Raw genomic sequence first — 144,179 nt, forward strand, 5'->3', positions numbered from 1 at the left:
GAAATTGGTTTATTATTAGATTCTTATTAGACTTTATTTATATCTTTAATCTTTATTCTCAACTTTGACCTGAACCTTAAAGGAACAGTCTAGTTAAAATGAAACTTGAATGATTCAGATAGGGCATTCAATTGTAACAACTTTACAATTTATTTTTAGCATCAAATTTGCTTTGTTCTCTTGGTATTCTCTGTGGAAAGCTAAACTTAGGTAGGCTCATATGCTAATTTCTAAGCCCTTGAAGGCCACCTCTTATCTCAGTGCATTTTGACGGGTTTTCCACAGCTAGACAGTGGCATCTAGATATCTTTGTGCTCACTTCCATGGAGTTATTTATGAGTCAGCACTAAAATGCAAGTCTGTCAAATGAACTGAAATAAGGGGGCAGTCTGCAGAGGCTTAGATACAAGGTAATCACAGAGGTATAAAGTTTATTAATATTACAGTGTTGGGTATGCAAAACTACGGAAGGGGTAATAAAGGGATTATCTATCTTTTTAAGCAATACAAAAAATAACATTAGAATCTTAAAAATGTTGCAAATACTTTTTCCTGAAATAAAGTTTTTTTCTTCTGTTATGTGTGATCAGTCCACGGGTCATCATTACTTCTGGGATATAACTCCTCCCCAACAGGAAATGCAAGAGGATTCACCCAGCAGAGCTGCATATAGCTCCTCCCCTCTACGTCAGTCCCAGTCATTCTCTTGCACCCAACGACTAGATAGGATGTGTGAGAGGACTATGGTGATTATACTTAGTTTTTATGACTTCAATCAAAAGTTTGTTATTTTACAATAGCACCGGAGCGTGTTATTACTTCTCTGGCAGAGTTTGAGGAAGAATCTGCCAGAGTTTTTTACTATGATTTTAACCGGAGTAGTTAAGATCATATTGCTGTTCTCGGCCATCTGAGGGAGGTAAAAGCTTCAGATCAGGGGACAGCGGGCAGATGAATCTGCATTGAGGTATGTAGCAGTTTTTATTTTCTGAATGGAATTGATGAGAAAATCCTGCCATACCGTTATAATGACATGTATGTATACACTTCAGTATTCTGGGGATGGTATTTCACCGGAACTACTCTGTTAAAAGTCACTAATCCTTTTAATAAGTATTTATCATGTTAAACGTTTTTGCTGGAATGTAGAATCGTTTACATTGCTGAGGTACTGAGTGAATAAATATTTGGGCATTATTTTCCACTTGGCAGTTGTTTGCTTTTAATTGTGACAGTTTCGTTTCTCTTCACTGCTGTGTGTGAGGGGGAGGGGCCGTTTTTGGCGCTCTTTGCTACGCATCAAAAAATTCCAGTCAGTTACTCTTATATTTCCTGCATGATCCGGTTCATCTCTGACAGATCTCAGGGGTCTTCAAACTTCTTTGGAGGGAGGTAGATTCTCTCAGCAGAGCTGTGAGAATTTTATATTGACTGTGAATAGAAACGTTGCTCTGTAATTTTTATGTCAAATTTAATTATTGTTATTTTACTAATGGGAACAAACCTTTGCTAAAAGTTGTGTTGTTTTAAAGTTTGATGCTATAACTGTTTTTCAGTTCATTATTTCAACTGTCATTTAATCATTTAATCGTTTAGTACCTCTTTGAGGCACAGTACGTTTTTACTAAAAAAGGTTATAACCAAGTTGCAAGTTTATTGCTAGTGTGTTAAACATGTCTGACTCAGAGGAAGATATCTGTGTCATTTGTTCCAATGCCAAGGTGGAGCCCAATAGAAATTTATGTACTTACTGTATTGATGCTACTTTAAATAAAAGTCAATCTGTACAATGTGAACAAATTTCACCAAACAGCGAGGGGAGAGTTATGCCGGCTAACTCGCCTCACGCGGCAGTACCTGCATCTCCCGCCCGGGAGGTGCGTGATATTATGGCGCCTAGTACATCTGGGCGGCCATTACAGATAACATTACAAGATATGGCTACTGTTATGACTGAAGTTTTGTCTAAATTACCAGAACTAAGAGGCAAGCGTGATCACTCTGGGGTGAGAACAGAGTGTGCTGACAATACTAGGGCCATGTCTGATACTGCGTCACAGCTTGCAGAGCATGAGTACGGAGAGCTTCATTCTGTGGGTGACGGTTCTGATCCAAACAGATTGGATTCAGATATTTCAAATTTTAAATTTAAATTGGAGAACCTCCGTGTATTACTAGGGGAGGTCTTAGCAGCTCTCAATGATTGTAACACCGTTGCAATACCAGAGAAACTGTGTAGGTTGGATAAATACTTTGCGGTACCGGCGAGTACTGACGTTTTTCCTATACCTAAGAGACTAACTGAAATTGTTACTAAGGAGTGGGATAGACCCGGTGTGCCGTTCTCACCCCCTCCAATATTTAGAAAGATGTTTCCAATAGACGCCACCACTCGGGACTTATGGCAAACGGTCCCTAAGGTGGAGGGAGCAGTTTCTACTTTAGCTAAGCGTACCACTATCCCGGTGGAGGATAGCTGTGCTTTTTCAGATCCAATGGATAAAAAATTAGAGGGTTTCCTTAAGAAAATGTTTGTTCAACAAGGTTTTATATTGCAACCTCTTGCATGTATCGCGCCGATTACGGCTGCGGCAGCATTTTGGATTGAGTCTCTGGAAGAGAACCTTAGTTCATCTACGCTAGACGACATTACGGACAGGCTTAGAGTCCTTAAACTAGCTAATTCATTCATTTCGGAGGCCGTAGTACATTTAACTAAGCTTACGGCTAAGAACTCAGGATTCGCCATACAGGCACGTAGGGCGCTGTGGCTAAAATCCTGGTCAGCTGATGTTACTTCTAAGTCCAAATTACTTAATATACCTTTCAAGGGGCAGTCTTTATTTGGGCCCGGTTTGAAAGAAATTATCGCTGACATTACAGGAGGTAAGGGCCACGCCCTACCTCAAGACAAAGCCAAAGCTAAGGCTAGACAGTCTAATTTTCGTCCCTTTCGGAATTTCAAAACAGGAGCAGCATCAACCTCCACTGCACCAAAACAGGAAGGAGCTGTTGCTCGTTACAGGCAAGGCTGGAAGCCTAACCAGTCCTGGAACAAGAGCAAGCAGACCAGGAAACCTGCTGCTGCCCCAAAGACAGCATGAACCGAAAGCCCCCGATCCGGGACCGGATCTAGTGGGGGGCAGACTTTCTCTCTTCGCCCAGGCCTGGGCAAGAGATGTTCAGGATCCCTGGGCACTAGAGATCATATCTCAGGGATACCTTCTAGACTTCAAATTATCTCCCCCAAGAGGGAGATTTCATCTGTCAAGGTTGTCAACAAACCAGATAAAGAAAGAAGCGTTTCTACGCTGTGTACAAGATCTGTTATTAATGGGTGTGATCCATCCGGTTCCGCGGTCGGAACAAGGACAAGGGTTCTACTCAAACCTGTTTGTGGTTCCCAAAAAAGAGGGAACTTTCAGGCCAATCTTAGATTTAAAGATTCTAAACAAATTCCTAAGAGTTCCATCGTTCAAAATGGAAACTATTCGGACAATCTTACCCATGATCCAAAAGGGTCAGTACATGACCACAGTGGATTTAAAAGATGCTTACCTTCACATACCGATCCACAAAGATCATCACCGGTATCTAAGGTTTGCCTTCTTAGACAGGCACTACCAGTTTGTAGCTCTTCCATTCGGATTGGCTACGGCTCCAAGAATTTTCACAAAGGTTCTGGGTGCCCTTCTGGCGGTACTAAGACCGCGAGGGATTTCGGTAGCTCCGTACCTAGACGACATTCTAATACAAGCTTCAAGCTTTCAAACTGCCAAGTCTCATACAGAGCTAGTTCTGGCATTTCTAAGGTCGCATGGATGGAAAGTGAACGAAAAGAAGAGTTCTCTTTTTCCTCTCACAAGAGTTCCATTCTTGGGGACTCTTATAGATTCTGTAGAAATGAAGATTTACCTGACAGAAGACAGGTTAACAAAGCTTCAAAATGCATGCCGTGTCCTTCATTCCATTCAACACCCGTCAGTAGCTCAATGCATGGAGGTGATCGGCTTAATGGTAGCGGCAATGGACATAGTACCTTTTGCACGCCTACACCTCAGACCGCTGCAATTGTGCATGCTAAGTCAGTGGAATGGGGATTACTCAGATTTGTCCCCTACTCTGAATCTGAATCAAGAGACCAGAAATTCTCTTCTATGGTGGCTTTATCGGCCACACCTGTCCAGGGGGATGCCATTCAGCAGGCCAGACTGGACAATTGTAACAACAGACGCCAGCCTACTAGGTTGGGGCGCTGTCTGGAATTCTCTGAAGGTTCAGGGACTATGGAATCAGGAGGAGAGTCTCCTTCCAATAAACATTCTGGAATTGAGAGCAGTTCTCAATGCCCTTCTGGCTTGGCCCCAATTAACAACTCGGGGGTTCATCAGGTTTCAGTCGGACAACATCACGACTGTAGCTTACATCAACCATCAGGGAGGGACAAGAAGCTCCCTAGCAATGATGGAAGTATCAAGGATAATTCGCTGGGCAGAGTCTCACTCTTGCCACCTGTCAGCAATCCACATCCCGGGAGTGGAGAACTGGGAGGCGGATTTCTTGAGTCGCCAGACTTTTCATCCGGGGGAGTGGGAACTTCATCCGGAGGTCTTTGCCCAAATACTTCGACGTTGGGGCAAACCAGAGATAGATCTCATGGCGTCTCGCCAGAACGCCAAACTTCCTCGCTACGGGTCCAGATCCAGGGATCCGGGAGCGGTTCTGATAGATGCTTTGACAGCACCTTGGAACTTCGGGATGGCTTATGTGTTTCCACCCTTCCCGCTGCTTCCTCGATTGATTGCCAAAATCAAACAGGAGAGAGCATCAGTGATTCTAATAGCGCCTGCATGGCCACGCAGGACTTGGTATGCAGATCTAGTGGACATGTCATCCTGTCCGCCTTGGTCTCTACCTCTAAGACAGGACCTGCTGATACAGGGTCCATTCAAACATCAAAATCTAACTTCTCTGAAGCTGACTGCTTGGAAATTGAACGCTTGATTTTATCAAAACGTGGTTTTTCTGAGTCGGTTATTGATACCCTGATACAGGCTAGGAAGCCTGTTACCAGAAGGATTTACCATAAAATATGGCGTAAATACCTATACTGGTGCGAATCCAAAGGTTACTCCTGGAGTAAGGTTAGGATCGCTAGGATATTGTCTTTTCTACAAGAAGGTTTAGAAAAGGGTTTATCAGCTAGTTCATTAAAGGGACAGATTTCAGCTCTGTCCATCTTGTTACACAGGCGTCTGTCAGAAAATCCAGACGTCCAGGCCTTTTGTCAGGCTTTAGCTAGGATCAAGCCTGTGTTTAAAGCTGTTGCTCCGCCATGGAGTTTAAACTTAGTTCTTAACGTTTTACAGGGTGTTCCGTTTGAACCCCTTCATTCCATTGATATAAAATTGTTATCCTGGAAAGTTCTGTTTTTAATGGCTATTTCCTCGGCTCGAAGAGTCTCTGAGTTATCAGCCTTACATTGTGATTCTCCTTATCTGATTTTTCACTCAGACAAGGTAGTTCTGCGTACTAAACCTGGGTTCTTACCTAAGGTAGTCACTAACAGGAACATCAATCAAGAGATTGTTGTTCCATCCTTGTGCCCAAATCCTTCTTCAAAGAAGGAACGTCTTCTACACAATCTGGATGTAGTTCGTGCCCTCAAGTTCTACTTGCAGGCAACTAAAGTTTTTCGCCAAACTTCTTCCCTGTTTGTCGTTTATTCTGGACAGAGGAGAGGTCAAAAAGCTTCTGCTACCTCTCTCTCTTTTTGGCTTCGTAGCATAATACGTTTAGCCTATGAGACTGCTGGACAGCAGCCTCCTGAAAGAATTACAGCTCACTCCACTAGAGCTGTGGCTTCCACTTGGGCCTTTAAGAATGAGGCCTCTGTTGAACAGATTTGCAAGGCTGCAACTTGGTCTTCGCTTCATACTTTTTCCAAATTTTACAAATTTGACACTTTTGCTTCTTCGGAGGCTATTTTTGGGAGAAAGGTTCTTCAGGCAGTGGTTCCTTCTGTATAATGAGCCTGCCTATCCCTCCCGTCATCCGTGTACTTTTGCTTTGGTATTGGTATCCCAGAAGTAATGATGACCCGTGGACTGATCACACATAACAGAAGAAAACATAATTTATGCTTACCTGATAAATTCCTTTCTTCTGTTGTGTGATCAGTCCACGGCCCGCCCTGTTTTTAAGGCAGGTAAATATCTTTTAAAATGATACTCCAGTCACCACTTCACCCTTGGTTACTCCTTTCTCGTTGATTCTTGGTCGAATGACTGGGACTGACGTAGAGGGGAGGAGCTATATGCAGCTCTGCTGGGTGAATCCTCTTGCATTTCCTGTTGGGGAGGAGTTATATCCCAGAAGTAATGATGACCCGTGGACTGATCACACAACAGAAGAAAGGAATTTATCAGGTAAGCATAAATTATGTTTTTTTAAGTTTTCATTATAAAACCAACAAAACATACAATATTTGGTATTTAGGATAGAAGCTCCCAGGGTGATAAATAAAAGCCTGCAGTGCTATTGGTGTATGGCAATGGATATATTTTTAGATAATATCATAAATAAAATTACTTAAAGGACTATTAAAAGGACAGTAAAGTCATAATTAGACATTCATGATTTAGACAAACCATACAATTTTAAACAACTTTCCAATTTACGTCTATTATTTAATTTTCTTCCTTCTTTTGTTATCTTTTGCTTAAAGGGTTACCTAGGTAAGCTCAAGAGCAGCAAATAACCTAGGTTTGAGCTGCTGATTGGTGGCTGCATATATATACCGATTGTCATTGGCTCGCCCATGTGTTCAGTTAGAAACCAGTAATGCATTACTGCTCCTTCAACAAATGATACAAAGAGAATGATGCACATTTTATAATAGAGGTAAATTGGATAGTTGTTTAAAGTTGTATGTTCTACCTAAATAATAAAACAAAAATATCTGGGTTTCATGTCCCTTTAAATGTCCCCTTAAACTCAGCCTTCCTTCCTTACATAATACACTATAGCATAATTTGCAGTGAAGGATATGGTGCTTTGGGGTTAATAGCAGTTAAGGTCGTATAAAGTACATCTATGACTTTATAGTTTCAATAAAGTCATAGGCCCCAATTTATCAAGGTCTGTCGGACCTGATCCGACAGTGCGGATCAGGTCCGACAGACCTCGCTGAATATGGCGAGCAATACGCTCGCCGTATTCAGAATTGCACCAGCAGCTCACAAGAGCTGCTGGTGCAACGCCGCCCCCTGCAGACTCACGGCCAATAGGCCGCCAGCAGGGTGGTGTCAATCAACCCGATCGTACTCGATCGGGTTGATTTCCGGCGATGTCTGCCTGCCTGCTCAGAGCAGGTGGACAGGTTATGGAGCAGCGGTCTTTGTGACCGCTGCTTCATAACTGCTGTTTCTGGCGAGTCTGAAGACTCGCCAGAAACACGAGCCGTCAAGCTCCATACGGAGCTTGTGAAATAGAGCCCATAGGATCTACCATTTTAAAACGAGTTTTCTATTTAATTATCTCTGCATGTGCAAAAACGTCTGTATGGAAACCCTTTTAGATAATCCTATGTTCCACATAGACTTTTTTGGATAGTCATTTCTATGAACTGTTTTATATATGTGTCTAATTATTCTCAAATGGAAAGAAAGATAAACTGAAACTTAAGTTAGAACATGACAACTCCCATTAGTTTATAGAAACTCAGTGTAATTAAGAAAATTAACTAGTTAAAGGGACATGAAACCCAATTTTTTTCTTTCATGATTCAGATAGATAATACAATTTTAAACAAATTTCCAATTTACTTCTATTATTTAATTTGCTTCCTTCTCTTGTTATCCTTTGTAAAAGTTGTATCTAGGAAAGCTCAGTAGCAGTAAAAAACCTAGGTTCTAGCATGCTGATTGGTGGCTGCATATATACTGATTGCCATTGGCTCACCCATGTGTTCAGTCAGCAACCAGTAGTGCATTGCTGTTCATTCAACAAATAATACTAGAATCTCCTTGGCAAAGGGCGGAGTCCCGAAACACGCGTCAGAGTGTTTGTGACGCCTTCACCTGCCATACTCTGTGTCTGAAGTGCTGCACATTAACAAGAAGAAATTCGGACTTCGTGACATTGAGGTAGGAGACCGGAGAAACCGGTTACAGACAGAATCACTGATATATTGTTTGTATACTGTTGGATGTATACTCACAGACACCACACGCCACGGACCTCTCTGTGTGACGTAGACTCACGTATCAGGTTTACGCAAACACTGTGGTTGCATAAGAGTGTACCAAGTGGGTTGATCAAGTGGTTGGGGAAGATTGAAACAGAAACAATTTGGGATTATGAATGTCTGTACCTCTGTCACATCCTTAGATGAACTGTGATGTTAATATGTGCTAGTGTATTTCAGACACAGGTGCTACAGATTTCAGCCATACATGTATCCCTATGGAGTGAGACTGCAATTTAAAAATGTATGCAGTTTATAAGATTACACAGTGATTTCCCTTAAATATACTGGGACAGTTTATCATTATAAAACCAGTAATCAAGTGGAGGATTGGACAAGTGAAAGAGATATCTGACTTTAAAGTCCATTGGATTTACACTCCTTCTTACACACTGGGACTGTGTTATTTAAGAGAATTTTTAAGAAGGGTTCTATTTCTCTGTTATAGAATCGTCTGGATATAACAAAGGCTGTGAATCATTCTTGAGTATTTTTTGTGCAGGTGTTGCTGGTTATTCCCCCTTGGGACGCCTTGGGGGTTATACAATTATGACATTTTTTTTCTCTTTATTTTTTTTTCTTGGTTTATTTCAAAAAAATATTTTTGGTGTTGAGCTCTTGGCAATTTTCTGAGCAGTGTAATGTTTGGTGGATGGGGTTTGTGTGAAGAGGAGTGTGTGAATGAGTTTAGCCCACCAAATGAGGTTAAAGGGACATAATACTCACTTGAAACTGATGCAGTATAACTGTAAAAAGCTGACAGGAAAATATCACCTGAGCATCTCTATGCAAAAAAGGAAGATATTTTACCTCACAATTTCCTCAGCTCACCAGAGTAAGTTCTCTGTAAAAAGTTATATTCAGCTGCTCCCAGCTGCAGGTAAAAAAATTAAAAAATGAAGAAATGAACAGCAGCCAATCAGCATCAGCAGTGCTGAGGTCATGAACTCTTACTGTGATCTCATGAGATTTGACTTAACTCTCATGAGATTTCATAGTAAGCTTCCTTTACCTGATTGGTGAAATAATATGAGAGTGCACGATGCTAGTCCCTTCAGATGTCCCAGGACAAACACACTAAAATGCTGCTTAGAAATCCTTTACAATGGGAGGTGGCTACTGAGGAACTTTTGAGGTAAAATATCTTTCTTTTTTACATAGAGATGTTCAAGTGATATTTTCTAATCAGCTTTTTACAGCTATGCTGCATCACTTTCAAGTGTTTAAACATTTGGGTATTATGGCCCTTTAATGCTGTTTAAAGTTGCTCTTTGAATAAAATTATTCTAAGACTCAAGTGCTGGGATTTTTTGCACTATATTTATTTATATATTTACATGTGTATGTCTGTAAATACATATATACACACATATAAATACATATGTAAATATATATATATACACACACATACATATACATCTTTAGACACATATATATATATATATATATATATATATATATATATATATATATATATATATATATATATATATATATATATATATATGTGTGTGTGTGTGTGTATCTTAATGTTAAGCCCTTTGCAGCCTTTTGATGCCACCTGAGATCTCATATCTTTGAGCCCTTATAAGTTTTTTGTGGAATATTTTTTTGAATATTTTTTATTAGATAATGTTATAATGAGTGTAACTGTACTTTGTAATGCATTTTTTTTCGTTTTGTGCTACTTTCATGTTTCATGAAACAGCTAACCAGTTGTTGTAGTAATTATTATAGCATAAATCACGATTAAATTACATTAAATAAATTATGAAAGTATGCTGCAAAACTGTGTTGCTATGTATAATTAATCATTTGTATTACATTCTCAAATCAAGAGATTTATAGCATGTTTAACAGATTGCTTGCATACAAAAATACGCTTTAGTTAACTACGGAACATTTAAAAATTTTTAACAGCTTTTGTGCTCTATAAAACAATTTTTTTTTTATCTTCAAAAAATGCTTTATTGACAATTGTATAAACAATACAAACAATAAATGAAAATTTACAAATAGTATAGAGTCTCAGTTGTTTGTGAGTCACAAAATTGTATAGGTGTGAGTTGGTATTTGCATTTTATTTGAGAAAATTTGTTGAAGAGAAAGAGCCGAATATCTAATTCAAGAGATATGGGTCGTGCCTTTTCAATTTCATTTTTAATGGATTGCCAGAAGTTTTGTGCAATGGGGCAGGTCCACCATATATGTGTGGGGTTACCTTCTGATCTGCAGCCTCTCCAGCACTCTGAAGGAAACACTGGAAGGATGGCATGTAAACGGGCCAGTGTGTAATACCACCTATATAGGAATTATACGTTCATCTCCAAGATATATATAGAGGAGGAGGATTTGGTCATGGATGAGAAAAATTTGAGCCATTCTTTATAAAAGTGGTGTTTATTGATTTCTGTCTCCCATTTGTATACATATGGGGGAAGTGAAGTGGTATATGTTTGCATGAGTAGTTGGTATGTGAATGAGAGAAGGCCTTTATTTAAAATGTCTTGAGAACATATATTTTTGAAGCTGGTTAGAGAGCGTGAAATCTGAGATCTGTTGGGGTGTCTCGTGAGGAAGTCAATGAGTTGGTCATATCTGAACCAGTTTTCGTATCTGCTGCCTAAGAGGGCGGTGATTTCCCGTTAGGGTTTGGGTTTCCCATTTAGCATGAGTGTGTGAAAAGGGATGGATTTAGTTATGTGGGGGGTTAGGGTCGAGTGTGTGGACTGTTGAAGGGGGAAGTCTGGATTTTCTATGAGAGGGGTCAGTGGAGAGGGAATTGTTGAAATATGTTGATATTTGTTGACGTACGTATCCCATTGTTTGAAAGTTTCACTAATGATGATTGGGAGATGTTTAAGTAGGTTCCATTTTGTGTTGAGGTAACCAACATTTACTTCCTAGATGGTAAGTGTTGATTAATTGATGCTCTAATAGAACCCACTCCTGGTGTATTGAATGTTTACACCAATTAGCTATCCTAGTAAGAAAAGTAGCTAGTCTATAGTATATTTGATTTGGGATACCCAGTCTGCCAAGCTCTTTCGGATATTAGAGCATAGCCGTGGCGATGCGGGGTCGTTTGTGTTGCTGGATGTACAAGACAATAGATTTTTGGAGATTGTGGAGGAGAATCATTTTGACAGCGTTGATTCTGCCTAACCACGAAAGCGGTTTGTTGCTCCAGGAATGCAGAAGGGAGTGTGTTGTGGTGGAAATGACTTTAAAGTTTGAGTGTATTAATGTGTTCATATGTGGGTATATGTAGATTCCTAAATATTTGATGGAGTGTAGCTGGGTGCAGAAGTGCACAAGGTTTTGAATTGTTTTGAGATCTTTATAATTTAGTCTAATGGGCAACAGTTCTGATTTGGTAATGAATGAATCTAGTGTGTATGTTCCTTTTGGTTCTCCCTATGTAAATCATCTTACAGCTGCAGCTCAAAAGATACACTGCAAATGCAGTGCTGCAGTTGCATTTATATTTTTGTTTAAAAGTTTTTGTACCGCCTGAACTAGTAAAATTTATGTTCTTGTCTACATATTTACACATCCCACATCTTGCTACCCCACATTTGTATGTACCAGGTTTTTGTTGTAACCATTGTAGGGTATTTTTCCTAAACGTGACTAATGGTTTGTCTGATAAAATCCTTCCTAAAATGGGATCTGCTTTTAATACCCCCCAGTGTTTGCTTAATATGTTCTGGATCTCTTTGGAACCCTGATTGTAAGTTGTTACAAATCTAACATTATCTTTGTTACCATGTTGTTTTTCTATTTTGCGTGGTTGTAGTAATGTTTTCCTGTCCATTAGTTGTACCCTTTCTTTAGCCTGTTGGATTGTGGCTACTTCATAGCCTTTTTCCAAGAATCTGGCATCTAAAATATTTGCTTCATAATTAAAATCACTATCCCTGGTACAATTCCTTTTGATTCTCTGGTATTGACCCAGGGGTATGTTGGTTTTCCACCTGGGTAAATGACCACTTTTGGCATTAAGAAAGCCATTCTTATCTGTAGGTTTGCGAAAATTCTTAACTGCCACCTTGTTATTTTCATCTACTAATAATACTAAGTCTAGGAACTCAATCTGTTTTTTATCGATCTTAGATACAAATTTGAGATTAAAAGTATTGGAATTCATATGGATTATGAATTCTTTGCTCTTAACTTCACTGCCTTTCCATATTATAATTACATTGTCTATGTATCTGTAATAACAAATGAGATTATTATCTGTTTGAAAAATTGCTCGTTAAAAACAAAATAATTACGCGAAAGTATGAAGCTAATGCTTTCTAGAATGAATTCTAAGTGTATCGTGGACTTAATATCTCTATTTAGGGTCTCATTTATTGCTTTTATGCCAAGATCATGTGGGATGCATGTATATAGTGAAGATACATCACATGCAATCCATAAATAGTCACTTTCCCAATTCATTCCTTCAAAAATATTTATGGTGTGTATGGTATCTCTGAGATATGTCCTAGTTTTTTGTACCACTGGTTGTAAATAGTGGTCTATGTAAATTGAAAGATTATTGGTTATAGAGCCAATTCCGGAGATGATCGGCCTGCCTGGCGGTGAAACTAAGGTTTTGTGAACCTTTGGCAGGTGGTAAAATGTGGGTATAGATGGGAAATTTTCAGATAAAAAGTTGAATTCGTCATTATTCAAGATATTGTTTTTTGCTTCTTTCAGGATGCTGTTCAACTCTTTTTTATACTTTAGAGTGGGATCAAAATTTAATTTTTTATATGTCATTGGGTCATTGAGGATCCTATGAGCCTCTGTTAAATAGTCCCCTCTAGATAGAGAGGGGACTATTTAACAGAGGCTATTTAACAGAGGCTCATAGGATCCTCAATGACCCAATGACATATAAAAAATTAAATTTTGATCCCACTCTAAAGTATAAAAAAGAGTTGAACAGCATCCTGAAAGAAGCAAAAAACAATAATATCTTGAATAATGACGAATTCAAATCTAATGAGCCTTTTAGTGAAGTATTACCATTTTAAATCATAATGTTATTCAATTCAGAAACATTATTATATTATGTTCATTTTTTAGGCTTCTATCTACATAAGATTGTACATTTTTAAACTGTTTTAATGGTTGTTTTTATTAATGTATTTCTATTATTAATGTTTTTTTTTATGAATGTATTTACTCATTTGCAACACATCTGATCTTAGCATTCAACTTTGTTATCCTGTCAGGGATTGGAATACAGGTTGTAACACAGGTGGCATTCTATAGGCTGACCTATGAACGTTACCTGTATCAGCTCCTTTATAAGCCGGTTGGAGCACAGAACAGAATCACTCTTGACAAAGCCTGGGCGAACCCAGACGAAACGCGTAGAGATATTGTTATCATATTCTATGACTATCTGCATTAACACTGCATCCACTGACACCATTTGGAAGGTGTTTTCAACAAGTACAGTGTGAATTTTTGCGTCAGTCTTCACCTTGGAAATTACTTTAATACATGCTTTGAATGTTTTTATTTTTCTAAGTAGCCACTTGGGTTGTGCACTTACTGTTCAAATAAATTGTATTTCACTTGAGTCAGGCTGCGCCTGTCCCATTCTTTCTACTTTCAGTTCTTTTTTGATGCGATCCACGGACATCCATTACCTGTCACAGGCAGCAACTGATCACCCTTGAACCCGGAAGGAGAAAACTCGCAACGCTGAGCTAAACAGCTTGAACCATCTCCCCTCCAGCTCAAGGGAGAAACACCGGCTCTTTCACCCCTATAGAAGTTCCAGGACCGTAAGCGCCAAATTTTTGGCTCTCTTTGCCTAACTGTATTCTGATTTGGTAATGTTGATTTTAAAATTATAAAAGGTGCCGTAGGTTTCAAGCATTTGGAGGAGAGGGGGAATTGATAAAACTGGTTGTGTGAGTGTGAGGAAGAGATCATCTGCGTATAGAGTAGCTTTATATTCGTGTTGGGCAAATTTGAAGCCGTGGATGTTAGTATTGCTTCTGATATAGGATGCCAGAACTTTCATGGCCAGGATGAAAAGTATGGGGGAGAGGGGGCAACCCTGTCTGGTGCAGTTGGAGATATCAAAGGGTTGGGATAGGGTGTTGTTATTTTTAATTTTTGCTTGTGGAGTGTTATACAAGGAGAAGATTTTGCCTATGAAGGTTTGATCAAAGCTGAACTTTTGGAGGGTAGTTTGCAGAAACACCAGTCTTGTCTATCAAAGGCCTTCTCTGCATCCATAGATATGAACACAGAGGGTGTAAAGTCTATTTCAACTATGTAAGTGGAACGCAACTGCAGATCAATTATTGTTTTGTATCACCAGGGTTTTTGGGCTATTTAGGTGAGCATAGACCAGTAAACCTGTGGTGAATTATTATTAAGTTAGAGGTTCAATGCTGTTAGTACTATCACAACATGAATCCTTCTAAGCACAATATTTCCAATACTGTTAGACTGGCACAGTATGGAAAAAATAATGAAAAAATTATAGAAGAAAAATATGCTTCTAATTTAAAGAACTTGAGAGAACAAAAATTCTTTTTAAAGCTTACATTAAATAAACATGTAATGCAGGAGAGAATTGGTTAATCCTTGTAAGAAGTAAGCTTGGTTTGCAAGAGATATACTTTTAACAAGTCACAGAGAATGCTTCAGTTGTCTTGTAGCTGCTACTTTGTAACTGTGTTTATTGAGTGCAGCTGCTGCAGAGTAAGAGAGGAATTTGGCAAGATGCCCAGACTTGCAGTTGCAAAACCAAGTAACAGTTTTTATTTTGAAATAGTTAAATCCTCTTCAGTTCAAGCTTGTAAACTTAGAGCTCAAGGTCTTGTTCTTAAAGCAGCATATATATTATGAAGTGAGAAAGGAGACAGTGATTCCCCAGTATGAAATAGTGTGCAGAGTAATTTAGAAAACTGCAGTGCCTGTCAGCTCCAGTTAAATTAAGAGTGATGCTGTAAGTGTACAATAACAATTCAGCAGTTAAGTTCTCAAATAGTATGCATGGAATAAAATTAAGAGGTAACTTAGCTGTAAGTCCAAGGATGAAACAGGATATTTCAGGGGATGTAATCCTTGTAGAAAATAGTCCAGAGTAATCCAAGCAAACAGTCCTTTGTGAAAGCAGTTGGTTTGAGAAAAACAATGCAGCTCAGAGACTGTGTGTAAGCTGTTACTCCTGCTAATGAAAATAACTAAGCACCTGTTTGCTGACAGGTAGAGCCTTAAGTAACATGAAAGTGAGAGAACCATGTGATGAGAAGTGAGAGAAGTAAAACATGAAATGGAATCCTGACAGAGGGGTTTTTGCGAGTATTGGCATATTCCCTAAGGTGAAGAATTTTGAGGGTGTTGACTTTAGTTTCTCTATGTGGGGTGAAACCTGCTTGATTGAGATGAACTATTATCGTCAAGATATTGTTGATATCGGAAGCTAATATTTTGGCATATAATTTGATGTCTATGTTGAGAAGAGATATTGAGTGGAAATTTGCAGGTGTATTTGGTGGTTTTCCCGGCTTAGGGATTACGATTACTTGAGCTTCTAGCATAGATGGCGGGAAGGGATTGTTATTGGCCACTTCATTGAAAAGTTGGGTTAGGTATGGTATAAGGAGCTGGGAATATACCTGATAGTATTTTCCTGAAAGCCCATCAGGACCTGAGCTTTTCCCGTTATTGAGTGATTTAATGGCTATAAGTAGTTCCTGTTGGGAAATAGGTCTGTTAAGGTGTTGGGTCTGGTCAGATGTTAAGGTGGGTAGTTGGGTTTGGGTGATATAGGTTATCATATTTAATAGGGGGTTTTGTATTGATACGATTTAGGAATATTGTAAACAGAGGAATAGTAGTCATGAAAGGATTGCAGTATATCTTTCATTGTTTTGAGAGTATTTGGGGAGGTGGGATGTTGAATTTCGTAAATGTGTGATCTTAATCTTTTTTTTTCCGAGCTCTGGCTAAGAGTTTGCCTGATCTATTACTTTCAGAAAAGAACATGCTGTTTGTTTTGGAGCATAGAGCTTTATATTCAATCTGTAAATAACTGTCTAATGCATGTCTAGCTATTTGTAGTTCTTTGGATATTAGAAGATCTGTTGGAGAAAATTTATGAGCTAGGTCTAAGCAATTAAATGTGACTGATAGTTCAATGTATGTTTGTCGGCGTTGTTTTTGGTATTGGGCTTTCATTTTTAACAATTCACCTCTGAGTACACACTTATGTGTTTCCCAAAGGGTAAAATTGTTGTCTACTGAGTGCACATTAAATCTGAAATATTCATCAATAATAGTATTCTGTTTAGTTATTGTTTCTGGATTATGTAGTAGGTTGTCATCTAATTTCCATTGGTATGGCATTGAGGGTATATTTTGCCATGCTATTTTCAGTTTCAAAGCAGAATGATCTGACCAAGAAGTTGGCTAAATGTTGCATCTTTTGACTAAGGCTAAAACTGATTGATTAGAGAAAATATAGTCAAGGTGGCTGTATGATTTGTTGGGATGAGAAAAAGAAGTGTAGTCTTTGGTATATTGATGTATAAATAGCCAGGTGTCATATAGTTTATTGTTCCTTAGTCCTGTCCAAATTGTGTTTAAGTCTTTTTTGGAGATTTTGATGTTTGGCTTAGTGCTATCTTTGGATGGTTGTAGGGGGATATTAAAGCTATGTCTATTATTTTATTGAGAATGTTTTTGAAAAAAGGGGATTGTTTGGTATTCGGGCGTACATGTTTACTAGTGTGATGGATCTGCTGTAGAGTAGACCTGTTTAAACTACCGCCCATCTGAGTCTTTTGTGGATTGGATGAGCGTGAAGGGAAGGTATTTATTGATAAGGATGCTTACACCATTTATTTTTGAAGTGCCTGAGCTATGGTAGTGGGTAGTGAATATTTTGCCAAAGTATTTTGGTTCTTTGTTGCATCTGAAGTGGGTTTCCTGCAGACATAGAATGTTGATTTGTCTCTTTGTTAAGTCAAGAAGGGCTTTCGATAATTTGTGGGGTGAATTTAGCCCTTTTGCATTCTGCGTTAATAGCGTTAGTGTTTGCACCTGTCTGTCATTTGGTTTATGCAATTATGTGTGTAGGTGATTGTCGGTATATCATGTTAGTATAATAAGCAAGGGAGATGTGTGCTGTAGTTTTGCTTTATTTGGGTGGATGTGCACCCTCCTGCAAGAAAAAGTTGGGTGTAGAACAAATAACAAACCAGATAATAAACAGTTTTAAATAAAATAGTATAAATAACAATAATAAACTCAGTAACAAAAGTAGAAAGAAAAAGTCTCTCTTCCTATTGTAGGACATAAGTGAGAGTGGTTAGGGGGTATTACGACTACTAGCCCTATTATTCATGGGTCTACAGAGACCTGTTGTATAAGTAGAGCAAAATATCCTGGTCGGGAGGGTAAAGGGGAGAGGAAGGGGAAGGGGGTGAAGAGGGAAGGAGAGACAAGGGAAAGGGGGTGGGATAGGTGGCAAGCTAATGAAATTTAAGGATCATCTAACTTCTGAGCAAGGTATAGGAAGCAAACATAGGTAACTGAGGTGTATGAAGTCTGATGGTGGAGTAATTGTTACATTTACTTGCCCATCCTTGGAAGGGATAACATCTGGTGGTAAGTTTGTTTTTCATAGTCTCTATGATGGGTCTTTAAGATGAGTGAGCTGAAGGTGTGGGACTGGAGACGGTTTGACCCCTGGGTGAGGTAGCAGGTGGGGTGTTCTTCTTCAGTTGTACAGTGTGCCAAGAGTCAGCTGGGTTTTCTGATCTTTTAGGTGTAGGTATTGAAGAGGGGGGTTCTGGGGGAGGAGCTGAGGGGGGATCAAGTCCAAGTGTGGAGCAGAAGTTGTGGATGTCATCTGGGGACTTGCAGATGAGGCAGGTGTTGTTTCTAATAGTCCAGATGTGTGTTGGAAAGCCCCATCTATAGGGTATACTTTTATTGCGCAGTAAGGTGGTGAGTGGCGAGAATTCCATTCTGCGTTGGAGGGTTCTGGTTGAGAGGTTTTAGAAGAACTGAAGGACATTGCCTCTGAGCAGGTTGAGCCTTCCTTGATTGATTTAAGAGCATTTCCTTCTCCTGGAAATTTTTAAATCGAATCACAATGTCCCGTGGTGAAGCCAAGTCTGGAGGTTTGGGTCTCAGGGTTCTGTGTGCTCTGCCCCACTTTATCTCTTCCAGGAAAGTAGGATCTTTCAGATGTTGAAACAGGCTTTGGAGGCAGACTGGGAAGTCTCTCGGTAACACTGATTCAGGCACTCTTATTCGTAGGTTTTTGTGCCTACTGTGATTCTCAAGATCTTCTAACTTTTCTTGGAGTGATAGACATATTGATCTGTAAGTTGTTAGATGTCTTCTTTCATGGTATATTGGTTACTTTCTAGGGTCTTGAACTGAAAGCCAAGTGTGTGTATATCCTGTTTCATCTCTGCCTCTCTTATGCAAGAGCGTACTATATCTGCAATGTATTGTTTTGAGGGTAAACTTTGCAATAGAGAGGCTGAGATTTGGGAGCTGCAGGATTGTGAGTCCGTAGAGGAGGTTGCTGGAAGTTTATCTCTTTGTTTTCGGTTAGTAGGAGAAATTTCTGCTGGGTCAGAGCATTGTAGGAATGAGGACATAGTGAGTGTTTTACCAGACGTAGGTTTCACTAATTTGTCTTACTTAAGAGTCCATCTTAAGTAAGACCAATTTTTATTATTTTTCACCAACTCACTTATTCCACTTTCACCTGCCTGGAAGCTGTTCCAATACCAACACCCGTTATCCTATATCTTGGCTCGGGTCCTACCCTTATGGCGCAGCCTAATAGAAGAAAGCCTAAATCGAATATGGACCCTAAAAGAACAGTGGCAGACCATTTTCAATCCCATACCATCTCCCACATTAGATGACTCTCAAGACAGCTTGGCTGTGTCCCAGACCATGCCAGATACTATTGCCACAACCTTCCAAGCATTACAGTATGCTGCTCCACCAACTGTGTCACCTGCCTTTATACTTGACTCTCTAAAACCTTTACTAGAGGCCCACCATTCCTCCTTTCAAACTCAAATGACTGCTTCATTAGCTGATCTGTGATGAGATCTTACATCTACTACAGAGCAGCTAGACACAGTAGAGAGAAAACAAGAGAACATGGCAGTAGACCAGGTCAATGTCCTGTCTTTTGCCCAAAACTTAGAAGATCAAATAACTATGCTAGAAGACATGGAAGACTGCTCCCACTGCAACAATTTATGGCTGTGAGGAGTCCTGGAAAGTGTAGCCCCAAATGACCTACTACCATTCCTGTCTGAGTATTTTGGATGTTTAGCACCTCCTACCAACTCAAATGAAGGACTCATTGATAGAGCACATAGGGCCTTGCGCCCCAGAAGTCTGTTCTCAGATAAACCAAGGGACATTATAGTGAGACTGCATTTCCACACCTACAAAGAAAGATTGGTAAGAGCATCTCTCTCTAAGCTTACCCTCCCTGATCAGTTCAAAAACATCATCATAGCGGCAGATCTATCCTATTGAACACTCCAACAGCAAAAATCATTTGGAGAATTCACAAGATTTCTTAGGGCTCACAAAATAAAATATCGATGGGGACACCCGACCAGGCTTATAGTCCTTAAAGATAACCAACAACACTCTATCACTACACTGGAACAAAGTCAACATCTCATGAAACTATGAGATCCTCAGCTGCCATCAAATAGTTCCTCACAAATCCCATTAGATCCGTCTGCCCAGCAATGGGAACCACTTCCACAAAGGCATTCTGGTACCTCTGCTGTCCTGAGCCAAGCACAGGAAGAAGATGGCTAAACAGAGACGGTATAAAGGTTAAAATGTCTGTCTAAATATCTCCCCACTCCAGTTTCATGTGGGGACTATGAGTTAACCTGAACTGTTTGGTTGTCATATTCCATGTCATTGATTGAGTGTGTTTTTTTTCTCTCCCTTTTCTTTTATGTTACGTGGCAATGTCTGACATTGCATACCGTAGTAAGGACTTTTTAAACATTGACATCATATGATCTTTCTTACCTTTGTTTTCCATAAATTCGGTTGCTGCCCTAGTAAACGGTTGAAAAATATCACTGTTACTATCGTTCTAGTTTTAAGATCTTCACATGTGGTTTTTCATTTGTTAAAGAGATCGAACATAGGTTATTTGTTATCTAGTTTAATTTACATGCCTTTATTACTTATCTGTTTTTTCTACTCGTCCACCAAAATAATAAATGTACTAGGTTGTTGCAGATCAGATGTAGCTTGACACTATTTATGGTATTACATCCAATTATTTAACTAAATGTTTGCATAGTAAGCTCACACTTATTACTTTGTTGTATAGATTATGACCACTTACCTGTGACTCCTATCTGACTACCTCCACTACCTAAACATCAGACCAATGCTGCCTATATTATTTGTATTTCCTTGGGGGTACCATCTGATACTGTATTTAATGTATCTATGTATGTTTATTACGATTCACCATCACCTAGGTATTTACAGTGGTCCCAGGACCTTACCTATCTACTTTACCCACAGGTAAGACCAGATACGTACGCCAAAATAGAAATTATCCTTTGGCCTTCCAATGGACTATATACATTAAATATGCTTACTAACACCCTTACACGTGTTAAGGTCCACGTTCCTCAGAGGGTTTCTCCATTAATTATTCAGTTATTTTATTGTGCCCTCCCCTCTATGCTAATCCAAGAGCAGTTTCACCTTATTCTAGGTACAATGCTTTATTGTTTTATTTTAGTACTGTTATAAGTTAAATATTGTTTATATTTTCTTGTGCTCTTTGTCTAAGGAGAGAGGGAGAAAGAGCAGGAAAGGGAGAAAACAAAGTACGGTTTACTTACCGAACATAGTATACTGGCTTAGCATGCTCATTTTAGTAATCCCACTTACTTGTACAAACTGCTAAGCCCCTGCTGCCCCCTGCATGCACCTCTGACTTTTCTGTCCTCTTACCTCCTCCACTTTATTGCCCCTCCTTTTTTTCTTTTTTTTTGTGTGACTCGATGACTCCCCACCCTCCCAAGCTATTAATGGTTCTCTGCTGCCATCATTCGCTTTTCCTATAAAGTACCAACGCGGTTTACCTTTTACAAATACCGCATAACTTTACTGGCTCTATTGTTGATGCCACTGCCTATGTGCTCTCGCTGAGTGAACCTAAACTCCTATCACTCAATTTGTTTTTCTCTCCTTCCCTTCCCTCTGTTCCATACCTTATCTTCTTATAATGCCGTACACCTGTATTACCCAAAATGTAAGGGGGCTTAACCCCCCAACTAAGCGAAGTATATTCCTGAGGTCTCTTTATAAAAATAAAGCCCAACTTGTCTTTTTACAAGAAACCCATTGGCTAAAAGATACAAAAATCCCCCTTCAATACAAATTGTTCCCAGTTGTTGAAGCTGCATGCTTCTCTCAGAAGTTGAGAGGAGCTGCTATTCTTATCCATAGGAACATATCTTATGAAAACATTCATGATGAAGCTGACCCACAAGGTAGATATATTATCCTCATCTGTAGACTTGGTGGTAATATCTATACCTTAGCTTCGTATTACGGCCCTAACAAACAGCACATCCGAGCACTGTGTAAAATTCTTCAAAGGCTAGAGTGTATACGGCAAGGTCTTCTTCTCATTACTGGATACTTTAATATCGTCTGGGACCCTTACTTGGACAAGAAATCCACTACGACCCGTAAATTAGACAAACCCACAAGTGAAGTTACACACAAATTTAGAAACTTGACGTCCCAGTTAATTTGATATTTGGCGTGATCTTAACTCTTCCTCCCGCAACTACACTTATTTCTCATCAGTTCATCACTCCTACTTGCCAATAGATTTTTTTTTTTTTGTGAGCCAAGACTTTTAGACAGCATATCCAGGTCATGGATTCCTCAATGTCCTTGGTTGGACCACGATCCAGTTCATATCATCCTAAAATCCCCAGTAGAGATACAGCATTCTCCGTCTTGGCATCTTTTGTCTCATTTGTTTTCTTCTCTGGAGACTGCAGTTGCCATTATCAAAGATCTTATAGAATTCCTTGAGATTAATGATAAAGGCAAAGTAGACGACTTTACACAATGGGCTTCACTAAAAGCTTACATACAAGGCTCATTCATAAAAATAGCTGCAGCAATAAAAAAGCGCAAAGGGAAAACTTTAGCACAACTTCTAGGGAAACTTTGTAAAACATCTGCAGATCATAAACATAATCAACTCAAATGTTTGCTATGCTCAGGTCTTATTATGTAATAGGACAAAAGATATAAAATAATATTGGTGCTGAGGTATATAATAAACTAAGAATAAAGCAACAGAGAAAAAAAAAGATACCTCACAACAGCACTCTTAGTCCAATATACAATTTACTTAATTGAAATAGTTTACAATATATATAAACTACCTACTGTGCACAGTGGTTACAAAACTTAACGTGTAATAGCAGGTGAGTCAAATCAAATTCCTGTCTATTGCACACTTCAACAGAAGAAAAAGGGAAAAACACTGCACGTAATAATATACGGTATTATAACAGCAGGTGCAATACTTATCGTCAGCTGTAGGCTAGTGTCTGTTAGACTGCTGTCCATAAATGCCTGGTAACTGCTGATCAAGTGTTCCAGATAGGTCTGCTTATTTGTAATCTTTGGGTAATGGTGTTCCCCAAAACAAAGCAAAGGTGATCCTGGAAGGAGCTGGCAAACACGCGCCCACAGACGAAGACCGGGTAATCCCTGTGCACGCAAGCCGTGGCGCAGACAAGTGTGACTGTCCTGGCAGCGTCTCCCTCTACAACTTCGATACTTCCTGCTGGACCGGAAACTGTGAAGTAGATGGTTCCTGCTTTTACCGCACAAAGCGTCTTCCCTTAGAATGCTCAGAATCAAGACTGAGCGGATGACGACGTACGTTTCAGCAAATGTTAGGCTTCATCCGGGCTGGTGTATACTGAATTTTAGTATCCGCTTCTTTTTAAAGCTATACTGTGTGTAACCGCCCCCGGAAACTGGGCCGGTGAATATAGGTTCCTATGTTAACAATGTGAGATACACATAAATAAACAATAAAAGAAAATCTTCTGTTACTATGGCTACTAGTTTCTAAGTTGATTTAAACATAGCATGTGAGCATAATTCAATACTTAATAACGTGATGACAACAATATGTTGACCTTCTTAGTTTATTTGACGAGCATGGTTCTCTTAAAGTGACAGTTGATATATTTTTAAGAAAATTCATTGTAGTGATTTGTATATCACAAACTAAATTACATATTTGATTTGGGGACTTAATTGAAACATATTTCTATAAAAAAATGACCCAAGTTATTTTCCTCATTAAGGCCATTAGGGGTGAGAGTTCCAAGGTTAAAGATCCACCTGCTTTCACGTTGAAGTAGGATTTTATCTATATCACCCCCTCGCGTTCCCAGACTGACTTTGTCAATTCCAATAAGTCTGAAGCAACTGGGTGAGGAGTTATGCAACTCAGTGAAATGTCTGGCAACACTTGAGGTAGTGACATCATGTTCAATGTCTCTTAGATGTTCCAAGGTTCGATCACGGAGGGCCCTAGTGGTTTTACCCACATAGTATAGGGGAAAATTGCATTTGGCTAGGTATACCAATCCTTCTGTCCTACATGTAATCTTAGAACGTATTCTGTAAACCATGCCTTTCCTTTCTGAGAAAAATTGTACCCTCTCAATTTGGTTGCAGGCTTTGCATTGTCTTTATTCTTAGATCATAAACATAACCCTACTCCTAACCTCTCTAAATAATTAGCAGACCTCAAACAATGAATAGTCCAACTAGAAACTGACAGAACACCTGATAGACTCCTCCAACTAAAATAAATGTATTATTATAAAGGCAACAAAGCCGATAGGCTTTTGTCCAATAAATTAAGACAGAGGACAGCTGCATCACGCGTACAATCGCTAAAAGTCAAGGGACAAAATATCACCAAACCAAAAGATATAGGTACGGCTTTCACAGATTATTATTCCTCTCTCTACAATTTAGCACAAGATAGCACTTACCCCCCGACCCCCGATACCATCAATGCTTTTCTCACCACATTAAATTGTCCCTCTGTCTTACAAGACCAGGTAGATCTACTGCAAGACCCAATCTCTACTTTGGAGATCAAAACAGCTATTAAGTCTCTTAAAGTTTTTAAATCCCGGGGCGGATGGCTTTTCAGACATATTCTATAAAAAATTCTAAAAACAACTAATACCTCTTCTACTACGTTTTTTTTACAAAAGCGAGCTTTCATGGAACTTTTCCTGCTGAATTTCTGCAAGCAATAATTATTACAATCCCCAAACAAGGAAAAGACCCCACCGAGTGCACAAGCTATAGACCAATATCATTGCTAAATCTAGACATTAAACTACATACAAAAATAATAGCTTCTCGCCTTAACTTTATCTTGCCATCATTAATTGACAGTGGCCAAGTAGGTTTTACTATGGGATGTCAGGGACCTGATAATACAAGGAGACTCTTAAATATCTATTTTAAAACCCATAGACTACATCTACCTTGTGTTACCCTGTCGTTGGACGCTCAAAATGCCTGTGACAGGGTAAATTGGAAATATATGTTTGCAGTTCTTCAAAAATGTGGCTTTCAACCTCATTTATCACATCTGTAGCAGCTTTATAATCTAACCCCTCTGCAATAGTTAAAGGTCTGTGATTCTGCTCTGAGTCTATTCTAATAACTAATGGAACCAGGCAGGGGTGCCCCCTGTCACTCCTTATATTTACGCTTATAATGGAACTGCAAGCCTCAGCCATACACTCTTGTCCGCAGATAATAGGTGTGGACATACAGCACACATCCCAGAAAACTGCTTTATTTGGAGACTATTTAACGGTACATATCTCCGACCCTATCACCTCTCTACCATATCTTTTCTCTTTGCTCAAGAGATTCATGCTAGTTATCTATTATGAACTCAATATAACAAAAATGGAAGCTTATGCCATAAATATACCAGAAGACACTCTCTCCACACTTAAGAATACATATAAATTCCACTGGTCTACGTCACACATTAAAAATGTAGTTGTTTACCTATCCCATAATATCTCAACCGTGATTACTATGAATTTCCCCCCCTACTATCCGCCTTCACAACATCTACAGAGACATGGAATATCCCTTCGCTGTTGTGGATGGGGCGAAAAAATATTAACATACCTCTTTAGATCTCTCCCCATTCCAATCCCGAGATCCCTAATTAACAAATTCTAACAACAATGTAATAGATTTATATGGCATAATAAAGAATTGCTACTAGCACTCTACAGCAACCAATACTGTCAGGAGGGGCAGCAGCTCCTAATATACTTCACTATCACAAAGCTGCAAGACTATCCAAAGTAACACAATGGGGTCAAGCCACACAGAGTAGATGGTCAGAAATAGAACAGCCATCCCTTCCGCCTGGATACTCCTGAAGAGATTTGATTTGGCTCCCTAAACATTCTAGGCTGCAATCCCTATTTTCCAATCCCATTATAGCTTTTAATCTAAAATTCTGGGATACAATTCATAATCTGCCCGTCATAGCTCCTCACCCATCCCCTTCTCACACAATAAAGGGGCTACTACTGACATTGCCTGATACGCACCCAACACTTTGGTCTGACATAGGAATAATTTAAATTACAGATCTTTATGAAGGAAGTCACTTGAATACATACCAAGACTTTCGCCCCAAATTTAATCCACCAACACCTTTACATTTTGAGTTTTGGAGACTACACAGCTTCCTCAGGTCTTGGGTATTTGATAAGGGTCCCTTGAGGGTTAAAACTAAGTGGGAAACAAGATGGGACTCAAAAGTTTCTCTAAAAAACCCCCACCTTTTCTCTCTTATCAAGATATCTTGAATTCCCCACTCTCCTATAAATCTGCCCCAATAAAACACTGGGAATACTCTCTTGAAACAACACACAATCTGCCCTCATGGAATACCGCAATCCAAATAACTAAAAAAGCTATTCATTGCACCACCTTATACGAGCTATTCATCAAAATCCTACTACAATGGCACCTGACACCAATCCGGCTGTTCAAAATTTCACATACTAATTCGCCTAAGTGCTGGAGAGGTTGCGACGCATTGGGAACCCACTACATATATGGTGGACCTGCCTGAAAAATGATTCCAATTTGGCAACAAGCATTCCAGCACTGCACCGCAAATGACATACATGTATCACTCTCCCCAAGTATAGGTCTGCTCCACATAATGCCTAAAAATGTGACACTACCACAAAAGCTGTTTTGCATTGACCTATTCTTGGCAATAAAACTAGCTATAGCCCATTGTGGCTAAAACAAGCTTCACCATCCTGGGAACAAGTTGTAGATGTTCTAAGATATATCAAGTTTATGGAATCATATATTTCCCATATACATGGCTCTGAAGACCTTCAAAACTTGATTTGGGAACACGGCTTCATCTAAAACCTATCTGTACCCCCTTAATAATAAAAAATACGTAAAACACATCTCCACATCTGGTCCCTTCTCCCACGTCCCTTTCTCCCTTTTTTTTTGTTCTCTGTTTCCCCCCTTCTTTCTTTTCACTCAGCGCTGATCCGGCCATAATATAGATCGCTGACTACCCTTCCCTAACTAGGTAAACAATGGCTAACTGTCGGTGCTGGTGAGATCAGCTTATGTATTATTCCATGTGATATGTTCGTGACCCATATGTTTATTTGGTGTTTTCAGCTACTTATCCACTGTATTAAAATGATAGTATTATATTTGCATATATGTACTGTTTAATAATTAAAGAAGGCTTTTTTTTTGGGGGGGGGGTTAACCATTAATGTTAAACCTGGTCAACTTGAAGGGTCCCAAATCAATATGGACAATGGACTATAATCATTAAAACACCCTTCACCAGAAGTATCTACTCTTGTCAAAATTGGGCCCTAGTGGTTTTACCCACATAGTATAGGGGACAATTGCATTTGGCTAGGTATACCAATCCTTCTGTCCTACATTTAATCTTAGAACATATTCTGTAAACTATGCCTTTCCTATCTGAGAAAAATCGTACCCTCTCAATGTGGTTGCAGGCTTTGCATTGTCTTTATTCTTAGATCATAAACATAACCCTACTCCTAACCTCTCAAAATAATTAGCAGACCTCAAACAACGAATAGTCCAACTAGAAACTGACACCTGATAGACTCCTCCAACTAAAATAAATGTATTATTATAAAGGCAACAAAGCAGATAGGCTTTTGTCCAATAAATTAAGACAGAGGACAGTTGCAGCACGCGTACAATTGCTAAAAGTCAAGGGACAAAATATCACCAAACCAAAAGATATAGGTACGGCTTTCACAGATTATTATTCCTCTCTCTACAATTTAGCACAAGATAGCACTTACCCCCCGACCCCCGATACCATCAATGCTTTTCTCGCCACATTAAATCTTCCCTCTGTCTTACAAGACCAGGTAGATCTACTGCAAGGCCCAATCTCTACTTTGGAGATCAAAACAGCTATTAAGTCTCAAAGTTTTTAAATCCCGGGGCGGATGGCTTTTCAGACATAGTCTATAAAAAATTCTAAAAACAACTAATACCTCTTCTACTACGTTTTTTTTACAAAAGCGAGCTTTCATGGAACTTTTCCTGCTGAATTTCTGCAAGCAATAATTATTTCAATCCCCAAACAAGGAAAAGACCCCACCGAGTGCACAAGCTATAGACCAATATCATTGCTAAATCTAGACATTAAACTATATACCAAAATAATAGCTTCTCGCCTTAACTTTATCTTGCCATCATTAATTGACAGTGGCCAAGTAGGTTTTACTATGGGATGTCAGGGACCCGATAATACTAGGAGACTCTTAAATATCTATTTTGAAACCCATAGACTACATCTACCTTGTGTTACCCTGTCGTTGGACGCTCAAAATGCCTGTGACAGGGTAAATTGGAAATATATGTTTGCAGTTCTTCAAAAATGTGGCTTTCAACCTCATTTATCACATCTGTAGCAGCTTTATAATCTAACCCCTCTGCAAAAGTTAAAGGTCTGTGATTCTGCTCTGAGTCTATTCTAATAACTAATGGAACCAGGCAGGGGTGCCCCCTTTCACTCCTTATATTTACGCTTATAATGGAACCGCAAGCCACAGCCATACACTCTTGTCCGCAGATAATAGGTGTGGACATACAGCACACATCCCAGAAAACTGCTTTATTTGGAGACTATTTAACGGTACATATCTCCGACCCTATCACCTCTCTACCTTATCTTTTCTCTTTGCTCAAGAGATTCATGCTAGTTATCTATTATGAACTCAATATAACAAAAATGGAAGCTTATGCCATAAATATACCAGAAGACACTCTCTCCACACTTAAGAATACGTATAAATTCCACTGGTCTACGTCACACATTAAAAATTTAGTTGTTTACCTATCCCATAATATCTCAACCGTGATTACTATGAATTTTCCCCCCCTACTATCCGCCTTCACAACATCTACAGAGACATGGAATATCCCTTCGCTGTCGTGGATGGGGCGAAAAAATATTAACATACCTCTTTAGATCTCTCCCCATTCCAATCCCGAGATCCCTAATTAACAAATTCTAACAACAATGTAATAGATTTATATGGCATAATAAAGTCCCAAGAATTGCTACTAGCACTCTACAGCAACCAATACTGTCAGGAGGGGCAGCAGCTCCTAATATACTTCACTATCACAAAGCTGCAAGACTATCCAAAGTAACACAATGGGGTCAAGCCACACAGAGTAGATGGTCAGAAATAGAACAGCCATCCCTTCTGCCTGGATACTCCTGAAGAGATTTGATTTGGCTCCCTAAACATTCTAGGCTGCAATCCCTATTTTCCAATCCCATTATAACTTTTAATCTAAAATTCTGGGATACAATTCATAATCTGCCCGTCATAGCTCCTCACCCATCCCCTTCTCACACAATAAAGGGGCTACTACTGACATTGCCTGATACGCACCCAACACTTTGGTCTGACATAGGAATAATTTAAATTACAGATCTTTATGAAGGAAGTCACTTGATTACATACCAAGACTTTCGCCCCAAATTTAATCCACCAACACCTTTACATTTCGAGTTTTGGAGACTACACAGCTTCCTCGGGTCTTGGGTATTTGATAAGGGTCCCTTGAGGGTTAAAACTAAGTGGGAAACAAGATGGGACTCAAAAATTTCTCTAAAAAAAACCCCACCTTTTCTCTCTTATCAAGACATCTTGAATCCCCCACTCTCCTATAAATCTGCCCCAATAAAACACTGGGAATCCTCTCTTGAAGCAACACACAATCTGCCCTCATGGAATACCGCAATCCAAATAACTAAAAAAGCTATTCATTGCACCACCTTATATGAGCTATTCATCAAAATCCTACTACAATGGCACCTGACACCAATCCGGCTGTTCAAAATTTCACATACTAATTTGCCTAAGTGCTGGAGAGGTTGCGACGCATTGGGAACCCACTACATATATGGTCGACCTGCCTGAAAAATTATTCCTATTTGGCAACAAGCATTCCAGCACTGCACCGCAAATGACATACATGTATCACTCTCCCCAAGTATAGGTCTGCTCCACATAATGCCTAAAAATGTGACACTACCACAAAAGCTGTTTTGCATTGACCTATTCTTGGCAATAAAACTAGCTATAGCCCGATTGTGGCTAAAACAAGCTTCACCATCCTGGGAACAAGTTGTAGATGTTCTAAGATATATCAAGTTTATGGAATCATATATTTCCCATATACATGGCTCTGAAGACCTTCAAAACTTGATTTGGGAACACGGCTTCATCTAAAACCTATCTGTACCCCCTTAATAATAAAAAATACGTAAAACACATCCCCACACCTGGTCCCTTCTCCCACGTCCCTTTCTCCCTTTTTTTTTGTTCTCTGTTTCCCCCCTTCTTTCTTTTCACTCAGCGCTGATCCGGCCATAATATAGATCGCTGACTACCCTTCCCTAACTAGGTAAACAATGGCTAACTGTCGGTGCTGGTGAGATCAGCTTATGTATTATTCCATGTGATATGTTCGTGACCCATATGTTTATTTGGTGTTTTCAGCTACTTATCCACTGTATTAAATTGATAGTATTATATTTGCATATATGTACTGTTTAATAATTAAAGAAGGCTTTTTTTGGGGGGGTTTAACCATTAATGTTAAACCTGGTCAACTTGAAGGGTCCCAAATCAATATGGACAATGGACTATAATCATTAAAACACCCTTCACCAGAAGTATCTACTCTTTGTCAAAATTGGTTAACTGACTATACTTTGTTATATGTGTATGCTATTCTTTTCAATTGCCTTAATAAAAACTTAATTTAAAAAAAAAAACCTCCACTCCAGCATTAAGTTACAAATATAATAATATTTAAACACTACACAGCCACAGCCAGTCTCTATAATAAAAATGGATATATAGGAGCACCAATGGCTAAGGTATATCACAGGATTAAATGGGTGTAATGTGAAAATTAAGTCCTGGTTATTAACAGGATGACCAACCTAGGTTATAATGTACGTTTCATCAAAAACCTTAATACTGGTAAAAATGAAATTTAATTTATTAAAATCCAAATCCAAACAGAGAAACCAAGTTTAAGTAGTCAACATAAAAATGAAAATAGGAATAGATAAATGATTAAATTCACACAAGTAGATGATTAAGAGTAAATGCACAAATCTATAAAAATGAGTCTAACCTATTCTATAATTTGAGGTGGATAAATTTCTTATGACAATATAGACATCTAATCTTCGAAATGGTAACGTACTTAAGCTGAGAAGGAGATAATAGTTTGTTCCAATACTTTAAGAAAGGAATAAACCAATAAGTTAGGGTAAGAGCAAGTGCTAACAAATTCCTGAGAGTTGGTAATATGGAAATGGTGTTTTCCAATATACCGATTTTAGAATGGGGTTATTTGGAAGGGTGAAGCAAAACAAGTGTGTGTGTATATAAGAAAAATCAATGTCTTGAAAAAGGCCCTCTATATAGGGCCGAAACACGTAGACAATTCAATACAGGATTTGTGAGGCTCGTTATACTGCAGGATACGGCTTATTTGGGGTGAGTTTGTTTACCAATATTCCACACCCCGTAGCCTATTGGTTTAGTGCACTTCTTTCTTTTTTCATGTCTCTGTCTTTACTCGGACTAGGACATTGGATCGTTACCACACCACTCAGGATTTCTGTTCCCATTTGGATCTATTCAAGATCATTCTTTTGGAAACATTGACTTTATTAGACTTTCTCACTGACAAATTGGATGACTGTGATTTATTGTTTAGTTTGCCTATTGTTTAGTTTGCTTATTGTGATTCAAACCAATTACTATTAAGTCAACGTCTGGCTAAAGCATTTAACCCGCTTATAATGTCTTCGGCTAAACAATAGCCGGATGGTCCATGGTCACAATAAAATTTATTAAGATTGTGGAGTTATATACATTAGTTTTGGGTTAATATTCATCCCCACGGTTACTATATAACCTACCAAGTTCGTGGGGTATTTATACGAGTTTTGGTTAACATATATTTTCACCGCAATTTGATTCTCACACACTACAGTTTGTTTGGTTAGTATTTTTCACAAGCCTAATTTTTGGAGCACAATTGTGATTTCAATTTCATTTTTATTTGTATATTTGGACAGCACGTGTTATATTAGATTGTTTGTGTAGAGGGACATACCGGTATCATCCTAATTAGATTATTATAAGTCACTGGCTTAGTTTATCACTTGTTAACAATCAGTTTGATTTTTCTTCTATAAACACACACACTTGTTTTGCTTCACCCTTCCAAATAACCCCATTCTAAAATCGGTATATTGGAAAACACCATTTCCATATTACCAACTCTCAGGAATTTGTTAGCACTTGCTCTTACCCTAACTTATTGGTTTATTCCTTTCTTAAAGTATTGGAACAAACTATTATCTCCTTCACAGCTTAAGTACATTACCATTTCGAAGATTAGATGTCTATATTGTCATAAGAAATTTATCCACCTCAAATTATAGAATAGGTTAGACTCATTTTTATAGATTTGTGCATTTACTCTTAATCATCTACTTGTGTGATTTTAATAATTTATCTATTCCTATTTTCATTTTTATGTTGACTAATTAAACTTGGTTTCTCTGTTTGGATTTGGATTTTAATAAATTAAATTTCATTTTTACCAGTATTGAGGTTTTTGAGGAAACATACATTATAACCTAGGTTGGTCATCCTGTTAATAACCAGGACTTAATTTTTACATTACACCCATTTAATCCTGTGATATACCTTAGCCATTGGTGCTCCTATTTATCCATTTTTGTATCTTTCAATTAAGACCTATTAGGGGGTCATCCTTATAGTGTAGCAGGTATATTTTCCTCTAAGCGCTGGAAACTTTCCTTCTCTTTTGTCAGTCTCTATAATAAGCACAACAAAGGGTTAGTTAAACGGATTGTCAGAAGTCACTGCTGACAGTTCCACTCTAAAGGGGAAGATCGTTATCTTTATTTGTGCACTCTTCAGTCTCCCTCTGGTTTCCCTGCATACCACATGCAGGCACATTTTAACCTTTAACCCTCCCCCCCACTTCCCATACGGAGTAGCAGAGAAGCTAAACTGTTTTACTGCTGCCCTGGAATAAATCAAACTTCTGCTACAGTTATAAAAGCACCCTCTTCTCTGTGTCTGTACCAGCCCTTACTCACTGTGTAGCAGACATGGAAGCATGACTGCAATTAACACTGTGAAGTAGCACCTTTGAAGTGTGTCATCATGCCATCCCCAGCTGATGTGGCTCACCGGGAATAATCCCGGATTCCTGGCAAGCCAATCTGGCACTGGGTCCTGCTCTAAAGTTGCACACACACACACCCTGCTGAGGCGACCTAAGGCGGCTGCTTTGTTTGCCTTATGCAAACACCAGCCCTGGTGGCATAGAAATAATGAATTAAGAAATGTATCTTCTTCATTAAGGTAGAATTTTTTTTCTTCTAATTAATAGACAGATGCACAGACAAAAATAAATGTGTTTTGAACACATTGTATGTTTTTTTAAAAAAATATTTAGTTTCTTCTAAATTTTGCTTATGGGGTTATTCAGTTCAGCTGAATTTTTACAACATTGTTCATACATTTGTTAAAGAAATATAAAACCTAAAAAAAAATTCTGATTCAGGCAGAGAATACATATTAAATAATATATATTTCTATTTCAATTGTGCTTTGTTCCCATGTTATTTTTTTTGTTTAAGAGATACCTAGGTAGGTGTCTGGAGCAATACATGGCAGGAAATAGTCCTTTTGCAAATGGACAACATTCTTGCAAAACTGCTGCCATGTGCATGCTCCTGAGCTTACTTCCGTGGTTTTCAACAAAACTTTACAAGAAAACAAAAACAAATTTGATAATATAAGTAAATTAGAAATTCATTAAAAATCACATTTGCTATTGAAATAACTAAAGACAAATTTTGGGTTTTGTGTCCCTTTGAGCCCTTATTTCCTATGGGAGACATCTTCAGAGCAGCAGACGAACAATTGGACACCAGCTTAATGTTAATATAATAGGCCCCAAGTGCTAAGGCCTCGTGGCATACAGGCCTGTAGATCCATAACTGTATGTATCATTATGTAATTCCTGTCAATTACCCCAAATTAACATATTTGGGCTGATCTTTATCCGACAAACCAGAGGTGATGGAAAAAGTAATAATAGTGTCTGGCGAATGCCTCTTCTTATATTGCAGGAAGTGAGTCTGACCCCCCCAAGTCTCAAAAGCAGCATATGCTGCTTTGAACATTGAGCCCAATGTATATATAGAAGGCATGCGTAGCTGTGAAAAGATTGGTTTGGCCAAATATTTTGGAACAAATATTTTGGGATATTAGTTCCCCCCAATATTCGCTGGCTCTACTATTCAGTATTCATTTTATTTTAAACTAAACAAATGCTGAATATTCTTAGAACATTTAATAGTAAGCTTAGCATGGCGGCTCCTGGGGCCTGAGTTAAAGAACCTTCTCCTTTAGTGAAAGCCCTGGGACCCGCCATGCAAATCTTCCTAATAGTGCAGCCGGGGCTCTGTGAAAAAGATGACTGGATTAGTGCGGCTCTCAAGTAGGGATAGGCGAATGTTTCTAAAAATTCTAATTTTAAATGGATTTTGATATATTTGAATTTCAAATGTGTATATAACATTCTAACATTCTATTTTCTAATTTTCGTTTTCTAATTTTTCGATAACATTAAAAAATATTTGTTTGAATAATAGAATGTTTAGCTATGTATTTTATATCACATTCAATTTTGAAATATAATATTCAAATTCGAATGTAACATTCGAATTCAAAATAGTATTTCTCGTCTACAACTGTGTTCTATAAATGTAATATTAGAATTTGAAATAGTATTTCTATTCTACAAGTGTGTTTTATAAATGTAATGTTCAAATTTGAATGTCACATTCAAATTCCAAACAGTATTTCTAGTCTACAACTGTGTTTTATAAATCTAATATTCGAATGTCACATTTAAATTTGAAATGGTATTTCTAGTCTACAACTGTGTTGTATAAATGTAATATTCGAATGTCCCATTCAAATTCGAATGTAGCATTCAAATTCGAAATAATATTTCTAGTCTATAACTGTGTTTTATAAATGTGACATTCGGATTAGAAAGTGACATTCGAAAACTGTAAATAACATTTGATAATATAATTTGTAAGAATATTTGTTCATATAAACATTCGATTATATAAATCGAATTTCTACAATAACATCCGTTCTAACATTCAAATTAAAATATACACCCATTAGACTCTCCAGTGCTCTAAAGGTATTTTAACCATTTAATGGAAAAAATGAATGTTGATGAACTGTCAGTACTTGTTCATTTTCTTTAAATTTCGGGGTGCATTAATTCGGATGAAACTAAATGCACATGTCTATTATATCACAGTGCTCATAAAAAGTTAATGCAGAACCTAAGTCCTTTATTGTGACAGTCTTAACAGACTACCAGCTACCTAGAAATGACCCATACTCTAGGAACACATGGATTAGGTAATTCTTTTGACAAACCCTTCAGGCAGCTGAACATTTCCAGAAGCTAGAATCTGTATGCAGACCAGCATCCCTGTAAACCTTGGTACAGAACTGTTACTCAGATATATTGACTCCAAGTCATCCTAAAGCAAGTCATGAACAACAAGGAGACTTGTATTGGTTGACTGGTCTATTTCCATTATTCTCACATCCCTCCTGTAGAAAAAGCCCTGTGATGCAGTATTCAAGGTGCCATGAGTCCTATGGGCCTACCATCTTACTGAACTGCCCCAGAATGGATCTTTCTTTATTTACCTTTATTTTTTTTATCCCCACTACCATGCACTGGCTTATCCATTATCAAAACCCATGCCTCTCTTATCACTCTCTCTCTCTTTCAATCTCTTTGACAGTTTGTCCCTCACACACTTTCCTTCTCACTGGCTAAGCCAATAATCAATAAATATGGGCCTCATTCTCAACCACTCTAAATCATCTGATATTTCATATATATATATAACTAAGTATGGCATATTCTACAAGATGTATATATGTATATGAAATTTGGAATGGAGGCATCAACTTCCTGTATTTTTGTTAACTATGCAGCACTTGGTAGTATTTAGCTGGCTTTGACAGTTTTGCTTTTCTCTCTTTTTGTTTACTGGTTGCTATGGCAACACATCGTTGCATGTTTGTTGGCAGCAATTGATAGGGCTAAGTTGGTAATATAGCCCTGTGTGGATACACATATTGTGTAAGCGGCAGTGATGTCATCACCGGAAGTAGATGCCTGCTGTTCCAGTTTGGGGTGCTGCACACTGTGTGGCGATATTAATTTAGGGATTTTATTTAAGGTGAGTGTGATTGTACTGTATCCTTGACAAAGGTCTCAGGTGGTGGACTGAAACATTGGAATGTAAACCGCAATGTGTTAAATAAAGTGTTGATATATGCATTGGAAAACCAGATGCAAGGTATTTTTTCAGGAGATATATATATATATATATATATATATATATATATATATATATATATATATATATATATATTTACCTAAAATAGCTCTCAATTTCTTCTTTGTTACAGGGGGAGGCCAGTGAAAAATAGCCTCTACTTTGCCTTGTTGTGGCTTAAGTAGTCCCCTTCAATAGTGTAACCAAAATATTCAGCCTCTTACAAATCAAAAAACACTTAGCAGGGTTGGCAGTTAGGTTGACAGCCCTGATAGATTCTACTACTGCCTAAACTTGAGGTAGTTTGCACTGTGAATCACTACATCATCAAGGTAGGCTGCTGCATTTTCTCTATGTGGCCTAAGTATTCTATCCATCATATGCTGAAAAGTAGGTGGGGCACCATGCAACCCAAATTGTAAAATTGTATACTAGAATAAACCTTCCAGTGTAGAAAAAGCCATTTTTCTTTTGCAATTTCTGTGAGAGGAAAATGCCAGTATCCATTTGTTAAGACTTAATTATTAAATATCTGGCTCCCCCTAATCTCTCTATTAATTCATTAACCCGAGGCAACTTAGAAATTTCATTGAATTTACGAAAATCATTATATAATCTTATTTCTCCATTTGGCTTGGGCACTAGAACAATTAGACTGTTCCATTCATTCTGTGATACTTCAATTACCCCTACGTCTAGCATCTTCCTTACTTCCGCATTATCCACCTCTTTTCTAGCCTCTAGTATTCTGTAAGGCTTAAAGTTAATCTTTTCCCCTGGCTTTGAAATGATTTCATGTGTAATAATATGCGTTTTTCCTGGAACTGGGGAGAAAACATCTTTATTTTTTTAAACAAACTCCTTAATTTCTTGCTTTTGATAAGGTGCCAGAGTCTCTGCGATGTGTACTTTAAGGTCATTTTTTAATTTGTGAGTGGGTTTGCTTTGCATCATCATTAAAAACTCTCTCTCTCTACCCAGGATTTAAGTACATTTATGTGATAAGTTTGGTCTGGCTTCCTCCTTCCTGGCTATCTTACTTTATAATTTACCTCATTGACCTGCTCAATAATTTCATATATTCCTTGCCCGCTTGCAAAGAACTCTGTCACCAGGTTGAAAGACCCTTAATCTTGCATTGCTATTGTAACTTCCTGAGCTTTCTGAACTTTTCCATACTATCCCTTACTACTGACATTATGGCTTTCACTCGCTTTTGCATTTGTGCAATGTCTTCTATAACACTGTGGTGAGGCGTGTGTTCCTGCTCCCATGTTTCTTTAGCAATATCCAATATACCTCTGGGATGTCTACCATATTATAACTTGAAAGGCGAAAACCTTGTGGAAGAATTAGGTACGTCTCTAATAGAGAACACAAAGCAACAAACAATCCCAATCCTTTCCATCTTTATTTAACCGCTTAATGCCTAATTGTAAGAAGTTTACACAATTATTTCACTACATTGGACATAAAAGGGGTCCCTGCTCTTTAGGAATCTCTTTTGGTATGCCCACTCTGCTAAACATCATCATCAACTCTTTTGCAATATTTTTAGAAAAGGTATTTCTGAAAGGTATTGCTTCAGGATACAGAGTTGCATAATCTAGTATAACTAAGATATATTGGTACCCCCTATTGGATTTAGGTAATGGCCTTACTAAATTCATTGCAATACACCCAAATGGAATTTCTGTAATAGGTAGAGATATAAGTGGGTTACAAAACAACTTTAAATGGAGTTTTTTGCTGATATTCTGGACAGAAAGATTTACAAATTCTCTCTATTGTTGAAAAAAGACCTGTTCAATAAAAACTTGCAAGTACTTGCTCCCTGCTTTTCTCAATCCCAAAATGAACCCCTAACAAATGACTGTGAACAAGCTTTAGGACAATATTTCTGTGAGAATTGGGAACCAACAACTGCTCTATCTTATCAAACCATTTTTCTTTTACTATAAATCAAATCAGGCATTACTTTAAAATAGGGGAAACACAAAGGTTTATTAGGATCAATGATTATTCCTTCTATCATCTGTACATTTTCTCTATACTCTAAACTTGCTCTTCCCACTGGGCAGTATGGAAATTACCAGGACTGATTTCCAGATCCTGAAACTGTATGTCTCTTATAGGTGCACCATTACTTTCTTGGTGTTCAGCCTCATTACCCAGACATACTAGAGGTAACTCTTTTTCACTGTCTGACTCCACATAAACATTAGAAAAAATGGAAAATGTTATCTATTTCCAGTACCTACTGACTTCCTAGAGGATTTCCCATATTTGGTAAAAGCAAGGTAAGTCTCTGCCTATCACCATATCATAGAACAAAACAGGTACTGCACCTACATGACATTTACCCATTCCAGTATCTGCAATAATTTCTACTTCTGCTGTGGGGTATGAGTAACTGTCACCATGTACACATAAAATATCAAGTAATTGCACTCTATCTAATATTTAAGGTTTAACCAACATACTTTTTACTAAAGTAACCTCACTTCCAAAATCAAGCAGTGCTTGCACACCCCTACCTTCAACCTGCACAGTTCTTAAATGGTTCATAGAAATAGCACTAGTTACCTCAGACAGCTTAGTACACGTTAATACAGTATTACATCTGTCCCTGGTTTCCATATTGCATTCCATAGGTTCTCCAATCTGTGGACAGTTACATGCAAGATTTCCAAGTTCCTAACATTTGTAGCATTTTATTTGTCCTTTGTTTTTTCCTCGTCTCTAAGATGAAAATCTGGGTAGCCATTTCCCACCATGTCCCAAACTCTTTAAAGGACTTTGTCCTCCTGCTGATCCATACTGCTATTATGAATTATTGAATAAGGTTGAAGATCAATACTGTGCAGGTCCTTAGCAGTCAGATATCTTTAAACCAAGGACATAATTTCCTCTGGGTCCTCTGAGTCCACTTGGATGACCTACTGCCAAAGTCCTGTTTGCAGACTACTGAGATAGAGATCCATCACAACTATCTCCACAACTTTTGTAGCTGAGTTAAGCCCCGGCTGTAACCATTTGTGTGCAAGTCCCAACAATTCATACATCTGCACCCTTGGGTCTTTTCTTCCATCATAAGTCAATGTATTGAACCTTTGGGCATACATTGCTGGCTTGACTCCTTTATGGGTAAGGATTTCACATTTCAGCCTGTTATAATCTTGGGGATGGCTGTGTGAAAAATCCTCATAGGTTTTCTGGGCTTCTCCACTAAGACATGGGGCTATCAGCCCAGCCCAGTGCTCCTGTAGCCACTTCTTTCTAGCAGCAAATCTCTCTAAAGTTGTGAGATAGGCCTCAACATCATCCACCTCTGTCATCTTATGCATAAAGTAATTTATTTTAATATGCTGACCTTTCTCCATAGTCTTGGGTAACTGAAAATAGCAGCAATACTTGTTGCAGGACATTTGATAGTACAGCTCTGTCTTCCCGCTAAGCGTCCATTATACTGGTAACTTGTGCAGCAAGCAAATGATTAGTCTCCTGCTGAACTGCAGTATCCTGCACCAAGGCCTTTAGCAGCTCTTCCATCTTTAATGCAAATGTCTCACAGTCATACAGCAAAGTTTTCTGTTAGCAATTTTTCAGAAATATTTCATACCCAGAGACCATTTAGTGTTGTACCCACATTTGCCACCATATTGTGATATAGCAATCACATGGGATACCTGTTTTCAGGCAAAACAACATGGTCCTCTAGGGCAGTGTTTCTCAACCGCGGTCCTCAAGTACCCCCAACAGGCCATGTTTTCATTATAGCTGAACTAGAGCACAGGTGAAATAATCATCTTATGGATGAGAGCAGATTAGTAACCATCAGGGGCAGCAACATACTACAGGGAGCTAGCTGGGTGGCTGTACATATATGCCTATTGTTATTGGCTCATCTGATGTGTGTTCAGCTAGCTTCAAGTAGTGCATTGCTGCTCCTTCAACAAAGGATACCAATAGATTTAAGCATATTTGATAATAGAAGTTAATTGGACATCTGTTTAAAATTGTATGTTCTATCTAAATCATTAAATATTTTTTGGGTTCCCTTTAATTTACCATAATGAACACATCAACAGATTTATATATTATAGAAAGAAAGCATTTTCATACTTTTCCATGGACATAATAATTTTACTTTTTTCTTGAAGAACAAGATTATACTTTGTTTTATAATCTAAAATTGCTAACCACGATAGAATAAAAAAAATCTTGTATTTTATGTTATTTACTTGCATCAATATAATCTGTCTTTCTGACTGTATCTAGTTTTCTGTATGTTGTGTTTGACTTGACTGCTTAAATTAGAATTGATACTTTTTTTCATAGTTATAATAACTAACATTAATGAAGGCTATGATTAAGGTTGAAAAAGTCCTTGGATGCCTAGCTTTTAAATTGTATTTTGCATCCTTGCATTTTATAAAAAGAAAGCAATAACAATCTGTTTTTTGCAGTTCCCAGTCTTATTGTGTTCTTAATTATTAACATAAGAAGAACAGTGGGGAATGTTACAGCATATTATTTCAACTGATAAGGTGGATATTACCATGATAATGGTCCCTAATTTACTCTAAGTACAAATGAATAGCATTTTATGATTTTGTGAGCAGGATCAGACTTTGAGAAGAGCATGATTGCAATTATGGTACAGTATCAGTACTAGAGTAATCATTTGTATACATAACTTAGTATTTCAATATACTGTATGCTCTGTGTACATATTATACATGACACATTTCCAAGGTAGTATTCTAAAGTGGATAAATTAATGTTTATGATTTCTTTTGGAGAATAATGTGTATGTACCTTTGAGTATTGGTTTAAGGCAGAATAATTACCACATTCATCATAAAAAACAAATCCAAAAACTTTTGTGAAAAAATAAATAAATAAAAATAATGCAAACATGACATGAAATAAAACAAATATAGAACTTTATTCTTCAACAGAGAAAATTAAAAAATTAAATCTAATTTTTTTAAAAAAATGTATGTTTTGTTTGCCCTTTTTAATTTTTTCAATTTTCTTTTGTAATTTGCTTTTATTATAAATATGATTGTTATTTGGCTGTTTTTGGTAGTTTTTGACATGAGTAGTCTAGCTACTGTATAAAGAGTGCATGGTTGGAAACTATTTAATTTGTAATTGTATATAATAATTCCATAAAAACAAACACCCACCCCCCAAAAAAAATAAAGAATAACATTTGTAACTAACTAATAAGAAGGAAGACAGGTTCGGTTCTGACAGGTAACTCACACCCTACATTCAACGGTGTTTAACTGATCAGGATTACTTAAAAAAAATAGAAGAATTTGAAGAACAGGTTGAAGATAGACAACTCTACAACCTGAAAAACTCATGGAAATAACCTAATTTTGTATTGGTTTCAAGAAAAAGGGAGATTGCTGATAGATGTGACAAAGCTGTGGAATGCCACCACTATATATTGTTAGGCAGAAAATATGGTTCACTGTCTATACTGTAATAATTAACTATTGGTGTAATATTATTATTAATGAAAAACAAACAAATAAATACATTAACTAATTAATTAATTACTTGATTGATTTAAAAGTAGATAAAGTTAGTAATCACATTTGCTGTAAGACATTTTAAGTACATAATGTTAATTAAAATGATTGCAGTTTGGAATTGGCCAGCAGTGCACATGTATTAGAAGTAAAAATGTAGTCAATTGTATTGCAAAAATAATATTGATCAATGTTTCAGCTTGATTTAGTTTGCCCAAAGTTAATGACTCAATTTAATAATTACTGATATATTTATAGCAAAAGCATTTGACACAAATTATTACAGTTGGAATAATTTGTCCCAGAGATGTGAATGATATATTTTTATGTAGCATTGCTGATGTGTCATTAATATTTGAATTCTTTCAAAATACTACAACAAATCCCCTTACGTCAATTGCGTATCCTATATTTTTAATGGGATTTGCCTAACGGCAGTATTACAAGTCTTGGAAGAAGTGAGCGGTACAGCCTCTACCGCCAAGACTCCTACCGCATTTAAAAGTCAGTAGTTAAGAGTTTTATGGGCTAACGCCGGAACACAAAGCTCTTAACTACAGTGCTACAAAGTACACTAACACCCATAAACTACCTATGAACCCCTAAACCGAGCCCCCCCCACATCGCAAACCCTAAAATAAAATTATTTAATCTCTAATCTGCCGACCGGACATCGCCGCCACCTACATTATACCTATGAACCCCTAATCTGCTGCCCCTAACATCGCCGACACCTATATTATATTTATTAACCCTTAATCTGCCCCCCCAATGTCGCCGCCACCTACCTACACTTATTAACCCCTAATCTGCCGACCGGACATCACTGCCACTATAATAAATGTATTAACCCCTAAACCGCCGCACTCCCACCTGGCAAACACTGTAATAAATTTTATTAACTTCTAATCTGCCCTCCCTAACATCGCCGCCACCTACCTACAATTATTAACTCCTAATCTCCAGCCCCCAACGTCACTGCTACTATAAGAAACCCTAACACCCCCTAACTTAAATATAATTTAAATAAAACAAAATAAATTTACTATAATTAAATAAATTAATCCTATTTAAAACTAAATACTTACCTATAAAATAAGCCCTATTATAGCTACAATATAACTAATAATTACATTGTAGCTATTTTAGGATTTATATTTATTTTACAGGCAACTTTGTATTTATTTTAACTAGGTACAATAGCTATTAAATAGTTAATAACTATTTAATAGCTACCTAGCTAAAATAATTAAAAATTACCTGTAAAATAAATCCTAACCTAAGTTACAAACACACCTAACATTACACTATCAATAAATTAATTAAATAAATTACCTACAATTATCTAAACTAAAATGCAATTAAATAAACTAAACTATATTACAAAAAAACCCCACTAAATTACAAAAAATCAAAAAATATACAAGAATTTTAATCTAATTACACCTAATCTAAGCCCCCTAATAAAATAAAAAAGCCCCCCAAAATAATAAAATCCCCTACCCTATACTAAATTACAAAAGTAATCAGCTCTTTTACCAGCCCTTAAAAAGTTTTTTTTGCGGGGCATTGCCCCTAAGTAATCAGTTTTTTACCTGTAAAAAAAAATACAAGACCCCCCCCCAACATTTACAACCCACACACCCCTACTCTAAAACCCACCCGACCCCCCCTTAAAAAAACCTAACACTAACCCCCTGAAGATCACCCTAAATTGAGCCGTGTTCACCCAGCCGGGCACCACTGGTCATCCGATACGTCCAGAAGTCTTCATCCGATGGGGCAGAAAAGGACATCCGGACCGGGAGAAGGCTTCATCCAAGCAGCATCTTCTATCTTCATCCATCTGGCGTGGAGCGGGTCCATCTTCAAGACATCCGACACGGAGCATCCTCTTCTTTCCATGGCCGACGAATGAATGAAGGTTACTTTAAATGACGTCATCAAAGATGGCGTCCCTCAAATTCCGATTGGCTGATAGGATTCTATCAGCCAATCGGAATTAAGGTAGGAAAAATTTGATTGGTTGATGCTATCAGCCAATTGGATTGAAGTTCAATCCGATTGGCTGATTGGATCAGCCAATAGAATGCAAGGTCAATTGTATTGGCTGATCCAATCAGCCAATCGGATTGAACTTCAATCCTATTGGCTGATAGCATCAACCAATCAGATTTTTCCTACCTTAATTCCAATTGGCTGATAGAATCATATCAGCCAATCGGAATTAGAGGGAGGCGCCGGATGGATGAAGATAGAAGATGCCGCTTGGATGAAGCCTTCTCCCTGTCCGGATGTCCTCTTCTGCCCCATCGGATGAAGACTTCTGGACAGATCGGATGACCAGTGGTGCCCGGCTGGGTGAACACAGCTCAAGGTAAGGTGATCTTCAGGGGGTTAGTGTTTTTTTAATGGGGGATCGGGTGGGTTTTAGAGTAGGGGTGTGTGGGTGGTGGGTTGTAATGTTGGGGGGGTCTTGTATTTTTCTTTACAGGTAAAAGAGCTGATTACTTTGGGGCAATGCCCCGCAAAAAGCCCTTTTAAGGGCTGGTAAAAGAGCTGATCACTTTGTAATTTAGTATAGGGTAGGGAATTTTATTATTTTGAGGGGCTTTTTTATTTTATTAGGGGGCTTAGATTAGGTGTAATTAGATTAAAATTCTTGTAATTTTTTTTTATTTTTTGTAATTTAGTGTTTGTTTTTTTTGTAATATAGTTTAGTTTATTTAATTGCATTTTAGTTTAGATAATTGTAGGTAATTTATTTAATTAATTTATTGATAGTGTAGTGTTAGGTGTGTTTGTAACTTAGGTTAGGATTTATTTTACAGGTAATTTTGTAATTATTTTAACTAGGTAGCTATTAAATAGTTATTAACTATTTAATAGCTAAAATAGTTTTAAATAGGATTCATTTATTTAATTATAGTAAATTTATTTCGTTTTATTTAAATTATATTTAAGTTAGGGGGTATTAGGGTTAGGGTTAGACTTAGGTTTAGGGGTTAATAACTTTCTTATAGTAGCAGCGACGTTGGGGGCTGGAGATTAGGGGTTAATAATTGTAGGTAGGTGGTGGCGATGTTAGGGAGAGCAGATTAGGAGTTAATAAAATTTATTATAGTGTTTGCGAGGCGGGAGTGCGGCGGTTTAGGGGTTAATACATTTATTATAGTGGTGGCGATGTCCGGTCGGCAGATTAGGGGTTAATAAGTGTAGGTAGGTAGCGGCGATGTTGGGGGGGCAGATTAGGGGTTAATAAATATAATATAGGTGTCGGCGATGTTAGGGACAGTAGATTAGGGGTTCACAGCTATAATGTAGGTGGCGGAGGTGTCCGGAGTGGCAGATTAGGGGTTAATAATATAATGCAGGTGTCAGCGATAGCGGGGGCGCCAGATTTGGGGTTAATAAGTGTAACATTAGGGGTGTTTAGACTCGGGGTTCATGTTAGGGTGTTAGGTGTAGACATAACTTTTATTTCCCCATAGGAAACAATGGGGCTGCGTTAGGAGCTGAACGCTGCTTTTTTGCAGGTGTTAGGTTTTTTTCAGCCAGCTTAGCTCCATTGTATCCTATGGGGAACTCGTGCACGAGCACGTTTTTCCAGCTTACCGCTACCGTAAGCAACGCTGGTATTGAGGGTTGAAGTGGAGCTAAATTTGGCTCAACGCTCACTTTTCGGAGGTTAACGCAGTCATTCAGAAAACTTAAGGGAGCACTGGAAAAAAAGGAGCGCTAGCCCCGCAGGTTTCTACCGACAAAACTCCAAATCTAGGCGAATGAGACTGAACACAAGGAAATATGTATCAAACATATAGATAAAAAAATATATTTCTTAAAGGGATACTGAACCCAAATTTTTTTCTTTCATGATTCAGATAAAGAATGCAATTTTAAACAACTTTCCAATTTAATCCTATTATCAATGCTTCTTTGTTGTCTTTGTATCTTTATTTGAAAAAGCGGGGATGTAAGCTTATGAGCTGGCCCATCTTTGGTTCAGCACCTGGGTAGAGCTTGCTGATTGGTGGCTAAATGTAGCCACCAATCAGCAAGCACTACTCAGTGTGCTGAACTAAAAAAGTAAGCTTAAATTCCTGCTTTTCTAAATAAAGATACCAAGAGAACAAAGAAAAATTGACAATAGGATTAAGTTAGAAAGTTACTTAAATGTGATTGCTCTATCTGAATTATGAAAGAAAAAATTGGATTCAGTATCCCTTTAAAGTGGAAAGGAGTAAAGTTATTAAATATGTAACAAAATCAAATCATATTCCAGCAGGGCCACTTAGCTAGAGAGTAAACAAAGAAAAACTTAATATTTGTGCATTTTAGTAATGTGAATACATACAAGTCAGCACCACATTTTCGTAATTCTGAAAATTTCTGATTTAATATGTAATGCTTTTTTTTTCTAAATTCAAGGTTGTGGATATCTAACACTTTTCCCTTTTATAAAAAAGTAAACAAGCAAAAGGTTACATACTTGTTACTATAGTCATTATACTGATGAAATATTGATTAAAAAAGAGCTAAAAAGGGGGGGCGGAGCTAACTGCCAAAGTGGCCGACGTGTTCATGTGAAGCTCCTGGCTTGTAGATTTAAAAATTGGAAATAATTCAATATTATAAGCTTTGATTCCCTACTATAACACTCAAGACTACATACATATCTTCATGATAAAGAAAGATAAAGAGAAGCATCGATTTGAAGATGCGCAAAAAGCCTAAGCTCTTCAACAACACCATGTGGTGAGCGTTGCCACCTTACCTACTAGGCCCTTTCTACATTGACATTCTCTATCAACCACAGCTCCAGGTGGTCACAACCTAACCCTCCCCACGGATAGAATAGCAGCTACTAGACTGTGCAAATAAGAGTAGAAGTAGAGTTACAGCAAAGCTCTTCAAAGTTATACAAATAGAACCTAACTAACCGCAGATCACGCTCAACGCACAGTATCACCATAGAGGCATTGGAGGCCTGGGAACAACATACCCAGCAGCTCATTGAACAGCACTTCACTTCTCAAGACATGCCTTATATCTCTAATATCCCACCTGGCACAGCCACCGCTACAGAGCACGGATGTCTCTGGGCCTGAACAGGGAGATGGATGCTGCGTTACTCTAGTGCTCACATCTCAGGAGAATATAAACACTGTTTCAGGCAGATTGACCTTGAATTTCCTGCTCTCCAACTCTGGGACAACACTAGGCTCTAGTCGATTACCCTATGGGGACTTGGAAGAAAATCCGATAGCAGAGGAGACGATTGGCTTTGCAGGATCTCTGAATCAAGTCGAGGCAGCGCCTACTGGGTCTTGCGACATCCCACATTTTTCCACTCACAAAGCCTGCTATCCGGAGTCCACTACATATGCTAGCCTTGTGAAGTTTTGCATTGTGATGCAAGGCGCCAATCTTGAAGAAAGAATGCAACTTTGCCTAGATTGGGATTGTGTCCTTAACTTCTACAGACCTTTCCATGCTGCAGTGATGTACTCTTACAATGAAGCTAGACTGGACTCTATTGGAAATCAGTTTCTCCAGTATGAAAAGTTAACATGGGGTTCTACACTGACCCTAACCTATTTTGAAGTAGCGCTTGTACCCCCCTATTGTCTCCCTGGGCAATCCTATAAGACCGGAGTGGAATAGATATACTGTAATCTTCTTGGCAGGACTGAAACTTTCTGACTGGGCTAAGTGTTGCAATTTGTTCTCAGTTATTCTCACATTTTCTTGTTTAGAGCATTGCATTATATATTTTTCTTTTTTTTCTTTGCCCTATGACTCTAAATGTTAAGCTAAGAGTGTTCATAATGTGTTTGGGGTTTTTGCAAATATTCTCAACCTACAGGATTTTTCTAGTGGGGCGGCACCGCTGATTGAGGTTCCTCATGTATGTGTAGTTAGGCTTGTTGCTCACTATACAGACATATATTTATCTATTGAATATGTGAGATTCTGAATTGATATCCCTTTATTTATAATGGTATGCTTATCTACTACTAACGTTATTTGTTGCCTTCTAAAAGTGAGGTTGCTCCTCCCCGTGCTTGTTGAGTAATAGCAGGGCCCCCCTCCAGTATATCAGGGCCACAAATTCTGGGTATACCATATACTTGCATTACTTCAGGTTTTGTCAATATCTGAATCATTTTTGCTACACTTACTATAATAAATAATACTTCATAAACATCCACTTACTGGTCCCTTTGACTTTATAACATTAAGCGTTAGATGCTTGGGAATTTACTTAATTAGTGGTCCAAGGAGATTCTATAATGTGTCTAACCACTTTGCTCAATATTTTCTGTATTTGCAATCACAATGTTAATGCAATATTTTATACATGGAAAAGTTACAGTCATGCCTGTTATATGATTGCTACCAGTATAGAAATTACTCATACATGTATTCCTTCTCATCAGAGGAATTGTAATGTATCCTTACTCCTTCTACTATCCTAAGTGGACAATAGTATGCCCTGGGACTTGCTGTTTACTCTTATTTACCTATAAAGCCGTGATTCCCTTTCCCCTCTCAGCCAGCGAGGGTTGAGGGGATTATGTACAATGATCTGAAACCACAATCTAGGGATATCTAAATATGACAGAAGTGGGCCCCAAGCTGACTCTAGGATGCATTGCAAATATTGCTCTTTTAACTAGACTCTGTAGGTAGACCCCAGCCATACCCACTCCCATGTGTCTATGTGCCCATATATTGGCAATCTCTTCAACATGGTGTATACCGGAACCCAACTACTGTCTCTGACTCCCTCCTGCCAAGAGGCTTTCATTATTTGTTTCAGTTGTTACCTGCAGCCGGGGTGACCCCTTACAGTATCATATAGAATGTTGAAAGTATTGAGGTTCTTCAGTACGTTATGTACGTCTTACTCCAGTTTTTATAGTATAATATGTGTCCATTAAATCCACCTTTTACTCCGCTCCCCCCCATGTTAAGCTAAAGCAGTATCTACACGCCGACAATATATTCATTAAAATGCCCCCCCCAAGCACTAGCTGTGTTTACCCGCTGACAAATTTAATGCCTAAGAAACATGGGACCCAATGTGGTCCCCAATATGGCCAACATAGCTTACCAGTATTGCCTATACCAATTGGTCCTCATGTGGTTAGCTAATTGGTCATCCACGAATGCTTATTATAAATTTAAATATAGAGGTTTTTGAAGATCATATATTGTCTATCATCATGCATTTAACTTGCATTAATTTATTATATTTCATGAAAATTTAGACATTTATATTATATGTACTTTATGTTTTCTGTATGCGCAAAACCTCAATAAAAAAATTATTTAAAAAAAAAGAGTTAAAAAATTGTCTATCAAACTTGACAATAATAAGTGGATACATATTGTTAATGTAAGGTACTCTATTCCACTATGTTGTTTATCATCAAGTTTATGTAATGTTGAAAATGAATTTCTACCATTAGTATCATAAAAGGGTTTTTATTGGCCAGTTTCCATGACAACTGTATGCAAAATCTGTGTGCTAAAATAATTTCAGTTAAATATAAATTAAGAGGTCAGTTCCAAAATCAGCATCAATATATAATCATATAATGGTAGAACAAGTTATATATTTTAACCATGTTTTAAATCTGGAATGTTTTATTACGACGATCACAATAAGATGTGGAAAGTATTAATCATAGTGCTTGCAATCATACGAATACGAGATGTCGCCTGACCCCCACACAATCAATTGCATTGTGAGGCGGAACCTTTATACATAATATGGGACCTGTTGTGCTTCAGTCTATGTATCCAATAGAAAATCATTTTGAATATGTGCCTTACATATGATTTATTATAGGCAGATTTAAATTCCTGGTAGCTTGGAAGTGTTACTTGGATCATTTTAACAAAGGCCTGTAAACAGGTCAAAATGTGTTAGCAGCTTATTTTTTTTTATTATAAATTCAAAAATATTTTGTCACCTTCTTAGTAGTCTAGAGTTTATCTCATTATCCACTAATAAAGCTACAGGAATTTTGTTTATCAGCTTGTGATCATCTATCTCACGGATCAACTGTGTACAAAAATATGATTCCTTTTAGTTTTAAAAGTAAATATATTCAATCTATTTTTTAATGAAAAAGGCATATTTAAATAGTGCTATTTAAAATGCATTATATATATATATATATATATATATATTTATTTATTTAATGCTTTTTCAGCAACAATAGCATTGTAATATAAGATATATTATTATCATTTTCTTCGTCCCTAAATGGTTAAGCTATTGTTCCTTAAATAAATTTGTACTCCACTTCTGCAATGAGTTGTATTAGACTGTGGTACCCTTGAGTAATTTTCTTCATTTTATTGGCAAGTGAATGTTCCTCTAACTTCTTACTATATAAATCATTAACTCTTCCACAACATGATCAATAATGTTTTAACCTATTTGCCATCGGTCATAAGTCCTTAAGATTGAACTCAAAGCAGTAAACAAATCACTATTTCCATCATAATGGGCTTTTAGATACATAAATGAATTAAATACAATAGTGTGACAAAGTGGTTTCCTGAGGAAGAGAATGCACTTTCAGTAAAGGCTTAGAATGTTAATGGACCAGCAAAGAAGTACTGTTTTAGAAAGAAGAGTTGTAAAAAGACTTCAGACTGAACTCCCAAATAATTTACTATTTTTTTTTTTTTATTAAATATTTTTTATTATATGCATAAGTTATCACAATTCTTTCAAACGTTACAAATATGAAGTAAACACAGAAATCACAAGAATGGTATCTCGCATTACATTGAAATGACATAGATATTGCATAATATAACCAGGTTTTCACCTCCATTCCTAACAGATCTAAAGGTCAAACTATACCTGAGTGGGAGGTGAAATGAGGAGTGAGTAGCAGCGTTCACAGGTTAGGAGAATCGTTGTCAGTTGGTAGGTTAAGGTTTTGGCGTTTTTTCCGCCTTTTGATCTGCTTTTTTAAAAGCGGAATTACGCTAGTAGCCGGTTGTTATGTGGGTATGGCCTGTATAAGCAGTTGAGCGGATGCAAGGGGCCAACAAGGGCCACCGCTCCAAAGAAGTGAAATCAAGATTCAGTCATCCTTGCGCTATCATGGGCTAAAGTACCCCCTATGAGGGGAGAGAGGATATTAGATGAGGGGGGGGGAGGGGGGGGGGCTCATTGAGTGAAGGGGGGGGGTGGAGGAGGGGGGGAAGGGTGGACAGACCGCCCTGGACCCGTATCAGGGGCCAGTGACACTAAGGGGCAGGGAATCCTAAGATTTAGCTCTGAGACTCTGTAGGTAAGCTTCCCAGGGTTCCCAGACAAGACAGAAAGTTTCCGACTTGCGCCGGACTCTGTAGACAAAGTCTTCCATGGACTTGACATAATTCAGGTATTCCAATACACTCTGCCATTTTGGAGGGTGCACTTTTTTCCAGTTCCTGGCAATTGCCATTTTAACTGAGGTGAGTATGTATATAAGAAGGGTTCTCTGGTGCGGAGGCACTCTCTCCAAACCCAAGTGTAGAAGAGCCATTCCGGGGTCCTTTATCTCTGGAAGACCCATCAAGCAACAGATCTTACTGGTCTTATCCCAGAGTGCCTTTAGGTTGGGACAAGTCCACCAGGTGTGTAGTGGGGTGCCAATGCCACCACAGTTTCTCCAACAGGAGGGGGGGTGATTAGGATAGAGGGTCTGCAGTCTGGTTGGGACCAGATGCCACCTAGTGAGCATTTTAAAGTAGAGCTCGTACATCGTGGTGCAATGTAAGGCAGCCTTGGTCTTGGCGATGGCCAATGTCCATTTCTTAGGTGAGTATACCGTCTGTAGCTCTGCCTCCCAGGAGAGCATATGTCTCGTCTTAGGAATTGCGGGGGGAACCAGTAGGCATCGATAGTGTGCCGTGAGGGGTTTATAGGTCTGAAGGCCCGTTTTCCATCGAGCTTCCCAAGCCGTAAGAGGCCGTGGGGCATCTCTCAGGAACCCCCAGGCTTTTAGTAGAGATCTTAATCTTAGAAGTTCAAATGCCAATTGCCGCGGGACCTCAAAGTTTGCCACCATCTCGTCTTGCGTTAGAAGCCGATCTTCTACATAAAAGTCACCTACTGTCAAAATTCCGATTTGCCGCCACCAGTTCAGTCTCATATTGGGGAGGGTCTGAAGTATGGGGAGTACAGGTTGGATAGGAGAAGGATGGGGGGCGATCTGAGTGTGGTGTCGTAATTTATACCATAGCATTTGGCATCCTCTAACAATTGAGTTAGAGATGGTGTGGACGGTAGCAAGATGCGGGGGGAACCACAACAAATCAGACAGATCTATATAGGCAGGCAATGATGCCTGTTCCAGGTCCCTCCATCTCGTGGGGGGGAGGTCTCGTCCCCAAGCTGAGACATGAGAGATCATTGCCGCCTCATAGTACATCTTCACGCTTGGCAATCCCAGCCCTCCCTGATCTAGGGGGGACTGTAAGATTGAGGCCGCGACTCTGGGTTTCTTGTTGTTCCAGACATATCTATTAAATAGGGTCTGAAAAATTTTCAGAAGTTTATCTGGGACTGGGAGGGGAATACATCGCATAATGTACGTTAGCTTGGGTAGCAGCATCATTTTCAGGGCTGCAATTCTACCCATCCAGGAGAGTTTGTCATATTTCTTTGCTCTCAGGTGTTTGTCAACTGTCTTCAACAAGGTGTGGTAGTTCTCATGAAGGACCGTCTCCTTGTCATAAGACAAGAAGACCCCAAGGTGCCGGATACCTCTGGTAGACCATTTGAAGGAGTATTGCTGTCGCAAAGTTCTCTGTTCTTGATGGTCCAGATGAATCGGGATCGCCTCCGTCTTGGCTACATTTATTTTGTAGTTAGAGAGTACACCGAATCTTTCAATAAGAGCCATCAGCGGTGGGAGCGATAAGGTCGGCTCGGCAATGAAAAGTGTAAGATCATCAGCGAATAATGCCACCTTTTGTACTGAATCATGCAGCAACAGACCCTGAATTTGGGTGTCCTGCCTAATGGCTTCCGCTAATGGCTCCATGACCATCGCAAAAAGGAGCGGCGACAGGGGGCATCCCTGCCTCGTTCCATTTCGTATGTGTATCTTAGGGGAGCAAAAACCTAACCCCTTGACCACCGCTGTGGGAAGGGTATATAGGGCCTCAACTGCCCTACAGAATGAGAGCGGGATCCCAAATGTTCTCAGAGTCTCAAACATATATTCCCATCTCACCCTGTCGAAGGCCTTTTCGGCATCTAACGACAGGGTGAGAAGGGGCAAGCCCATGTCGTGTGATTCAGCGAAGATGTTCAGCTGTCTACGGGTATTGTCAGAGCCCTGTCTGCCTTGAACAAATCCGACTTGGTCTAGATGGATTATAGAAGGGAGGTGTTTCCCTAGTCTTGTCGCAAGAACTTTAGAGTATATCTTGATGTCCACATTGATAAGGGAAATAGGTCTATAGCTCCCGCATTCCCTGGGGTCCTTCCCTTCTTTAGGGATGGTCATAATAGTAGCCTCCAAGAATTCCCTTAACATCTTGCCTCCTTTAGCCACATCGTTAAACAGTCGGAGTAGAAGAGGAGAAAGAAGAGACACAAAGGTTCTGTAGAAGAGGGTGGAGAAGCCATCCGGACCAGGGGCCTTATGAGGTTTAAGGGACAGGACGGCAGCCTTCACTTCCTCTAAGGTGAATGGTCTATCAAGGTCTGCAACAGACTCCTCACTCAGCTGTGGTAGACGCAACTTGGTTAAGAATTGCCCCAACTCCCCACCGCTCACCGGTGGGTCATTAGAACCGCTGTCTAGATCATAAAGGGCAGCATAATAGTCTGAGAAGGCTTGACCGATCTCCCTAGGAGAGCAGACCGTGCCACGGACAGAATTGATGGCCGGGATCCTACTGGCAACCGCCCTGTTACAAAGTTTGCGAGCCAAAAGCCTAACGGCTTTGTTCCCTTTGCTATAGTATATTTGTTTTAATTTGAATAGGTTGGCTTGCACTTTTAAAAGCTCTCGTTTGTTGATCTCAGACCTTATTGCACCCACCTGGGTGGCAAGAGCGGGGTCCGGGGCTTTTTTGTTGGCCATCTCTAGGAGTCTTAGTTCGGTATACAGTTTTGATAAGGGAATCTTATGGGCCGCCTTCCATTGGGCCTTTTTCTTTATGAAATGACCTCTCAGATACGCTTTAAGGGTGGCCCAGACTATTTCAAGACTCGTATCCCCAGTGTCATTGTGTGCTAAGAAATCTAAGATGATTTAATTTAGGAGTGGAATCTCTGTTTCCGCGAGACACTGGTCTGGAAGTTTCCAGGACGGCCTACAGTCAGGGGACTGTAAGGCTAAGAGTTGGGCACTAACCATATCGTGGTCTGACCACGGACAGGGCCTGATCTTTGACACAGCAAAGTTGTCAAGTGTCCATGAGTCGCAGAGCAGATAATCCAACCGAGAGTATGAATTATGGGGCACCGAGTGGTGTGTGTAGTCTAGTTCGGTCGGAGCTAAGCATCTCCAGACATCAAACAGTCCAAATTGATACATTAGCCTATGAAAGGCCATTGACAGAGAAATTAGGTTACGATCTGTTGGGTGGTTTGTGTTTTTTTTCTTGTCTAGCACTGGGTTCCAGACCAGATTCAGATCGCCCCCCACCAAGAGATGTCCTCTCTTGATTGAGTCTAGCTTGTTCAAGAATTTTCGGAGAAAGGGGATCTGTCCCGTATTCGGGGCATAGATGGATGCCAACGTGTAGAGGGCTCCATTCAGGACACAAACCAGAATAAGGAACCTACCCTCAGGGTCTCGTTCAATGTGGTCAATCTTACAACTGACATCACGGTGGATCATTATGGCAACTCCTCTTTTTTTTTCCGTATAGGAGGCAGTTTCACAGATCGGATATAAAGGGGAACTCCTGGGCTGCTTAGAGCCCCTTTCCCAGTGGGTCTCCTGCAAAAACATTAAATGTATTTTGTGGGCGAATAGGTAGTTATACAGGAGACTCCTTTTAGTAGGTGAGTTAAGTCCCTGGACGTTCAGGGTGGCAGCCAAAACGGGAGCCATGTTATGAGCGGGCGCCTCCTGGGTAACAAATGAGGACCTCAGTTGCGGGTAAGGGGAAAGGTTTTAAGGCGGGTGGCGCAGGTAAGTGGGGACAAGGGGATATGGGTGGGAAAAGGAGGGAGGCGGGTGTTGGGGCACTTCAGGCCACGAACAGGATGTCTTGAGGTTCAAACGCTACTAGCGTATGTTGATGTGTATATAAACACTATCACAATGAGTGATCTCGCAACTAACAGTTGGAGAGCACAACTATAGATGTGTGGGGGGGGAGAGGCCAGCAAAGATAGCCGAGCTCCAGTCAGTCAGTTTAAAACGTGCAAGAATAGGGAGAGAGAGAGAGAGGGAAAGAGAGAGAAAGAAAGAACTCTTCCCCCCCTCTCTCACGCCCCCAGTCACTATTGCAATTTTCTCGCTGTAAGCGAGGGTCTTATATTATGTTACTGTAATGGGTGCATATTGTTATCTCTGGTATAAGGCTAAGAGAAAAATTGGGGTACGGGAAGTCTAATCTCAGTTCTGCAAGAATGAAGGTTGGGGGAGAGAATGGAAGACTCGTGTGTTAGGCTGTATTTATGGTTCTCTGTCTATAATGTCTCCTCAAGAGAGGTTATGTGCATACAAGGTGCTCTTGTGGGGGAAGGTGTTCCAGGCCCCAAATTTCTGCTATTATGAACAGAGGTATTAGGATGAACAGCCCAAAGCAATAAAAGGAAAAACAACAATAAACAACATCAACATCCTTATAAACAGACAATATATGATGGCCATCGTCAGTTCTCAGGGGCTAAGCTTGGGAGGGGTGTCAATCTTGTACCTTAGAGCTAGTTTCTCATGTAAGTCTGACGATCGCCAAGTTGAGAACTAATCTAATTCCTGGTGGATCAGGTACCAGTGGGGGGGACTGTTAGTATAAATGGTATGAGATCAACACAGTCGATGGGGCATATATTGAGGGTGCTTATGAATAGCTATAAATGGTGTACTTAACATTAGGGATATTGGTCACAAGTGGGGATTAAAAAGTGTGCAACTCCTGACGATAGCCATCTAACCTTTGTGAGGTATATACATAAATATCAGTTAGAACAGCAACAACGTGGGGACCTGGTGATCGCCAGGTTGAAGACTCTGGGCAGATATTGGTTTTTGTACATCTGATATAACTTGAGGTACATACATAACTATCAGTAAAAACAACAACAGAGTAAACAGTAACAACATGGATACAAATAACATCACATAATGATGACCATCAGCCCAAAAGAACCAATTTAGGGATTATATAGGTCTGGGAACTCAGGCTGCTATTTAATGGGAGATGAATGCCAAATAAGTGTTCAAGTGACCCAACTCCTGCCTTTCCCAATAAGGAGAAAGACAGCTACTTCAGTAGTTGTAGTTTAGAGGGGCAAGGGTATTCAAACAGGTGTATTCTTTTTTAATTCTAGGTGGTACGCTACCCAAGGTGGGGGTGTAAAGTTATTTACTGTACACGTTACTTCTTAGTTATTTCTCTTAACTGAAGATTAAGGCAAGCGCGACTCTGGATAGTGCGCACCTAAGCATTGGGGTGGGGATTCACTCCCTTGCGTAGCACTAATTAATCTAGAGGGAGTGGGCAGTCTAGAGTGGGAGTGTAGAGCTGTTGTTAATGTACTCTACTACCGTGGGATATCCCTTTAGTGTAGTTAGGGCATGTGCCTCACTAAGCAGTGGTCATCTGAGTAAAGTGCTAGAACATAGTAAGCCACAGGCTACACATCACTTGACTGACCTTAATGAGTTAGTTAAGTACAATTTACGAATAATTACAGGCACAAGGAGGTAGAGTAAGAAAGGGAGGGAAAAAGAAGGAAGAGAAGAAGAGTAGTGTAAAAAAGAAAAAGAAAAGAGAAACAGGAAGGGAGTGGAGGGGAGACGAGGAGGAGAGATAGCCAGAGAACATTAATGTAAAAAAAGAAAACATCCATTATGTCTTAGCAGTCTCACCAATCTTCGTGTACCCTCGGTACACAAGAGTCAGTCTCTGTAGTAGTAAAGAGTCTCTCAATTATAAGTCCCCAATTGGGGAGATAACCATATGCACATCAGAGCAATGACCAGGATGGAGTATCTCACGAGGGAGCGTCTCTAGTCTTAGATATTGAGGTATTCCTCTGGTCACTGCTGGGTCTCTGTGGAAGGGAGCCCCACTCAGGGGCTGATGCTCTCAGGCCTCTACCAGGTACGATTGCTTGGGGTGGTATCAGAGGGTCTTGTGGCAGTAGGCTCCATCTTTGAAGTAATTCCTTTGCCTGTTGAGGTGAGGATGCCGCATATTGTTGTCCATCTTTATTGATGTAGAGCTTAACAGGGAAGCCCCACCTGTATTTAATGCCCTTGTCTCTCAAGATTTTAGTGTAGGGTTGGTAATGTCTTCTGATCTGGAGAGTGTGGGGAGAGAGATCTTGGAATACCTGAATGTCAGCATACTGCTCCTGGAGTGACTTGTCCCCCGCCAGGGCTCTCAGAAGTTTCTCTCGAAAAGTGTAATAATGTAGACGGGCGACAACATCTCTTGGTTTATCGCCCTCGGCCGTCCTCGGCCTCAGGGCTCTATGGGCTCTATCGAGGAGCATCTCTTTCTCAATCTCCGGACCAAGGACTGCAACAAAAAAGTCGTGGAGGAATTTTTCAAGCTCCTGTGGGGGCACAGATTCAGGGATACCTTTCACCCTAATATTGTTGCGGCGAGTCCTATCCTCAAGGTCTGCAAGTTTGAGCTCGAGGTCAGTGATCTGCTCTGCCAAACTCTGCGAGTAATCTAAGAGATTGCCGTGGTCTACCCTGAGATCTTCCTGCTTGCGTTCCAACGCATCTGTTCTTTCTCCTATAAGGGCTATGTCCCTTTTCAGATCAGCATGTCCCTTATCAAACTTCTTGGAGAGGGAGTCGTGATGCGAGGCCAGGAGCGACCTGATAGAGTCCATTAAGTTGTTATCAGTGTCAGCATCTTGGTGTTGTAGACGGCCTGTGGCCTGGGATAGGGTTGTTCTGATGCGAGCATCGTTAAGGCTGCTCGTGTCTGAGGCATCCTCTTCCGAGCCAGATTGTTGTCTGGATGTGTGTTGGCTAAAGTGGTCTGCCACTGTTCTCTTCGGGGTTTTGTGGGAATTTTGTTTTCTTTTAAAGGATTGTGGCATCTTGTGCTTTTGCAATTGTAGTGGCATGAGATATAGAAGGCAAATAGTGGGAAAAGGAGAAGACTGTTTTGCACTATAAAGAAATCTGCTTCAGGGCCGACTGGGGCTATGGCATCAGTGCATGAAGCTAGCACATTGTTTACACAGTTCCTGGTATCACATATAAATTGAGGCTGAGCTAGTTAAGAGCTGTGCCGTAAGGCCTGGGAGCTGAGGTGGTTTTCACTAGAGTGTGTATTCTAGTCTAGTCTCTAGTCTAGTCTCTCCCCTGGGGGGTTGTCCCCTTAGGACGATGTGGGAGAAGGTATAGGGGTATGACCCGCAGGCAATCAGGGCCGGCTGGAAAGGGAGGGGAGAGACCTGTTGAGTCTCAGTTACAGCTTGATTAAGAGCAATATGCAGGATAACTTCGTGCTAGCTATTATTTGTGGTGATTCATGTGTACTGGCCCACAGGAAAGATGGTAATAAGAGGCTGCCCTGGCAAGATATCAGGGGTTGGGTAGATCTAAGGGTGTTAAATCAGTTGTGCACTGAGCCCTAAATTTAGTGCTTGTGGTTCACTGTGTAAGCTTGAGGTGCTTGAGGCAGCTGCCCCAATTGGGCTCCGTGCAGGGTGTGACCTGCCAGTTGGTGAACTTAATTATATGCCCCACCGGAGTTTACCAGCTGCGGGGCCAGCAGCTAACAAATAGCTTATTGCCTTCTGGGACTTGGTCTGATCCGCCCAAAGGGATAACTCTCCACCGCAGCACCGGCCCTGATGGTAGGCCGCGGCCAAGATGGCGGCCGTTTGCGCCTTGAAGCAGTCCTCCACCGGTGATATGTAGGTGTGTCACTGAGTGCCGGGGGCGCCCTCCGGTTAACTGACGCAGCCCCGGTCAGAAGGGTGAGACACTCACCGTGGATGGCAGGCCCCTGCAACGATGAGGTAAGTCTCTGGAAGCGGCGGTATACCGCAAGTGGATGGGAGGTGGAAGTCTCAAGGGGTCACATGGAGACCGGAGCACACTTGGTAAGCAGGACCTCTTCCTTCAGTGCCAGGGGTAATAGAAACGGCTCCGGAGCGGAGCCCCGACCCTCCGGATGTCCGTGTCCCCAGTTTAGTCAGCAGCAGGATAGGGTAGTCGGCACTGAAAGTTTGAGCCCAAACAGGTGACGCCACAGGGTGATAAGTACAGACCTGGTTGAGATCCTGATGTAGAGATCTATTGTAGGTGATTCTCGTTAGAAGGGGTCCTCCGCAAGTATCCGCTGTGGGTCTGTGGCTATAACGGTGGCGCTGCTTCACTTAACCTCAAAGATGGCCGCCGTTTGCGCCAAGTAAATTTTATGTAGAAGGCTGTCAGACCTCCAAACCTCGGCTGATCTCAGCTGTCTGTCCGTCTCCCGACAAGCGCCACTAGCCGCTTCTCCTATAGGTACGGCTCCTTACCCACTTTGAGGAAAGGCAGTGTTTTACGGGTCCTCAGATTTCAGCCTGCAGTCTTGTTAACGAGACGTCCTGCAGCTCTTTTAGCCTCTCAGCCCCAAGACTCCCGAAAAAGCGATAAAATCTTCCCAAAACTCAGCGGTATAGTTGGGGCATGTCTTAGTAAAGTATAAACATAGATTTGGAGTTGGTGGAAGCTCAATAATTATCTTAATTCGTTAATAAAACAAAGCTAAGGCTCAGAGCTCCACTCACACACGTCTGACCTGAATGGCGGTTAGCTCCGCCCCCATAATTTACTATTTTAATATGCTATCTTTTAAAGGACCAGTACATTTTTCTAAATGTAGTTGTTTTTTTTTTATTGCTATCTTAAAAAATATGCATGAATATTGAGCTAAACTGTTTTTTTCAATAATCTATTTTAAAAAAATCTCCTATTTTACCGTTTTTGTTTCACGGTCTTTCCATGTAAACTCCGCCCCTTCAAAAATCCCCTTCACGCTCATTTAAATTCCAACCTATGAAACATGTTTGTTTTGAATATCTAATTAGGCTGTGCTCGTTCCCGAGCGCATGCACAATTGAATTCACAGTGGCACCAAAAAAGCAAATATATCAATAGAAGCAGTCTCTGGCAATGAGCAAATTGCTAAACTGATGGGACTGCAGACCGGCAAAACCGCTTCGAGTAAAACAAGTCAAACAACAGATCTGATTCCGATCTTCAATTACGGTACAACCGCTTTGAGTAAGTGACGTGAAATCACAGATCTTCACTTACAGTACAAGTGCGCAACTGCACATGCGCAAATGTGAGTCGCGCGTAGCCGCAGTCCTATCCAGATAGTGTGAACCGATAGGACTGCTGACAACACAGAAAAAGGGGTTTGAAAAAAAAAAAAAAAGTTTAAAAGCAAATTAAAACAAAAGTATAGATATAAAATAATAACATACATTCTAAAAAAAGAAGTATTTAACACAATTAAATACAAAAGATAAGCAAATTTAAAAGTTTACTGGTCCTTTAAATATTAATTTTTTTTGTTTGTTTGTTTTTTTATAAAATAAAATCATGTTGTCTACACAGTTGATTTCAATCCTAATAAAAACCTATTTGAAAGAATCCACATAACCTCTCTCAGTATATTAGCTGTAAATATATACGTTAATTAATTATTTGGTTAAAAAAAAAAGAGTATTTTTTATGTGTCTACCGAAGGTTAAAAAACACGAAATTACAACAGAATAAAATAATAATAAAAACAGGGGCGCTTTCATTCATGAAAGTTTACATTGCACCGGATTTTACAAATACTTACCTTCTTCTCCTGAAGCGCTGGATCGCAGATCCCCCCCTGCCTGCTTCTTCCTGCTGTACTTACACAGCAATGATGAAAATGGCTTCCTACAATCACGGCATGGCCTTACCAGATGGACGCTCCAGGTAGGGGAAGCCATGATTGGAGGAAGCCGGTTTTGTCATTGCTGACAAAGTACAGAAGACCTGCAGGCGGGGGATCTGCAATCCGCCGTTTCAGGAGAAGGTAAGTATTTGTAAAATCCTGTGCAATGTAAACTTTAATGAATGAAAGTGCCCCTGTTTTTAATAGTTTTTTTTTTAAAACGGGCACTTTATCATGAAAGTTGACATTCACTTTAATCTAGCATGAAAAATGTCTAATGCTACATGTGTACCCTAATTTAATTAGTTTTAATATGAATTATGTTTGTTTTTCATTGTTAATCTCATTTTGTTGTTAGCTTTATGCATAATGTCTACATTCCACCATAAATGGCTTTACACGCTGGTGCACTATGGGTATTGTAGTATTGTAGCTCCACAAGCCCAAAGAATGATGTTTGAATACTCTGGTATGTTATGGCCTTGAATTGGCATTAGTGTTATTTAAATGCAGTTATTGGCCTCGATTCATTGAAATTTGTGAAGTTGACAAGGGGATTGTTACGGTTGCCTCCAGGCTGGCTGGAAGTTGGACCGTAGATAAGGATGCTCCTAGCGCTCCCCAAAGGAGCAGCAGCACCGTAGACTCTATAACTACTGCGTAGCCACCATCAGTAATGCAGACTATATGAACCACCGCTGCTTGGCTGGTATCTCGCCGTCTGCTCTGCGCCCTGGACCTACGACCAGGCTCCAGTAGGCGAACCTCTTCCTTCTGTAGCAATCCCTGTAGCTAAGGGAGTATGAAAAACATAGCAATCCCTGTAGTGATTATAAGCTGTCCCCTACAAACATGAGTCAAAGCTGCAAGTTAGAGGGTCAAAAATAGGTCTCATGTGCTGGAGCACACAGCCTGCTTTTTATTGAGGTTACATGCAAACAGGACACTCTCAGGGGGAGGCATAAAATCCCCCATCACACATTTGATATTAGATAGAGAGACACTCCCTTTGACAGGCCACAACATTTACTTCAGCAGATAACATTACACACAATAAAACAATGCAGTCCACCTTATCAATACTAGTCTGATTAGACAATGGGAAAGTTGATCACTAAACCTAATTAGAGCTAATCCCAGCAGACTTGTATTTAGAATAGGTTTCTTGAAGCTGAACAAAATTTAACTCTTAATGGCACACAATGAAACTGAACCAAGTGGGAGAAAGCCAGGGACAAGTCATTTCACAGGTCTGGGGACATAGTCTTAAAGGGGGCATTGTTCACCAAAGTCACAATATGTCCCCAGACGGTTCCCAAAGGGCCACACACACCCAACAAAAGTCAATATACTCTCAGGGGCACAATCTTCCAGGGGCCATAGTCATGAGGAAGGAGGCTGGCAAATAGGCTTCTCCAAAATCCAGGGAAGCAGGGCAACCTTCCATTTAAAGGGCCAGTCACAAATAGCAGTTTGTAACATATCTCCCCTTTTGGAGGGAGACTAACAAGACACCTGACCTTCTGTCGGTCAGTGCCTAAGTTAGTCTCGCAACCCACCCACAAATAAACACTAGCAGCAAAGCAGCCCCCCCACAACAAGTAGCACTGGCCTGTAGGTTCCAGGTTATAGGATGAAAGTGTAGCATCATCTGCCTTCCTGGCGCAGCTGGGCAAATAGCTGATGGTACTTGGGGGGCAGAGGCCAGCGGCACTCTGCCCTGGTGCCAGCGCTTCTGCTGGGGTGAGGGGTTTGCAGGCCAGTCCTGTAACAAGGGGGTCTGTAGGGCAGAGGCCAGCAGCGCTCTGTCCTGATGCCAGCTCTTCTGCTGGGGGAATTGGGGCATAGTCCTGCCCAGTGGCAAAGGGAACGTGGGGGTCAGTGGGGGTTAACATCTCCACTGTTAACCCTGGGCCCAAGTTAGGAGTTAGCTGGGGAGGGGGAGATTGGCTTACCTCCTCCTCCTGATACTCCGGCGGCCGTTGGGAAGGGAGGTTGATGCTCTCCGCTTCCTGTGGAACATGCTGCGGCTGGGGAGAGAGACCGGTTGTCTCCTCTCCCTGGAAGGCACACTCCGGCTGGGGAGGGAGGTCGATGCTCTCCCCTCCCTGTAGCTGGGTCTGTCGCTGGGGATCTGGGCCGCCTGCCCAGCATCCCTGTAGGGCCGGTAGAGAGACTGCGGTCCCATCTCCACCTGCCTGCTGGGGGTCCTCCCAGGACCAGTCTATGAGGCCTGCTGCCTCTGGTATCTCTGGTTGGGGTTGGGGAAGGAGACCGGTTGTCTCTTCCCTCTGCACGGTATACTGCTGCTGGGGATGGAGGTCGCTGCTCTCCTCTCCCTGTAACTCCGGCTGCCACTGGGGAAGGAGGTCGTTGCTCTCCGCTCCCTGTGACTCACTTTCTCGCTGGAGACCAGGTGTCCATACCCTCAAACTCCACAGTTGGCGCTCAAAGGCTCGTGCAGCTTTGTTCTCCGTATCCAATTCCCGGATGATGCGACTGACTACCTCCTGCGCAGGGTCTGGACCATATCGGACTAGCCGCCTCTTTACCTCTGGAACGAAATCCACGCCCTCATAGCGACGGATCCGGTTGAGGTGCTCTTCACATGGTTCTGACCAGTATCTTGTCAGCTCCATGCTGCTGTAGGTAGGGACGCTGCGCAGTGGCTAGCGTTGCCCTCAATTACTCTCCTACGATACCAGTGCTGTTGTGGTGCTGCTCCTTGCGCTAGGACGCCAATCCCACCGCTGCCGCCAAATGTTACGGTTGCCTCCAGGCTAGCTGGAAGTTGGACCGTAGAAAAGGATTCTCCTAGCGCTCCCCAAAGGAGCAGCAGCACCGTAGACTCTATAACTACTGCGTAGCCACCATCAGTAATGCAGACTATATGAACCACCGCTGCTTGGCTGGTATCTCGCCGTCTGCTCTGCGCCCTGGACCTACGACCAGGCTCCAGTAGGTGAACCTCTTCCTTCTGTAGCAATCCCTGTAGCTAAGGGAGTATGAAAAACATAGCAATCCCTGTAGTGATTATAAGCTGTCCCCTACAAACATGAGTCAAAGCTGCAAGTTAGAGGGTCAAAAATAGGTCTCATGTGCTGGAGCACACAGCCTGCTTTTTATTGAGGTTACATGCAAACAGGACACTCTCAGGGGGAGGCATAAAATCCCCCATCACACATTTGATATTAGATAGAGAGACACTCCCTTTGACAGGCCACAACATTTACTTCAGCAGATAACATTACACACAATAAAACAATGCAGTCCACCTTATCAATACTAGTCTGATTAGACAATGGGAAAGTTGATCACTAAACCTAATTAGAGCTAATCCCAGCAGACTTGTATTTAGAATAGGTTTCTTGAAGCTGAACAAAATTTAACTCTTAATGGCACACAATGAAACTGAACCAAGTGGGAGAAAGCCAGGGACAAGTCATTTCACAGGTCTGGGGACATAGTCTTAAAGGGGGCATTGTTCACCAAAGTCACAATATGTCCCCAGACGGTTCCCAAAGGGCCACACACACCCAACAAAAGTCAATATACTCTCAGGGGCACAATCTTCCAGGGGCCATAGTCATGAGGAAGGAGGCTGGCAAATAGGCTTCTCTAAAATCCAGGGAAGCAGGGCAACCTTCGATTTAAAGGGCCAGTCACAAATAGCAGTTTGTAACAGGGATCAAGTGGAGAAGAAATCATTTTAAAAATGTATTAAGCATCTCCTATCTTTTTTCAGTGTTTCGTTAAGGGGAGCCTCAGCCATTAAAATCTATAGATCTGACAGGTGTCCAATTCATGATATCTCCCATATCAATTAAGAACTGCTAGTAATGTAGAAAAAACACAACTGTAACACTCTTGTACTTCATGTAAATATTAGTAATTGTAAAATAACCACATCTGTTTTTATAGAGAAAAGCAGCCGTACTGGATTAAATGAAGGGTGTCTCCAGGGTCTCATTGTGGGTGTATTTTGGAATGTTCTAGAAACATGGTAAGGACTTATACCTAGACTTTGGTCCAGCATGTGAAGTTCGTAAAGACTGTTGCCCCTGTGAAGTATTTTGACTTGAAGTCATGTTTTGCTATTTTAAAACTGAGGAAGTTGTATCATTTTTCTTATTTTTCTATTTAACTGTTCTTGGGTTTAATCTTGTGTATTATTCAGGGAGTTTTAAAAAAAAATGTAATTAATTTGTTAAAATGCAATTTTAATTAAAAATGTAATAAACAAAGTTATAAATAATAGTGTTTGTGTTTTTGCTAAACTATAGTAAAAAGAATGGATTATCCTCAGATAAATATGGGCCTTTTAGTACAGGTATTTAATGTTGATCTGCACATAGGGGCTTCCATGAGCTTCTATGCAAATAAAAGGACATTTACTCACGCCAAGTAATCACTTGACCACAGTGATGACCTGGCTATTAAAATGTATATATGGGCTTTATCTTTAAGAAGGGCTTGGATGCTTTTAAACAAAGGGTCTTGGGGGTCTCTTTTGGAGGCCTTTTGGAGGGCTTGTTATAAGGATATATATATATATTTTTTAATAGTGCCTAAACTTTAAACCAAAAGAAATACACATTGAAAAAGCACTAGTTTTCAAATGGTGGTTCTTGGGGGTTTCTAGGGGTTAATGGAGCTGAGATCAATGGGTTTGAACACCAACCCCTCCATCCAGCAGACTTAAAGGGACAGTATACACCAGAATTTGTATTCTTTAAAAAGATAGATAATCCCTTTATTACCCATTCCCTAGTCTTACACAACCAACACTGTTATATTAACATACCTTTTACCTCTGTGAAAACCTTGTTTCTAAGCCTCTGCAGATGTCCCCCTTATTTCAGTTCTTTTAACATACTTGCCTTTAAGCCAGTCAGTGCTGACTCATAAATAGCTCCATGGGAGTGAGCACAGTGTTATCTATATGGCACACATGAACTAGCACTAGCTAACTGTGAAAAACTGTCAAAATGCAAGAGGCAGCATTCAATGGTTAGAAATCATTTTGAGCCTACCTAGGTGTAAATTTAAAAAAAAGAATACCAAAAGAACAAAGCAAAGTTGATGATAAAAGTAAATTGAAAGTTGTTTAAAATTGCAGGCCCTATCTCTATCATGAAAGTTTAATTTTGACTAGACTGTCCCTTTAAGTCTGGTTATCCTTCCTGACACTTCCATGCACAGATTCCCTGGGAGATGCTGGAGCCCTAGACCACCAGGAATGAAGTAAGTGCAGCGGAGGTGCAATGAGCTCCAAAAGTGCCCCTCACCCTGGATGATGACACGTGGTTGTCATCCATACAAAATACTTTGTGCAGATGATGACCGCTTGTCGTCATTTATACTTAAAGGGTTAAAATAATTTTATGAAAACAAAAAAATATATATATATGATACCAATTTGTCGCATTCTGGGATATGCTATAGGATATATACTTAGTTTTTTTACTTCTTTTCAGAATTTGTCACAAAATATTACAAAAAGACAATTAATGTATAACCCCAGGTTTCTTAATACAGATATGTACATATTCTTTTTTCAACACAGGATGTCAAGAGAACAAAGTAAATTCAAAAATGGAACTGAATTTAAATGTGTCTTTAGATTTCATACTCTATCTGAATCATTCAAGTTTAATTTGATTTTCCTATCCTTCAACCAAAAAAGTAATTGCTCCTACTAAACTACTGTTTGATGCCAGTTTGTGTCATGTACAAAGTTTATGCTCATAAAAATAATGATAAATATGCACCTTTGAAGAAATAAACCAAATACACTTAAACTTTATAAAGAAAATCTATTGGAACTAGAATTGCAGTTCTCAGTTTAACCACTCTATTATGACTGTCAACAGAACAATAAAAGTATTGAATGTTTTGTAGTCGTATAATACAATTTTAATTGATTTGTTCAATTAACAGGAACTGAATGTCTTTATACTGTTATGTGCATACAAAATAGCAGTGCTGTGGGATTTAAATGTCAGAAAGGCTTCACAAAAGTGTTTTTAATTCCTAATCTTATTTCTTGTACTTTTTCAAATCTAAATTGTTTTTTATGTCTTGATCTATTTATAAGCCATTTTATGACATTTACCTTTGATGTATATACTGTTCTAACAGTTCATCATGTTTAAGTTTTTGTTTTTAACAATGTCATTATTTTGTTATGTTTTCTTTTTCTTGCTTGGAGAAGAAGGAGAATTAAACATGTGTAGACCACTACTCCCAGACAAGTAAGAAAAATTACTGTAAACGAGTAAAAAAATGTGATTTTCCCAATATCTTTGAGTGTACTAGTAAATTATGAGTGGCATGCTAATTGGGTATATTATGGCTCTTTGTGTGAGTCAGAAATAGCGCTCTTCTTATGAGTTGAAAGTAAATGCGTTCGATTCAGCAAAATTGAATTTAAGTTTTGCGCAAAACCTCAGAGCTCTACGCGAGACTAAAATTACAGTTACATTCATAATAACAATAGAATGTCTACATTAAGGGATGCTACGAAAAATAGAAACAAGGTTAACACTAATGTTTTTACAGAGTATGAGATTTTGTTAGCATTATCAAAAATAAATGATAAAAAGTCAGTGGCTCCTGATAATATTGATCCAACTGTCTTAAAAGAACTTTGATCAGTGCTAACTGTCCCATTAACTGATCTGTTTAATCAGTCACTATTAACAGGAGCTGTTACAGATGATTGGAGAATAACAAATGTAATACCTCTTCATAAAAAGGGCAGTAGGGAAGAATCTGGTAACTACAGGCCAGTTAGTTTAAATTGAGTATTGTGTGTAATTCTGGAGGCCATGTCTTCAGAAGGATATTAACAAACTTGAATCTGTGCAAAGGAGGGCTACCAAAATGGTACATGCTCTAAAAAAATAAAACTTACCAGGATAGGCTCAATGACCTAAATATGTATAGCTTAGAGGAGAGAAGAGAAAAAGGTGATATGATAGCAACTTTCAAGTACGTTAAAGGGCTTAGTAAAACTGAGGCTGCGGGTATTTTACATAAAATGGAAAATTATAGAACAAGGGGTCATGATCTCAAGCTGAAGGGTAATAGATTCAGGAGTGATTTGAGGAAACACTATTTGAGGAAACACTTCTTTACAGAAAGAGTGATTGATTTATGGAATAAACCTCCTTAAGAGGTAGTAATGACAAACACTGTGGGGACTTTAAAAATGCCTGAGACAAGCATATGGCTATCCTACAAACTAGATACGTTTTTACTTTTAGGTAATATTGGGCAGACTTGTTGGGCCTATGGCTCTTATCTGCGGTCAATATCTATGTTTCTATGTTCAATGTCTAATGAATATTAAAATTAAATATTTCATAAAAAGGTTATAAGAGATGAAATATATGAGCTCTAAAGGTGTCATGATTTCAGCTACAGACTATACCTTTAAATCATGATCTCCGCCCTATCCTTGCCCTATTTAAATTACAACCTTACTTCACAGCTTTGCTTGATTATTGCAGTCTGTGGGTTGTCTGTTTCCTTTCACTCACTGTTCACTGCAAGCTAATGAAGCTATTTCCTATGTTCTATTTCAGTGATTTGGGAACCTTGTTTTTGCCTCTCATATTATTATCTGCAATTTATCAAATCTGCTCACTAATAATCAACTTGAGGATTTTATCTCAACACCTTTAGTAAACAGGAACTTGTGTTTACTTCAACTTTAACCGGAACGTCTCTTCTATCCAATTCACCTTGGTGACGTCATCCACGCAGCCTTCATCCTGTACGCGCAGCCCGCCAGCCTCACCTCAAACGCTAAGTACTCAGCACGGACCAACACAGACAATCTCTTGCTAATACCGGTAAATATTCTCAGTCCAATATTCGGATAAGGTATGTACATATGAATTACAAAAAGCATGCTGTTAATGAGATCTCCAACAAAGGCCATAAAAGTACACTCTCCACCTCGTATTTAATTTTGCGTTCACAACGCATTACTCCTCATTCATTTTTCCTGTTATTACGCTACTACAAATCAACATTTATTACGATCTCAATTTTCACATTATTACTGACCACAACTACAAATTGTTATCTGAAAGATATCCAAGTATTTTGTCTTTATTGTGACTTGCTCAATTACTTCAGTTATTTTTGTCTTCATTACTGTTTATTATTACTTATCATTCTAATTTGGTTTGAGTCTCTCTGACTGTTAGTTTAACAGTTCAGTGAATAAAAACAATCACTTTTTCCTATAGAAATTTGCTTTCTTTCAGGATCTCTTTAACAAGACATGTTAGCAGAGAGAAAATGAAAGCATACATACATAAATATAGTGATAAATTACTAAAACTTAAAGTTTATAACAGTAACTATCACAGAATAATCAAGCCTAAAAAAAAGATTAAATATTCATTTGCACTTAATTCCAGATTGATCATGGATCTCCTAGAAATGTCCAATCAAATTACTTCACTGAATCAAAAGGTGGAATTATTAGCCCAAGGATTAACAGAAATAAAAAATGAGAATAGTACTTTAAAACAAATTCTTAATGAATTTATTTCTCAAAAATCCACTGAAATACCTGAGCCTCATGTTAATCCCCCCCATACTATTCAGTGGTGATCGCACTAAATTTCGCGAATTTAAAAATGCTTGTATGTTGCTCTTTACTTTGAAACCTAGAACCTACCGTACTGACAAAATTAAATTTTACACTGCCATATCATATCTGTCAGGAGAACCTCGAGCATGGGCTGATAGGTTCTTAGAAAGTGAAGATCCCCTACTAAACTCATTAGAAAATGTTTTCCTTACTATGGCAGTACTGTATGATGACATCAATAAACAACAGACTGCAGAACAGAGGTTAAGATCCATCAAGCAAGGGAAAAGGGCAGTAGAGGATTACATAGCTGATTTTCAGCTATGGGCCACTGATTCACAGTGGAACTCAGTCAGTTTAAAAAATCAATTCCGTTTGGGTCTATTCGAACACCTGAAAGATGAACTTTCAAGGGTGGACTATCCAGAGACACTAGAAGCTCTTATTAAATTGAGTATTGCTATAGATAGGAGATATCGTGAAAGAAAGAGTGAAAGACATCAATTTGAAGGCACTCTTAAGAAACCTTATCATTCCTACTCAGAGAAATCTACTACCAATCCTGTTCCAATGGAAATAGGGACAATACGCGGTCCACTTACCCAGGATGAGAAACAAAGAAGACGACTTGCCAACCTATGTTTATATTGTGCCAATAAGGAGCATGATGTTGCAAGTTGTCCAATCCTTCTACGTCAAAAGAAGGGTAAGTTGAATAAAGATTATAAATTTGAAACACTTTTAAAACCAACTCTCCTTGTACTAAACTTGTCTTTACAGTGGGATCTTCAACAACTGCAGAACGAGGCAATTGTTGATTCAGGAGCTGATGGTTTATTCATTGATGAATCTATTGTGAAATTAAATAAAATACCAATTGTGCAGAAAAACTCTCCCCTTTTCGTAAGAGTTATAGATGGTACACAAATATTAAAAGGTCCTATCACTCACCACACAATACCACTATTGACAATCACCACTGACGGTCATAAAGAATTTTTAACTTTTGATGTAATCCCTAGGTCAATACACCCGATAATTCTAGGTTACCCCTGGTTGCAGAAACATAACCCATCTATTGACTGGTCACAAAATCATATAACATTCACTTCACAATACTGTCTTGACACCTGCTATCCCTATCTGACAATAGGACATATATCATCAGTCCTACCTGAGGATTACATAGAGTTTAGTGACGTGTTTAACCTAAAACATGCTGAAACACTACCTCCTCATAGGCATTTTGATTGCCCAATTGATATTAAACCTGGGATAGAAATACCATCAGGAAGGATTTTCCCTCTCTCTCAGAAAGAACTAAAACATCTGAGAGAATATTTAGATTAAAATCTAAAAAAAGGTTTTATCACCCCTTCATCTTCTCCCATAGCTTCCACTTTTTTCTTTGTGACAAACAAAGACGGAACACTCCGACCAATCATAGATTATCGAGCATTAAATGCTGTCACCATTAAAAATCGATATCCCCTACCACTCATCCCAGAAATTATTGAACGTCTTCATGGAGCAACCATTTTTACTAAGCTTGATCTTAAAGGAGCTTACAATCTAATTAGAATGAAATCTGGGGATGAGTGGAAAACAGCTTTTAAAACCAGATATGGATTGTTCCAATATAACGTTATGCCATTTGGTTTAACAAACGCTCCGGCAACATTCCAATTCTTTATAAATGAGATCTTTAAAGAATTGATGGATGTCTGTGTTATTGTGTATCTGGATGATATTCTTATATATTCCAAGAATTTAACAGATCACAAAAAGCATGTTAGATGGGTTTTAGCTACCCTGAGAGACCATCATTTATATGCTAAGATGGAGAAATGTCATTTTCACAAAGACACCATCAAATTCCTTGGGTATATCATCTCACCCAAAGGTATACAAATGGATCAAGAAAAACTAACTGCTATAGCTAATTGGCCTACACCTACCTCTGTAAAATCATTGCAGAGGTTCTTGGGTTTTACCAATTTTTATAGAAAGTTTATTAATCACTTCTCTTCTATTGTTCAACCTCTGACCCAACTAACTGGGAAACAGAAATATATATGGGATTCTAAAACAGAACAAGCTTTTCAACAACTAAAAAAAGAATTTACTACAGCACCTGTTCTAAGGTTACCAGATCCTGACTTACCCTATACATTGGAGGTTGACGCCTCAAATGTGGGAATAGGAGCTATACTCTCACAACCTGGACGGAAGGATTCTTTTCAACATCCTGTTGCCTACTTCTCTCGTAGATTATCACCAGCAGAAAGAAACTATTCTGTTGGGGATAAGGAATTGCTGGCTATGAAATCTGCTATGGAACATTGGAGACATTTACTTGAAGGTACCACTCACCCATTCCAAGTGTTCACGGACCACAAGAATCTCCAATATCTTAAAAAGAATAAAACATTATCATCCAGACAAGTTCGATGGGCTTTATTCCTTGATCAATTCAATTTCACACTCTCCCATATTCCTGGAACTAAAAATATTAAAGCTGATGCCCTTTCAAGATCATTCGAAGCAGCTGAAGATTCTGATAATCTAACTCATGTAATTCCTCTCTCTAAAATAATCGGATCTACAACCTTAGTGTCATCTGATTTATATCAAGCACAACAATCAGATTTAGAAATACCTCCTATCTGTAATCCTGACTCTGAGTCCGGACTTTTTAAGTACAAAGAAAGAATTTATGTACCATTCTCTTTAAGAGAACAGATCATTCAGCAACATCATAATACTCCATTAGCGGGACATCCTGGTATTGAAAAAACAAATGAACTAATCAATAGAAACTACTGGTGGCCACATATGAAGTTGACTATTCAAGACTACATTTCTAATTGTCAAATCTGCGCAACTAAAAAGAAAGAGCATCACAAACCTTATGGATTGTTATGTCCATTACCTATACCACAGAAACCTTGGGATACCATATCCTTAGATTTCATTGTGGATTTGCCACAATCTCATGGCCATAACACAATAATGGTAGTTGTGGATCATCTAACAAGACTGGCACATTTTATTCCCTTAAAGAAGACACCTTCTGCCATCACGACTGCTACCGTTTTTAATAACCACATCGTACGGTTACATGGATTACCATCATCGATCGTATCAGATCGCGGAAGCCAATTTACCTCTAAATTCTGGAGATATCTATGTCAAACCTTGCAAATAACCCTTAGGTTCACAACCGCATTTCACCCACAATCTAACGGCCTCACTGAACGTCTGAACCAAATTTTGGAGCAATATCTCAGATGTTTTATATCAACACAGCAGAATGATTGGTATACTTTGTTACCTAGCGCTGAATTCGCTAATAACAATTCTACCAATTCGTCAACAAAGGTAACCCCATTTTATGCCACATATGGTTATCATCCCAGATCTTACCCCAACACTCTAACTTGTACACAGTCACCTTCTGTTTCTTCATACACTGACGCATTAAAGACGGTCATGACTGCACTACAAAATCACCTGAGCAATGCTAAAAAGTCACAGAAACTGTATTACGATAAAAAGAGAACACCTGCACCGGTGTATAACGTTAATGATTTAGTCTGGTTGTCCACAAAGAACATAAAATTACCAGTTCCTTCCAAGAAATTAGCTGATCAGTTTATTGGTCCATTTCCTATTAAGAAGGTCATTAATGAGAACGCAGTGACTTTGAAACTGCCACCCACCATGCATGTTCATCCCTCCTTCCATGTTTCGCTTTTGAAACCTTACAGGGGACAAGGAATTCCTAACCCTGTTTTTCCTGTTCTGGATCCCTTGGATTACGAAGTGGATGTCATATTGGACTCCAGACGTCGCAGAGGAACACTGGAGTACCTTGTTCACTGGAAAGGGTATGATGACAGTGAGAACTCTTGGATTCCGATCCGTGATATGAATGCACCTGCCTTGTTAAAGGATTTTCACTCAGCTTTCCCTCTGAAACCTAGACCTCAATCCTGTGAGTGGGGTCCTTGAGAAGGGGGATCTGTCATGATTTCAGCTACAGACTATACCTTTAAATCATGATCTCCGCCCTATCCTTGCCCTATTTAAGTTACAACCTTACTTCACAGCTTTGCTTGATTATTGCAGTCTGTGGGTTGTCTGTTTCCTTTCACTCACTGTTCACTGCAAGCTAATGAAGCTATTTCCTATGTTCTATTTCAGTGATTTGGGAACCTTGTTTTTGCCTCTCATATTATTATCTGCAATTTATCAAATCTGCTCACTAATAATCAACTTGAGGATTTTATCTCAACACCTTTAGTAAACAGGAACTTTTGTTTACTTCAACTTTAACCGGAACGTCTCTTCTATCCAATTCACCTTGGTGACGTCATCCACGCAGCCTTCATCCTGTACGCGCAGCACGCCAGCCTCACCTCAAACGCTGAGTACTCAGCACGGACCAACACAGACAATCTCTTGCTAATACCGGTAAATATTCTCAGTCCAATATTCGGATAAGGTATGTACATATGAATTACAAAAAGCATGCTGTTAATGAGATCTCCAACAAAGGCCATAAAAGTACACTCTCCACCTCGTATTTAATTTTGCGTTCACAACGCATTACTCCTCATTCATTTTTCCTGTTATTACGCTACTACAAATCAACATTTATTACGATCTCAATTTTCACATTATTACTGACCACAACTACAAATTGTTATCTGAAAGATATCCAAGTATTTTGTCTTTATTGTGACTTGCTCAATTACTTCAGTTATTTTTGTCTTCATTACTGTTTATTATTACTTATCATTCTAATTTGGTTTGAGTCTCTCTGACTGTTAGTTTAACAGTTCAGTGAATAAAAACAATCACTTTTTCCTATAGAAATTTGCTTTCTTTCAGGATCTCTTTAACAAGACATGTTAGCAGAGAGAAAATGAAAGCATACATACATAAATATAGTGATAAATTACTAAAACTTAAAGTTTATAACAGTAACTATCACAAAAGGTGCAAAGGTGGCTGCAAAGGGCATGTCTAAATATGAATGTGAATGTGTGTATATACAGTACTGTGCAAAAGTGTTAGGCCACCATTACATTTGTAGTTTTAGAAATAATACAATGACCATATATAATTATTCCTCAGGGGTAAATTTATCATGGTGTGGACAGTCATTATCCGCTATAGCGAATCATGCCCGCCGCACATACGCTGTCGGCATTTATCATTGCACCAGCAGTTCTTGTGAACAGCTGTTGAAATACCGACCCCTGCAGATTTGCAGCCAATCGAGTTAAGGAGCAGCGGTCTTAGGACTGCTTCTTCTTAACTTCCACTTCAGTCAGAACTGAAGCGGAGTGGGTTGGAAGCAGCATCCACTGCTTCATAAATTGACCCCTCAGTCTCTTTATTAGAATACAACCAGATAATATGGGATATTTGTATGCAGTATTAAAAAACTGAAAAAATCAGAAAAAAATGTTTCTATAGGCTAGCAAGTATTTATTGTGGCCTCCCCTTACACTTGAGCAATAGCAGGAACCTGGCTCTCGTAAACCTAAATGTAATAGAACCCTAATTAATGTCTTTGCTAACATCTGTATTTATCATACTATGCCATGTCAAAATGACTGCTGTAAAAAAGGTATATTACACCAAGTTTGTGCAAGACATGCTTGAGCCTTGCATACACATGTGGTATGAATTGAATTCATTGGAAGTTTGCTAATAAGAAGAACTTTAAAATACAAAATGCCAAATACAAAATGCCAAAGATCACAGAATTTGACAGACATGAAATCATAGTTTTGCATCAGCAAGGCCACTCTCAAAGGGAAATATGCAAAATAGATACTCAAGATGTGGTATTCAAACTGTTATAAAGAAATTTGAAGAATTAGGAAAAGTCAAGGACAAAAAAAGAACTGGAAGGGAAAGAAAGCTTTCAAAATCTGATGAGAAGTTTCTCAGTTTCTTCTTTGAGAGCATGGAAGAAGTCCAGCATCTGGCAGCTTTATCAGGATGCCAAGTTGACCCTTCTACAGTCCAAATAAGCTTGATCAGGAATGGTCTTTATGGAAGGGTAGCGGCCAAGAAATCCCTCTTTTGTAACGGGAACAGGGTGAAAAGGCTAAGATATGCTAAAGCTCTAAAATATTAGAATGAAGATCAGTGGACAAGAGTATTATTATCGAAAATATGTGAGAAGAATTGGAGAGAGATAGAAGAATGAGTGCCTGTGGCTTTAAGTGAAACATGGTGAAGGGTCTGTCCTGGTTTGGGGCTGCATTTCTGCCAGTGGTGTTGGCGATATTGTCTGAATTGATGGAATCATGAATGCTGAAAACTACATACAGTTTTAATTCATCATGCTATTCCTTCTGGAAAGCGCCTGATTGGGGAGGGTTTTATTTTTATGAATGATAACGATCCCAAGCACACTGTCAATGCAGTGAAATTATATTTGGAGAGAAAAAAAGCTGATAAAACACTCATAGTCATGGACTCCACATGCGCCTCTGTGCTGGATGTAGGTACTACATCAATACAGTACTCTGGTCAAAGTACTTTTTGATTTAGTACCTACGACCGCATGAGTTTTTTTTAGTTTAATGGTCCTTTAAATTTACATTTTAATAGCTTTTTCATATTTATTCAGGTAATAAAAATGTCAACATATTTAAAATCTGGTAAATTATGTGAATGTTAGGGTTATTTTTGTACAAAGTACAATTAACATAGAAACATAGATTTTGATGGCAGGTAAGAACTATAGGCCCAACAATTCAACCCGAAATGTCCTAAAAGTGTAAATGTATCTAATTTTTAGGATAGCCTTATGCTTATTCCAGGAATTCTTGAACTCTCCCAACAGTATTTTTCATTCTTACCTCTAATGGAAGTTTATTCCATGAATCAACCACCCTTTCTGTGAAAAAGTGCTTAAACACTCTAACATGTATAAATACCTTGACTAATACTGCAAAGACATCAAAAAGTAAATATATTTAAAAATTAAAGTCAGTAATAAATATATATGTACAGTATATATTTTATTTACAGACTCAATGACACTTTACTGACTGTTACAGATGAGTAACAGGACTTGGAAATTATTATTTCAGATGATTTAAAATTTAGTAAACAATGTAGTAATGCAGCAAGTAAGGCTAGCAGAATGCTTGGATGTAGTGGTAGAGGTATTTGCAGCAGAAATAGTAAGGTTCTTATGACACCTTATAGATCATTAGTTTGGCCTCATTTTGAGTGTTGTGTGCAGTTCTGGAGGCCATATCTTCAGAAGGATATTAACCAACTTGAATCTGTGCAAAGGAGGGCTACCAAAATGGTACATGGTTTAAAAAATAAAACTTACCAGGATAGACTCAATGACCTAAATATGTATAGCTTAGATGAGAGAAGGGAAAGAGGTGATATGATAGCAACTTTCAAGTACGTTAAAGGGCATAGTAAAACTGAGGCTGTGGGTATTTTACATAAAACGGAAAATTCAAGAACAAGGGTCATGATTTCAAGCTGAAGGGTAGTAGATTCAGGAGTAATTTGAGGAAGCACTTCTTTACAGAAAAAGTTATTGATTTATGGAATAAACATCCTCAAGAGGTAGTAATGACAAACACTGGCGGGGACTTTAAAAATGCCTGGGACAAGCATAAGGCTATCCTACAAACTAGATACGTTTATACTGTTAGGTAATATCGGGCAGACTTGCTGGGCCTATGGCTCTTATCTGCCCTCAACATCTATGTTTATATGTTTTTATATATATATATATATATATATATATATATATATATATATATATATATATATATATATATATATATTATAGCAAAAGATAGCACACATTCCTGCATGAAAACAGCTTAGGTGGCCTTATGTAGTAAATTGCATACTCCCAGCTGATTTATGTCCAACTCAATTTGTTATCTTTTATAATAAATCTCTGATAAGTAAATATAAAAGAGCAATACATAATCTAAAATTGTATTTTTAGCAAATGCTTGCAAGTTTGAATCGTCATTCTCTCAGATAAGTGCTTTAACCTCAAGAAAAAATATCCCTGTAATTCATCAAATTATATATCTGTATATGTATATATATATATATATATATATATATATATATATATAATTCCAAAAGCAAAAAAGGCACTCACTGTTCATAATAAAATATAACTTTTAATAAGCCAAGTTTAAAACGACATAACGTTTCGGTGTTCACATAACACCTTTGTCAAATGTCAAAAAATAGACAACTTAATGCCCAACCACTCACCTATCATACCTTAACACCCATCACCTTAAATACAGTTTCACTTAGCGCTCCTGTACGCTGTTCTGTCCTGTGCGCAATGACGTCATGACGTTGCTGCGTTACGTAACGTGACCACATGATGCCAAGTCGCCCATTCAGGTTGCCATAGCAACCAGTAAACAATAACACCGCGACTGTATCGGGCAATTAAATCCCATTTCCAAAAGTGAATGGGCATAACCGCCCATTAACAGTATACTAGGCACCATGCATTGGTCTATAGTTACCAACCCCAGCAACCCATATTGCTCACAGTGAAGATCATGCGACAGGGGCGCAATTCATTGAAACATATTACTATAATCCCGTGTAAATATATTTTAAAAACTTTAAAAAAATGATCAAACATGTATAGCAGGGACATATGAGCAATGTATTTGTCTAATAACGGCAGGTCTGCATGGATTGAATCAGAGCTAATCAAATTTGTCTGCCTAGGATACGTATCTAACCCACTACTCTTTCTACAATCAAACCCTATTATTTCTTGCCTCCTGGAGCATGATCAGAAACCCGTGAGGACCCACTAGGATGAAAATCCATGTGAATAGTTCTGGGTGACTTAGTATGCATCCATTATTGGTAGGTACTGTCGGAGATTTATTTATTATAGAACGGTCCGAAGTCAAGGACAGTATTTAGGCCCCTAGGTACCAGAGTGTCCAGCGTATGGATCCATTTCGTTTCCACTTGTAGCAACCGGTTATCCCTGTCACCACCCCTTCTTAATTGTGGTACATGGTCGATTAACATTGACCTCAGGCTTGATAGGCTATGATTACATTCAGCAAAATGCCTGGCGACCGGTTGTTCCGACTCCCCCTTTTTTAGTGCCTCACGTATTGCACAGCGATGGTTAGCCATCCTGTCTCTGAAACTTGTTATGGTTTTACCAATATAAACCAGAGAACATGGACAGACTAACATATAGATGACATATGTGCTAGTGCATGTTAGTCTGTGACGGATGGTGAATCGCCTATTCGTGTGCGGATGCTGGAAAGTCTGGCCCCTCATCATGGTATTGCAAGTAGTACAATTACCACATGTGTAGCATCCATTCTTGGACGTCTTCAGCCAGTTATCCTTCTGATAGCATCTTACCGGATCAGTCTTCACCAGGACATCACGCAAATTTTCAGCCCTGCGGTACACCATCCTCGGTGGTTGCATCCTGTTAAAGGGGAGAGTTGGATCCGTTTCCAGGATCGGCCAATTTTTCTGGGCCGATTTCTTAAGTATGTCGCTAGTTGGAGTATAAGTGGTCACGAAATTAAGCCTTTCAGTATCCTTTTTAGGCTTATCATGTCCTTTACACTTGGGGTCTTTTAACAATTCCTCTTTGACTTTTCTGACTGTTCCTTTGTCATAGCCTCTTGCTACTAGTTTTTCCTCCATAGTGGTTAGTTGATCAATCATAGTGGGTACCTCACTATTATTGCGAATGACCCGCATCAGTTGAGAGGTGATAATCCCCATTTTCTGATGTCTGGGATGGAAACTCCTTGCTTCTAACAAAGAATTACGATCGGTTGGCTTCCTCATTGTTACCCCCCCATACCAAAAAATAGTAAGAATGGGGGGGGGGTGGCGGCTGTCAGGTCCATGGTGACTGGGAACCCCCTCTATGAAGGTCCTCCCATTGAATTCCTGTGCGAACTACTTACCTTGTGCTTAGAGAAAAACTTTTTCAAGTTTGAGAACGGATACTTTTTGCAGGTGTCAGGGACGGCCATGGGTTCAAACATGGCACCCACATATGCCAATCTGTACATGGCCTGGTACGAACAGACTCTAATGAGACCATTTGCTCACCCCCACATCAGATACTATACACGGTACATCGATGATGTCCTTCTGGTATGGGGGGGTAACAATGAGGAACTACATGAGTGGGTGACATGTTTGAACACCATGGACAGTCCCATAAGGTTCAAGCTAGAATTTAGTAATGAGACCATACATTTCCTGGATCTTAATATATACAAAATCATGTCTGAGGATGGTTGCTCATTTGGCACTTCGCTATATACGAAGCCAACCGATCGTAATTCTTTGTTAGAAGCAAGGAGTTTCCATCCCAGACATCAGAAAATGGGGATTATCACCTCTCAACTGATGCGGGTCATTCGCAATAATAGTGAGGTACCCACTATGATTGATCAACTAACCACTATGGAGGAAAAACTAGTAGCAAGAGGCTATGACAAAGGAACAGTCAGAAAAGTCAAAGAGGAATTGTTAAAAGACCCCAAGTGTAAAGGACATGATAAGCCTAAAAAGGATACTGAAAGGCTTAATTTCGTGACCACTTATACTCCAACTAGCGACATACTTAAGAAATCGGCCCAGAAAAATTGGCCGATCCTGGAAACGGATCCAACTCTCCCCTTTAACAGGATGCAACCACCGAGGATGGTGTACCGCAGGGCTGAAAATTTGCGTGATGTCCTGGTGAAGACTGATCCGGTAAGATGCTATCAGAAGGATAACTGGCTGAAGACGTCCAAGAATGGATGCTACACATGTGGTAATTGTACTACTTGCAATACCATGATGAGGGGCCAGACTTTCCAGCATCCGCACACGAATAGGCGATTCACCATCCGTCACAGACTAACATGCACTAGCACATATGTCATCTATATGTTAGTCTGTCCATGTTCTCTGGTTTATATTGGTAAAACCATAACAAGTTTCAGAGACAGGATGGCTAACCATCGCTGTGCAATACGTGAGGCACTAAAAAAGGGGGAGTCGGAACAACCGGTCGCCAGGCATTTTGCTGAATGTAATCATAGCCTATCAAGCCTGAGGTCAATGTTAATCGACCATGTACCACAATTAAGAAGGGGTGGTGACAGGGATAACCGGTTGCTACAAGTGGAAACGAAATGGATCCATACGCTGGACACTCTGGTACCTAGGGGCCTAAATACTGTCCTTGACTTCGGACCGTTCTATAATAAATAAATCTCCGACAGTACCTACCAATAATGGATGCATACTAAGTCACCCAGAACTATTCACATGGATTTTCATCCTAGTGGGTCCTCACGGGTTTCTGATCATGCTCCAGGAGGCAAGAAATAATAGGGTTTGATTGTAGAAAGAGTAGTGGGTTAGATACGTATCCTAGGCAGACAAATTTGATTAGCTCTGATTCAATCCATGCAGACCTGCCGTTATTAGACAAATACATTGCTCATATGTCCCTGCTATACATGTTTGATCATTTTTTTAAAGTTTTTAAAATATATTTACACGGGATTATAGTAATATGTTTCAATGAATTGCGCCCCTGTCGCATGATCTTCACTGTGAGCAATATGGGTTGCTGGGGTTGGTAACTATAGACCAATGCATGGTGCCTAGTATACTGTTAATGGGCGGTTATGCCCATTCACTTTTGGAAATGGGATTTAATTACCCGATACAGTCGCGGTGTTATTGTTTACTGGTTGCTATGGCAACCTGAATGGGCGACTTGGCATCATGTGGTCACGTTACGTAACGCAGCAACGTCATGACGTCATTGCGCACAGGACAGAACAGCGTACAGGAGCGCTAAGTGAAACTGTATTTAAGGTGATGGGTGTTAAGGTATGATAGGTGAGTGGTTGGGCATTAAGTTGTCTATTTTTTGACATTTGACAAAGGTGTTATGTGAACACCGAAACGTTATGTCGTTTTAAACTTGGCTTATTAAAAGTTATATTTTATTATGAACAGTGAGTGCCTTTTTTGCTTTTGGAATTATGGACTTTGATTTAAGCGCACCCTGGCTGCTGTTTAATCGTTTGATGTGCTGATCTGTTTTTGGGACTTTCTTATATATATATATATATATATATATATATACAGTTTATATATAAATATATATATATAAATATACTGTATATATATATATATATATATATATATATATATATATATATATCACAGCAATCATTAATATATGGTTATCTGTACTAACATGACAATATAGAAAAGTAATGGATTATACATTTTCCTCCTTTTATCAGCATCATCCAGTTATAAAAAAAGAGTGTCTGGTACCCATCTGAATAGATAGGCTATCAAGTGTATAAAAATCCAAATAACTTAAAAATAACTTAAAAAACATCAGTAAAATAAACATAGCAAAACCTTGCACCATAAAAGTTACTACATATATATCCATTTTGATATTTACTTCATTTAAAGGACCATTAAATTACATGCTCAAATCCGTTAGAGCATATTATTTTAGGACTATTGACCATGCAGCAATGTGCATTTGACCACTGTAATGTAGGAATACTGCTTGGGACTCACGGTGCACTGTTAGCCCTGAGTGGAAAATTCTGCTAATAAAGGGCCAGATTATGTATGGAGCGCAAACGTTAGCGCTCAAGCGATAAGGGGTTTATCGTGAGCGTTTGCACTCGTCAGGCTTATTGCTCGTATTACGAGTTGAAAGTAAACATGATCGCTTGAGCACAATCACGATTTAATCTAGAATGATTACAGAGACTTCAGAGCTCTGGTTAACTGTTTCATAAAACAAAAAAAATTCATAAAACACACCAAAAATACATTACAAAGCAAAGTTACAATTCTATAAACATTATATAATATATTTGTTTTGTTTTTTTAAATTACACAAAAAAGTTATAAAGGCTTAAAGAAATGAGATTGCATATGTTAGAAAAAAAAGGCAGCCAAAGGGCTTTATCATAAAGATACATAAATATACATGTGTAAAAATGTATATGTATGTATGTATGTATGTATGTGTGTGTATATATATATATATATATATATATATATATATGTCTATTTATGTATACATATGTATTTATATATGTATATGTGTATACATGTATTTGCAGACATATATACACATATAAACCCATAATTACATATATATATATATATATATATATATATATATATATATATATATATATATATTTAAGTGCAATGGGGCCCTTTGCAGTTAAGTAGATGAAAACATGAAAAGTCATTTCTATGCAATATTCATATGTAATAAAGGTATTAACTATGCATTTATTTTAAATATTTCACATTTCAATGATCTATTTACAAAAGATATCTGTTTATATATATACCTATATATTATCATTTATATATAGGTATAGATGTATATTGTACAAAAAAACATCAGATATATGTAGAAATATGTATTTATGAATAAATAGAACATATTCTTCTATGTGAAGTACATTGGAATGTGAAATATTCATATTTCATGTCGGGTTAGCGCACAGAAGAATATGCAATCAGGTTTGCGTGAGAGTGGGGTGTTTTTTTGCACTCTTTTTTCGTCTTTGACTTCTGTGGGGGAATTTGGCTTTTTGTGCTCATCGGGTTAGCTCGAGAGCGAAAACAGTTTACTTTTAACTTATAATACAAGCACAACCCGACATCGTAAAAAGCTTACTTTTAGCGCGTTGTTTATTTTTTTCTTAATAGTTTGTATGGGAGGTTAGTTTTTTTTTATTACTTATTGCGGACGGTTAGGTTTTTTTTTATAATTATTGCGGGGTTTTTGTTTTTTTTAATGCTCCGTTTGCCTTCGCAGCATTCCGGTGGAGGATACAGCTTTGCTGCATCCAGGTGAAATCTTTTGGCTGCATCTGGGTGGATTTTTGGCTGCATCCCTGTGGATTCCAAAAATGGCAGGGTGGTGAAAGAATCCACCGAAGGTGGATTTTTCAGAATTCCCCTGGATGCAGCTTTGCTACATCCAGGTAAATTATTTTGGCTGCACACGCAGCCAACATTCTGTTGGCTGCCTCGCACTGCCAACATTCCTTTGAGGATGCGTGTGCAACTGACGACACCGATGGATGCGTTACAAACGTGATTATAGTATAGTTATATTTGTACCCACAGTATATCTCAACATGCAATTATCTGTTTTAAACGTATCCAACATTTACTGCCAGTGTGTTTTTTCCTGTCATTCTCAAATTCCCCCTGCATGCATTTTTTCATATCACACTGATCTTGTATTATTTACGGCACCCTGTAACTTCTCTCACTGATCTCCCATACTTTATGTCTTCATATTCCTCTTTCTTCCCAAGATATCTAAAATTCTATCATATTTATCAGTATTTCTTCAAAATTGAGGAAGAGATACTCTTTCGAAAGCTTTGTCTTTTATTATATAATAGGCTTGATTATGTGTGGAGAACTATTTAGCGCTCCGCTCTAACATAAACTTTGCTAGAAGGAAGATTTCTGAGTGCATCGGGTTGCACGCGTATTACTAGTTGAAAACAAAAAGTTTGTGCACAAGCAAAACTCGCGAACCAAATATCGAAAGCATGTTAACGAATTCTCCCCATAGAAATCAATGGAGCGCGCAGGAGAAAAAACACCTATCACTGGCATGCTAACCCGACAGAATTATGAATAGTTCACATTCCAATGTTGTTCACATCAAAATATGGTAGTTTAAAAATAACACTTTATTTAACAAATATGCAAATGGGCAAAACAATAGTAAGATACTATAATGCACTGCAATATACACAAAATCGTGATTCTAGCTTTCCCCAGACAAACTGGTGAACCACACCACCTCCATGTCCACATGGTTCTTATGTTTTTAATTAGTAAGACACCTAATTTTTGGATTAATTGATTTAAAGGAGTTTAGAAGTGCACATTCCCATCTCTGAATATCCATTATAGTATCTTACTATTCTTTTGTCCATTTGCATATTTGTTAAATAAAGTGTTATTTTTAAACTACCATATTTTGATTATTTAGTGTATAATTCTACACTTGGCTTTTATGTCACAAATCCCATATAGTTCCCTAATCCTCCTACCAATGTTGTTCACATACAGAACAATATAATTTTTATTGTAAATACATATTTCTAAAAAAATATATAAGTGCATATACCTATACATTACAGAATGAGGAAGGGGTGAATGCTCAGAAACGTCACACATTAAAGGTTGCTGTGATTCAGTTTTGCACACTGGTACTATATTCTGAAATGAGTGGGAGTGCAATATTCCTCCAGTATATATATATATATATATATATATATATATATATATATATATATATATATATATATATGTTAAACCATAAAATAAATTCTATGTGAACAACATAGAAATGTAAAATATGCATAGCATACATCAAGGTTTTATATATATATATATATATATATATATATATATATATATATATATATATATATATTCTGTATGTATAGTGGTCTTCTATATACATGATAAACATGATAAACACCATTAGAACTCAAAAATTATTATGGAATTTAAAGTCATGTGTATCCCCTCTTGTCGCAGCTGTGGGTTTCTAGTTCTGTAAAATTATAATGATTTGTGCCACATCTATCTCATAATTATTTACTTATTGACAGCTAGAACAAGTTCTACTGACAAGGACTTACATTTACAACAAGATCTCACTAAAATCTTGTAATAATAATAATAATATTTTTTTCCTAATGCTTTAACTGTATATATGTTGCATCCATAAAGATTTGTGAAAATTCCTGTTAAACCCTTTACAAAACTTGTGATACACCTGATTTGTATATCTTTTAGTAAAAATATGTATGTTTGTTTAGATTTCCTTCTAATACATTTGACTAATTTGAGCATTTTTACTAATTCAAATAGCAGATTTTCTGATTGATCATAATATCTTAGAAAAGAATGAATGGAGGTTATATTAGAATTCCAGTATCTCTATGACCTCGAGAACATATATTTGTCAATCCAACCTCTTCTTCTGAAACTGTTCTTGAAGCAGATGTATGTGTGATATAACAACTGGTTACATATTGCTTTTGTGTTTCATTAATAAAAGTGTTCTGGCCAAATACATGATAAATTATCCTTAGACAATGTATTCCCTTATGCATAAACTGAAAGACTGAATAAAGATACATTATATAGAATACCTATCAAGATAAAACTGATAAATGCTAACAAATGCTTAATAATGTATATGTGTACCTCTTTGCCAAGGTTAAAAACATTACAATGACTTTAAAATAGATTATTCAGGTGCCCTAGCATATACATTATTTCATGTTATGTGCTGGCTTTCTTATCAGTAGCATTTGGAATATTTTTATCACTAAAAAGAAATTTGGAAGATAAAGAAATAAAACCTCAACTGTGATTACAATTTCCCTCTTTCATCATTCATGCTTTATGTCTTTCATCACAGCTAAATTGTATCTCATTGTTTGCTTATGTTTTACAATATCAAACAAATTGATTTTTAAGCATTCCAAATTCAGATTAGTGAACTTGATATATAAATCATATTTTAGTCAGAATTCAATTTGATCTCTAGTTGATGAACTGAAATCTCCTAAATGTATGTTAATAATAAAACATATTAGTATTTGTATGCATCTATACTACATATTTTGTGAACATCTCTTTTAACAGCCTGTTAGACACTTGACAATAAGGCATCTATAAAGGCTGTTTATTTGTCAGAAACATCTTTCTATAGAGAAGCAATTTCAGTAAACTTTTTCCAGTAAATTGATTTTAAGTCAGTGTGTGACCTTCACCAGAATCTATTATTAAAGGTACTATGACCCTGTACTGTGGCATGAAAGGAATCTACGTGTCTTTTATGCTTATTAATAAATCATTACACCATTATTGAATTAGTAAGTAAATATACCCTCTTAATATGCTTGTATATGTAATATACTGTAAGTGCTGTTGGAATCCATATTTGGATTGATGAGTATTATATTAGGTTCATGTTTTTAAGAAGCTAAAGAAAATCTATTGATAAGTATATAACAAAACCTCAATGATTTCTGTTAGTTAATTCCTGTTAATTTGGATTTATGTATTTACAATAAAGTGGGTGATTCAGGAATATGGTAATAATATTCAAAATCAATTTCCTTATGGTCTTTATTGAAGTTTTAACTTACCCAATATCTTCCAGCTATGTTAGAATTTAAAAATCACATATTTCTGTTTCTCTCTTAGGGTCTGATAATCAAAACCTCGCCAACATGGAGAGAAATCACGCAAAATCTTTTGGCATTTTTTTAGATCTTGTATTGTAATGTAGGAGTCTCTGTTTCACATAAAGAACATTACATAGCAACATAAACATTTCTCAAGATAAAGTTTGTGTCCCTGAATTCTAGTTAAGGGCCTCGCAGTACAGACGAGACTTCTTAGATCTTCTCACCTGTGCGGCGAGGTTTTGATAGGTCATAGGTAGCACCGGATATAGTTAAAGGGACAGTGAAGTAAAAAAAAAACTTTCATGTTTCAAATAGGGAATGTAATTTTAAACAACTTTCCAATTTACTTTTATCACCAATTTTGCTTTGTTCTCTTGGTATTCTCAGTTGAACGCTAAACCTAGGAGGTTCATATGCTAATTGTTTAGACCTTGAAGGCCGCCTGTAATCTAAATGCATTTTGATAGTTTTTCACCACTAGAGGGCATTAGTTCACGTGTTTCAAATAGATAACATTAAGCTCATGCACGTGAATTTACCATGTAGACAGCTCTGATTGACTAAACTGAAAGTCTGTCAAAAGAACTGAAATAAGGGGGAAGTCTGCTGAGGCTTAGATACAAGGTAATTACAGAACTGTGTTGGTTATGCAAAACTGGGGAATTGGTAATTAAGGGATTATCTATCTTTTAAACCAACAACAATTCTGGGGTTGACTCTCCCTTTAACACATTTTTTTAAACAAATACAAATTAAATTATGATGTTTTTTGTGTACTTTAAAAAGACATGAAACCCCAATTTTTTTCTTTCATGATTCAGATAGAGAATACAATTTTTTTAAAAATGTGCAATTTACTTCTGTTATCAAATTTGCTTTGTTCTCATGTTATTCTTTGTTGATGAAATATCTAGATATGTAGCATGCTCGTGTCTGGCACACTACATGACAGGAAATAGTGCTGCCATCTATTGTTCTTGCTAATTTATAACATTGTTGAAAAACTGCTGCCATATAATACTAAAGACGTGCACATGTCTAAGCTTTCCGTCTTGCTTTTCAAAAAAGGATAACAAGAAAACAAAGACAATTTGGTAATAGAAAAAACCTGGAAAGTTATTTAAAATTGTATGTTCTGTCTGAATCATGAAAGAAACATTTGGGGTTTTATGTCTCTTTAACTTTCAATCATTTTTGTTTTGCGTAAAATTTCTATCAGTGCAATAAGCAAATTGTATATTTTAAGACAAACTTAAAGGGACACTGAACCCACATTTTTTTTCTGTCGTGATTCAGATAGAGCATGACATTTTAAACAACTTTCTAATTTAGTCCTATTATCACATTTTCTTCATTCTCTTGGTATCTTTATTTGAAATGCAAGAATGTAAGTTTAGATGCCGGCCCATGCTTTGTGAACAACCTGGGTTGTCCTTGCTGATTGGTGGATAAATTCATCCACCAATAAAAAAGTGCTTTCCAGAGTTTTGAACCAAAAAGAAAAGCTTAGATGCCTTCTTTTTTAAATAAAGATAGCATAAGAACAAAGAAAAATTGATAATAGGAGTAAATTAGAAAGTTGCTTAAAATTGCATGGTCTATCTGAATCACAAAAGAAAAAATTTGGGTTCAGTGTCCCTTTAATAGCTTAAATATGGGGAGATAAAACAGTATGGCCTGCAATTGTAAAATGCTGAAATAATTTAGTGAGACCTGTAAGAGACATACTCAAGAAATATCCTTTTTACCCCATTTGCCAAGGCTTCAAGACTAATTTATTAACAGAAGAAAAAAATTAAGCTTTGAATTTTGTACTTTGTCATAAGATTAACTTTGTATTTTGAAATGACAATTTATTAAGTATGATTTATACTGTGTATGTTAACTCTTTCAGGACTATACAAGTGCACAAAATTGGAATGAATTTCAGATGTAAAAAAAAGGAGAAGACGAGAAGGCACAAAATCATTGCTGTCATCTCGTGACTCCAACACTGCTGATTGGATCCTGGAAGACTACCTACAATGCTAGACACGTCCCCCAGTTGGATTTTAAGTTTTCTTCAATGCAGAAAGGGTGCTGGATGCTACAAATGTCCTAAGGGCATTTAATTGTTTTAAAATCTTTTAGATGTCTCAGTAGTACGTCTGCTGTGACTTAATTCCTCATTTTTCAGGAAATGTAGAAAGTTTGTATACTTTTGCATATTTAATTTTACATACACTGATTCACTTTATTTATTGTAATATATTTGTATGTATTTATACCATTTGAATACATCATATATTTTGATCACTAGTACATATTCATTCAAATAGATTGGAAGAGCTAAATAATTAAAACATTTCTATATATTTGAAACTTAAGATTTGTTGAGGTAGAAACTTAAAAAAATAAAAATCAAAGGTTAACTATTTCCACTGTTGGCTTGTGAAAGATTTAACAGTACAAAAGAACAGTTGGTACATTTTACATCTGACATAAAAAAAAAAAAGAGTTCAGGCTGAACCTTTTAATTTAAGTGAAGATGTGAATTCTATAACCTTGTTGTCTCTCTTATTTTAATTGGAGAGACAGCAGTACAGTTCATGCTTTAGATGTATTGTACCTTGCCAGGCCAGGCTGGTCAACTCTAGAGAATTAACATTTGTGAATCATTCATGGAATCTACCTCATTTTTATAAAATACATATCAAGCTATCAATGTTGCATAACCTTAAAGAACTTTGCTTAACATTGCATAAACATGTCATCTTTATAGTTCTGTTTTACTTTTATTAAGTTGAGTGAAAAACTGGTAAAAGTACAAATTGTTCCTTATTTGTAAAACAACACACAGTTTATTGTAGCACTGTTAACAGTTTAAATTAGATATCTTTAGTCTGATATTTTGTTGCTAATCTAAAATTGGCACACTAGTTTACAAATCTCAACAATTTATACTTTTTCTTGTAATATTTGCATACTTGCCAACAGTCCAGATTTTCATTTTTAAAATATGTTTATTGAGGAATTTCAATACAAACATCTCAAAATATAGCGCAAAATAGACAATTTACATATATAATAACACTTATATATCAATACATAGCATATTAGGTATATGAGTATATAAAAATATAACATCAATTACAGTGTAACCCAGAATAGCGAGAGGTCATACATACCAAGTTATATCATAATATATACCCTAGGTTACAGATACCCAAATTAAGCTAAGTAGTATATCTAGATAGCGCTCAGAACCTATAACAGCCTCATTTTTATTTATGATTATAAATTTGAGCTCTCTCTTCAAACTAAAAAGGCCCCACCAGGGTCTCTACAAAACTAGGAAATGCATTTGAAAAAGGGGGAGAGCCAAACTATCTATATTGTAGAAAATAGGGATGGGAATATCAGTGGCCGCTATAATGTAACCAATATATTATAGGCAACAGGGGAAAGTTTTATGGAATCTGAGTTCCTTTGTTTAACCAGTAAACAGAAACTGAGGATGGGCGGAGCTGAAATTATGTGAGCTATATTCACAAGGAGGTATGAGTAATAAAGTAGGATGTAATCAAGTACTTACCAATGGTCTCTCAAACCCATATAAATAAGTACACATTATATCACTACATCTTATCTCGAGGGCAATTGATATAGTCTGTCAGATTATAAATAGGGTACTATAGAGACCTGAGACCACTAATACCTAAATAAACATATTGAACAAAGGAATTTCTATATATCAAAAAGTAAGCAATTCAATATATCTAAGAACAATATATTCCAGCCAATATCAGAGCAAATTGGCAATAAATAATCTAATTTCTCACCTATCTTAACTAGCAAAGGCACTGAGCAATAGTTGATTATGTAGGGTACCACCTAAGCAAACTTATAGAAGACAGACTCCTCTAGGAGATATAAAGTATACTTTCAAATAATATGAAGTGAGAGCTACAAATATGGCACAAGATCATACGGGTCAAACATTAAAACCTGTGCAGGATAGTATAAGGACTGTAGGAAAGGAATGAGCTCTGCATGGCGGGTGAATAAATCTATAGAAAACACAAAACACCCAAACTCCAAAAGAAGTAAAAGTATTATGCTCCTCACAGCCCTTAGTAGACAATAGAGTGGGTCAATTATAACAGGAGTGAGTATATAATTCTAACTTTTAAATCCTAGTGGATATTGGTTCTGTGAGAGGCATTATATAACAATAAAATATTGCATAAATCAACTGTGCAAAACACATAACATTAAACTTGCCACCTAAAAGCAACAAAGAAGGCATAGTCTACCAGTAAACAAAAACTGAGGGAGGGTGGAGCTAAAATTATTTCAGTTTGTCAGAGGATATTGCAAAAGATGGGGCTTACTAATTGATCTTGGTAATAAGCTAACATTCATGTATATCTGATCTGAGAACTGCAGTGCACAACTAACTGCTCTTAAGTCGAAGGAGAATACCTTGGGGTGTGTCTGCAATGGGAATGTTATTGGAATAATTAAACACTGAAATTGAATATATCATCATCTATCAAGATATGGACACATTGAAATTGTACCCTGAAATCGAATATGTCATCATCTATCAAGGATATGGACACATTGACCCCATAAAGAAATTGAACTATGTTTGACCGCCTGTGTGACATTTCTAGGCCTATATAGAACTATATGGGTGTGATATAGAATAACATATAATTGAAGTCGTTTTGTAGTTCATAACTCTGCCATAAGGGCATGGGCCCTATACCCCCTGACAGAGGACACACGGTGCACTTCTCTGGCTTAACATTAGTTTACATATAAACAGTTAGAATTTGTAGCCTTCCCTATCTAGAAACAGATTTATTCTAAGAATGCATAGTATATAGGTATATTATCAGGGATATTTGTGATACTGATGTAATACCACAAATCCCCTATAGGAGGCGCTGATAACTAGGGGTAGAATAATGATGATGGGCAGAGTATAACACTGGAATGGTAATACAATCAATGTGCCCCTGGTAATACCATATATGTAAATAAAATTATAAATCTAAAAATTATAAAAAGCAATAATAATTAAAAAATAATAATAATAAAAAATATGTATTAAAAAATGGTTAAAATATGTATATACAGACGTATCAAATGGTCAAATGGAAAAGGGGAGGGTTTATTGCAAACATATGGTTACTGATCCCTATATAAAGGGGATTTAAACTGTTTTAGAGTATACAAGCCTGATGAAACAGGGTCTTCCCTGAGAAACGCTTCGCTATTATCTCTGCATATACAAGGAGACTTGCCATATAACACACCCAGCTGTAATTTGTTGCATTGATGGTATTTTTTATCTTTTGAAAAATAAAATACTTGAAACTTTTTTAACAAATCTGGTGTTCGTGTGGCATTTCCCTTGCCAGTAACCATAAGGCTGTCTAGCCTTCCTCCCCTCTGGACATATTTTCCTTTTTGCTGGAAGTAACCTAGATAAGGGTTGCTGTTGTGAGATCCACCACAACTATAGGATATCCTGACGGGGATCCCCTGGTACAGCCAGCTGGTTTGCTGTTAAATACCAGCCTGCCCCTACAGGCACAAGAGAGTGCCTTCACGTTTGTGAGTATCCTGTATCTCATCTTGCTTGGATTTTGTCAGTTTTGATTGATCTACACATGTGGCGCCTCTGTTTCTGTTTTCCTTGCAGTTAACCATTCTTTGTATATAGGTATATCTTGTATGGAAGAATAAATAATGTGTATATGTTTCTTCTCCTAATGTCAAGTACAATATAAATATCTTACACCCATTAACTAGTAGCAATGAATCTAAGTTAGGGAATATGTCATGACCTTCAGTCATTAGTATTATATAAAGTACCCTGTCCATTAAGGACACACAAATTACCCCTATATATTAATAGCAAATACATATCTCAGATGGAATAACAGAGCAATATACAACAATAAGTGTTAAGACTAGCTATAAAAGCAGGTACAGTATCAGAAACAGATCATATAGTAAATTAACAACTTTAAAGGGAAAGTTTAGTATATTATATATGGCTGCAGCCAATTATATTGACTATTTAGGGGACAAAGGAAACGCTAGCTTGTAGCAAGATTCTGATAAATGTTTGGGGGTAAATAATAATAGATGATATAACATAAGTAGGTCCACTTCCCGTTCAATATAAAGTTTATCCCACTCCTAATTTTGGCATAGAGGGATCTCCAGACCAGAGAAGGGATCTTACTGCATGACCCTGCATGGATCGGAATCTCTTGTCTCCATTTAACCGGTGCCTGGAACATAGAAGGATCCCACACATACTGCTCTAAGCACGCACCAACTTTCTGAGGTGTAGATCCAGCAACGCTTGTCTACGGATCTTTCGGCACTACTGCGCCTATTATGTGTTTAGTCAGCAATGGATTGGGTGATGGTTGGCCTATAGTTGATTTCAGCACTCTCATAGTACTCCCCTCTCCATAACTCTCTGCAGTCTGAAGCAAATTTGGCAAAAGAATTCTAGGCTTTTCTACGCTCTTCCAAACATGAGCTAGTACAGCAGAGTTAGGTTTCTTCTGCAGCAATTGCCTGGCAGTAGTTTGAATGATTTTGGTATCAACCCTGGCCGGATAAATATGAAATCCTTCACAGATCTTGTGTTCAAAGTCCGTAAATGCAGCCAGCAAGCAAGAATGCACATATCTCCTCCATTTTAACAAATTGTATTATTTTTTAATAGGTATTGGGCCGATTCTATATACTTTCCATAGCATAAGATTGGGAACAGCAATTTAGTCTTTAATATTCACCAAGTTTATCTCAGTTTCGGCTATGACGCAGCATACCGTTCTCGTGGCACCACCAGAGAGCATAGATCAGGGGTAAAGTCGCATTAGGGTTCACAATCTCGACAAATATATCCATGAATATGTCCATTAAATACAATCTCAATAAGTGCCTATATTATACCAGAAATATTAATTTAAACCCCATAAAAGTCAAATAAATTAGAGAAGCTCTTGTTGTGCACGTCCTATCTCTCTGGCAGTCAGCTCCGCCCCCTCACCAACTGTTCAGATTTTCATTGGACAGTCTTGTTTTTTGGCTTCATGTCCCATGGTACAACAGTGCTTGAAGTCTTCCTTCCATTATAAAAATCTGAGGTGTGGACCTAGCATGGATACCAGACTATAAGAATAAGACACAAGGTTCTTGTTGGTCATAGTTATATATTTGTTGGCATATTGGAACATCTGACTCTCCTGCAGAAAAATAAAAATAAATAAATAATATACTTTAATTGATGACCTGGCACCTGCAAATCTTCTGCAGGTTACAAATTTCAGAGGAGCAAAGTGGGTGGAGCTATATACATTATTTGGACAATAATCCCATAACTTGATTGTACGTCTGAAAAATGCCAAATTCATTTTTCTTTTCTTCTTTTTTTAATGTTGCCAACTATGCTCTGATCTTTGTAGGTAGCTATTTCCATAGTGCATACAGTTATTTCTATTCTGGCAACTTGCATCTGTTTTTTATCATAAATCACCCATTAATTTACTGACTTATCCGTATAGATGTTTGCACATTCATGTAATATTTCAGTGACTAGCAATACAATTTAAATCAGTCTGCCAGCTATCCATGCCCTGTAGGAATGCATTGTGCAGCAATTCTTAAGAACTACATGATATTTTTGTGATGGAGGAACTTCCTTTACACTGATTCTCAACAAGATTTTTTTTTCTTTTTCATTAGCAATGGTTTCATTCTTCTACAAACACATTACATTGTAAGTTTATTTCAGCAGGACCCTTGCTTTGCTACTATCATATCTTTATGCTACTTCATTTGATACAATACTTTTATCTCTATAATATAAAGCGATATACAATCACGCAGTATGGCGCTGTGGAATCTCTTTGGTGCTATACATATAAAAGGTAATAACACAAACCGATGAGTGACTACGTTTGCAGACAAGGAGTAGAAGCTGAAGAATATTTGCTTCTGGTTATTCAGAATCAGAATACATTTTTTAAGGACATTTAAACATATGTACAATCTATTAATCAGCAAAAAAGTATATTATCAATAATTTTTAGCTGTGTAAACATTGCTGGAGGTGAAGCAATTGCAAAGATACATAAACTAAGATATCTACTGCAGTAATTTCCACAAATCACATATTGAGGGCTAGATTACGAGTGGAGCTCAAAATTGCAGTAACATGAGAAAAATATTTGTGCTCCACTTGTAATACCAGCGCATGCAAATGTCCCTGGTATTTGAGGTCAATTGTGATTGCATGGAAGCTTTGCGCTCAATAGATGGCAGTGGCACTTCCATAGGCTACAATAGGAGACTCGTTCTCATGCTGTGGCATAAGAATCTTGCACAGCAAAGGGGGTAAGTTGAGTAGAGATGGGCAGAAAATTTAAATATATATGTATATGAATATATACATATATATTTATGTGTTTATATGTGTATATACATATATATTTATGTGTTTATATGTGTATATACATATATATTTATGTGTTTATATGTGTATATACATATATATTTATGTGTTTACATGTGTATATACATATATATTTATGTGTTTATATGTGTATATACATATATATTTATGTGTTTATATGTGTATATACATATATATTTATGTGTTTATATGTGTATATACATATATATTTATGTGTTTATATGTGTATATACATATATATTTATGTGTTTATATGTGTATATACATATATATTTATGTGTTTATATGTGTATATACATATATATTTATGTGTTTATATGTGTATATACATATATATTTATGTGTTTATATGTGTATATACATATATATTTATGTGTTTATATGTGTATATACATATATATTTATGTGTTTATATGTGTATATACATATATATTTATGTGTTTATATGTGTATATACATATATTAACACAAAAATATATATGCATAGAAGCATATACATATATATTTACAGGGAACACACAGTCACCATAGATCGCAAAGTAAAGGCACACTTCAATGCCATTTTTTTCTAACACCCCACAGCTGTCAACCTTAAGACGTATTCAAATCAAGCATTTTAAAAATGTGCTTACTGGATCCTTGATTGATGCTCAGAGAGTAAAGTGTCACATGAAAAAGGTGGGAAAAAGTCTTAAAGGGACATTATTATTTCATTAAATAGTTAAAATACCTTTGATGCACTGGAGAGCCACACTTATCCCATCGTCTTCTATACAGAGCCCCGGCCACGCCCCGGAGATAGTCCTTTAGTGCATGCGAGGGGAACCTGACACGCACTAAATTCAGGACTTCAGATACTGCGACCACTCTAAATTCTTCTCCCCTAGACTTCAATGGAGTTGGATTTTCAGAAAAAAAAACACTTAGCGCTCGCACGCTAACATGACCAAATGTAACCAAGTGCACTAAGGCTTTGTGTTGTGACAAACATAGAAAAGCCCTTTGTCACCATTATCCCCTTTGCTGACATAACATTGCTGAGCTTCCAACATATAAAAGGGACATCAAACCCAAAATATTTTTTTCATGATTCAGATAGAAAATACTATTTTAAACAAAATTCCATTTACTTCTATTTAATGTTGCTTCGTTCTTCAGATATCTTTTGTTGAAGAATATTTTTTTTATGTATTCTCTTTACATTCCTTACACATGCATAAAATGAAGTCTCAAAATGTAACTTCTACAGAAAAAATGTTGCAATAGCAAATTTTCTGAAGTAGCTTCATTATTGATATGGTGTATAAAGGAATAGAAATATATTATATTTGTATAATATTATAGACATGGTAGTATTGCACCTACTAATGCATCACTATTGAACCATTATTGAGATTTTGGAAATGTTCTTATTGATTTACTTGGTCTTTACTACTTTATCATATGGGTGATAGAGAATAATGGCAGTTGAATCTGAATGGTAGTACATACACAAAAAGAATTAAAAACAGTAGTAAAATACACATACAAATACAAAAAAACATACTGTGTAATATAATGTTGTTCTGGAATCAATTGATGCAGGCACATGTCTAAGATAATGTGTGTCCTACTCCTTTGCATAAGGTAGATCAATATTTCCACACCCAGGGACCTATCTAGCAAGCTCTGAACGGAGCTTGAAGGCTCGTGTTTCTGGCGAATCTTCAGACTCGCCAGAAACACAAGTTATTGAGCAGCGGTCACAAAGACCACTGCTCCATAACCCTGTGTCCCTGCTCTGATGAGGCGGACAGGAATCGCCGGAAATCAACCCGATCGAGTACGATTGGGTTGATTGATACCCCCCTGCTGGCGGCCAAATGGCCGCGAGTCTGCAGGGGGCGGCGTTGCACCAACAGCTCACAAGAGCTGCTGGTGCAATGCTGAATACGGAGAGCGTATTGCTCTCCGCATTCAGCGATGTCTGTCGGACCTGATCCACAGTGTCGGATCAGGTCCGAGAGACATATGATAAATTGGCCCACCAGTCCTCACAAGTCCTAATAAGACATTTGTAAAGTAACGTCTTAGTGAAACTCAGATGAATAATTGAAAACAGTGCAATATTTTAAACCAGCCTTTTAAGGGAATTTGAGGTTTGAAGCTGAAAATTACTGGAGTATGTAAGAATTGGGATTACATAGACTAGTTTCATAAAAAAAAATTCTACTACCAGAATAGAGTCAAAACAATGAGAAGAAAGAAAGAAAGAGGAAAGAAAAGAAAGAGAAAGGGAAAAGAAAAGAAAAAGAAAGAAAAGAAAGAAATAGAAACTGATTGCATGAGTTAGGATTGTTGGATCAAATAAAATGCACACTACAACAAACATTACACGTTTTCTTTAAAGGTTGATGAATCCCCCCCCCCAAAAAAATTCAAAATTCAGGTAGAGCATTTAATTTTAAACAACGTTTCAATTAACCTCTATTTTCAAATTCGCTTCATTCTCTTTTTATCGTTTGTTAAAGGAACAGCTATGCACTATTCAGAGCGAGCTGAATACTGCTGGTGAACATATGAAGAGAGGCATTTTTGTGCAGACACCAATGAGCAGCTAGCTCGCAGTAATTCTTTGCTGATTCTGAGCCTACCTAGGTATGATTTTCAACAAAGGATACCAAAAGAATATAAAAATTAGACAATAGAAGTAAATTGGAAAGTTGTTTAAAATCACATGTTCTGATTTACAGAAAGTTTAGAAAAGACCAGTACCACAAGGTTACTGTGAAAGAGAGAGAAATATTTTTTTGCTACAAATTAGATTGAGATTGATCTTTAAGTAGAAAAAGATGCTGAAAAGTGATTTATCTTTAATAAACAAGTTATAATTTTCAATAATTAATAGGAACTTGGATTTATTGCTATGCAGGGCTTCCAAAAGATCCAGCATCAGTTAATTGCAGAACAATTCAATATACGTAGACCTTAAAAAGTTATTTTGCAATTTGAGCCAACTCACAAACTGCACCAAAAACAAATTAACATTGATTCTAGTATTAATTAACTATATTAATAGTAATTTATATGCTGTAATGCATGGTTCATTTAAGGTTAATAATACATCAGAGAAGCACTGTTCCTGCTGACTAGTACTTGTATCACAGCGTTCATTCTCTTTAAAGCTTCTTGACACTTTGCAGGAGGCAGAGAGCAGTCTGTGACTTTCCAGAGAGCAGTCTGTGACATGCAGCAAACAGCTCAAATTAATGTAACAAAACATTATGAGCTAGTTTACAAGTGAAGTGCAAAAATATTAGCACTGCTGAGTTTTAAAGGGATATAAAACCCAAACTTTGTCTTTCATGATTCAGTTAGAGCATGCCATTTTAAGCAGCTTTCTAATTTACTCCTATTATCATTTTTTCTTTGTTATCTTGGTATCTTTATTTGAAAAATCAGGAATGTAAGCATAGGAGCTGGCTAAATGTAGCCACCAATCAGCAAGCGTTACCCAGTGTGCTGAACCAAAAATGGGCCGTCTCCTAAGCTTACGTTTGAACGAAGACAAATTGATAATAGGAGTAAATTAGAAAGTTGCTTAAAATTGAATGCTCTATCGGAATCATGAATGAAAAAAATGTGTTTCATATCCCTTTAACATTGAGCAAGCTTATAACATAATGCTTTTATATTTGCAATAATTTTACAAGTCAAAAGTGTTTTTCATTGGCTCAATTAATAGTCTAGGGTGCTCTAACATCTGCAAATTGGAATTGTGGGGGCACTAAATCCCTCTCATAATAGTAGGGTGACCACATTGCCACTTTAAATAAATGCTTTGAATACGTTCCATTATAAGAACCCTGACAAATTTATTTTTCATGTGTCCCATTTTAAAGCGGCAATATGGTCACCCTACATAATAGGCAAATGGGGTGGGCAGTAAAAGTTACGTTGTATATTACTGACGCTCTAAGCCAATGATGTGCTAAACTGATGGTGTATAAGTAGTAGAGTTCTCCACGTAGTTCTGTGCTATACCAGTGCTTGACAAATCTGTTTACAATTTAGGAGCCAGTAAGAATATATAGGAGTCAGGCATATTTTAGGAGCAGGTGGATTTGCATATAAATATATGGAGAACAACCCAAAAAGTTAGAGTCAGAGGTAAAATTCTCGGAGCCAGTGGCTCCCAGGTTCCTGATTTTGTTGAGCCCAGGCTACACTGTTTAAATTAAAGCTAAATACACAAGAAAACACTTCATATATAGATACATGCACACATATATATGCACACATAATCATTAACTTTTTGAACACATCAGGTAGAGTGCATATTACAAGTTGAAAGTAAAAATGTTGCACTATCACGAAACTCAGTGCGCAAAATCACATTCACCCCCCAAATAACTCTAATACCTACCCTAGCATGCTAATCCTTATTGTAATAAACCTCCTATTCTATTAACCCCTAAACTGCCACAAACCCCATTGCAAAACCCCTGTTACACTACATAAACCTTAAACCTCCAGAATCCCCATTTCAATTAACCTTCTACACTATTAACCCCTAAACTACCCCAACCCCCAATTGCAATTAACCCCTTCTCTATTAACCACTTAGGATACGGATAGGGTTCTTTTAAAGGATAGGATATTTTTTTTAGGAAATGTTTTTTAACTTGTTTTTTGGGGGGGTTACTTTAGGTTTTTTTACGTGTTTTAATTTTTATTTTTTAAAGCACTTTACTTTAAATATAGGGCTTTTTATTTTTATGTATTTTTTTGTTACTTAGGGCTTAGGGGTCTTAGGTTAGGGGCCTTCAGGGGTTAGCTGTTAGGAGATTAATTGTAATGGGAGTCATGGCAGTTTAAGGGTTAATTTTTATGGGGTTGTGGCAGTTTAGGGATTAATAATGCAGGGTGATAATTGCGATAGGAGTTGTGGCAGTTTAGTGGTCAATAGTGTAGGGGGATAATTGTGATGGGGTTGTGGTGGTTTAAGGGTTAATAGTGTAGGGGTATTATTGCAATGGGGTTGCTATGATTTTAGGGGTTCATAGTGTAGGGGGTAAATTGCGATGGGGGTTGTGGCAGTTTAGGGGTTAAAAAGTGTAGGGATTAAATAATGTAGGGTTTAAATAGTGTGGGTTAGAAAACTTTATTTTCATGTTTTTTGTTATGTTTAACACAACTTTTTTTTTAATCCCAAAGCCTTTACGCAAACATTGAAGTCACAAAAAAGTTTGTGCATAAAATACGATTGGACTCCGCTGTAACTTTACTGCTCCACTTGTAATCTAGGCCTGTATCTCATATGGCATGTTGTTTATCAACTAAAACATTTGAAGAAAAAAAAATGTTTGTGGGCTTTGCAGACATGTACCATACGCAATAATGTGATACCAAAAGGAGATGCAGTAAAGAGATTTTACTGTTAAAAATTGTTTTATGAAAAAAAAAAATTGTATTGAAAACATGCAAGAAAATGTATAATCAATGTACACAATTTTTTTTTATAAAAAACACTGAATATGCAGAAAAGTACAAACATCTAAGTATATTGGCTTTCTTCTTGTAAAATTAGTTCCCTGCCTCTGCTAATGGTCTAAACAAGGTCATTCCATGGGCGTAAGGGAAAGTTCAGTGCCAGGTCTTATATATTCTCTAAACAATTCCCTTTTCAGATCTTATTGTTTTATCTCACAAACTGAAAGGTGAGAGGATTGTGTCAAAATTAATGTTCCCTCTAAGGTCAGTTTTTTGAGCTGCTCAGCAGTGAAACACTTAATAAGGGAACCACACCCTGCAGTCCGCATTGTGCAGTGTTTGCTAATTGCTAATTAACTGTTTAACTGCTGGACACAAAACTTGTCTTAGAGGGAACACTGGTGGAGACTTAGGGTTAACCCTCCTTTATGGATAGAAAAGGGTTAACCTTATTATCTGTGGCCCTTAAGTGGTTTATTAGGAGCAGAGGGGTTTTATTTTATATGTGCATTTGTGATTCTGTATAGCTTTAAGAACGGCACTGATTGCATAGGAATCACAAGTCAGTTTCCAGTTAGGCTTTTGCCGGATTTGTAACGCATTCTTTCTCCTGCTGCGCAGTGTTTAAAAAAGTCGGTCACATGCCTCTCTGTTTCTTCAGCTTTCAGAGCGGCATCGGCTGTGCTGGTTGATTTTTGAGACCGACATGGTTACTTTGACAAGCTATTTGCTTCTCCAGTGGGCAAGTAGGGCACCTCAGTTTGCTGAGGTGTAGAGAGCCTTCTTTGAGGTGTGTTGTTTTTTTTTAGCGTGATATTGATCGATGTACGACTGTACGTTTGAAATTTAAAGTGACAGTATTAAAAGAAAAAAAATAAGAAAACTTTTTCTGGTTTTCTGTGGTTATACCTTAAGCTAGGAACATAAAGCAGGAGTCTGTTCCTATGGACAAATGTTTGTTGTTTCTTGAGGCCACAATTATTCTACCCATGCAATTTTGTTCCTCATGTTTAGATAGAACCTTGAAAAGTAAAGACAATTTTTTTGTTTCTGAGCCTAATGTCTCTCAGGATGATGCTGTTCAGGCTATGCCACAGTCTTCTCCTCAAACGTCCCAAGCCTCAATGGCGTCACATAAAGTGCCCTGCAGTTCCTCTCAGCCTCCTGGAAGAGTTTATTTGCCTGCAGATTTTGGGGCTCAGGTATCTTCTGCGGTATCTGCAGCATTATCTGCTTTTCCTATACTGGGAAAACACAAGAGGAAAATGAAACATTCAGATAGTAAGGTTTCTGTTCCTCCTACTGCTACGCAGGTTGCCCTCCCTCATAAGTCTGATGAGGAGGATATGTCGGTAGCCTCTGAGGGTGAAATCTCAGATTCGGAGAGTATAATTCCTTTACCTGATTCTGAACAAGTAAACTTTAGATTTAAGCTTGAACACCTTTGTGTATTGTTAAAGGAGGTATTGGCTACTTTGGACGACTCTGATTCTTCTGTTGTTGTCAACCCTAAAAAGTCTAGTCAACTTAATAGATACTTCCTCTGTGGAAGTGTTTCTTGTTCCAGACCGTGTGACAGAGATTATTTCACAGGAATGGGAGACGCCAGGGATACCTTTTCCCCTGTCTCCCATCTTTAAAAAGATGTTTCCTTTTGCTGATTCCATTAAAGATTCATGGTGCACGGTGCCTAAAGTAGAAGGATCTATTTCTACCCTTCCTATAGAGGATAGCTGCTCCTTAAAGGATCCCATGGACAAGAAGCTAAAAGCGTATTTGAAAAAGATGTATGTACATCAGAGTCTTCAATGGCAACCTGCAGTTTGTATTGCCACAGTAGTGTGGCATCTTATTGGTGCAATGCTGTGTCTGATTCAATTTTAAAAGAAACTCCATTGGAGGAAATCCAAGTTGGGATTAAGTCTTTCAAACTAGCCAACTCCTTTATTTCTGATGCTAACATGAAAGTTATTAGACTGGGAGCCAAGATGTCTGACTCACAGGGGGTTGTGGCTAAAATCTTGGTCAGCTGATGTTACCTCCAAGTCCAAGCTTCTGGCGCTTCCTTACAAGGGTAAGACCTTATTTGGACCTGGCCTGGAAGAAATAATTTCTAATATTATAGGTGGAAAAGGGTCTTTTCTCCCACAAGATAAGAAAAACAGACCTAAAGGATGCCAAAGTAATTTTCATTCCTTTCATAACTTCAGAGGTCAAAGGTCTTCCTCTTCCAAGCAGGAGCAATTCAAGTCTTCTTGGAAACCCAATCAGTCTTGGAACAAGAAGAAGCAATCTAAGAAACCCTCAGCTGAGTCTAAGTCTGCCCCTTGTCTGGGATTGGATCAAGTGGGGCGGCAGACCTTCCCTGTTTTATCAAGCATGGATATGAGATGTTCCAGACCCTTGGGCAGATTCCACCTTTCAAGATTATCTGCAGACCAGGTAAAAAGAGAGACATTCTTGAACTGCATTTAGAATCTTTCCTCCCTGGGAGTTCCAGTCCCTGTAAGGGAACAGGGTCTAGGATTCTATTCAAATCTGTGTGTGGTTCCCAAAGAAAGAGGGAACTTTTCAACCTATATTAGATCTAAAGTGCCTCAACAAGTTTCTCAGAGTACCATCCTTCAAAATAGAAACCATTCGTTCCATTCTTCCTTTGGTCCAAGAGGGTCAGTTCATGATGACCATAGATTTGAAGGATCCATATCTTCATGTTCCCATACACAGGGATCATCACGAGTTCTTGAGATTCGCCTTTCTAGACAAACATTTTCAGTTTGTGGCTCTTCCGTTTGGCCTTGCCACAGCTCCCATAATCTTCTCAAAGGTTCTGGGGGCTCTCTTGGCAGTGATCAGGTCTCGGAAAATTGCTGTTGCATCTTACCTGGATGACATATTAGTTCAGGTGCCATCTTTTCAACAAGCAAACTTTCATACATAGATCTTATTGTCTTTTCTATGTTTTCACGGTTGGAAAGTGAATCTGGAAAAGAGTTCGCTTGTTCCAGCTACAATGGTGGTTTTCTTAGGGACAATAATAGATTCCTTATCTATGGAAAAATGTTTGGCAGAGGTCAGAAAATCCAAAATTCTCTCCTCTTGCTTCTCTCTTCCGTCTACTGTTTGGTCATCAGTGGCTCAATGTATGGAGGTAACTGGTCTGATGGTTGCTTCCATGGACACCATTCCTTTTGCTTGATTACATTTAAGAGCTCTGCAGTTATGCATGCTCAGATAACGGAACGGAGACCATGCAGATCTGTCTCAGAGGATAGATCTGGACCAGTTGCCAAGAGACTCTCTCCCGTGGTGTTTTTTTCAGGATCATCTGTCTCAGGGAAAATGCTTCCGGAGACCTTCCTGGGTAATCATGACCACAGACGCCAGCCTGCTAGGCTGGGGAGCAGTCTGGGAATCATTAAAGACTCAGGGTCTATGGATTCGGGAGAAGTCTGCTCTCCCTATAAACATCTAGGAGTTGAGAATGATTTACAACTCTCTCTTGGCTTGGCCCCAGTTATCTTTAGCCTGGTTTATCAGGTTCCAATCGGACAACATTACCTCAGTGGCTTACATCAACCACCAGGGAGGAACTCAGAGTTCCTTAGCCATGAAGGAGGTGGCACGGATTATTCAGTGGGTGGAAGCTCACAATTGTTGTCTATCTGCCATCTACATTTCAGGAGTGGACAACTGGGAGGCAGATTTTCTGAGTAGACAGACTTTTCATCCCAGGGAGTGGGCTCTCTATCTGGAGGTGTTATCCAGGTTAACCCTAAATTGTGGGGTGCCAGAGTTTGAACTGATGGCATCTCATCAGAATGCCAAGCTTCCAAGGTATGGTTCAAGGTCAAAAGATCCGCAGGCAGTTCTGATAGATGCTCTGGCTGTTCCTTGGGTGTTCGGTCTGGCATACCTGTTTCCTCCTTTTGCTTTCCTTCCACAAGTCATTGCTCATATCAAACAGGAGAGAGCATCAGTAATTCTAATAGCTCCTACATGGCCTCACAGGATCTAGTTTGCAGACCTGGTGAAAATGTCATCTCTTCCACCTTGGATGTTACCTCTGAGGAAGGACCTTCTAACTCAGGGTCCATTCCTCCATCCAAATCTTGTTTATTTGAAGCTGACTGCTTGGAGGTTGAATGATTAATCCTGACTAAGGGCTCCATGTACTAAGCAGTCAGCGAGCTACCCGCAACAAATCTCACGTCAAATCTTGCAAACTGATATGTACAAAGTCGTCAACTATGTTCAAACTCGCATCTTTAAAATTGCTAGCGTAATTATCCGCCAAACCTCGCTACCTCTCCATTTTTCACTGTAATTAGACACATTTGACCACCAACTCACCAAAAACGAATGTACTAAAAAATCTATTTGTCCGCTCGCAACAATTTCCGCTCCCACCTCGTTATTTTTGCCTCGCCACCTTTTAGGTGGCGGGCAAGGTACAAAACAATAGGAAAGTCACTCTAGATGCCAGTCTAGACATATATAAAAGGCAGTAATATCAGCATTGTACTTACATTGTTCATTTCGGCAGCTATGGAGACACTTCTATATTTGTTTATTCTCTGTGCGATGCAAATGCAGTCTAGAAGACAGAATACTGGAAATGTCGCAAATCAATTGGTTCGAAGGAGGAGAGTTCGTGTTTCCCCCGTGTATTCCTTCCACGGGTTGGTTTGCACTGCCTTTCTGACCGAGAGATCATAAGGAGATTCAGGCTTGATCGTGAATCCATATTACACCTGTATCGAGAGATTGAAGATCATTTGGAGCCGATGACGGCTCATTCACAAGCTATTCCGGGACTTCTGAAACTATTAGCTGCATTGCATTTTATGGCAACAGGCTCCTTTCAGGCAGTTTCTAGCGTCATTATTGGAACGACGTTTTGCTGATGCGAAAAGTGAGGATTCTTGGATTTTGAAGTGGTTTCAGATCCAGATGAAGCCTTATCCAATTTGTAAATAAATATTACAAAAATAACGTTCTGTAATCACTCTTCAAACCATTTTGAACAATAATAAAGTTGTTTAGATAAGTTGAACTTTTAAAGGAGCAAAATTCTATTCCCGCGACTACTATGACGTTCGTGACACCTTGCATGTCACGTGTTAATAATTGGCCAGACAATTCAACTGAAAGTTAAGTACATCAGCTTAGTCGCGGCGAGCGAGGCGTCAAATTTATCAATAATCCGCCACTGCTCGCGGCGGGCTAGACATGTCTATTTATTGGGGGATTATTAGTACATAGCGACAGCGGACACCATTTTGCCCGCGGCGAGTAACGGCGAGTTTATCCGTGTCTACAATGACGGATGAATTGACGGCTTAGTACATGGAGCCCTAAGCATGGGTTTTCTGAGTCGGTCATTGAGACCATGATTCAGGCTTGCAAGCCTGTCATTCGAAAAATTTACCATCGGGTATGGCGTAAATATCTTTATTGGTGTGAATCAAAGGGCTGCTCTTGGAGTAGGGTCTGGATTCCTAGAATACTTCTTTCCTCCAGGAAGGTCTGGAGAAAGGGTTGTCAGACAGTTCTCTGAATGGTCAGATTTTGTCATTATCTATTCTTTTACATAAGCGTCTGGCGGATGTGCCAGATGTTCAATCTTTTTGTCAGGCTCTGGTCAGTATCAGGCCTGTGTTTAAACCGGTTGCTCCTTCTTGGAGATTTAACCTTGTTGTTAAGGTTTTGCAGCAGGCTCCGTTTGAGCCAATGCATTCTTTAGATATTAAGTTGTTATCTTTGAAAGTTTTGTTTTTTATTGCTATTTCTTCTGCTCAGAGAGTTTCGGAACTCTCGGCTTTGCAGTATAATTTGCCTTACCTTATCTTTCATGCAGATAAGGCGTTCCTGCGTACTAAATTGGGGTTTCTCCCTATGGTGGTTTCAGATAAAAATATTAATCAGGAAATTGTTCTTCTATCTGTCCTAATCCTTCTTCCCATAAGGAAAGTCTTTTGCACAACTTGGATGTTGTGCATGCTCTTAAATTCTACCTACAGGCTACTAAGGATTTTTGCCAGTCCTCTGCTCTGTTTGTTTGTTTCTCTGGAAAGGGTCAGAAGGCTACTGCTACTTCTCTTTCCCTATGGTTGAGAAGTATGATTCATTTTGCTTATGAGACTGTAGGACAGCAGCCTGCTGAGAGAATAACAGCTCATTCTAGTAGGGCTGTCTCTTCTTCTTGGGCTTTTAAAAATTAAGCTTCTGTGGAACAGATTTGCAAGGCGGCAACTTGGCCCTTTCTGCATACTTTTCCCAAATTTTCCAAATGTGATACTTTCGCCTCGGCTGAGGCTTCTTTTGGGAGAAAGGTTCTTCAAGCGGTGGTGCCTTCTGTTTAGGTCTGCCTGTCTTGTTCTCCCTCCCTGTTCATTCAGTATCCTCTAGCTTGGGTATTGGTTCCCACTAGTAACTGAATGACGTTGTGGACTCTCCATATCTTAGGAAAGAAAACAAAATGTATGCTTACCTGATAAAAAATTTTCTTTCCAGATATGGAAAGTCCACAATCCCACCCTTAATTTAGACAGTTATTTTTAAAATAAACCTCAGGCATCTTTGTGTTATTCCTTATTCCATTTCCCTTTGGTCGAATGACTGGGGATTATGGGTAGGGGAGTGACATTTAACAGCTTTGCTGTGGTGCTTTTTGCCTCCTCCTGCTGGCCAGGAGTGATATTCCAACTAGTAATTAAATGACGTTGTGGACTCTCCATATCCGGAAAGAAAGACATTTATTGGGTAAGCATACATTTTGTTTTTACCAACCTAAAAACTAACTCTAGATTAAAACTTTGGACATTTCTAAAACATATGACTAAGGTCAGTCTTAGAGAAATTACAATATGGAAAATGAATGGCTTGATGTGGGTTCCAGCTTTGTTGTTTACTATTGTTGAGGTTTGGCTAATGTATTGTTTGCTTTGCTGTTGTTTACCGTTGTTGGATTTTGGTTAGTATATTGTTTGCTTTGCTGTTGACTGTTTTTGGGTTTGATTAATGCATTGTTTGTTTTTTGTTGTTTACTGTTCTGGGGTTTTGGTTAATGTTTTTGTGATATGTTGTTGAAGTTTTACAGCTTATAGTGCTTTAGGGGTTAATAGCGCAGTGGGGTTAGTTTGCAGTGGGCCTAATGGCCCTTTAGGGGCTAATATTCTAGTGGATTTAGTATGTAGTGGTGTTTATGGTGCTTTAGGAGTTAATAGTGGAGTGGAATTAGGTTACAGTAAGCCTAATGAAACTTTAGGGGTTAATAGTGGAGTGGGGTTAGGTTGCAGTGGGTGTAAGGGCACTTTAGGGATCAATAGTTTAGAGCTGTGTAGCGGGTTTATTGCTCTTTTTGCATTAAAGGAATAAGGAATAAACTAATGTATTAAAGATTTCCCTGCAAGGTCAGTCCATTTTAACAGAGTGTGGTTTTAAAGAACAAACACAGCTATTTAATTAAAAATAAACATAAAAGAGAACCTTCTTAAACCCTTCATAATGAAAACACATTAAGGGGAAAACAAATGTACAGTACACTGCGCTTTTTAACAAGCATTTCATACTGACAATCCTTTCAATATCACTCAATTACAGCAATTCTGCAAAGAAGAGTAGACATCCACAGCTACATGAAAGACTGATCTCCAGTTATATGAAGCACTTAGTTATGGGGGGGTGAATTATTTTCCATACAGGACAAGTTGTGGGTGGGTTCATTTTTTCCTTAATAAAGAAAAGCATTAGTATTTGATTGGCATGTTTACTCAGGTTCTCTTTGACCTTACCTTTTGTATGGAGATCTGAAACCATTCAGTGTGAAAAATATACACAAATAGAGGAATTTAGGAAGGGGAAAATACTTTTTTATGACATTGGTGGGGGTATGAGAAATATGTTATATTTTTAGAAGGAACAAAAAGAAAGAGCAACATTACTCCATTATTAGGACAAGTAAAGGCATATAAGAATGTGCAGCCTCCACCACATTGTCAATTGAGTAACCCAAGATTTGACTTTAGGAAATAGTTACAGTCTATGAGGTATTGCCAAAAGAAATGTTTGAGTATCATGCCACTTGAATAATTGTAATATCTAGAGCTAAGTATGTGTTAATAATATTCTCAGTCACACTTGTTTGTGTTTTGTAATATGGTTAGGGTTGCCACCTCAGCCATGTTTTCCTGCACACTTATGAGTTACACATGCTGCAGGGTTTGCAGGGAGGAGCATGTATTGTGTTTCTGGACAGCACTTTTTATATACACTATTCATATTCCTCCCTGCACACCCTGCAGCATGTGTAACTTATAAGTGTTCTGTATTTTAAGGGATGGGTGGCAACCCTAAATATGGTACATGTTAATAGAACTCTGGTTTAGAGAGACTGAACTTTAGTAGAAAAGTGAGGTATTATCTTGCTGCAAATTAATTATGCTTCACTATGTAAATATTTTTTTCCCTAACATTTGTTTATCAATTTATCTGTAATCTTAATTTCAAATAGATTCTAATACTGTTAATGCATATGTTATTTTACATAAAAATTAGAGGAACTGTAACCATGGAGCACATTAAATAATTTGAGTTTTTGATGTTCTTTATAGTGCTTTTCAAATGAAACAGCTGCTCACAAATTTGATTTAATAAATGCAAATTACTGCAGCTGAATGGCAAATATGACCAGTAAAGTTACACACATCTCTTTATGTGCATTTTTTTCTCTCTTTTTATTTGCTTAGTCATTTTCAATAAACATTTAATTAAGACAAAATTATAGGGTAACAAACAGTGCCATCAGCAAGTTTTAGCTCCTCACAGAGCTTCAATTATTTACCGTACATAGATAAAATATAATCAATATAATTAGCATATAATTTCTGATTATTTCAGTTCTTCACTGAAGGTATTGCAAGTGATTTAGATTCCCACTGTGATCCCAATACTGCAGACTTTCTAATATTCTCAATTAACATCATGCTCAGCTTAATAATGTGGTTATTGAATTTACTAATGTTCCTGTAAATTATAGAAATAAAACAATTACTTTCCAGCCAGGAGATTAAGGTATGTTCTGTCTCTCTGGCTAAGGTTATCTCTATACTATTATTACGATTCCTTAAATACATTACAGTTTACGCCGAGAATGTGATCTGATGAACTCTATGCAATAAACAGATACACTGAAAATGACTCACCTTAAATTGACAATAAACCCATACAATCAGGCAAAGGAAAGAGTACTGTTTTAACATGTTTAACACATTTTTTGCATTACAATAGGTTAAAGGGACAGTAAACACTTTGAGGTGGCAATATAAAATGATAAATTGTATGTATATCTATATATATATATAGCTACACCTCCCTGACGAGGCCCAATGAAGGCCGAAACGATCGTCTGGGGTTGCTGTGCTCCTTGTTCAGAGAGGAATTGCCTGGTATTTCGGCGCTGGACTGACCGTAATAGGCGGGATCAGACTGATATACTACAGGAAATTTCTTCTCTGTGAAAAGCATTACTGGGCTAAAAAGCTGCACCCAGGTGGTAAATCGCCATAGAACAGGCTAACAATGGTATTGAGCCAGTTGTTCGTTCCTGTGAGTGCACTTCTCTCTGTATGTATTTAGTCTCCCTATGGGAAAAAGGGGCAACCAGACGTGGACTCCTTGCTCAGTGTGCTTAGAGGAATATAGCTACACCTCACTGACGAGGCCCAATGAAGGCCGAAACGATCGTCTGGGGTTGCTGTGATCCTTGTTCAGAGAGGAATTGCCTGGTATTTCGGCGCTGGACTAACCGTAATAGGCGGGATCAGACTGATATACTACAGGAAATTTCTTCTCTGTGAAAAGCATTACTGGGCTAAAAAGCTGCACCCAGGTGGTAAATCGCCATAGAACAGGCTAACAATGGTATTGAGCCAGTTGTTCGTTCCTGTGAGTGCACTTCTCTCTGTATGTATTTAGTCTCCCTATGGGGAAAAAGGGGCAACCAGACGTGGACTCCTTGCTCAGTGTGCTTAGAGGAATATAGCTACACCTCACTGACGAGGCCCAATGAAGGCTGAAACGATCGTCTGGGGTTGCTGTGCTCCTTGTTCAGAGAGGAATTGCCTGGTATTTCGGCGCTGGACTAACCGTAATAGGCGGGATCAGACTGATATACTACAGGAAATTTCTTCTCTGTGAAAAGCATTACTGGGCTAAAAAGCTGCACCCAGGTGGTAAATCGCCATAGAACAGGCTAACAATGGTATTGAGCCAGTTGTTCGTTCCTGTGAGTGCACTTCTCTCTGTATGTATTTAGTCTCCCTATGGGAAAAAGGGGCAACCAGACGTGGACTCCTTGCTCAGTGTGCTTAGAGGAATATAGCTACACCTCACTGACGAGGCCCAATGAAGGCTGAAACGATCGTCTGGGGTTGCTGTGCTCCTTGTTCAGAGAGGAATTGCCTGGTATTTCGGCGCTGGACTGACCGTAATAGGCAGGATCAGACTGATATACTACAGGAAATTTCTTCTCTGTGAAAAGCATTACTGGGCTAAAAAGCTGCACCCAGGTGGTAAATCGCCATAGAACAAGCTAACAATGGTATTGAGCCAGTTGTTCGTTCCTGTGAGTGCACTTCTCTCTGTATGTATTTAGTCTCCCTATGGGAAAAAGGGACAACCAGACGTGGACTCCTAGCTCAGTGTGCTTAGAGGAATATAGCTACACCTCACTGATGAGGCCCAATGAAGGCCGAAACGATCGTCTGGGGTTGCTGTGCTCCTTGTTCAGAGAGGAATTGCCTGGTATTTCGGCGCTGGACTGACCGTAATAGACGGGATCAGACTGATATACTACAGGAAATTTCTTCTCTGTGAAAAGCATTACTGGGCTAAAAAGCTGCACCCAGGTGGTAAATCGCCATAGAACAGGCTAACAATGGTATTGAGCCAGTTGTTCGTTCCTGTGAGTGCACTTCTCTCTGTATGTGTGTATATATATATATATATATATATATATATATATATATATATATATATATATATATATATATATAAAACTCTGCAATATAATTTCATTATTTATTTTGTCCCCTTTTCCTTTAATTCCATTTTGAAATTGTGAGCTTTTCAGTTCCTGTTAGAAATGGAGGTGCAGTGCACTGTTATATTCCACACAGCCAATGGCTGCACACTCTAGTGACCTATTTCTAACTGTCTCTAATTGGCCACAGCAGAGAAGGTAACATAAGTTACAACATGGCAGCTTCCACTGTTTTATAGACACTAAGGGGATTATTTATTAAGCTCCGAAGGGAGCTTGATGCTCTGTGTTTCTGACGAGCCTTTAGATCTAAAGACCGCTGCTCCATAACCTGTCCGCCTGCTCTGAGGTGGCGGACAGACATCGCCAAAAATCAACCCAATCCAATACGATCGGGTTGATTGACACTCCCTGCTGGCGGCCGATTGGCCGTGAATCTGCAGTGGGCGGCGTTGCACCAGCAGTTCACAAGAACTGCTGGTGCAATGATAAATGCTGACAGCGTATGCTGTAAGCATATATCAATGTGCGGCGGACATGGTTCACTATATCGGATCATGTCTGTCCGCACAATGATAAATGGACCCCTATAACTTTACACTTATTGTTTCAATATTTAAATAGCTAATAAAACTTTTGAAAATATATCTACATGTTATTCTCTTTAAAAAATTCTATCTAGCATTTATTTAGTTTTTAATGTCCCTTTAAGTTAAATCTGTTTTGCTTTTGAACTGATCAGAAAGTGCATGTCTGTGATACTATACATTAAAAGCTCATTATAGTCAAAATATTAGATCTACCACATTTTTTTTCCTCATGAAGGAGACAAATGCACATGTATAGTGTATAATCCCTGCAAATGAATTAAAAACCCTTTGGGACTTGCAGAGTCTTTTGAGCAGAAAACACAGCTGATCCAATCAACAGTGGAGTCGTTCGACTAGAGATAATGATTGGATCAGCTGTGTTTTCTGTTCAGGACCAAAATTTCTCTGTGACTGTGAGTGGCTTTCTACGATCCGTAGTCTTAAAATTACATGCTCTAACTGATAATATCATAGAATTGTTTAGCTATAACAGGCCCTCTATGGACTGTTTCATTATTGGCTGATAAGCAGGACTCCTAACATACACCTCACAAGCATAACAATAAAAATGTTAGCTTTTTTCCCCAGTACAAAAGCATTTTAGTTGAGAAAAAGCCCCATATTTTTTTAATTTCAAATGCTCTGTGTTCTGTATGGGTAAAGAAATTGGCACAAGTCCAAACAGTCTAAAAATTCCACCCCTGATTCTAAGTCAGCATGAAGGTACGGCCCACAGTTCAGTATTTCTGGTAGGGGGGAAAATTGATGCATTTTCAGGATGCATGGTTTTGCTCAGTTTAAGACCATTGGCTCTGAAAATTATCTCTCAAGGGTATATAAAAGGCTTCAATGCAAAGCCTCCCAGACATATATTTTTTATTTTAAGGGTACCAAAGAACAGGGTGAAAGCTCTGGCATTTTTTTCAATGTGTTTCAGATCTAGAATTTATAGGGGTTATAGTCCCAAGTCCTCCTTTAGAACAGGGGAAATGGGGTTTACTCAAATCTCCTCATAGTTCCCAAGAAAGAGGGAACTTTTTGGCCTGTTCTAGATTTAAAGATTTTTAACAAATTTGACAGGATTCCAACTTTCAAAATGGAAACCATCAGGACTATCCTTTCTTTTATTTATCAATGTCACTATATGTCGACCATAGACTTAAAGGATGCCTATCTGCATTTTCATATTCATTTATCATCATCACAGTTTTCTGAGGTTTGCCTTTCTGGGCAAACATTATAAGTGTGTAGCTCTTCAATTCAGTCTGGCCACAGCACCAAGAATCTTTACAAAAGTTCTGGGTGCTTTGATTTCAGTAAGGTCTCACAGGATTTCTATTTTCCACTTTTTGGATGATATCTTGGTTCAAGCTCCATCTATACTTTTAGTAGAATCTTATGTCAACCAAATTTTTTTATTTCTTCAGCTTCATGGTTGGAATATAAATTTGCCAAAAATTTCTTTGATTCCTCAGACAAAGGTGACTTTTTTGGGGTTTTAAATAGATTCAGTCTCTAAAAGGGACAAAGGGGCTGATTTATCACAAGTTGGACGAACATGATTCACTGTGGCGAGCATGTCTGCCCAACATCGCTAAATGCCCACAGCATATGCTTTCGGCATTTTTCATTGCACAAGCATTTCTTGTGAAATGCTTGTGCAATGCTGCCCCTTGCGCATTCACAGCCAATCAGCTACTAGCATGGGGTTTTAAATCATCCTGATCGTATCTGATCGGGATGATTTCTGTCCTCCACCTTAAGACCGCTGCTTCTTAACTTACATTTCCAGTGAGCCTGAAAGCTTGCATGGAATAAGCAGCATCCACTACTTCATAAATATACCCCAAATATTTCAAAGTTAATATCTACTTGTCTAAATCTTCAGGCTCAGCCTTTCCCTTCAGTAGCTTCCTGCATGGAAGTAATAGGTTTGATAGTGGCAGCATCAGATGTGGTGCTTTTTCCTCAGCTTCATATGAGACCTCTTCCGCTTTGCATGCTAAATCAGTGGAACAGGGATCGCTCCCAGTTATCACAATTTTTCCTTCTAAGTTCTCTTGTAAGGCAATCTCTCTCATGGTGGTTAGTTTCCCAGCACATGTTTTCAGTGAGAAAGCTTTGCTTGTCCTCTGATGACTGTAATTTTGACAGATGCAAGTCTGTCCGGCTGGGCTGCTGCATGGGTTCCCCTTCTTGCTCAAGGAGTTTGGGCACCCTGTATGGCCAGTTTGCCAATAAATATTTTGGAACTCCAAGAAATTTACAGGACTCTTCTTTTTTGGTCCCAGTTAAGGAAAGAATCCTTCCTTCAGTTTCAGTCAGACTATGTTACAGCTGTGAGCAGAAAATTAACAAATTACTAGCGAACCTCTAGGCACTTTAGAATAAAGATCTATTAAGGAGAAACAGACATAATAAAATTATGACATAGTCATTAGCATGAGCACGTCTAGTCATTGCTGATTATTATGTCATGATTTTATTATGCCTGTTTCTCCTTAATTAATCTTTATTCTAATATGCCTAGAGGTTTGCTAGTATTTTGTTACTTTTGTGCTCTTTCCTGTTAATGTCTGGCTTGAGCCTCGGCACTTTGGTTATCTGGCAGGGTTTTTGATTGTGATGTCATTGTGAGTACCCCAATCAGCAGTCTGAATGGCTAGCAGGTAGTGAGTAAGAGCCACGTGAAGCAACGGCGTGTTTGCCCTCACCGAAATCCGGGTGGTAATTGGTGAGTGTTCCTATGGAGGGTGATTGACACACACGGTAAGAAAAAATGGAGAGCAATCCACTTTTGGGCTTCTATTGTGCCTGCATTTTACCTGTGAATTTAGTAGGGTTACTGAAGTTTAGTTCCAGTAACTGGTCCTTTATATCACACACCTGGAGCCATATAGAAGGGAGTGTTTGTTTTGAATGTTAAAGTGGTGGCTCATATCAATCACCAGGGGGGATCCAGGAGTTCCTTAGTGATGAAGGAAGTTCAGAGAATTCTGGATTGGGCAGAGATCTATCATTGTCATATATCTGCTGTTCATGTTCCAGGAGTGGACATTTGGAAAGCAACTGAAGGGACTGGTCTCTTCATCCAGATCTATTATGTCAGATTGTGAATCCTTTGGGCCTACCAGAGATAGATCTTGTGGTTTCCAAGTTAAACAACAAACTTCCTCAGTATTTCTCCAAGTCCAGGGATCCAAGGGCTCTGGAGACAGATACTCTGAGAATGCTTTGTTCATTTTGGCTAGCTTATGTGTTTCCTCTTCTGGTTTTGGTATCCAGCGTAATAGCAAAGATCAGGCAAGAGAATGCATAAGTAATTCTAATTACTCCAAAATGGCCTTGAAGAATTTGGTTTGCAGATCTGTTTCAGATACTCAGTTATCAGCCCTGGCATCTTCATTTAAGAAAAGATCTTCTGTCTTAAGGTCCCATTTTCCATACAGATCTAAAATATTTAAGCTTGATGGCTTGGAGGTTGAATGGATAGTTCTTCATTAGAGAAGTTTTTCTGAGTCTGTTGTTAATACTCTTGTTCAGGCTAGGATATCGGTTGCTAGAAGAATCTATTATATGGTTTGGAAAGACTTTATCTCCTGGTGTTCTCCTCATAATTATTCTTGGCATTCTTTTAGAATTCCTAGAATCCTTGAGTTTCTTTAAGATGGCTTGCATAAAGGTCTTTCTGACAGTTCTTTAAAATGTCTCTGCTCTCTCTGTTCATTTTCAAAGGGAAATTGCTAAGTTTCCTGATGTGCATAGTTTTTTTCAAGCATTATCTAGAATAAAGCCTGTAATCAAACCTATTTCTCATCTTTGGAATCTTAATTTGGCTCTCAAAAGTTTTTTTGCAGTCTACTCCTTTTGAATCAATGCATAAGGAGGAAACTAAGCTTATTTCCAGGGAAGCTTTATTTAATTTGGCTATTTCATCTGCTAGAAGAGTGTCTGATGTGTCTGCACTTTCTTCTGATCCTCCTTATTTAAATTTTAATAAGGAAGAAACCGTTTTGAGTACTTCCTTTGATTTCCTGCCAAAAGTTGTTTCCTCTGAAAATACTTGTAGGGAAATTGTGCTTCCTTCCCTTTCTCCTAATACTAAGAATCCTTCTGAGTGACTTCTTCATAACTTGAATGTCTTCCATGCTCTGAAATATTATCTTGAGGTTACTAAAGATTTCAGACAGACTCCAGATTTTTATTTTTTTTATTTTTCAGGTAAGCGCAGGGGCTAAATGTAATCTTCTATTGCTCTGTCCTCTTGCATTAAGCAATTAATTCATATAGCTTATGTAGAAGCAGTTCAAACTCCGCCTCACAGCTCATTCTACTCACTCTGTAGCCACTTCCTGGGCATTTAAGAATGAGGCCTCTGTGGAACAAATGTGCAAGGCAGCTACTTGGTCATCCTTGCATACTTTTACTAAATTCTATCATTATGATGTTTTTGCTTCGCCTGAAGCTGCTTTTGGTAGAAAAGTTCTTCAGGCAGTTGTTTCTGTCTAGCTTTCTGTTTTTAAATTACATTTATAAAATTATATAAAAAGATTCTTCTGTTTTTAGGTGTTTTGTTAAATAAAAGGATATTTATCCCTCTCTTTTTTTCTTCCATTACTCATGGCCTTTGCCACAGTTTGGGTATTAGTTCTCAGGAGTAAAGGATCGTGGACTCTTATCACCTTTATAAAAGAAAGCATAATTTATATCTTACCTGATAAATTCCTTTCTTTCATGGTGATAAGAGTACATAAGAGATCCCCCATTTCCTCTGTTTATTTTGCTCTGTTTCATTCTCACCTCTGTCAGCTTAGCTATAAGTCAAACTGATCACTATAAAGGTCGGAGGATTTATATAGAGCTCTAAGGTTTGGGAATCTTTGCCTCCTGCTAGTAGCAGGAACTGTAATTCACAGGAAAAACTGATCGTGGACTCTTATCATCCATGAAATAAAGGAATTCTGATGACTCTGTTAGTGCAGTTAATGGGTTTGCTTCAGAGTGCAATTTCTTTTATTTGTGATGCTGTTTTTAATATTATGAAGATTAATGTCAAAAGCATGTCTTTGGCAGTCCTTGCCAAGAAGGCCTTGTGGCTTAAATCCTGGTTGGCTGATATGGTGTCTAAATCTAGATTATTCTCTAGTTATTTCAGGTAAAGAAGTTATTTGGTTCTCATTTAGATTCTATTATTTCTACTGTTACTACTTCTCTGCTGCTTCTCTTTCTCAAGACAGAAAGTCTAGAGGGAATACAAAGCTTCTAATTATTCCAATTATTTGCGTTCCTTTCATCAGAATAAGGAACAGAAAGCTGACTCTGTTCAAAAGCAAGGCTCTTCTTGTTCAGTCTGAAGATTGAATGCTAACTGGAACAATTTAAAACAGGGTAAGGATCTTTTGTCCCAAAAACTAAGAGGATTATTTCCTTGTATCAGTTGTAAGGCGTGTAATTTCAGTAATAAAACTAAAATAGTAAAATCATGTATCACAAAGAAAGATTTCGAAATAAGAGACTATATCAGGTGCACTGATAGAAATGTGGTGTACCTGATACAGTGTCCATGTAATAAACAATATTTGGGGGAGACTCCTGTCCCCTCAAAGACAGGATCCGGGAACACCTGCTCAACATAGAGCATGGTTTCATGGAACATTTATTATCGAGGCAGAATTTCATAGCCAAGACACTAAAGGCATCAAATATTGGGATATCAGAAAAATAACAAATAATTGGAGAGGGGGTGATCTAAATAAAAAAAAATTATGTGTAGAAACTAATATTTCAATTTAAAACCTTAGAACCATAAGGTTTAAATGCTGAATTAGATTTAAACTCAATTATGGAATAATAACTTAATTCTAATGATTTGACATTCAGTTAAAAATTCTATAGGTTGAACTCAATGACTCTGGAATCAATATTCTGTTTTAAATCACAAAGAAATTTTGTAGACAAAATAAATAATATGAATAACACTATGCACTTTAATTATCGGTATGGTTTTGACCTTCAACATAATCATTCTTAATTCTGATTCACAAAAATAGACACTCTTAATTTAATTTAACATTGTTTAAAAAATATTATTTAGTATCATCTGATGTCAATATATTGTATAATATTATCTAATATATATATATATATATATATATAAAATCCAGCACATTTATATTAACAACATTTAGAGATAATTTATTGTCACTATTTTCACTATTCACATTTAATTTTATGTAGCTTAATATTCGAAAATTTAGTTAATAATTTGATAATTTAGTTAATAATTTGATCTTCAAGAAGCGATATATATTTTTTTTTTAGATATATAGGAATGTATACTTATACTTATTATAGTTGAAACATTGTTTATTTGCATTTTATGCTGAATCTAGTTCACACAATATTTTGTTTATTTGTACATACAATAATCACTATAATATATAAGAATAGGAAGATCCCTTTAAACTTTTTTTCCAAACTTTTTTTTTCCAAACCTTTTTTCAAACCTTTTTTTCAAGTAAAGTAAAATGTTTGAAAATCAGATTTTTAGAAAAAAATCTTCTAAATTTAAATTTAAATAGATTTATTTAGCTGAAATATAATTATTTATAAGCTATTTTTAAATTAATTTTAAAGAATGGTGAATTTATTATGTTGGTGTGCCGTTTTATGTTAAATATATCGTGTTGACTCCAAATACTGTGTCCATTCATACATGTAACTGTCTCTTTAATACTATGAACAAGGTTAACAATTAGAAAGGAGGAGTTAATAATCTTTCCTAAATAAAAGGTGAGATGAGGGCATTCCAAATCTATCTTGAGAAAGTCTGCACTAGCTGAAACGTTGATACTACTAATTGCACTCCTTGAGTGTTTGTTTCCAAGAACAGACTGTCACACAGAGCGCTCTGTACTATTGTCTTCAATTTGGAATTAAGACTCTAAGATGGCTATCATATCGGCAATGTAACACTGTTACAAACTTTCCATCGTTTCTGCAATTTATACTGGCAACTTAAATTCAAAACAAAAGGATATACAGACCACCCAGTAATCCGAGATCCTGATTGGCTAAAGAACTGTCACGTGACCTTACACACGCCGATGAAACAGTAATTACAACATTACACCACAGGCTGTACCAACCGCATCAAAGGTATATATACAGCACAGGCTGGTCAAGATGTGAAGTCCTAAAGAGAGCCATAAAGTACACTGAGAAACTAATCCTGAAATAGTTTCAAATTCTGGGTGAGTCATCTTTGCTTTTTTGATATAAGCACACAGTTGTCAAGTTAAAAGCCTATTGTTCCTTTTTTCATTCAACCTCATACTCACAGAATATGCAAATCTCCTTCTCATTAAGTTAAAACAACTTTGTTTTTATCAATTTTTTACAATGTGCAATCCTATTTTTATGGACATAAACATACTCTCATGGACATATGAATTTTTTCTACATTAACTAAAATTTGCTTTGCAATATTTAACATTTGAGTATTTAATATTCTATACCACCGGTGGGTTTATATATTTGCTTTTCATGTTTTACATACGTTTTATGCATTTGCTTTTATATGTTTTGTTTGTGATTAAATTTAATTACAATTTTATTTTTAGGGTTTCTTCTGTTCAATAGAACAATGCACATCATATATATTTACATCTCCATTAGTAGCTTTCATTAGCGCACCCTATTCTTTTTGGGGATTTTAACTAACATCAGAGGTATTGTTCAGGAACTTCTTTTAGGGTAGCATCTATGCTATATTAACAGGTTTTGTTGGTCATCTCATGGAATCTATCTCTACTACCAAAACTGCATAAAGGTATGGTCCCTGATCCAGAAGTTCTAGTAGGGGCAGATTAAGCCTCTTTCAGGAGACTTGATTTTAGTCTGTTCCAGATCCCTGGATTCGGAATATTGTTTCTCAGGGATATTGACTGGGCTTCAGAACAAGGCCTCCCAGACAAAGTTGTTTTCTGTTCAGTGTTACAAGGAATCTAGTAAAAGCTCAGGCTTTTTTTCAGTCTGTCTCAAATCTGGAAGATATGGGAGTGATTGTTCCAGTTCCTTTTAATCTCTGCATTGTTCCAAAGAAGCAAGGTACTTTCATACCAATTCTAGATATAAAGGCTCTGAAAATGTTTGTAAGGATTCCATCTTTCCGAATGGAAACTATCCGGGCTATTCTGCCTTTTGTTCAGCAAGGTCAGTTTATGTCCACAATAGAGAATATATAAAAAAAACATTCTATTCTATTCTACCAAATTGAGGGTAGTGACGGTAGTTCTGTAAGGGGAATTAAAATTCTAAGTGTATGTTTGCTGTGTTGTATTCCTAAATTCTTCACCAAAAATGTATTATATCTGTTTCTATGTGCATGCCTAATGGTTGTTTAGTTCCTAGTTTACTGATTTAGGAAACAAAACACAGCAAACACACACTTAGAATTATCATTCTCCTTATACCTCCTAGTCTTTCACAGAACTACCGTCACTACCCTCAATTTTGTAGAATAGAATAGAATGTTTTTTCATATATTCATATTTTAGCTTTTTTTCTATCAACCCGTTTGAGTTATTAGCATTTAGCTATTTTAGAAGCATGGGCAAAATTAGTAATAAAGTTTCTGGGGCAAGAGGCATATGAACAAATATATGTCTTGAGGGGGGTACAAATAAATACATTTGTAATTTATGTGTATATGAGCTAGCAGTTCAATATAGCAGGTATTTGTTTATTTAAAGTGCTGATTGTAGTACTTCAGCAATGTTTTAAACTAATTACAATGCAAGTTTCAACATTGTCATATTCAGCATAACTTCACCATAGCTCATTTCAGTTATAGATATTGTTATTATGTTATTCTTTATTTATTTATTTGTTTGATCTTTTAGAAATATTTGTATCACTAAAAGTTAACTGTATAGAAGGACACAGCAATTACTGACTGCTGGCCATTTACCAGGCTGCGGGAACCAATAGAATTCAAATATTGTGTATATAAGGTTGACTACCATCAAGGGTTAATATTGTCTATGATTAAGGCCGGGTAAAAGCTTAAATGCATTAGATGGACAACCTGCCTGTGGTCTGTATTATTTTTTGCACTTTGTGCATTCTCTTGTATTTACACTGTCACTTTTATTAAAATTGTGAATTTTGAGCCAGCCTCCTTGTGTAACTTTTCTCCTTATCTAGAGATTAAGATTGCTTTGGGGTTTGGTTCGATTCCAATTTCAGTTACCTGTTCCTTTTGATTGGAAAGCTGGAGCCGATCACTGAGATTAGCCGGGTGTGTGATGTCATCACAGATCATCAGGATGCAGCACGGAGAGTAAGCATCTGCACGTAAAGGACTCCGCCATAGACAAGCAAAACAAGGCAGCATCGTAGATGACAGGGAGTGAAGTGTGTACAAGTAAGTAACACCATTCCAAATGTATGCCACTTTGTATGTCAAATAGCTGATCTGCTGTATTTTACTTCTTTGAGAGGTTTTGCTGTGTTAAGCATTCTGGATATATTCCTCTGACGGTAACCACACTATTGGGGTGCAATATCTGCGTAGCAGTTTACAAGCTCAGTGAGATTATGATGCCTAGTGAACGGTTGAGAGCGTCTAAATGGCTGACCTGTTTCATTATTATACATATATATATATATATATATATATATATATATATATAGTTGTGCAGAAGTCCAGCATTCACTATACTCTTTAAAGTCGGGGTACATCCCACACAGTATACAAATAAGCAGTCCAAAGAGAGCACTTGCCGTGAAACAAAGTGTGTCTTTAATCCAGAGTGTAAACGTTTTCGGGAAGTGACCCCATCATCAGACAAGTGAATGACGGGGTCACTCCCCGAAAACGTTTACACTCTGGATTAAAGACACGCTTTATTTCATGGTGAGTGCTCTCTTTGGACTGCTTATTTATATATATATATATATATATATATATATATATATATATATATATATATATATATATATATATATATATATATATATATATATATATATATCACTCCTTTACAGCACAACCCACCATTAGTCAGCTGCCTGGGTGCAATATGAACAATCGATATCCCAACAAGAGAATGCACTCACAGGTCTTTTTTAAGCAAACAAATATAATGGAAAGTTTTTGGGGATCTTGTCCCCTTCGTCAGCATACACAATGAAAGAAAATCACACAATTTATAGTGCAAATACAACAAATCAAAAACATCCCACCCAGTAATTCAGTGGCACCAAAGTGTAGTGCTGGAACGCAGCCTGCGTTCCACTGGCTTGTGTATACCCGAAGTGAACTGACAAAATATCCGAAGCAGTGTTCGTAACAAAAATAATTTATCTCATAAATAAATGTGAAGAATAACAAAATGTCAAATGTGTATATACACAAATAAAATGTGATAATTATTATAGCTATAATGTTTCATCTGACCTTAATGCCATGTACAACGTGATTCCCTCGAAATACATTGGGAGTCGTTACCATGGATGCCAAAATATAAGCCATAGCCAGCATCACGCATATGAGATGCAGTGAATAACATTATTAGAAAAAGGTATTCTCCTTTATATCACTTAATGGCTAACATTAAATCCAAATGTGAGTAATCTCTCAGTGATTATATATCTTCAAAACTTTATAAGTGATTATTGTACTGAAGTGTACTATTGTAACACACCTATAGCAGGGGATATTATGGGACACTTATCCTGCATCTGAAAACTACCAGCCTAGTAAGGAACTCTATTAGTTCATTACCGAACTAGGTGATTCAGACATGTGATACAAGTATAAATATACCTGCATCCGGTTCAATGCACAACAATTTCTATAGTGCAAGTACCCAGGTGTTTAGTACAATGGTAGAATCTCTATGTATGTTCCAATACACTAGTGCACCCATTGCTGTACTCCAGGCAATTGTCATGGATCTTGACAAAATAGGGCTACCCAAGCCCTATTGTATCCCAATGGGGTTAGAAATGTAAAACTTGTTACAAACTATATACAAGAGTAAACTAAAAAGTACACTCATAAATTCACTGTATTTGTATCTTTGACAGATGGAACAAAAATCTTTTGTTACGTTCTATATGGGTATGGATATTGATGTAACCAACCTTATATATACACATGTCTTAAATTATATTATGTTGCGTGTGTCATACAAAACCACATAACAGGGAGATTCTAAAGGAATATGATGGAATAACTCCTTCATAGTATACACACCCCATATTTAATAACACATAATGAAAAGCTTTAGATAGATAGGAATTAAATATCCATATCTGGATCCAGAATGTCTCAATATGGGTAGCTACACTAGGTGACCATCTACCCCCGGGTTTATTGTAGCCTCCATTCCATAACCAGCTTGTACCCAACTTAAATATAGGAGAGAAATTGGAAAGACATTGAAACAAATACTCACTACGTATCAGTAGTGTGTATATAAATGAGTGACCACACCACAATGCCTAGAATTCCACTCAGCAACCCACAAATAGAATATTCCAAGTGTCGAGTGCTGTCAGTGAAGAAGGGGCCAGTAGCCCCAATAAGGGAACACCAGACCCCAAACCCACTGAGCAGAGTCCCAGTATCATGGGATTGCACCCCCAGTATGTACCACATTACTCCTACTCATGTGAGTGCTTTTAAGTCCGGTACAGTGTTCAGACCGCAGAGATGGATCATGCCCAATCTGTATATCCATTGGGCTTCATGTAATAGAAGTATCATGTTTCTATCACCTCCTCTATCCAAGGGAGGGATATGATCAATGAGGATGTACCGAATTGAAGACACAGAATGGCCCTTCCTGGCACAATGCCTTGCCACCGGTTGGTCGGAATCACCTTTTTGTAATGCCAGTCGAATGGCATGCCTGTGATTCACCATGCGTTCTCTTAGGCCTAGATTTAGAGTTCGGCGGTAGCCGTGAAAACCAGCGTTAGAGGCTCCTAACGCTGGTTTTAGGCTACCGCCGGTATTTGGAGTCACTCAAAATAGGGTCTAACGCTCACTTTTCAGCCGCGACTTTTCCATACCGCAGATCCCCTTACGTCAATTGCGTATCCTATCTTTTCAATGGGATCTTTCTAACGCTGGTATTTAGAGTCGTTTCTGAAGTGAGCGTTAGAGCTCTAACGACAAAACTCCAGCCGCCGGAAAATAGCAGGAGTTAAGAACTTTCTGGGCTAACGCCGGTTCATAAAGCTCTTAACTACTGTACCCTAAAGTACACTAACACCCATAAACTACCTATGTACCCCTAAACCGAGGTCCCCCCACATCGCCGCCACTCGATTAAAATTTTTTAACCCCTAATCTGCCGACCGCCACCTACGTTATACTTATGTACCCCTAATCTGCTGCCCCTAACACCGCCGACCCCTGTATTACATTTATTAACCCCTAACCTGCCCCCCACAACGTCGCCGCCAGCTACTTACAATAATTAACCCCTAATCTGCCGACCGCAAAGCGCCGCCACCTACGTTATCCTTATGTACCCTTATCTGCTGCCCCTAACACCGCCGACCCCTATATTATATTTATTAACCCCTAATCTGCCCCCCACAACGTCGCCGACACCTGCCTACACTTATTAACCCCTAATCTGCCGAGCGGACCTGAGCGCTACTATAATAAAGTAATTAACCCCTAATCCGCCTCACTAACCCTATCATAAATAGTATTAACCCCTAATCTGCCCTCCCTAACATCGCCGACACCTAACTTCAATTATTAACCCCTAATCTGACGACCGGAGCTCACCGCTATTCTAATAAATGTATTAACCCCTAAAGCTAAGACTAACCCTAACACTAACACCCCCTAACTTAAATATAATTTAAATCTAACAAAATAAATTAACTCTTATTAAATAAATGATTCCTATTTAAAGCTAAATACTTACCTGTAAAATAAATCCTAATATAGCTACAATATAAATTATAATTATATTATAGCTATTTTAGGATTAATATTTATTTTACAGGCAACTTTGTAATTAGTTTAACCAGGTACAATAGCTATTAAATAGTTAAGAACTATTTAATAGTTACCTAGTTAAAATAATAACAAATTTACCTGTAAAATAAATCCTAACCTAAGTTATAATTAAACCTAACACTACCCTATCAATAAATTAATTAAATAAACTACCTACAATTACCTACAATTAACCTAACACTACACTATCAATAAATAAATTAAATACAAATGCTACAAATAACTACAATTACATAAACTAACTAAAGTACAAAAAATAAAAAAGAACTAAGTTACAAAAAATAAAAAAATATTTACAAACATAAGAAAAATATTACAACAATTTTAAACTAATTACACCTACTCTAAGCCCCCTAATAAAATAACAAAGACCCCCAAAATAAAAAAATGCCCTACCCTATTCTAAATTAATTGAGTTAAAAGCTATTTTACCTTACCAGCCCTGAACAGGGCCCTTTGCGGGGCATGCCCCAAGAAAATCAGCTCTTTTGCCTGTAAAAAAAAAACATACAATACCCCCCCCCAACATTACAACCCACCACCCACATACCCCTAATCTAACCCAAACCCCCCTTAAATAAACCTAACACTAAGCCCCTGAAGATCTTCCTACCTTGTCTTCACCATCCAGGTATCACCGATCCGTCCTGGCATCCGGTGCTGAAGAGGTCCAGAAGAGGCTCCAAAGTCTTCCTCCTATCCGGCAAGAAGAGGACATCCGGACCGGCAAACATCTTCTCCAAGCGGCATCTTCGATCTTCTTCCATCCGGTGCGGAGCGGGTCCATCTTGAAGCAGCCGACGCGGATCCATCCTCTTCTTCCGGCGTCTCCCGACGAAAGACGGTTCCTTTAAGGGAAGTCATCCAAGATGGCGTCCCTCGAATTTCGATTGGCTGATAGGATTCTATCAGCCAATCGGAATTAAGGTAGGAATATTCTGATTGGCTGATGGAATCAGCCAATCAGAATCAAGTTCAATCCTATTGGCTGATCCAATCAGCCAATCAGATTGAGCTCGCATTCTATTGGCTGTTCCGATCAGCCAATAGAATGCGAGCTCAATCTGATTGGCTGATTGGATCAGCCAATCGGATTGAACTTGATTCTGATTGGCTGATTCCATCAGCCAATCAGAATATTCCTACCTTAATTCCGATTGGCTGATAGAATCCTATCAGCCAATCGGAATTCGAGGGACGCCATCTTGGATGACGTCATTTAAAGGAACCGTCATTCGTCGTTCAGTCGTTGGCCAGGATGGATGTTCCGCGGTGGAGGTCTTCAGGATGCTGCCGCTTCGCTCCGGATGGATGCCGCTTGGATGAAGACTTCAATCGGATGGAAGAACTCTTCTGCCCCGCTTGGATGAAGACTTCAGCTGGATCATGGACCTCTTCAGCCCCCCGCTTGGGCTTGGATCAGGACATCGGAGGAGCTCTTCTGGACCGATCGGTGAACCTGGTATGGTGAAGACAAGGTAGGAAGATCTTCAGGGGCTTAGTGTTAGGTTTATTTAAGGGGGGTTTGGGTTAGATTAGGGGTATGTGGGTGGTGGGTTGTAATGTTGGGGGGGGGGGATTGTATGTTTTTTTTTACAGGCAAAAGAGCTGATTTTCTTGGGGCATGCCCCGCAAAGGGCCCTGTTCAGGGCTGGTAAGGTAAAAGAGCTTTTAAATGTATTAATTTAGAATAGGGTAGGGCATTTTTTTTATTTTGGGGGTCTTTGTTATTTTATTAGGGGGCTTAGAGTAGGTGTAATTAGTTTAAAATTGTTGTAATATTTTTCTTATGTTTGTAAATATTTTTTTATTTTTTGTAACTTAGTTCTTTTTTATTTTTTGTACTTTAGTTAGTTTATGTAATTGTAGTTATTTGTAGGAATTGTATTTAATTTATTTATTGATAGTGTAGTGTTAGGTTAATTGTAGGTAATTGTAGGTATTTTATTTAATTAATTTATTGATAGGGTAGTGTTAGGTTTAATTATAACTTAGGTTAGGATTTATTTTACAGATAATTTTGTTATTATTTTAACTAGGTAACTATTAAATAGTTCTTAACTATTTAATAGCTATTGTACCTGGTTAAAATAATTACCAAGTTGCCTGTAAAATAAATATTAATCCTAAAATAGCTACAATGTAATTATAATTTATATTGTAGTTATATTAGGATTTATTTTACAGGTAAGTATTTAGCTTTAAATAGGAATAATTTATTTAATAAGAGTTAATTTATTTCATTAGATTTAAATTATATTTAAGTTAGGGGGGTGTTAGTGTTAGGGTTAGACTTAGCTTTAGGGGTTAATACATTTATTAGAATAGCGGTGAGCTCCGGTCGTCAGATTAGGGGTTAATAATTGAAGTTAGGTGTCGGCGATGTTAGGGAGGGCAGATTAGGGGTTAATACTATTTATGATAGGGTTAGTGAGGCGGATTAGGGGTTAATAACTTTATTATAGTAGCGCTCAGGTCTGCTCGGCAGATTAGGGGTTAATAAGTGTAGGCAGGTGTCGGCGACGTTGTGGGGGGCAGATTAGGGGTTAATAAATATAATATAGGGGTCGGCGGTGTTAGGGGCAGCAGATTAGGGGTACATAAGGATAACGTAGGTGGCGGCGCTTTGCGGTCGGAAGATTAGGGGTTAATTATTGTAGGTAGCTGGCGGCGACGTTGTGGGGGGCAGGTTAGGGGTTAATAAATATAATATAGGGGTCGGCGGTGTTAGGGGCAGCAGATTAGGGGTACATAGGGATAACGTAGGTAGCGGCGGTTTACGGAGCGGAAGATTAGGGGTTAATAATATAATGCAGGGGTCAGCGATAGCGGGGGCGGCAGATTAGGGGTTAATAAGTGTAAGGTTAGGGGTGTTTAGACTCGGGGTACATGTTAGAGTGTTAGGTGCAGACGTAGGAAGTGTTTCCCCATAGAAAACAATGGGGCTGCGTTAGGAGCTGAACGCTGCTTTTTTCCAGGTGTTAGGTTTTTTTTCAGCTCAAACAGCCCCATTGTTTCCTATGGGGGAATCGTGCACGAGCACGTTTTTGAGGCTGGCCGCGTCCGTAAGCAACTCTGGTATCGAGAGTTGCATTTGCGGTAAAAATGCTCTACGCTCCTTTTTTGGAGCCTAACGCAGCCTTTTTTTGAACTCTCGATACCAGAGTTAATTTTATGGTGCGGCCAGAAAAAAGCCCGCGGAGCGTTAACAGCCCATCTACCGCCAAACTCCAAATCTAGGCCTAAGTGTTCCTGAGGTTATATATATATATATATATATATATATATGTATATATATATATGTGTGTGTGTGTTTGGGTGTGTTTATACACATGTGTATTTATGTTTATATATATATATATATATATATATATATATATATATATACACAGTGTCTATCTGTACCTACACCTGTCATTTGGCGATTTGGCTGAATAAAAGATACTAATTTACCTCAAGTTTTTTGTCTCCGGGTCTCCTATTTTCTCTCCCCCTGGTGGGATTTACCTTTATATATATATATATAAAGAGAGCGCTCTCTCCCTCTTTTGCGCTCTCTCTCTTCCTCTTTTGTGCTCTCTCTCCACCCTCTTTTGCGCTCTCTCTCTCCCCCCTGTCTTTTGCGCTCTCTGTCTCCCCCTCTCTTTTGCGCTCTCTCTCTTCCCTCTCTTTTAAACTCTCTCTCCCCCCTCTTTTGTGCTCTCTCTCCCCCCTCTCTTTTGAGCTCTCTCTCCCTTTCTTTTGTGCACTCTCTCTCCCCCTCTTTTGTGCACTCTCTCTCCCACTCTTTTGCACTCTCTCCCCCCTCTCTTTTGCGCTCTCTCCCCTCTCTTTTGTGCTCTCTCCCCCTCTCTTTTGCGCTCTCTATCCCTCTATTGCGCTCTCTCTCTCTCCCTTTATTGCGCTCTCTCTCCTCCTCTTTTGCGCTCTCTCTCCCCCCTCTTTTGCGCACTTTCTCTCACCCCTCTATTTTAAACTCTCTCTCCCCCCTCTCTTTTGAGCTCTCTCTCCCCCTCTCTTTTGAGCTCTCTCTCTCTCCCCCCTCTCTTTTGCGCTCTCTCTACCCCCTCTCTTTTTTGCTCTCTCTCCCCCTCTCTTTTGAGCTCTCTCTCCCCATCTCTTTTGAGCTCTCTCCCCCTCTCTTTTGCGCTCTCTCTCTCTCTCCCTCTTTTGCGCTCTCTCCCTCTTTTGCGCTCTCTCTCTTCCTCTTTTGCGCTCTCTCTCCCCCTTCTCTTTTGTGCTCTCTCTCCACCCTCTTTTGCGCTCTCTCTCTCCCCCCTGTCTTTTGCGCTCTCTCTCTCCCCCTCTCTTTTGCGCTCTCTCTCTCTTCCCTCTCTTTTAAACTCTCTCTCCCCCCCCTCTTTTGCGCTCTCTCTCCCCCTCTCTTTTGAGCTCTCTCTCCCTTTCTTTTGTGCACTCTCTCTCCCACTCTTTTGTGCTCTCTCTCCCCCTCTTTTGTGCACTCTCTCTCCCACTCTTTTGCACTCTCTCCCTCCTCTCTTTTGCGCTGTCTCCCCCTCTCTTTTGTGCTTTCTCCCCCTCTCTTTTGTGCTCTCTATCCCTCTATTGCGCTCTCTCTCCCTCTATTGCGCTCTCTCTGCTCCTCTTTTGCGCTCTCTCTCCCCCCTCTTTTGCGCACTTTCTCTCACCCCTCTATTTTAAACTCTCTCTCCCCCCTCTCTTTTGAGCTCTCTCTCCCCCTCTCTTTTGAGCTCTCTCTCTCCCCCCTCTCTTTTGCGCTCTCTCTACCCCCTCTCTTTTGCGCTCTTTTGCGCTCTCTCCCCCTCTCTTTTGAGCTCTCTCTCCCCCTCTTTTGCGCTCTCTCCCCCCTCTCTTTTGAGCTCTCTCCCCCTCTTTTGTGCACTCTCTCTCCCACTCTTTTGTGCTCTCTCTCCCTCTCTTTTGTGCACTCTCTCTCCCACTCTTTTGCGCTCAGTCCCCCCTCTCTTTTGTGCTCTCTCCCCCTCTCTTTTGTGCTCTCTCCCCCTCTCTTTTGTGCTCTCTATCCCTCTATTGCGCTCTCTCTCCCTCTATTGCGCTCTCTCTCCTCCTCTTTTGCGCTCTCTCTCCCCCCTCTTTTGCGCACTTTCTCTCACCCCTCTATTTTAAACTCTCTCTCCCCCCCTCTCTTTTGAGCTCTCTCTCCCCCTCTCTTTTGAGCTCTCTCTCTCCCCCCTCTCTTTTGCGCTCTCTCTACCCCCTCTCTTTTGCGCTCTCTCTCCCCCTCTCTTTTGAGCTCTCTCTCCCCCTCTTTTGCGCTCTCTTCCCCCTCTCTTTTGAGCTCTCTCCCCCTCTTTTGTGCACTCTCTCTCCCACTCTTTTGTGCTCTCTCTCCCTCTCTTTTGTGCACTCTCTCTCCCACTCTTTTGCGCTCAGTCCCCCCTCTCTTTTGTGCTCTCTCCCCCTCTCTTTTGTGCTCTCTCCCCCTCTCTTTTGTGCTCTCTATCCCTCTATTGCGCTCTCTCTCCCTCTATTGCGCTCTCTCTCCTCCTCTTTTGCGCTCTCTCTCCCCCCTCTTTTGCGCACTTTCTCTCACCCCTCTCTTTTAAACTCTCTCTCCCCCCTCTCTTTTGAGCTCTCTCTCCCCCTCTCTTTTGAGCTCTCTCTCTCTCTCTCCCCCCTCTCTTTTGCGCTCTCTCTACCCCCTCTCTTTTGCGCTCTCTCTCCCCCTCTCTTTTGAGCTCTCTCTCCCCCTCTCTTTTGAGCTCTCTCTCCCCCTCTTTTGAGCTCTCTCCCCCTCTTTTGTACTCTCCCCCTCCCCCTCTTTTGCACTCTCACTCTTTTGCGTTCTCTCTCCCCCTCTTCTGCTCTCTTTCTTTCTTTCCCTCCTCTGCTTTGGTCTCTCCCGCAAGGCCACGCCCCTCCCACGCGCTCCCGTGAAGCCACGCCCCCTTACCATGCCCGTCGGTCACACACCCATCACGGCTTGTATGCTGTGTACCTCACGCTCCCTAGCTCGCGCCAGACCTCACAGCTGTTCAGCTTGTATGCTGTGTACCTCGCGCTCCCTAAGCTGTCACTGACCTCGCTCCATGCCAACACTGGTAGCTCGCGGCCACTTCTCACGCGGCAGACCTCGCTCCAAGCCGACACTGATTAAGGCCAGGTATGTTTGTCTCTACTGCGCATGACTGCATCTGACAAACATACCTGGCCTTTTATTATATAGGATAAATATTTTGCATTCCAATTACATTCTAATTTTATTTTACATTCCAATGTTAACTGTGTATATACTGTAAATATTTTACATTCTAATGTTCTTCACATAGGGGAATGATCTGTGTATTTTTAAATAGATATTCCTATATATGTCTGTATATACCTATATGTGTGTGTATGTTTATACAAAAAATAATTGGCCGTGAATCTGCCGGGGGAGGCATTGCACAACCAGTTCTGGTAAACTGCTTGTGCAATGATAAATGCCGACAGCGTACGCTACATTGTATCATGTCTGTCCGCACTTTAATAAATTGTCCCCTTAGGGAAGAAGTTAACTCTGGTATCCGAAAGTCCAACTTTTAGTGCGCGTTGGGTTTTAGTTGCTCATAAACTTTTTACTTTCAACTTCTAATCTAAAAAAGCTTACTTCTAGGGGTGTTATGTTCGAGCGGGAATATTATTTGCTGCTCCACTTGTAATCTAGCCCATAGTGCATTAATAGTACACAATGAAGATAGAGTGACACAATATATATTAGCAGCTATACATTTTAAGGGTGTTTTGGTTATTTATATTTGTGTGTTCTATTACATTTTCCATTAAATTTGATTGTCAACTTATATTATATATAGACATTTAGCTAATGTTTATATTTATTTGTTATTTTGCAGTTGCGCTTCATTTGAATGTCATATAGAATTTTAATAATTCTTTGTTTTTCTATTACATTTTACATTCCTTGTATTTGTTTTACATTTTATTCCTTGTTTAATGCTGCGATTACATTTTATTTCCTCTTCTTAATTTTCCAAATTTTTAAATTCAATACAGAAATATTAGCAAGATAATTCTTCTTTTATGACCCACCTTCCTTTCAATATTTCTATGTTAATTTCTAAAGATGACTATAAATTCTAGTTCGATGCACAGGAAAGGTAAACAAGTAAATTAAATCTTGCAGTGATTTCTGAATTAGCTTTATAATGTAGACCAATGAAATTGCCTTTATTACGCCATTAAACTGATATGTGCTGTTTCTGGATTGGCTAAGTTGTTATAAAATGAAAATACTTGGAACATTTTGTTTTGTAATGTACCTTAAGATGCTGTGCAGAGTTAAGAAGTACATAAATTATAAAAATGTAAATAGATTTGGTAGATGAGAAAGAGACATTTCAAGTACAATGAGATTACATTAAAGGGACAGTCTACACCAGAATTGTTATTGTTTTAAAAGACAGATAATCCCTTTTTTACACATTACTCAGTTTTGCATAACCAACACAGTTATATTTATATATTTTTTACCTCTGTGATTATCTTGTATCTAAGCCTCTGCAAACTGCCCCTTTATTTCAGTTCTTTTGACAGACTTGCAGTTTAGCCAATAAGTGATGGCTCCCAGGTAACATCACGTGCATGAGCACAGTGTTATCTATATGAAACACATGAACTAACACCCTCTAGTGGTGAAAGCTTTCAACTAAGAATACCAAGAGAACAAAGCAAAATTGGTGATAAAAGTAAATTGGAAAATTGTTTAAAATTACATTCCCTATCTGAATCATGAAAGTTTATTTTGGACTAGACTGTCCCTTTAATTAACTTGTAAGTACAAACTATGGGATAGAGCACCCCTCTAGTACTCACATCGCTGCAAAAAAGAAACAGTATCAAACATGAAAATGATCTTTGGTAAAACGTAACCTTATTTTCACCTAAAAATAGTATATAAAATATTAGACATGTGTAATTGTGTATTTTGGTAGCAAACAAATGACAAATATGGCCACTGTCAAAGGCATTCAGCTATTTTTGGAGCCATATATCTAGAAATGTTGGAGTCCCTGAAAAAAACATTGATCAGACCCTCTGTGCAATTTTTGGCCAAGGGGGAAAAGAGATGAGGGAAAGCTGAGAAAGGAAAGGAGAGTGGGGAGTGAGAAGAGATGAAAAAGAGGAGAAAGTGAGGAGGGAAAGAAGAAAAAAATATGAGAAAGATTTTTTCCGTCCTGTCACACCTTTGAACACCCAGAAGCAAGGCATGTGCTATTTAATGTCTTAAAGAGGCACAAACACATTACCTTATATTTAAGTATAACACATTATATATTTCTAAGAGCAAACGGGTTTAATAATCTTTCCCTGCAGTTAGGGAGGCTGAGAACCCTTGCCAAGGCCAGAACAGTAGTACATGTCAAATAAGCAGATACCAATAGCAATAAAGACAGACATTACTTAAAGGGACAGTCAAGTCCAAAAAAAACCTTCATGATTCAGATAGGGCATGTAATTTTAAACAACTTTCCAATTTACTTTTATCACCAATTTTGCTTTGTTCTCTTGGTATTCTTAGTTCAAAGCTAAACCTAGGAGGTTCATATGCTAATTTCTTAGACCTTGAAGGCCGCCTCTAATCTAAATGCATTTTGATAGTTTTTCACCACTAGAGGGCATTAGTTCACATTTTTCATATAGATAACATTGAGCTCATGCACATGAATTTACCATCTAGACAGCTCTTATTGGCTAAACTGCAAGTCTGTCAAAAGAACTGAAATAAGGGGGCAGTCGGCTGAGGCTTATATACAAGGTAATTACAGAGGTAAAAAGTGTATAATTATAACTGTGTTGGTTATGCAAAACTGGACATTTGGTAATTAAGGGATTATCTATCTTTTTAAACAAACAAATTCTGGTGTTGACTGTCCCTTTAAGTAAGAAGCCCCCTGACATTTCGTTGATTACTTTCTGTCTGTGTAAAACTGCACAGTGTTTGATCTTAAGAGAGACACTGTCAGTACAGCGCTCGGGCCTCGAAGGAGGGGGAGAGGGGACTGCACTTGAGAATTGGTGCAGATTATGCAGTGCTGAGAAGGTGCTTAAAATCCAGCATTGCTAGTAGGAAGATGGTGAGCAGCAGGGCCAAAATATCCCCCAATCATAATCTACTCAAGAAATATTTGTATTCCTCTGTGCAACACTCTATAATGCTGGAGCAGCCTCTACACCCTGCTTTCTGTGTAAACGGTAGCTCAGGGGGGCAATAGCCACCCTACCTCCCTCTTCTACTGATGCACTCACATTTCAATCACAGTTATCCCCAATGCAGCCTACACAGCAAATAAATTCTCTGTGTGGGAGCCCCTGTCTCTCCCTCCATTTTGCAGGTCCTTGCTGCATGGTATTCTGGACCTTGTAGATCAAGTCATGCAGCCTTAAAAGGTTCCAGTTGCACTGCATACAATTTCTGGCAGTGGCTGTCAGAGGAGGGCCCCATGAAGGTCCCAAACCAGGATGAAAGCACCTTGTCAGGGTCCCAGCCCCCCTTACCCACTGGACCTCTGTCTGGAGCCCTTATTTCACTCCCTGATGGTGGCCCTGAGGGCAAAACATTAAGATCTGGATTGGCACAGATCTTAGTGTGTTTCACTTGAACAAGAAGAAATCGAGCTCCGAAAATAGCCGAATGCTGCTAGCGGTGGTCATATTCAGCATTTGTTTGCTACGTAAATGCATGTCTATAAAATATGATTGATTAAAATGGTTAAATAACAACAATTGCAGCCTCAGGGTGACTGGGGAAATGCATACAGTAACTATTTCAACACAATGATGAATTAAACTCATATTAAACTAAAATATATGGAGACATCAAAATTGAAATGTAGGGCCCATTGTGTTGTATTGTTTGAATCCAAAGATCCCTAGCTCAGACAGACTATGATATTTTGAAAACCCATAAGTTAGGGTATTGTGTGTCTTAACCTAATATCTCTAGGTAACCCCACATTTATTGTCAAAACTGATTAAGGCTAAGTACCCAATTCTAAAAAGCTCTCTGGGTGGCGAGGTTCTATAAGAATGTTCACCCGTCCTACTTCCTGGTGGAATTATATAAAGCCACTTTTTACCCTGAAAACAGGGTGTCTCACATGTTCATATTGGAAAGAGATGCATACAATACAAAACTGCACAATGAAAATTGTAATTTATCCCTTTAACTACCAGTAATTTGAGAGAAAAACTAGTCCAAAATACTGGAGAATTTTTAGCATTTTTGCTATAGACCCTTGTTTTTTAATTTTTTGTTTTTTATTTACCTATGAAAACTATATATTTCCTTGAAGTAGACAACCCAAGGTATTGATCTATGCCCATTTTGGCATATTTCATGCAATCAATTCACCGTCAAATTGGAATAAATAAAAAATAAATAACTTTTTCACAAATTTGGGGTTTCTCACAAAAATTATTTACATATCGCTTGTGCAGTCATAGATGTAAAAGCTTCTCTGGGTTACCCTATGCTCAGAAATAATAGACATGCACGGCTTTGCCATTGCTTTTTGGTAATTAGAAAGGTGCTAATTGCCTCTGGGCACCACAGTTCTGAATTTCTCAATAGTGAAGGGGTTAATTAGTTAGCAGGTAAGGGTAATAGTATTGCAATGCAGTGATACCCCTCCCACCTGACACCTCCCACCTCCCTGATCCTTTCCGAACAGTTCTCTTTCACCACCCACCCACACTACTCCCCATTTTCTTAGGTACTGGCAGACAGTATACCAGTATGTAGTTTAGCTTTCTTTTTTAACCAACTTTTTGTATTATTATTATTTTTTTCTGCAGTGTAGGGAACCCCCTTCAACCCTCCCACAAATGCGCTGAACATGGGCTATCCATGGGCGTGTATGATATTTTCTGTCAAATACCTGAGTAATTCTGTAAACATTTCCACCCTACAGTCCTCACTGTTTTTTCTCACAACTTAAAAGTTAGCAAGCTTTTATTAAAATAATCAAAAAAATAATTTAATTGAATAGAAAACATGCATAGTAAAATAACAGTTAATTTAATGTACAGTGCAGTGAAAACAGCTTAATTTGATTTGTAATATGTGTAATAATAAAGTGTAAAGATACGCTAGTATCTCCCTTTGTACTTCGTCCTTCATTGAATACTTTTAGGTAACATAGAGCTCTCCATATTTCTATGGGAGGCATCTCACCATTCACAGGAATAGCTTTTTTTTTTCTAATAAAATTCCATGAGGGCTGCCGCTGTGAGTGTTGGCCTTGAAAACCATATCTAGACTGGTGAATTTTACAGCATTGGTCCCTTATTCCTGCCCCGCTAATATTCATAATAACCACATTACAAAATCAGATTTGCAACCTTGTTATCCCAGAGACTCCCTGCAGGCAAACTCCTAATGTGATGTAATGTGTCATGGGGTATATGTCAGGTAAGTGGATGTCTAGAAATTGGCTTTAAAAATAAAACAATATTGGGTGCGAAAATTAAAATTTAAAATATTTATAACTCATGTCTGGTTGAGCGCACCTGGTTAAACGCCATCAGGTCAGCATGCAAACAATAGGTGTCAGGTTTTTGAGCAACAATCACATGATATAGATATCCAGTAAAAATGGTCACTCACAAGAGGTAACTATCACCACATGAAGGGCCAGATTACAAGTGATGCGCTAACAGTTATGCGTGAGTGATATCGGGTTTATCAGAGCTGTTTGTGCACTTCGGATGTAGTGCTTGTATTACAAGTTGAAAGTAAACATGATCACTTGGTTGAAATTAAATTTAACACACACCAGGAAAGTGCAACCTCTGAGCTCTGGTTAATAGTTTTAGAAAACAAAAAAAGGTGTCACAAAAAACATCAAAAATACATTTAAAAGTACAGTTACACTCATAATAACACTGTCTAATAAAAATTATTTCAAATAATTATTGCACAAAAAAGTTATATGGTCTCAAAGATATGAGGTCTCAGCTTAGGCAAAGGGCTTTAAATAAAGATACATACTGTACATATACATGTGTCATGTGTCAGTATTGTGTAAGTATTTTGTTGAACCACCTTTTGCTTTAATTACAGCCTTTAGTCTGTTGGGATATGTCTCTACTAACTTTGCACATCATTGTCATTGTCATTGTCATGTTGGAAGGTAAATCTTCTTCCCATTGACAACTTTCTAACAGAGGGCAGCAGATTTTCCTCAAGAATTTGACTTTTTTTGCTCCATCCATTATTTCTTCTATCCTGACAAGTGCTCCAGTGCCTGCTGCAGAGAAACACCCCCATAACAAGATATTACCACCTCCATGCTTTAATGTAGGTATGGTGTTATTTGGATGGTGAGCTGTATTGGATTTCCTCCAGATATATTGTTTAGTGTTGAGGCCAAATAATTTAATTTTAGTCTCATCTGACCATAACACCTTTTTCCATCTGGCCTCAAAATCTCCTAGGTGTGTTATGGCAAAGCTCAGTCATGACTGCATGTGGCCTGTCTTGAGGAGTGACTTTTTTCTTGCAACCCTCCCATACAAGCCACATTTGTGGAGAATTTGTGGAGAATTTGGGATATTGTTGACACATGCACACAGTGACCACTCTTTGTCATAAATTCCTGCATTTGCTTCAGAGTTGCTGTGGGCCTCTTGGTAGCCTCACTGACCAGTTTCCTTCTGGCTCTTTCATCCACGTTGGAGCAATGTCCTGATCCAGAGAAGGTCTGTGTTGTATCAAATACCTTTCACTTCTTAATAATAGACTTCACTGTGCTTTTATGCATTGATAAAGCCTTTGATATTTTCTTGTATCCATCTCCTGACTTGTGCCTGTCCACAACCCAGAGATCTTTTGACAGTGCCTTGCCACCCATAGTTGATTGTTTGCTTCAGTTGCACTACCAGGGACTAAGATGCTCCAGGAAAGCTCTTTTCATGCTGAGCTAATCAATATGCCCACAGCTTATCACAGTTGAAGGTTAAATGGCTTTGTGTGTACCGTTGAGAAGGTGATTAGCTACACCTGATTGAGTTTACAAGTAATTTTAGAGGGGGTGATACTTTTTCCAACTCAGTGATTCTGTTTTCAAATTGTCTTTATTTTTGCCTGACATGTTGGTGTTATATATTTCACTTGGATGTTATAAGTTGCACTGAGGAAATACAACTAGATAAACAAAATCAGTGTCTATCTTTATTTCAGGCTGAAAATTAACAAAATGTGATTATTTTCAAGGGGGTGATTCTTTTCAATTCCAAAATCAGACCAGCACTATTCAAGGGAAGCTAGGAACAGCTATGAGCCACTGCCAAGTCGACAGAAAATACAGCAAACAACAGAAAGGCTGTGTTCATAGCATTAAAAATCCCTTTATTGTAAGCATGGTGATCATCATCAAACACAACGTATCGGGGCGTTCCCCTTAATCATGTAATGCTAGTGTGTCATACAATGCCCTAATTTATAGCACTCTCAATAGGTTAATTGTAACAATTAATCATCAATTACATCATTATTTGTTAATCTCATTATGGGGCAAAAAGTATACAAAATCATGTTACAAAACCACACAGATTATATACAATATAGAAAATTTAAAAACAATATTGCCAAACATGATAAATAATACAGTGCAACCAGATGAGTATATTAGAAATCATACCTAAGGATCATATCAATTCATTCTAATTGTAAATTGTTAAGTAAATTTATTCTCAAATTGTAAACTTATCAATTGCCTTTAGTAAAAAACTGATCAGTTAATTTCCTTGTTCATTCCTTTAGGTTCCATGGTATCTAATCTAAAGATCCAAAAGACCTCACGTTGCTTCTATAGTAATCCTCTGTTGCCCCCCCCCTGTCTGGAAGTAGCAACCCTCTCTATGACCTGAAAGCGCAATTGGTTTATTTGGTGTCCAGCCTGTAAAAAATGAGCAGCCACTGGGGCAGTTTCAACCTTACACCTAATGTTGCTCTTATGCTCACTTATGCAGTCTTTAATACGTCTGGTGGTCTCTCCGACGTAACCACGCCCACACAAGCATTTAATTAAGTAAATAACATAAGAGGTTAGACATGTATAGTGCACATTATGTTTCCATTTTTGTCCAGTAAGAGGATGTGTGAAATATGGGCCCTTGATGACATGGAAAACATCCTACATGTTTTTCAGATATACATGACTCTTTCAAAATCTTTTTGGGACCTACATCCCCTTTTATAAGGGCATCCCTCAAGTTATTACTCCTCTTAACTGCTGGCATGGGCAGCTGTTTGAATTATTCAACACCAGACACACACTCTCCCAACAAATACCAATGTTTAAGTATAATTTTGGTTATTTGACTGCTTTCCTGACAAAATTCAGAAATAAAGTTTAACCTCTTGTCCCTTTTTTATCTTGTTTTCGACCTATCAAATCCTTTCTAGGGATAGATTTAATTTCAGTGGTAACCTGATCTATCAGGTCCTGAGGATAACCTCTTTCAAGGAATTCAAAACCCATTTCTTCTAGTCTCTGGGTTACAATATCTTCATCAGAAACAATCCTGCTTACCCTGAGAAGCTGACTACGGGGCAAATACTTAATCAGAGACTGATGGTGGGCACTGTCATACTTAAAGGGACACTAAACAATGAAAAAAATTTAACTTAAACGTTTCAATACATATATTTTAATCATATTTGTAATTAGCTTTGTGTTTCATATTTTTACCATACTATAGTTATGCAGCTCCAAAATTTAATTGATTTCCAAACCCACCGATCTAATCTTATTTTTTTTTCACGAATCGTCTACGATAACCTGAGTTATCAAGATGCACGATCATCTAGAAACATCATTACAAATGTCAACTTCCATTTACACTGCAGACTGTCTGAATCTATATTTCCAAACAGATGTTACACATGAATAGACATGATAATATTGTTACTCGGCGCTGCGAGAATTACCCGTACTTTAACAAGCATTTAAATACATAAATATTTAATTAGGAGAATAATGATGAATGAAACCTGCGTGTTGCCAGTAACTTGTTTTGGTCAAGTCTGGCATCTAGGGGTCCATCCGATAAAAATCGTCGCCCGCAAAAGCCGGCGACGCCAATATTTGCGCGGGTTTGGTATCACATATACGGCGTAACATAGAAGTTACGCGCGTATATTTCTGCCGTCGCCCGTAGTTTTTTGGGCTATAGGCAGGTATACCAAACCCGCACAGTTTGGTATCCAATATGCAGCGTAAGGACTTACATGGCGAAAATGGAGAAAACTTACTCCATTTTCACCTCGCCACAAAAAGCAGCCGTAAGAAGCCTTACGCTGACTATTGGAGCCCGTAACTCCCTAAACTGGCTGCTAAAATAAACCTAACACCTAACGCATGCGCAATGTCTATCTCCCTGTCAACCGCGATCTTCTAAAATAAACCTAACACCTAACGCATGCGCAATGTCTATCTCCCTGTCAACCGCGATCTTCTAAAATAAACCTAACACCTAACGCATGCGCAATGTCTATCTACCTGTCAACCGCGATCCACCCCCCCCCCGAAATCCCTAATAAAGTTATTAACCCCTAAACCGCCGCTCCCGGACCCCGCCGCCATCTACATAAACTAACCCCCTACTGTGAGCCCCTAAAACCGCCGCCATCTACCATATCTATCCCCTAATTAGAACCCCTTACACCGCTGTCATCTACCTTATCTATCCCCTAATCTGACCCCTTACACCGCCGCCACCTATATAAAAATTATTAACCCCTAATCTAATCCCCCTATACCGCCGCCAGCTATATTAATATTATTAACCCCTAATGTAAGCCATTTACACCGCCGCCATCTCTATTAAAATGATTAACCCCTTATTTAATCTACCTATCCCGCCGCCAGCTATATTATCTATATTAACCCTAAGTATATTATAGTTAATATAGGTATTACATTATATATATTAACTATATTAACCCTAATTATATTAGGGTTAATATAGTTAATATAGTTACTATAGTATTTATATTAACTATATTAACTCTATCTAACCATAACACCCCTAACTAAATTTATATTAAATTAATCTAATTCATTTATAAACTAAAATATTCCTATTTAAATCTAAATACTTACCTATAAAATAAACCCTAAGATAGCTACAATATAATTAATAATTACATTGTAGCTATGTTAGGGTTAATATTTATTTTACAGGTAAATTGTTAATTATTTTAACTAGGTATAATAGCTATTAAATAGTTATTAACTATTTAATATCTACCTAGTTAAAATAATTACCCAATTACCTGTAAAATAAATCCTAACCTAAGTTACAAATACACCTACACTAGCAATAAATTAAATAAACTACAAACATCTATCTAAAAATACAATTAAATTAACTAAACTAAATTACAAAAAAACAAACAAACACTAAATTACAAAAATAAAAAAAAGATTACAAGATTTTTAAGCTAATTACACCTATTCTAAGCCCCCTAATAAAATAATAAACCCCCAAAATAAAAAAAATTCCCTGCCCTATTCTAAATTACACAAATTTCAAAGCTCTTTACCTTACAAGCCCTTAAAAGGGCCTTTTGTGGGGCATGCCCCAAAGAATTCAGCTCTTTTGCATACAAATACAATACCCTCCCCCATTACAACCCACCACCCACATACCCCTATTCTAAAACCACCCAAACCCCCCTTAAAAAAGCCTAACACTACCCCCCTGAAGATCTCCCTACCTTGTCTTCACCACACCGGGCTGAACTCCTGATCCGATCCGGGCGATGTCTTCCTCCAAGCGGCAAAGAAGAATTCTTCCTCCGGCGACGTCTTCCTCCAAGCGGCAGCAAAGTCTTCATTCTTCCGGCGGCATCTTCAATCTTCTTTCTTCGCTCCGCCGCCGCGGAGCATCCATCCCGGCCGACTACTGAACTTCGAATGAGGTACCTTTAAATGACGTCATCCAAGATGGCGTCCGCCGAATTCCGATTGGCTGATAGGATTCTATCAGCCAATCGGAATTAAGTTAAAAAAATCTGATTGGCTGATTGAATCAGCCAATCAGATTCAAGTTCAATCCGATTGGCTGATCCGAACAGCCAATCAGATTGAGCTCGCATTCTATTGGCTGATCGGAATATAGATAATATAGCTGGCGGCGGGGTAGGTAGATTAAATTACATTAGGGGTTAATAATTTTAATATAGATGGCGGCGGTGTTAGGGGCTCACTTTAGGGGGTTAGGGGGTTATAGATATAATATAGCTGGCGGCGGGGTACGGGAGCGGCGGTTTAGGGGTTAATAACTTTATTAGGTTGCGGCGGGGTACGGGAGCGGCGGTTTAGGGGTTAATAGCTTTTTTATTGTTAGGATAGTGAGGGGGGATAGCGGATAGAGGGTTAGACGTGTCGGGCTATGTTAGGGACAAAAGTCCGAGAGGGGAACAGCACCTGGGAGTGTGGAGTGTGCACGGTAGACCAAGGGCGCTGCCAAGCCCCAGACACATAAGAAAGATAAGCAAGGTCTCCAGCACTTTGTCAAACCAACTTTATTCAGACACAAATAGCGACGTTTCGGTGTCACAGCACCTTATTCATGCTTGTTATTATGTTAGGGAGGCGTGTTAGACGTGTCGGGCTATGTTAGGGAGGTGTGTTAGACAGTGCGGGTGTTTTAGACTTTAGTCAGGTTTTATAGGCGCCGGCAGTTTCTAACGTGGCGCAAGTCACTGGCGACGCCAGAAATTTGTACTTGCGCAGATTTCTGGACATCGCTGGTTTGTCAGACTTACGGCACGTTAGCATCTGACGGCGACTTATATGGGATAGCTCGAGTTGCGAGCTGAAACTGCGGGCGACGCCGGTTCCCTCGCTTGCGCCGCAAACTGCGATCTATATCGGATCGCGCCCCTAAGCGCTAATATGCGCATGTGCCGGGTGACGAATACAAGCAATAATGAGATGCAAGAAGTTGCGCTGTGATTGGCTAATAGTTTTTGCATTGACAGCAGCAGAAACAGGGTTTGGCTTTGATGACGTTTTTTTAGAAATGTAATATATTATTTTATTCATCTTCTAACGCTCATTTTCCGTTCTAAGTGGGTAAGTTTGGCTAATGAGGGTTTATAGATACGATTTTGATTAAATTTAGACAACGAAAAAGTCAATGTTTTGGAATCCTTTAAGAAGGCTATTGCGGTCTGTCTCTTTACAGAAAATGTCCGTGCTAAAACCAGCTCCTTTCTTAATATTTAGTGCTCCACTTGTAATCTGGCCCACAATGTTAAACAACTTTCAATTTTACTTCTATTATCAAATTTGCTTCATTCCCTTGTTATCCTTTGCTGAAGGAGCAGCATTGCACTACTGGCAGCTAGATGAACACATCTAGTTAGCCAATCACAAGACCACAAATGTGTTGAGGCACCAATCAGCAGCTAGCTCCCACTAGTGTAAGATATGTGCGTATTCTTTTTCAACAAGGTATACCAAGAGAACGAAGCACATTTGAAA

The sequence above is a fragment of the Bombina bombina genome, chromosome 11 (assembly GCF_027579735.1).
Source record: "Bombina bombina isolate aBomBom1 chromosome 11, aBomBom1.pri, whole genome shotgun sequence".
Taxonomy (NCBI): domain Eukaryota; kingdom Metazoa; phylum Chordata; class Amphibia; order Anura; family Bombinatoridae; genus Bombina; species Bombina bombina.